Source organism: Pinus tabuliformis, chromosome J, assembly GCF_031772625.1.
Source record: "Pinus tabuliformis cultivar Carrire ecotype Pingquan chromosome J, CPIR1, whole genome shotgun sequence".
Classification (NCBI taxonomy): Eukaryota; Viridiplantae; Streptophyta; class Pinopsida; order Pinales; family Pinaceae; genus Pinus; species Pinus tabuliformis.
Window position 1 is genome coordinate 376,714,725 of NC_142295.1, and position 144,179 is coordinate 376,858,903.

A 144,179-nucleotide genomic window follows, 5' to 3' on the forward strand; every position below is an offset into this window, starting at 1 on the left:
ATACTGAGTGTAAGCATAAGTGAATGATCATGCATGCAAACAGTGAATGACAGATTCAGAAAATGGAACAACATGCATGTGGGTGAGGCGAGTCACCGAATCGGTGACCGTTCATGGAAAACAAATTCATCCATGTGATGTAGGTTTTAATCCTGTACAAAAATTACCTGCATATGAATTCTAAAACACAAAAAATAAACAATGTGAGAGCATAACACATAAAACACATATACACAGAGATTTTCCCCTGGATCCAAAAACCGGGACTATCAGCTTGATTTTTCATTATGTTCCTTTCAATGTTACAATACATATTTATACATGCCAAAGCATCCAATACCATGGACCGAAAACCATCACGTCCAAAACCATGGACCGAAAACTATTGCGTCCAAAACCATGTGCAAAAAATCATGCACAAAACCATATGTAGGTCCTCCCAACCTAATATAGGGTCCAAAAACAAAATTTTCCAGGGCGCTGCCCCAGACCCTATAGAGTGGGGTTACTTGCACCCCTCAAACCCCCTGTGACACCCCCCCCTCCCCCGCTATGCAATCGACGCAACGAAGGGGGGGTAACCCTCCGATTAACTACATGAGCTAGTCATGGAAAGAATATAACACAACCCAACATGTGACAGCAGTGAGATAGCAACGAAAACTGAAACATTGCTAGTACAAGACAGTATGTATCAAAATGACAGTATGCGCTCACTGAAATGAAGCAGACAATGCTCATATAAAGTGAAACACAAAAAGCAACAAAAATGCAACACAAGTCATGGAAATCGGGCTTACCCAAAAAGAGATGAGCTAAGTGTGCTGACAACTCCTAGATGTGATGTGGGATGCTAGAGATGCAAGGTTGATGTGAGGAATGAGATCTATAGTGTCCGGTTAATGAGTTTTGATAAAATCGAGGTTGTGATGTGCATGCCACAAATCTAGGGAAAGAGACACTTGTTGGGAGGTTTCTGAAGTGATCCTTGCATGTAACCTCCAACTGCCCAAAAATAGATCCCTGAAACAAGGGATGCCTTTGCATGCTGCCTTAGGAGAAGCAACCCATGCATGTAAGTCTGTTTTGCTTGGTCCCAGAGGGAACCAGTCAACTTAGTTGCACATGCAAGAGGTTGTTCGATTGCTGGGAGAAAATGCACATTTCTGGCTGGGAGATGGGCTGGCTGCCTAGGAGATTTGCGCAATTTCTAGGTAGAGTAGCTGATTGCTTCCCAAAATTGTTCAAATTCTGGGCATTGCACAATTTTCACTATGAGAGTTGATTGCCAGAATTATGCAATTGTGGAGCCCAGTAGGCTGCTAGTTAGGATTGTGCAATTTCTGGAAGGAAGGCTGGTTTCCCTCCAGAATTACACAATTTCTTGGGGGAGCTTCTCAGCCTATAGTTGGACCAATTCTAGGTGATCGGCTCGTGAGGGGAATGCATCGAGCTGTGATCGACATGTTGCCTTTGTGCAAGAGAAACACTGAAGCTTGTGAACTTAACGAAGCAAGACAAGCTACTGTGAAAATTTGGTAGGGAGGCTCCAAAACGAAGCTGAGGCAAAATTTTGGAGGGTGGTTGTAGCCGCTATATAGGTCCACAAACATCAGAGTGGACTCACTCAAAGATTGCATCTGCTTTGCTATCTTGGCCATGGAATGTGAATTTGACATATTTCCTTAATGTGCAATTCTTACAGACATCTTGTTCATTAAGGGAGCCTCGAGGAAGGTTGGTGGCGATTTTATGCATGATTTGTAAGGAACCATGGTGTAGATGACCCAATCTCATGTGCCAGAGTTTGCCAACATCTCGGATCTTCACTTTTTTAGCCTTATTGCTCAATGTAGTGCAATTTCCCACATCAAGTTTGTATAGGTTCTTCACTTGAACCTCGATCTGATTCACTTTCCCAGTGGCTATGTGTCTCAGAAAGGCTTTCTATCCTCCAATAATGCTATAAATATGAGGTTCTTCTTCAACCCAGGTACATACATAACATATTTGAGGCAAAGAGGAGAGGCCTTCTCCCTCTCAAAGATGGAAATACTAATTCTTGTAGCACTATACCTCCCATCATGCCCCATTCAGATATGCATATGGAGATCCTTCTCGTCCAGGCTACTAAAAAACTCCTTGCACCCTGTCATATGGAATGAGGCACTGGAATCAAGGTACCACACACTCCCCATAACAATGCTGGTTATGCATGCTATTAGTGTGAAGCCTAATTCGAATTTTGAATCTAGTGCTTCACCTCATGCTCCTGCTGAAGGCTTCTTGGTAGACAATTTGTGCAGACATTTAGTTTCATAGTGCCTGTATTTTTGGCAGTGGAAGCATTTTTTCTTGCTCAAATCTTTCTTCTTGCCATTATTTTGGTTGGAGTGAGGTTTTCTTTGGGTCTTCTTCCCTTCTTCCCCTTTTGAACCAAGGAAAAATTATCTTCATCTTCTGCTTTGGATGAAGTTCCATCCCGGTTATTTCTCCTGAACTCTTCTTGAACAAAATCAAACCACAACCTTTCCCAAATCGGTAGTTTTTCCTTTCCATTCACAGAGTCCTGGTAACTGTGCCATGATTTTGGAAGGCCTCAAAGAGCTAGGCTCACTAGGTCATCTTCTTCTACATTCATCCCAACCCCTCTAATCTCATCTCAAACTTGTGTAAACCTGGAGAGATATTGCGGAATGATGTCATTCTTCTGCATTCTAATGTTTCTAAGTTTGTCTTTCAAGGCCAATTTTCTATGGTCATTGCTATTTTGGAATAACTCAGTCAATGTCTTCCACATAGAAAGTGGTGTCTCTTTTCCATTGATATTTGAGACCACATGGTCTCTCACACCTTCTAGAATAATTCTTCTTGCCTTTGCAACATCCTTCTTCCGTTAGGCTAATTGTTGTGCATTAGACTGTCAGGGTTTTGCAATGTCAATTTTAATATATTCTAACACACCATTTTCATTGAGCACTACTTCCATTCAATCATTCCAGTCTATGAAATTCGAGCTACCCTCCATGGCATGCTCCAATCTCAGTCCGTTAAAATTCATTCTTACGATCCTAAAGAAAAAGTGTTGCACTGAAGTTACTACTTTGAAATTATTGAGAGATAATTTTGAAATATTGGTTCTAATGTGATTTCAAGTCTCTAATACCATGTATAAATTTGATAGAAATTGCAACCCCTCAAGATTTAAACATGTAAACATGAGACACAATTCTACTATATTGATTTGTGGAATGTAAACCACAAGTTAGAACAACATTCATAGAAATGCAATAAGAAAAACCATAAATACAAAGTGATTTCTAGGGGAACCCAACTGGGAAAAACCCCTCAAGCCTCTTTGCATTAATTAGATGAATAGAAAAACTATTGGAATTGCTAGCTCCAGATTTCAGCTCAACTTTCAATAGAGTAATTATTGTCTTCGCTCAATGACAAACTCTGGCCAACACTTAGCCAATTATTTTCTCACCAAGCCTACTGCCTTGTCATCTCCACTTCAGTTGAGGAACTTGAATTCCTTGCATGCATTAGATATTTTGGGCTGATGATTAATTAACTAACAAATCTGTGAGTTAGATTGTCTTCCCACTACTCAACTAACCTTCAACTGAATCCAACAATAGTTAGAGGTCATTTAACTGAATACAACTAAAAATAACTGAACTGGATTACTGAAATTTAGCAATCACACATGCATAACTGAACTCCAAGCCCTCTAAATCAAACTTACTTAGCTAACTGAGTGACAAGAGCCATGTCACACAAGTTAACTGGCTCCAAGTTGTCATGCTAATGTGGAAATTCAATTTTTTCAATTTGACTAAGGCTAAAGTCAAATTGAGCCTTTCTTGCTACATTTTTTTTCAAAAAATAGCTCTTTAAAAAATATGTCTTGTAATTCATCCAAAATTGACCCCTCATTATGAGAAAAAGGGCGATTTATAAAAGGTTAAAATAACTATTGGAAAAGTAACTCTCTTTTAAAATAAATAAACTTTTTAATTTAAATAACTAATTACAAGAAATCCTTTATGAACACTTTTTCATTTTGACAGATAACTTGGTCGCCTTGGGATTTTTTGATGTGGTAGCTGGCGATGCAATTTGAGCTCCTCACATTTTGGGTTTAGGAAATTGAGTAACATCAAAAACTGCTTCCTCCCATTCCTTGAGTTTGTTAGCCACTGACTACATTGGAGGAATTACTTGTGTAGTAGATTTGGCTTGGTCTAAGATGACGTCTCAATTTAAATGTTTCTTAACTTTAGAAATTTTGTCCCTATCTGCTAGCAAAAACCACGATATCTTCTTGTATTTGGTGATTGTCACCATTAACTAAGATTTAAGTTGATAATGGGTCATGGGAAGGTTCTATATCAATTTATCCAATAGAACGGATATATTAAAATCCCTATATAAAGAATTTATCACAAAGTATGGAGAAATGGACTCTTCATTGACAATGGAAAGGCGTATGAGATCCTGTTGGGTGGTCTTCAATTTTTCTAGAAACTCTTCTTCCGATATTAACCAGTTTTCATTCCCCTAAAAAGATGATACACCAAAACGTCCTAAGTAATTCCATTCAACTCTGAAATTATCAATAACCTCCTTGTCCTTTTGAAACTCATCCTTCATCTATAAGAGGCATTTTTGTTTCTCCTTTATCATAAAAGGATAATAGAATCAATCTTCTCTATTTGGTAAGTTCATATCTGCAAGTGTCTCATATTCGAGAGTGTTAATAAAGTCAATGAGCTAATTAACGTCTTTTAACCTTTCTTCGAGCAAAGGGGTGAGATTTTTAGCATTTAAGTTATCATTTTTCATCATTACTTTTTCACAGTCTAACAAAATCATGACATAAGAGCGGATTGTTGAAATATTTTGATTAATCTCCCTCCATATTTATTCTTTGGCTTGGATTAGGACTTGTCTACAAACTGATATTATCTTAATAATTTCTTGCAGAGACGTGATTTTGTTTTGTTTATCTTTTAATTTTTTTTGTATATGTTCAATTATTTCATTCTTTATTTGTACTTTTCAGTCCCATTTCCATTTGACTAGTTCCTTTTCCATTCCTAATTCACTCACCCATTGTTCTAATTGTGAATACTTGAGTTTAAAGAACTTCAGACCCTTTATATTTGAAGTCTCTGGTGCAATCAAAGATTTATCTATATCTTCTTTATATTCTTCAATCTTACTAAGATACCTCTTTTCGTAATCTTCAACCTCTTCTTTTAAACTTTTAATTTGATATTCCTGCCCCTTAAGCTCTCTATCCTTCAATTTAAGGGAATTTTGCATTGTTTGTAACTGGTTTTCGAGCTCTTCTTTTCTCTCGAATGCAGCTAACATGATGCTTGCATCATAGTAAGGAATATTTGATATCACCTTAAGGCTTTTTATTTCCTTGTCCTTTTCTTCTAACAATTTCTTAAAATAATTGTTGCCTTTAGGTTGTCCTGATTGTTTGATTATTATATCTTCAAGTTACTTAATCCTATTAGCATTAGTTTTTAAGGCGAAACATGCAATATACAACTATTCAAAAATATTTTTGAGCATAGCCTACAACTTTATGTTATTGGTAGTTTAATCCAACAACATTCTGGCTACAACCTCACCAATCTGCTTATGCTAGTTTAATATGTCTAAATTAGGCAACTTGCCCAGATTGATGACCAAAGAGGAAGCCTTGGAGCCTAACAATTTCTTATTTTCATCAATTTCTGGTTACACCATGGTGAGGTTGAAAGTATTGGTTTCAAAAATAGTAGAAGAAATAATCCAAGACCTACGGTAGGGGCCATATCATTCGAGAATAGTTGCTACAAAATCGCAAATCCACGAAATAATCTCCAAAACTTATGAATCATAAAAACTTCTAAATCAAATTTGTACCAAACAGTAATATTATGAACATATACTATCAAATTATAGAGATCTAGACAGTCAACAGCAAATATCACCTTTCTCACTTAATCAATCAATCAATCAGATTCAATCTCCTTATGCATTCAGTTCTACTTTTAGATCTAAGAAGACATCATTGACAAACAACAGTAAACCAACAACATTGATTAGATAGATCAATCATTTCTAAATAACATGATTTTCTTTTGTTTACGCTACTTGGAAGCTTCTAACCAACGTGTATACGCATCTTCCCCAAGGCGCACAAGCGTATATATATGCAAATATTGACTTACAACTTCACTGCTATTCCAGAATTGAGACATACCCAGATCATGAAATTTGAAGAATAAAACATATGTAAGCATTCAAATCTAGCCCAACCAATATCATATCATTCAATGATAAGTCATCTCAGGTCTCGTGATCCTGATCCAACATTGAATTCAAGGTGCACACAATATTTCAGATTATATCATAATCATAGCCCTTGCAACATGAAATGTACTTCAAATAGAAGTATTCCTAAGAAACCCTTTCACTTGCACACTTGACCCTTCGATCTTCTCCTCCTTATATAGTTTTTGGCCTTTCTTAATACCTCAGACCAAAAAACACTTATAACTTGTGGTATTCTTGGATGGGATCAAATAGTCGTTACTCCACTCAATATTGTGGGCTAATACCATGGTATTGACCCTTGGTATTCTTTAATATTGAATTTCCTTGATTTTCCAACCCATACACGCTTTTCCTCTTGTGAAAGTGCGTGTATACGCTTCTTTGACAAGGTGACTCTGCGTATACAGCTTAAACTACCTTACAACATCCTTTTCCTTCAACTTCTTGATTCTGATCAGTAGAACTTTGTTCCAACTTCCTGTTCTTTTGTACCATTTCCCTGTTACCTTTGAATTGACTTGTTACAATGTGAGTTTCCCTTTATCAAATCTGAACTGACTGGTGAGTGAGTTTTCATCAAGGACAACACCTGCATCATAATGCAAACAAATCGTATGTTTTACGCCCTTTTACAGAGGCAAATTAATATGATTGATCAACCTTTTTTTCCACATATTTCCAAAATATTTCTTCTAGTGTCAAGGTTTCAATGCCCAAAAACTCCGATATATATTTAATCAATATGCCACATTTTTTTAACAGTTTCAACTTAAAACCTCTACACACATCTTGGTCTTGGCAGGTACTCTATTCATTAATCTAATTAATGGACAGACCATGTGTGTTTATTTTCACTTTATTCTCGCTCACACGAAATTGATATGTTTACAACACCTGTATCATAATGCAAATAGATCGTATGTTTTACACCCTTTTACAGAGGAAAATTAATATGATTGATCAACATTTTTTGCCACATATTTCCAAAATATTTCTTCTGGTGTCAAGGTTTCAATGCTCGAAAACTCCGATATATATTTAATCAATATGCCACATTTTTTTAACGGTTGCAACTTAAAACCTCCACACACATCTTGGTCTCAACAAGTACTCTATTCATTAATCTAATTAATGGACCGACCATGTGCATTTATTTTCGCTTTATTCTCACTTGCATGAAATTGATATGTTTTATGCCTTGGACACTTTATTATATGTGTTTATTCAAACAAGCCACATTGATATGATGGATCAGAATTTTGACTTGTAATATTTCAAAAATGATTCTTCTCATGTCAAAGTTTCAAAATCCCAAAACTCCCATGTATATTTAATCAATATGTCACATTTTCCTTTGATTAAGGTTTGAAACTTATCCACACATCTTAATGTTGAGGACTCTTTTATTCAATAATCTAATTAATGGCCCGCCCATGTGCATTTATTCTCACTATACTCTCGCTCAGACGAGCATCTCTGTCATTGTCTCTGTCTTTTGTAACCCCACAACCTCTTCCATGTGTCCTAACTCTGATTTATTGCTCCCTCTGCTTAGCTGGTAAATGGACATGTGCTCTATTTAGCCTCTTCACGTCGCACTATTCTACTGATATTTCAAGTTGCATTTTATGTTTTTGTTGCAGTGCTATTGTTGGTCTCTTCTTGTTGCTCTTGTTGCTACATGTAATGCTGCTGCCTTCAACCGGATAAATACCCCGGAATTTTGATAAAAACAAGTGAGAATCAAGAACCTGCTAACCATATCGTCTTCTGCACTCAAATGACAAGTATTAATGTTTTCATATTGCATATATACCTTAGAATACTATGTGCATTGTCACGATGTACAACACACCCGCCTGTAGAGTTTTTGAAATTCCATATATAGACAACCAACTTTCAATTATTAAACATTTCAATTTTCCTTTCCCCTTACCTTTTACTATTGGAAACAATCTAAATTGTAAATCTTTCTTCTTTCATGTGGCACCAAGTATGCCAATCCTCTGAATGAATGCACTTGTTGCTTTATTTATGTTTCTCTTCCAATGTTGACAACATTTTTTTGGCTTTCACCTTTCGAGACACCTCCTTTCCTTGTCATCATGGAAGTTGCCTTGACAACGAATGCCATCACTTTCTTGCTCGTTGGTTCTACAACGATCCAACCATCGATCCAAATTGTTGAAATCGACCTTATTGCTTCCACAAAGAAATTTTACAAATGCTATCACATTTGCCTCTTTGATGATACCTCTCAACACAAAACTTTGCTTCTGTCTGCTTACAATGGCCATGTCGTCTTTGGTTCCCTCCAGTTGGGCTCAATTATCATTCTCAAAGAAGCCAGTTGCACTTTTTTGCAAAACTATGCATATGTTCACTCTTCACCATATTCTTGATGTTTTTCTGTTCCTTCCCTCTCTCCGCCACTCCCACTCCGACTAATGTCGCGTTGCTTTTCTCTTTCTTTCCTTCTTTTTAGGACTTTGCAAATTATTGAACTGGAAGTTCTCGAATGTCATGCAACTTTGATTTGGGACCCCGAACTTCTTCAAATTGTATAAATGTTGACATACCAACCAGTCTCTTCAACGTCACACACCCCCACCTCGTCTACTACTGCGTCGACACATGATTTTGCGTCATCATCAACTCAATTGTCCTTCACTATGCTTTCTGCCATTCCATTCATGGCTCTAATCCCTTATCATAAACAATGGTTGATCTAGGGTAGGGTGATTGGAAAAACATCCGTTCGTTCCTACAACAATGCTCGAGGCTCCAGAATGGTCTTGGGATTTGACCTCATTGATTCTTCCAATGATACAATCCATCTCTCTGCCTTCGATGATATGGTAGATTCCTTACATGACCTTATCCAAATTGGGAAGCTTTACATGGTTTCAAATGGCATTGTGAAACCAAAAAACACAAATTACAACCATCTGGATAGGAAATGGGGAGTATCCCTCTCTACAACTTCCACTATTGAACCTTCCTTAGATGATGTTCTGACAATTCCTTTCCACTGTTTCCGTTTTAAATATATAGATGAAATTAGATTTAAAAACCTCAACTCAATTGTCAACATCATTGGCATTGTCAGGTCCACTTCTCCAACTTCCACCATTCATCGAAGAGATGTCTCTGAAACACCTAGGAAAACTCTCAACTTGGAAGACATGTTTGGCTATAGTATCGACATCACCCTATGGGGGTAGCATTGCCACACCTTGGGCAAGCAACTTGTTGAACTTGCCTCTTCTGGTTCTTCGACCGTGCTTGCAATCAAAAGGGTCGCATAGCCGAATTTAATGGAAGCTATTGGGACTATCTCGACCACTAGCCTCGTGCTAGATCCCACCATTCTAGAGACTAAACAACTCCAATCATGGTTTCATCAAAGAGACTGCTTGGCCTCTTCACCATCGTTAAGTAGAAAATTCTCAGGGCCACCCACAACGTACAATTGTCGACCTCACAGACTCGCATCTCGCTAGAAAACCAACATGGTTCTCTGTTCGTGGAACCATCACCTCTATTGACATGCAATATTTCTACTTCCTTGCATGCCCTCTCTCATTTGATGGCATGCAGTGCATGAAAAAAGTTGTCAACCACTCAAATGGAATGTGGAACTGCACAAAATGTGGTGGGGCCTTCCTAGAATGTGACTATCGGTATGTGCTGAAATTTGAAATGTATGACCACACAAGCGTACTAGAAAATGTCATTGTATTTGATAATGCTGCAACTGAACTCATGGGTGTCCAAGCAAAAGACTTGTTCATACTCTCCAGTGATCTTGGTGCTATCCACGAGCTTCATGCAAGGGTTTCATGCCATCCTTTCCTCTTCACACTGTCTGTGAAAACATATATCTTCAATGGTGTGGACCGTTTGAAGTTTGTACTAATCAATTTAGAGGAAATCACCTATAGCTCTGCATGTTTCATTCTCCTCCAGGAAATTGAAAAAATGTCTACTGCTTCAATTGTTCAGTGTCTTTTAAAGTCGATTTATTTTCCCCATGCCACCTTGAAGTGTAAACAATAACTTCTATATGCTTTTCCATTCATTGTCGTTTCGTCCCTTGCCGCCCCCCTTCTTTTTGTTCACTTCATCATTGTACTTCTCTTCTTTATGTATATACACCTATGATACATGTTGCAGCTTCCACCTTTGCATAATTCTCCATATTTTACTTTTACATATAGTATATATGTTTTTTTCTTCTTCCTTCTAAACAAAATAGAATATTTACATCCTTTTATATTGTTCTTTGTGCATCTAAATACAAACATTGGCTTCTTACAAAGGGTTGCCATTTGGTTGCCTTAAATCTACTTGGTAAATGAATGATAGATTGTTATCGATCAACACAAAAATACTTCACTGAAATAATATTGATTCTAATCTCATTCTACACTCCAAAGATAGCTTTGAAAAAGTTCCAACAACAAAATTTGAATTGCACAACATTAGTACATAATATCAAAGAAACATAAACTCTATTATAAAAATATTTCTCCAACTACTAAGCTTTAGCTACTTTGTCAAAAGACACATCTACTTTATAAGTTAGAAGGCACTATTTCAAAAATATACCCACTAATGAAGTTCTTGCTTTTGGGGATTATGTACTCTACCTTTGCGCTTAAGAAAACTCTTTATCATCTCCTATATTCACTTGTACTTGTGTCCCCATGTTTGTATCAGGATGGACATGCCAACGTCTTCTGCAAACCCATCAATAAATTCTCAGAAGATATTCCTTTATTCATAAAATAAATACACCTCCAACAAAAAAACACGGCTCAAATATAAAGTTTATTTAAACACCCAAACCTTTCTAGCTATACCCTCATCTAATGTTTCTCTTCCCCAACATCCCGAAGCTTCACTTGCAAACCCATCTCCTTCAACATTCCCCGCTCCGACTGTACCTACCCTTCAACTTCCTCCATTCATTGCCACTTCTTTGCCATATACATCACACACCCCACCATCAACTCATCCTCCTTCACGCTCCCATCCCCATATTTTGGTCAACCCTTCCCTTAACCATGCACACCACTGATTTCGTGAAAGGATAAATGATCCGTCTCCCTTGCATATTTGCTCCATATGCAAAGAATCATACCCAAATATGAAAAAACAATTCTTACATGGTAACCTATGTTGCTCTTGGTGTGCAACTACAAAATCCACCCATCGCTTCTCCCTTGCGAACAACATGGACCCTAGCGACCAACTGTTTGTTCTTACTACTCTAACACAAATAGAAGAAATGCTCATATCACGTGTCAGCCCAATTTTGCAAGTCACCCATGCACGAGGTGGATAGTGTAAATACATTGGTCATACTATTTGTTTCCTACAAGAAATCACTGCCATCGCCAACATTTTACCACACTTGGTTTCTGAATTGGTCATCGTCGTTGTTACTAGGCATGGATTTGACAACAAATCATATTATTTCATTGTTTGCGGGACACATGTTCTTACATCTTTAGAGTATAAACTAGCCCATGATCCCTACTACAAGGATTTCCAATTGGGCCAAGCTGCAATACCTGCCTTGCCAACTCACCCTACTGATATGTCTTCTCTCATCCGTTGCATCTCCCCCTCCTCTCTTGAATCACAATTTGAATTCCCTACTTTCGATGATAACATTCCTGCACACCCCACTCCAAAAAACCTCCAACCATCCTCTTTTGTATCAACACTCCCCGATTCCCATACTAAGCTTGAAGAAATACACAACTACCTACTGTGTCCCCATCCTAATTCCACTACTTCACTTTCCTGGCCCTCTATTTCCCCCTTCGCTATCAATGAATATACCACATAAGGCCTCTTCTCTATGGCATTCCCCACACTCTTCCCCATAGGGACTGCCACAATTGCTCAACCACGTCTTATAAAATTTGAAATGCAAGAATATATTTTTCACCTCATACGCTACTATGATAACCGTTTTTCCCAACATCCAAGATTCCATTATTACCTGTACAATCTTATGTTGCAGCATCGTAGTCAAGAAGCTACTGCTATTTTCGTGAAGAGAAACCTTGAAGAGGCCTTTCCAATGACTGTTGCAGACCTTTGTGCACACCTCCATGACATGCCTAATTCCATGCTTCTTGAACATATTATGCGCTTCAGATCAGGCCTTAGAGGGACAAGCTTATTTTGGAACAAACGCAGAGGTTAACTCACTAATATGATCATACAAATGGGTAGCCCTACTTTCTTCTTCACCCTAAGTGCAGATGACACCAAATGGGATGACATGCACATGGTCATGCCTGGAAGCCCCCCTCAGATTCATTCGAGATGTCTCGATGGAAATTCAAGAATATAATTAACAATCCACATCTTGTAGTGCAATACATTCATTATCGATTCACAATCTTCCTAGAAGAGGTCTTGCAAAAAGGTTTACATGCAAAGGACTTATGGTGTAGGTTTTTCCTTGACCATCCTTCTCCTTTTTATTTCTTTTCCTGGATGTACAGTCGCCTCACATTTTTTTTTTCATCTTTGCATGTATGAGTGGAAACATAGGGGCTCCACACACATACATGGTTTCCTTTGACTCGAAATTCACCTGATATGGACAACCTCGATTGGGATGACCAAGTCGCGATGGATAAAGCCAGGTCCTTTTTCGATGAACAAATTTCTACTTGGAATCCTCGCCCTCCTGAACACCATGGACCTTATGTACACATCTCTAGAGAGGATGGCCCATGAATCCTCCCATCTCCATTGATATTTGCATCCTCTCACCTTCAGGACTACGTGATTCTTCTTAATTGCGTTCAATGATGTACAAAGTCCCACCTCTCTTCAGGTTTTCGCAAAAAAAGGTCCTACTCTTGTTTGCCGCTATGGAGTTCAATAGGGATTTGAATCCCACCTCCTCTTTGATCATTGATTACAATAGACGAAAGAAATATGTCCCCACTCGTAATGATGACAGGTTAAATGCACACAAATTTAACATGTTATACATATGGAGAGCAAACATCAATTGCCAACCAGTTTTGTCTCGACATGTTGTTCTCCGCTACATCACGAAATATGCATCGAAACCAGAAACAAAATCAAAAAGTTATCAGCAAATGTTGTCACGTGTCTCCTAGGTTGTCCACCTCGTAACACCTGTTGTTAATGTTGTTCAAATTTTTTTAACAGAAACAATTACCGATAGGGATATCGTCCCATAGGAAACATGTCACATTCTACAAAAACTGCCCCTTTCACTTTGTAGCTGGTCATTTGTTTCCCTCAATGTTACTTGAATTGTTTTTTGAGGTTTTTCTCATGGACTAGGTTCCCCCTTCCCAACACCACCCTTCATTGTAGCATACATGAATAGACCTGCTTCGCTTGAAACACTAACTCTTCTTGAAGCTACACGTTCCTGGTCCTTCTCTGCTCGCCAAAAACATAACCAATGGAAACAAATAAATCCTTGCAAGATTTTTCATGTCCTCCCTTTCTATTCCTTGATCCCTTCTCCTACTGATGCATCCTATGCTTCTTTCTCTTGGAGTGAACTACTTCTATACTTCCCTTTCCACACACTCCCATTAGACATAGGATCCACTGATGAAAAATTAATTTCGCATCGGGAACACAAAATATATGCGTAAGTTCCATGGCATGCTCATCAAGCCCCTGAAACCACCCTTTCTACTTGCTCTAATGACACCTCCACTAATAATATGCCGAACCCGCCTGAATCCATAGACATCGATGAATCTCAATTCCTTTCTCAGCTACACCCTGGAAACAACATGGAAATTGATGACATTGACATGCTTGGACATCATGACTTTGACTCTAACCACAATTGGGTCCATACTACCATCCCTCTCTCTTTGTAAGAGACAACCATACGTTTCATAGACTTTAGTCGCTCATCCACTCAAATCCATTCTAGCCCGTATTTAGTTCCCCACTTGCTCATCTCACTATCGCCCACCCAACAAGTTTATTTCACCATTGTCCTCACCCACTTTAGAACCACTTCCTCCATTCCTCCACTTAGAATGCTCATCCAAGGTACTATTGGCACAGGGAAGTCTCATTTAATTGATTTCCCAAAAGATACATTTCTTGCTGAATCTATTCCCAATTCAAGTGCATTTCTTCTACTCACTACAACAGGTGTTGCGGCGTTTAACATAAAGTCCATTATGCCCTTCGCATTCCTTTAGTGTCAATGCATCCTCTTGAGGGTCAACCACTTCTGCATCTCCAAGAAAAGATTTGTCACGTCAAATACATTTTAATCGATGAAATGAGCTTTATTGGCCCTAAACTTCTTTCACACATAGACAATCACTTAAGGGAGGTATTTCCTTCATATTAGAATGTGCCTTTCAGAAATCGGCCTATCATACTTGTTGGTGATCTTGGGAAACTATCTCCTATGAAGGACATCCCCATGTATGTCGGCACATCACGCGGCAATGCCCTTTGGTGCACCTTTGACACAGTCGTCACACTATGTACCATCTTTCATCAACAAGGGACGAGCCCTCTTCAAATTGTATTCTGACAATGGATCACGAATATTAGAAATGCAACACCAACAGTCGAAGAATGGAACCTTCTCATGTCAAGGACAAATTCCTTTTTGTCAAAGGATGAGTAGTAGGAATTTGACAATGCAATCCACCTATATCTAACCAACCTAGCTGTCGAATTGCATAACAAACAAATGTTCAAAAATTTGAATATTCCAATTGCACGATGCTACGTAGAGAAAAGGAACCACCATCCTACTCGTGCACATGAAGAAGATGAACAATTGGATGAAAAAGTTCTTATTTGCAATGAACAACAAGTTTTCCTCACATGTAACTTGTGGGTTGAAGTATGTCTTATAAACGTAGTACTTGGAAAATTAATTTCCATTTTCTATGTAGCTGGATCAAAACCCCATCAATTACCATCCTTTGTTGTTGTTGACTTCTTCCAATAAAAAGGGCTACCATGGGATCCCTTCAACCCATCTTATGTTCCAATTCCCCCAATAATGCGAGGGTCTCGTAGGTAAATTCCCCTTTGAATGGCATGGGGTTTGACAATACATAAATCACAAGGAATGACATTATCAAAGGAAACAATGGACATTGGCAACATAGATCGTCAAGGCTTAAAATTCACTGCTATCTCCAGAGTTTGAATGTTCATTGATCTTCACATCTCAACACATTTTCCTTCAACTGCTACTCCCTCATGCAAGGCAATGCTTACATCAAGCATAGGCAACAAGAGGAATCCATACTAGCATCAAATTCTTTACAACCACTTGCAGTCTGATTGATGCGTCTACCCCGTTTTGATTCCCTCTAAGTTAGCATACTTTGCATTCAATTTCACAATAGTTGCTATGAAATTCAGTTAAAATTCCATAAATTTTCCCCTTTCTACAAAAAAAAAATATTGTGTGCATTCGTCTTTAGAAAAAAAAAGAAGACAAACTTTACAAGTTCACATTTCGCTGATTGATATGAACATACTTTTGTAGCTCTGCTTCAAATAAAATACTTTCAAAAACGCTTGACAGGGAAATAGAAACTAAAATATCTGTTCTCACTTACCACCAAATCTCTTTTCAGCTCTCCAAGGAGTGACTTACCACAAAAGTTCGTAACGGTTTTTCCAAACAACAAAAGGACTGGAAACCTACTCTGAACAAACTTTCCAAACTGTTGTGGTAAAAAATACAACACCCCCAACTTGAATTTATTGTTATCAAAATGGTAATGTGGACCCCTATGTATTTGGAACGGCCTTTTGGATCATATGTTATTTCACTTTTTCTTATCCTGTCGTCCTTTTTTTTTTTTTTTGACTTAATATTATTTTTAAAGCTTCTTTTTTATTATTCATTAATTAGAATAAATGAAACAAATAGCCCCCGACTCCAACACTTGTATTACCGTGTGACTTTAACCCTTTTATGTTGAACTAGCCCCTTCCGATTTCATTTCAGTAACCATACTTTTGATTCAATTTTAAAATAGTTACTTTATTTTAAGAATAGTTGCTACAAAACTTAGTTAAAATTCCAAAAATTTCCCCCTTTTTGAAAAAAATATAATGTTCACTTGTGCTTAGAGAAAAAAAAATGGACACATTTTACAAGTTCGCATTTCAGTGATTTATGTGAGCATGGTTTTACAACTCTAATTCAAATCAAGTACTTTCAAAACGATTGACAAAAAAAAAATGCTCTCACTTACTCGCAAATATCTTTTCATCCTTAAAGGCATCTGTTCTGATATGCGATGACCTCTGCCCTCCGATATCGAAGAAACTGCGAGATTAGCATATCACAATATCACAGTACAACCATTTATCGCATATCGGAGAGTGGAGATTTTGAATCATGTCACATAACAAAAGCGTCGATAGGGAATCTATGATTTGCTAAAGCGGAGTATAATATACCATGTGGGATCCTCCGATAGTGCTTATTAGAATACACGTAAAACTTTTAAAAGGGATATCACCTATGTGTTTCAGAGTTTAGATATTTGCTTATTATTGTAAATAACCAATGTTATATGTATTAGAGTTTTAGTATCAAAGATTTCTAAAATAATTCCTCCAATTTCATAACTTTGATATAACTCTATTATCAAAAGGTTCCTCCCATGAATAGACTACAGGTGCTTTATGGCTTTTCTGCCACGTCATTCTGACCAATCACATGAGGGGAAATCTGGTTCCACCAATGAGAAGCTTCCCTTGACTAGGGTTTTGACCATCCAAAGGATAAGGTTATCCCAAAATTTCATTAAGTTCATAGCCTCACTCCTATGAACTACAACAAGGTCTTCTCTCTGATCCTTATCATGACTCGACCAAGGGACCTCGACTCTGTATCGCGTAGTGTCTTAGACAAAGAGCTCTAGAACCTCTCCGGTTATAAGCTCTGTTGTTACAGAGGCTTCTTCGACTGAGTCTTTCCAACCATGTCTCTATCTTAGGGGTCTCGTAGACTCCCATACATGCTTCATGGTTTGATGATTATACCTTTGGTTACTTAGGATGATCTACGACGTTATCCCTCCTAAGCTTGCGTGATACGTTCTCCAATGGATTCCTGGTTGGTGAGTCTTCCCTTGCCACTAGGAGGGAATCCTACCCAAGGTGGCATAGGCGCTCCTGCATCACTTACGTACCACGGGTTTGGTGTGGACTCCCAATAGGTTCCTACCTCGCCTGCTAGACCCTATGTCAAGCCTACAAGCAGCTCCATGGCGCTTGACGAAACATTTTGGTGCCTCGACAACCATCCTAAGACGCCAATAATAGGTATCCAACCTGCTGAGAAGGCTAGGTTGAAGGTCATTTAGGCAAAGTTGGAGGCTCGTCTGATCCTAAGGGAAAATTCCCCTTGACATTAATCCAATGTCTGCCATGCAACACAACAACTTGTAACTTGGAAAACAAAAGGAATGCAAGCAGATAAATACCCTACTATCTAGCGGGTCTTCCATGTAATCTTCATATCAATAAAAGGGTCTCAGAATCCACTATCTTTCAAGTTTGATCCAACCTCTCATGGCTCGACATGACATGTAATGAGTTCTCTCTCTTCCTTAATAAGTTATTAATCTTTGTTATCATGCGGTTTGCTATAGCGTGCGATTTGTTATGCCTCTTATGCATCAAACATTCTATGTTTACCTTTAGGAGTCATTACACACATCTTTGCCTTCAGATTTTACACACATGCATATATATATATAACTCATCCCCACAAGGATGTACCACATATGCAAACATAATCAACATAATGCAGTCCTTCAATCTAGAACTAGTAGTGGAATCGAAGGTTTACTCATCACAACATTCAAAATGAGACAACACAAAACATTTGCGATATGGGTACCTCTGATGTGGAACAAATGCAATAACATAATTAAATCATTTTAATAACTGTACCGGGTCCATAATATCGAAGGTTTTGATATCGGAGATAATCGCAACATGCCACAATTTGCAAACTTGTGCTATAATAAAGCTACGATATGGTGGGCACCAAATTAAAATTAAACTCATTTTAATATCAATATCGTATCCATATTATCGGCCATTTTAGATGATGGAACATAACGAAAGTTCCGATAAACGGATTCTATCTTAGATTAAATACAATCTTATAATTATACCGGGTTTGCAAGTGAATCATCGATCATCGATTTGATATAAGAGGTTTCATTCAAAAGTCCTAATATCAAGGCTGATATGAAATTCTTATTAATCAACATTAATACACCATATTAGGTTCGGATATCAGAGATTGGAACAAATATGAGGTTAGATATTATCACATATCGCAACGCACGGCTTCAAGAATATCAGCGGGATAAGGATATCGGAGGAAGTGCTCTATCACAAGTCAGAGATTGGGGGGTTTCAAGTGCTAACATATAACAAAAACATCGAATAATCAACTACACCTTTATGATATCATTGTTCTTCTGTATACTTAATAGATTTTGATTAAAACACATCAATGGTGATACTGATCTAATCACATGAAATAGCATATATGACAAACTTGAGTTAAAACAAACTTCAATCAAAACAATACATCAACTCAAAAACATAGCATCAACGTAAAGATAATAATACCTGATACACATTCACTCTGATCATAAGTAAAATCGGCATGGTTCTTCTTTCTATTAAGACTTGTTTACAACTACAATAGTAAAAGCCAAAATACTTCTCACAAAATTTCAAAACCCCCTTTCTTCATAACAATGAAGGGGATTTAAAGTTTAAAATCAAAACTCAAATATAGAAAAGTCCATAAAATGTTGTGTTGGTACAAACAAACCACACTTAAAATAAAAATACAAACTAATAGTACAATCCTGTTACAACAATTTGATCAAGACTTTGATGAAGACTTCTCTGCCAATCGCTTTTGAAGTTTGCATATATCTATCATCGGCTTCAATTCAGGTGGATGTTCAGGCCTAATGCACATCCATGCAGTGAATAACGCATTGCTGAGTGCTAGCAGCACCTAACTAGTTGTATTTAGAAGACACCTCAGAATCAACCATTGCTCATGTGGTTTGACTAGGAAATGCCAATGGCATTCCAAGTCAATCTTTGATAGATATTTTATCTGCTCAGCCTTCTTCTTTGATGATTCTTGCCAAGATTTTGTCAATATTTTAACATCGGGCAACGTATCTTCTGGGCACTCTGAGATTAAATTTTCCTGCAATAGCCTATCATTGATTGATTCAATCATAATTCTAGATATGTCTCTGGCAGTATAGATTGTCATCTCCACATTTTTAAGCCATATCTCCCATTCTTGGAAGACAATCTCTTTATGATATTCTTCTATTTTGGGCAAATTTTCTAATCGTCCCTCAAAGTTGTTCTACTAGTCAATGAAATTAGAGATTTTCTCTTTAACTTCCTTGATATATGTCCTCAGATCAGACAATTTATTCAGAAGTCCATTAGTTGATTAGAATATATCTTCAATAATGAGCAACTTTTGGCAAAATAGAACCTGCTGATGAGAAAATAGGTTATTCAACTCCCCTGCTTCTTTCATGAATTATTTCGTCTCAGGATTAGCCTTCAGTTGCTCAATCTTGCACTCTAGCTCCTGTATATTGGCATCCCATCTCTTCATGTAAGATTCATATTGAATCTTTAGCCCATCGAAATTGGTTTACAATTGTGAAAATTGAGCTTGCCATTGCTGGAAGATTCCTTGCTTTTCATTTTCTAAATTTTGTTCAAGGTCCCTTATTCTATCATCTTTCTCCCTTAGGAGTTGTTGCACTTCTGTGGATTTGTCAATTTTTGCACTAGCATAGGCTCCTACATATTGTGATAGTCTCCCAAGATCTTCAACATGGGTCACTTGGGCATCTTTCCACAGTACTTGAAAGGAGGTATTTGCAGGGACCAAAGCCTACCTTTCTTCAGTCCTTCTCCTCTTTCTCTGCCTTTTGACTACTGCTCTGTGTTTGGAACTGTAAAATATTTCTAGAGGAGGAATCTCCTCAACATTGAGAACCACCTTAGAGGTGGGAAAAACTGGGATGATTTCTAAACAAGGTCTTCTCAGTGATTACAGGACTCCGAGCAATCTATGTCTACGATGGAGTTTGTAGTTTCTTAGTGCTAGAATCTTTAAGAAACCGATCCCAAATCACATCCATACGTTCTTCTGTTGTTACCTTCTCTACCTTTGATTTGCTAGTTGTCGATGTTTCAGTTACATGAACTACATATTGACTCTAAGATGTGCTCGTTCTTGTGTCTTGTTCCGTGTTTTAGTGATTTAGATTCAGAATTTCACTGGGCAAATGGGAAATCCTTTTAACCTTGTATTGATGAAACTGCACTAATTCCTTGGGGATGAGCCATGCTATTGTTTTTTTTTCAACCTCTACATAATTTGAGGCCGATTGAAAGAAATCATCAAATTTATCAGGATCGTTTGTAAACTACCTAATATTTTCTTGTAATAGTTTTTGCAGTATCAATCAGATCATATTGCCAATTTGGAATTGTTAGAAAGTTCGTTAGTTGGATTTCTTCCATCTCCTTAGTAGCATGTTTGAAATTATCTAAAGAAATGAATTCACAATGAAACAGAAAAACAAGCCACATTGTCTTCTTGCTTTCTTTCATGACCTTAGACAGGTCATTTCCCACAATTTGGTAGGTTATTTCCCGGGCTAGGAGCTTATCGGGGACATACAGGGGCAACACATGAGGCTGTGCAAGGCTTCCAAAAACTCAAACATAGGTAAATGATTCCTCTCCAAACCATATTCCAACTGATAAGAGGTCAATGTTGCCTTCAACAGAGATTCTAGGGCACTTCTCATTGAAAACAAACTGGTAAATAGGAAGGACGACACCATGGCTAATCTTATAAAAATGGGGTCAGTATTTTGACTCCCATATAATATTATGGTAAATGTGAATATGCAAAGGGTCTTCAATAGTCCATTTCGATCCCATGGATGGAAAATCTGAAGTGAAACAAATACAATCCATAATGTAGGCACTCATGTAGAATGGGAGAACAACAATTTTAGAAAACTTACGCTTTTTCCTATATTCTAGGATTTCGTTGCTTAAGTTGTTGGACATAATAGTTCCCTAGTCCATTACATAACTATAATAAGTAGCTTCAATGAGGGGTACCCATTGGTTTGAAAATTTCTGGGTATTGGCATAACTAAACAATCTACACATCATTGCAACAACAAAACAATAGGGTGCATTAATAGAGGCTATAGCATACATACCCTTGTCCTCTTGCTTATGATTGCTTGGGTCTCTTCTCCATCCTCGAATAACCTTAGATTAGTGTTCATTTTCCTGCATGAACTTCTTAATGAAGTCTTTATCATATTTCTTCTAAGCTAATGGAAGATGGTACACCTTAGACAAATATTTTCCAGTGAAAGAGCTAATGACCGTCTGTCTCTTGGTCATGAAGTTCCTATTTGCGATGTTCATATGATTAATGACCCATCTGATCATCTCCATATAAGGCAAGATGCTTGGCTGAGTGCCAATTCTATGGAGAAACAAATTGGCTACATCACTGTATGTAATTTCTGAAACAGGAACCCCATCCTTTGCTATGACTATTCTTCGTGTGAATTTTGGCCCTTCATCTTCAAAAAGCTTATACATGGCCTCCCAGCTAGAGACCCCAACATCAGGGGTGCATGTCATGTTGGAAAATAGCCCAAGCATTTCTGTGACCTTAGGAGGAGGAGAAACTGGTTGTTGTTGAACGAGAATTTTCCTTCTGGGTTTAGCCGGTCAAGACATTTCTCGTGAATTCTATTTATTGGGACTAGCATGTGAGGAAAAAACATAAGAATGACCAACACCTACACTTAGAGAAAATGACCAATTATGCATGAATCCAATACTTTTATGAGCGAAATATTTGGGAATTGTTAGTATTAATGAAAGCATTTAGAATATCGAAAACCATAAATTCACTGCATTTCGCCATTAATTGACAGAATGTGCATTCACATGGCCTTTGCCACATGTCAACTGTACCAGATATTTTTATCTGAGAAATTAGATGATTTTCCTACCAAAACTTGTGATCTCATCTATCTCCGGACTCGATTAATTTTATCATAACATCTTTAATATAAAATCGTATCTGCCCTTCATCGCAACTTTTGGAATGAAACCTTCTCTTAGATCCACTGATCTCCAATTGCATATATTACGCCCCTGATTACCTTTATTATAACAGCTTCAATGTAATATTGTACACGTCAGATTTACCATATATTTTTATCGGAGAAATCATATGGTTTTCCTAGCAAAACTTGCGATCTCGTCTATCTCCGTACCCAATTAATTTTATCAGAACATCTTTAATATAAAATCACATCCGCCCTTCATCACGGCCTTTGGAAAGAAACCTTCGCTTACATCCACCAATATCCAATTGTGATATGCCAATAGCCCTTCATTCCTTTGAACTCTTTGTGACCATCATGCTAGCCCCCAAATCGGAGCCCTCTTTATCAGCCATTTCCAATCAAATTTGTAACCTTGGTGCACGACATGTCAATTCATTGATTTCCAATCACCAATCACCTTCTATGTTTGGCCCTTGGTCCTGTAGCTCTTCATGTGACCGCAATCTAGACCCAGTATTAGAGCCCTTCAATCAAAGGTTTTACTACGATGAATAATGCGCCTCAACCTCCGATTGTTGATCTCCCATACGTGACACCATCGCTGCCATGTATCTACCACCTGTCACCTTGTGAGTAATGCCACATGTTACCCTTTTTTGGCCTATTGTGAGCCTTGAAACTATAGAATCCACCTGCCACATATCAACCGTGATGACATCAGCCTCCACGTGTCACTTCTCACAACCAATTACTAGCTGCCACGTGTCCCTTAATGCATCCAGTCGATGTTTGCCACGTGTCTCTTATCGAATCCAGTGTTTTACTACCACGCACCCCTTTGGGAGGAGAGAGAAAAGGCTCTAACTTCTTTGGTTTTGTAGACAAATCCTTTGTTAATTTGTTATCATCCATCCTGACACATTAACACTAGCGGCCCATTCCCAGGGATTTCATCGCATATCGCAACTCACATATCGATGTTTCTGAAATGTAGTCACGCAGCCTCAATTCCAAAAATAAAGTACATAGCTTGGACCCCTGACTACCGATATCATAGGACCCCCTACTACCAATATCGAATTTGATATAGTGTCACCTCTAATAATTGTCGATATCATATGCGGATGCGATTCATTTTTTTATAGTGTTTTCATGTGATTTCGCCTCTGTTGTGTTGCAACTTTCCAATATCGCATATTTGTGATGCCTATCATGTTAAAACCTTCGATATCAAAACCTCTGATCCCGAATAAGCTCTCATTTTGGCTCAAACATGGGTGAACTCAGGATCTGCATGTCCTATCGGCGCTGCTTTGCGCGTCTTAGCGCAAATGCTAGTATATTTTTATTTAGATGGAAAGATTTTCATTTAAAAAGATTAATGTGAGAATTGTTACCATTTCTAAGAGTTGCGAATTCGATGAAAAATGGTACATATCCTATGTATATTTTTTCTTAGAAAAGTAATATTTTAAGGAAGATGTCATCTTTTATACTTTCATAGAAGTAGAATAATATTTGTATAAGTTATCAAAATAACTAAAACTTCTCACATCCATGACTAATAAGTTACTAAGGCATATTGATTTCAAAGTCTTGGGAAGGGGACACATCTATTAAATATAAAATATGTGAAAATAAAAAGATGTGGTAAATCATATATTTATTATATTTATATTAGTCAAATATTTTATTTTTCAATTTAGAGTAAATATGTCACATACAAAAATTGAACCCAAAAGGAAAGGATAATAATTCTAACTAGATGAACTTAACAACTATTTCATTATGTAAATTTCTAATTATTTCTAACTAGAGGTGATTATGTAAATTTGTATTTGAAAAAAATATTATTTCATTTAAAAATATAACATATTGATAATATATTGCGGAAGAGAATTGTGTAGAGGATTAAGTCCATCCAATGTTTTAGGTGGACACTTCACCCATTTTTAGGAATCAGAAGGATAAAAGATGTATGAACGAGTATTGAGGAGTCCTTTATAGATAATTTACTACTCCTATTAGTAACCTACTATTTAAAGGAATCCTAAGCACTCGCTTAAACATCTTTTAGCTTTGTGGTCCCTGATTATGTGTGGAGTGTCCAACCAGAATGTTGGACAAACTTACTCCTCTACACAGTTCTCTTCCAAAAAGTATTATCAATGCGAATAACTGTGGAAATCTCCAAGCACATATAATATAACATAATCTAAAATCAATATATGATATTCTTTTAAGAATGAGCATCTTGCCACAAAAGGTGAATGCAACTAGTGAACCAATAACCCTATAGAATGAATGAATATGCTTCGAAAAATATTATCAATGTGAATAACTATGGAAATTTCCAAGGACATATAATATAACATAATTTAAAATCATTATATAATATTCTTTTAAGAATGAGCAACTTGCCACAAAAGGCGAATGCAACTAGTGAACCAATAACCCTATACCATGAATGAATATGCTCCATTTGATGCATACTTTATTCCATACACCCATTTACATATGACAAGTTTTCATTCCAATCTAAATAGTTAGATTACTATTTCTATTAAATGAGCATGCATCCATGTCCCCACTTCTTAGGAAAAGCTACTTGTTGGGGAAAAATTTTGAGTCTCTTAGGTGCATGGGTTCATCAACAAATGGCTTAGGCATTAGTGATTTGGTCTTTAGAGATGGTTGGTATGGAGTTTAGAGACATACTCTCTTTTAATGCCACTGTAATGCTTCATCCAACAATGTTGTGTATTAAGTCTTCAAGGTTGATTCATCGTGAACTTCTCAAAGAAATGAAAATTTGGCTTAGGCATTGAGGAGAAGAAATGCAGGGAGGGATTTACTTACACCACCTTCTCTTCACCGTGGTTCACTATGCTCTTAGAGAGACTCAAGTCTTGATGACTCTTCCGTAGGTGTTTCATGTCATCTATTTCCTAAGTAGCATTTTTATTTTTTAGATTTGATTCCCTTGGTCCATACAAAGAAATGACAAACTTTTTTATCAATTAAAATTAAGTTGATTTATTTTATTATTAAATAAATTAAATTATAAAAAATAATTTATCAAAATTTTTATTAATTTATAAAGATATTTTATAACCTATATATTAAATTAGCATTAGAAGATACACATATCATATTACAGGGAAAATAACAAAGGTTATAAATAAATAGATTTTCACATATATTTTTTTGTATTTTTGGAAAAGAATTGTATTTACTAATTTATCTATAATGTTAGACAAATTAAATTTACAAACACGACTCTTTTTTATAAATACAAATTTAACCAATATATTAAAATATTATAAATATATATTAAATAAGTATTAAAAATTAAAATTAAAATACAAATTTAACTATGCATTATTATAAATTTAATTATTATATTAAAGTTTTATGATATTATAAATATATTAAATAAATATTATATATATTACTAAGAGACTAGATATTTTAAATTTGAAAAAAATATAAATGTTAGAACATCTTTCGGTATTAATCACATATATTAAGATATATTATTTATATTAAAATGGAATTATTTATATTAAATTATTATTATTAAAATAATTTCAATTTAATTGTGATTATATATTATTTTATTGTTTTAATTTTTTTATTTTCTAAAATTATATTTAATAAGGAAAATACATATTATATCATTTTTTTTTATTCATATTCATATATATAATTTATTATAATTTCGTTATCATATTAAGAGTGGAGATAATTATTATTGGTTGTTATCTGTGAATGCAAGCTGACTCATCACTATTATTCAAGGAAAACCACGCCACTTGGAATTACCTATTAATGGCCTGTAAAAAGGCATGCTTTCACTCCTCGTAGATGCCTATGGGTGTTGGGCCATTAACCTATTTACTTATGTTCCAAAAAAACAAAATCTTATCCAAACAAAATTAATTTTATAGCTTACTCTAAACTATATATATATATAAAATTAAAAAACTAAAAAATAATAATTATCATTACACATTAAAATAATAAAATATAATTACCCATAAATAATATAGTATGAGTGATTCAATATGCCATGTCACCTTAGCCAAAGTTGTGATAAAATATAACAAAATGTTTGCACCAACTTCATAAACTATGATTGAGTTATATATATATATATATATATATATATATATATATATATATATATATATATATATATATATATCTAATTGAAAATTAAAAACTAATATTTATGTTGTATATCACAATAATGAAATATAACTCATCATATTTAGTAAAATAAATAAAGTTTAGAGATAATAAAGAACTAGCTTAAATTTATTTTAACTCTGGATCTATCAAATGCTAAGGGGATCAAATCTTTTCCCATTCTAAAAGAGGTTTGCACATCAAGAGATTTGATCTCTCTCAATACTTGGTATATCCAAATCAAAAATGGATCTAAAATGGTTTAATATATATATATATATATAAATATAGATATAGATATAGATATTTAAATAAAATTATATTTAATTAAAAACTAAAAACTAATAATTATGTTGTATATCACAATAATGAAATATAATTCATCATATTTAGTAAAATAAGTAAAGTTTAGAGATAATAAAGAACCAACTTAAATCTATTTTAACTCTAGATCTATCAAATGCTAAGGGGATCAAATCTTTTCCCATTCTAAAAGAGGTTTGCACCTCAAGAGATTTGATCTCTCTCAACGCTTGGTACATCCAAATTAAAAATGGATCTAAACTGGTTATATATATATATATATATATATATATATATATATATATATATATATATATATATCTTAGCGAAATCATGGGTTCTCAAAACCTAGAGTTAGAAAACTTGATAAAATTTGATAATGCAAACTATATTATCTTTCATATCAAATGAGGTTAAATATAAATACATTTAGTGTTGTCTCAAGATAGGTAGACTATCTTGGACACACAATCACCTGGTTGAGAGAATATCTCAACCACACACCAATCTAGGAACATCTAGATATAACAACTCTAAAGAATAGGAACAAACTCCTTTACATAGAGAGTCACAACTGAGACAAGTAGGAATTATATATTCCAACACACCCTCTTAATGAGTACTTGTCTCGATATCAATATGCAAAGTCTAGTTGTGGTCAAACATAACAAAAGAATATGTTGATGTCCATATAAAGGAACAACCATCCATCGATGCAACTGCCAATCTTGTAGGATGTCCTTCGCATACATGGTTTTGTCAACCATTATAAATGCATACATGTACCTATACTTGCAAATCCCCCTCCAATATCATCAACATGGGTTTTATCGGATTACCCGTAACCATGCTCTGGGTTTTATCAGATCACCGTCAACCATGCCTTGTGCTCAACTAGAGATATGTTGAGACCTTTGAGAAAGTAAATTTCTCCTGTGAGTAAGGTATGTCACTCCTGACCACCTAGACTCCGAAACAATGAGCACTAAGGCTCCTATGTTTCCACTGGGGCACTGTAGCCATGAAGGCTTTTAGGTAAATCAGGCTTACATTTCACACTCCAACTCTAGGAGTTACCAGGTACATACTTTACAAAGACCACCATAAAACATTACATAGACTTGCTTCCTAATACATATGTGATTCACATTACAACATAATATTGAGTCTCCTTCATTATTCAACACACAATCATGTACCTTGTTTGTCCATCTATTGCTGCTTCAACCAACTAATATCCACTGCCACAATCAACTTCTTCTAAAATCATATTCAACCTTGGTGTCTTCATCTTGAATCTTTCCAACTTGAATTTTCCATTGTTAGAGTGATCAATTCTAACAAATAGCATTTACATGTTAAGTTGATCAGGGTCAACATGTTTCAGTTACAAAACCCAAAAATAATTCAAGAAGAAATTCATTTTACCAAGCATATACTAATTCGTGGCATAGTGGAAGTGGAAATGGTGAGGCAACACTCACATAGAGACACTGCCCACACTCACTCTTTAATGGATCAGTCTTTAGTGTATCAAAACAGAACATGTATCGTTCCTTGCGCCCAAGGATTCAAAAACGAGCTCGTCATGGGTACCCTAGAACATGTCCCATGACAACAGCACCTACTGCAAACACCACATCAGCTCCAAGAATCGCTGAATTCTCCAAATGAAAGGGAAGCGAAACGACTCACCCCACTGAGGCTTCGCAGATCCCCAAAGTGCTTGATCTTTCGTTGTTCGATACAAAACCAACAACACCCTCTCACTGCTGATATTTCGCTGCAAGCAACAAGGATCCAAGATCTGGGCGGATTGGCCAAACACAGCTTAAACAAACACTGGTCCGCGACTACATAATAGAGCAGTGGCTCTTTGATTTAGAATCCCTTCCAGCAGCATCCTTCAACTGCCAGACACTTTAACAACAAAAAAAAATTTCTTTGCAGAAATTGGCAATTGACCAACAACGTTGTGGAGTTCAATGCTTAGCTTGCAACGCCCACATACCGTAGGGATGGGCCAACAGGTTGATGACAACAAAGAAAAGCAGGTCTTCTACTCACAAATCCCCACTCGATCTTCATAAGAACAATTGAAAATCGAATGGAAGTGCAACTATTCCAAAGCCTCTCATGACATCAAATGCAATAGAAAATATGAAAGCGAGAATAAAAAAACTCCTTCATCGCGCATTCAGTGGAGGAAAGAATCACCATTGCAAACCTATATGGTCGCCACAAACCCACGATGGGCACAACCACACCAGATCCTTGACCTCGATCCACAGACTAGGTCGAATCCTCCATTTCCCGATCAATGCCATCATGACCGCCTCTTCAGATCGTGTGAAACCAGCAAACTGATCAGTTAACTATGAGGTCAACAGATCACTACTCCAACGACACGAGGGAAATTTACTGTGCACCACAATTTTGCAGCAATTCACGATCCACTGCTTGACTTCCGCTGTAGTTGACAAATCAGACCCCTACCTTAGATTAGATCAATCCACCTACGTCAACTGGGCCCTCCTTAGGATGCTTTTTCAACTGAGGATCTACTGGATCTCAGTCATAGATCCAAAACACTGCAGCTCCACCTCAAATCACTCGTTACGAACGCTCAGTGAAAATCTGCGAAAAGCCTTGAGACTATTGTGAAAATCCTTCCTTCCTTCTACAAACAACTGAATACATGAGCTGCGAAAATCCTTCCTTCATGGCCTGAGGGTCGTGATTCTTTTCCCGTACCTCATGCACAGTGGCGGATCTCCTCAGTTAACAAACATGTCCATACACCACAAACATACTCACACAGCACGCACTGTCTGTAGCCCCACAACAACTACAAAGGATGGGCAAACAAACAAAAGACAAAGAAACAAATACTCATCAAACTCTTCATTTCCATTAGCCCAGGACGGGCCAAGCCCAAGAGGGGCCAGGCCCTCAGGGCTATGATACCATGATAAAATTTGATAGTGCAAACTATATTATCTTTCCTATCAAATGAGGTTAAATATAAATACATTTAGTGTTGTCTCAAGAAAGGTAGACTATCTTGGACACACAATCACCTAGTTGAGATATTCTCTCAACCACACACCAATCTAGGAACATCTAGATATAACAACCCTAAAGAATAGGAACAAACTCCTTTACATATATTCCAACAAAACTACCAATACTAATTGATTATTTTATCTCAATTTTATTTTTATCATTATTTATATAATTTGACATAATCAAAATGTTTACATAATAGGACATTACACCATCTCTTCAATATTAAATTGAAAAACACTTATCTATATAATAAGTGATTCAATATACCGTGTCACGCCAATATTCCAATAAAACATAACAAAATTTTGACAACGACTTTTAAAAATAGACCTAAACTATGGTTACGTTTGGTATATTTATCCCAATGTCTTGTGACATTTAAAATAATGAATATTATCACTTTGCAAAAGAAAATTATGAATTGCATTAATTTTACTCAACATATTTAAAGTGGGAAAAAGGGGAACATTCAAGTATTATATTTGTTTTCTAAAGTTTATGGATAATCAAAATTAATAAATAATTACTCAAAATAAATTTTTGGTGAGTTAAGTTTAAAACGATGTATAATAAAATAATGGGATGAATTTATATATAATTTAAAATATTTTCATATTTAAAATAGTTTATTAAATAAATGTATTATTATGTTGAGATGTGTTTTAGAGTTTAGTATGGGGAGGTGTTTTTTTTTTTTTAACTAGAGGAATCTATAATTAGGCAGTGATTTTGGATCAATTTCGATGACTACCACTATAAACCTTAGGTGTAATATCCTTGCCTCAACGATGGCACAAAGGTTTATGCACAAGATATTTGAATAAATGACATCTTTATTCACATAACTTTATATAACATTGACTTTCCAAGTAAGCTACTAGAAGGATAAATGAGAAAATTTTTAGTTCAATTTAAAAAATTAATGTTGAATTAATTTATAGTGAAATGTTAAATAGAATAACAATATTTTTTTTTCAAAGGAATGGTTATTGATTTTTCTTAAAAAGATAGTCTAGTTTCTAGGTCAGAACCCTTACATTCATCATCACAATTCATTATAGTTCTACTTTCAGAAGTCGAAAACAGATGTAGCTTATTCTTATGACAATTTTTACCTATTATAGTAAAAAAATCCCTACTATAATCTCTATAAAAAACTCATTGGCATGGCTAATGAGTGCTTGCATGCCAATTTAAAGCCCGAGGGAAGCTTGAATTTGGGCTTGACACTCCCTCCTTGGCCAGTGAATATTCTCCCTGAGACAGTTAAATGAAGATTTATATCACCATAACCCAACATGTGTTGATTCCTTGCTGAATGTGCAGACTGATACAAAATAAGGGATGGATTAATGATCGCCTGTGCAAATTGAATGGGAACTGGACGCAAATAAGGGAATTCAACAAGCGATCCAGACTTTTGATTATTTAACTCTAATGTCTTCTGATCCAGATTTATACTTTTGTTGGCTAATGAGTGCGGAAGAGTTCAAATGTCAAAGAAGGTGAAAGAGTTCTATCTTGTCAAATTTCTGAACTTGGATGATGATCTTTTGCAATAGAGGAGAAACACTGTTGTTTTGAGATCTTTGACTTCGAAACTTGCCCAATTACAATTTGAAGATCCCCAAAGACCATCAGATTTGAAATTTTCTTTTCTATCGCAAGATCCAATCCTTCCCATAAAGCCAAAATCTCAACTTGATTGTTGGTAGCAGAGCCCAACCCCAATCATATTGAATCTCATTCTTTTCATCCGGGCTAAAGATCACCTCTCACGCTCTTGCCATCCCTAGATGATGATGATGATGATGATGATGATGATGATAATAATAATAATAATAATAATAATAACAACAACAACAACAACAACAATAATAATAACAATAATAATAATAATAATAATAATAACTTAATTCATATATACAAAATATATGTATATATATCTATATAATAAACATCAAATCATTCAAATTAATTGAAGAAATTATAAAGGATAATATGGAATTAAGTAAATTATGAAGAGGAATATTGAATTGGATAAATAAATTATGAAAAGAAAAACCAAATTAACTAAGAAAATTATGAAAAAAAACATGAAAAAGAATTTTAAGATATAACAGATAATATACTATCCAAAAATGTGAAATATATAAAATATAATTAGTAAGTATAAATTATAAATTCATTTTACCATATAAATTAAAATTATGATTATTCATATTTATAATCATAATTTTTCAAAACTTTATTTTTAAATTTAATTAATTAATATATAAAAACAATATCTATAATAATTTTTTTTTAAGCAAAATGATTTACGATAGAATCACAACCATTTGCTGCACATACTAACATATATTTTTGGAAAATAAAACAGGAATAAAAAATAAAATTAAACACATTAATTATCACTCAAACCATTGTCCTTTAAATATATAATATTTTAATAATTAATTATGACTCTTTTCTTTTTCACTCATACATATGCTCCTCATAACACTTTATATTTTTATCCATTATTCGCAATGTTTTTATGTAATAATTCAAGACGAGGTTATGACGGCCCTCACAAATAAATATCAAAATAGAATGAAGGATTGAAACACGAATATTTTGATTCAATGTCGCATGATGCCTATTCTTTGCTTCACTATGGTTCAAAGTATATTCGACGTGGTTTAATTTATATGATTAACTGATAATGCTTAAAAATTTAAAATAATATAACTATTTACAAAAATATAAATAACTTTTTAATATATTATATTATTTTGTAAAATTAAAATATTTTCTAAAATATATATATTTATATTTAAAGTTAAATTATTTTATTATTTTTATTTTATTTTGTTTATGAAGATGGATAGAGTGTCTATCCAAAATGTTGAACATTATCCTCATTCCATATACACAATAAAGATATCTAGAATTATCAAAGATTAACACAAGTAGTTATCACTTGTTATTAGTTTACCACTTGATAAATCAAACCAATAGTATAACTTTAGAGTTTTAAGATTACTAATATTTATAACAACATCTTTCGGTAAAAATCACATAAGAGATATTCTCGTCGACGCATTTCGAACCTAAACCACATTGGCTGGTTCGAAACACGTCGACGAGAATATCTCTTATGTGATTTTTATCGAAAGATGTTGTTATAATTATTATGGATCATAGAAGTCTAAGTTCAAAAATTACTAATACTGTTTACTATTTGATATTCTGTCAAAATAAAACTATATCTAGTAAAAAATTAAACTCTAAACTAATAGACATGTTGATAACATTAACGTTAAAGAAATTTTTATCCTGGACTTCATTGTGCAGGAATATTCACCTAAATTGGTGGTTTTGGCTCACTATCATAGTTAGAGGAAGAAAAGTCCAGGTTTGTCAAGTTCTTGACAAGGATTGTAACTTTTCAATTGAGTTTATCAACTTTGTCCATCAATTTTTCCATACAAATGATCGATTCTTGTTGATCAGAATTGGATCATTATATTGTTTGTCATCCATCTCGATGCATTTGGAGTGGAAAAAGTGGAGGAATCAGGTCACGGGACCGTTTTTTCCGACGGGACCCAGTTAAGTGAAACGGGGTGCGAAACCTTCCGGGAGCATTTTGAGGCATCAAACACCATTTTTTTGGGGTTAAATTTTTCCACACCTTTCATGCTATTCTACACATAGAGACCTTTCCAATGATGCAAGAAGTGCATCAATCATAGTTCGTATGCAAAAGTTATGCCACTCAGAAGTTGACATTCCTGTTTTTAGACCTATAGTTCGGGAGGATGCCATGTCAGCCCCCATTATTCATGGAAAATGGGCTATGCACGTGTTTGTGATGTAAAATACTCTAGAAGAGTCCATTTTGTAACTCTAGTTAAGAGTTGATGTAGTCAAACTTAACCACTAGAGGCTATCAGACCGTGTTATAACCAGTCCACTAGGAGGAAGAGGCATTCCATTCTTTCGAGAGCATTTTGTTCCATAGCTGAGCAAAGATAGCCATGAGAGATAGGAGGTAGAGTACACACAGAGGATCTGTGCACTATAGAAGACCACGAGCCATAGGCATTACTTCTTTGTACTTGGAGAAATATTTCCAGAGAGAGAAAGAGAGCAAAACAACCTCACCTTCTAGCTGGGTTTTCTCCCGAAAGGGTTTCCCAAAGAGTATATCTTGTGTCTTATCTGTGTATGTGCTTATTTTTTTATTCTCCACTTTTTTGCATAATTTCCATTCGCATGCATGCACTAATGACGAACTGTCAAGTGGAATATCCATGGAAGTTTATAGATCACTTGTTTTGCATCAACTCTTTATATTAGGACTCTGACCATAGGGTCTTTATATGTCAATAGAGATAAATATTCTACACTTGAGAGGTTGTCCCAACTCTAGTGGAGTTTCCCACATTGGGAATCCAATCCCTAGCATCTCCATCAAATTGTATATCAAGAATGTAGTGCCTTGATTTCCTAACCTACTCTTCAACATTTGAGTTGGTTCTTTGAACCACTATTGGGATTATGTCACTATAGCACTCCATTGTTACTTGTACAACTACCAGGGCCTTGGTTATATGGGTCAAAGAAGGAATGTGCTATGAAGACGGGGAGAATCCAGGTCGCCCTCTTCTACCACTTCGTCGAATAGTATAGAGTCGATGTCTTGTCATTGTGATAGGCTTATGACAGGGAGAGGGAGCAACGTAAAACACAAGTGCAAGGGTAGGGAGTGGTAATCCACAAGAGTTGTGAGCTCAAAAAGATGAAACTGGGCAGGCATGGGAAAAGATAGAGAAGGGAGGTTTAAAAGACAATGAAGGGGAGAACTGGGGGAAGGTTGAGAGTTCACCAAACAATAAAAGATAAGCCCCTCATAATTAACATTCCCAAGGAAGGGATATAAAATAAAAAAACCCACAAATCTGAAATCTATGTTCAATGCTACAAGGATGAGATCTAAAATCGAAGCATAATCCCAAATCAAGCGATGATTAGACCAAACCTGAAGAGGTGGTTACTCCTACAAACTGTGCTAGTGAGGGAATTTTTCCTTATGAAGAGTTTCCAACTGAGAAGGATCATATCTCCTAAATGCCTCAAAGCCTCCATGAATTAATCATCCAAGACCAAATACACTGTAAAAGCTTCCTGCTACCCATGGATAATGAATTAAATTCATGTAGTGAATGTCAAGTAGGATGAATTTATCCTCATCTCACTATCCCATATCATCATATTGTCGTCATCCTTTAAATATTTCCATAATAACCTCTAAAATTCCCCATGTCGAGTTCCAGACTGATTGTCCCAGTCTCAATTTCCACATGATTGTTTGTAGATTCTTTGCAAGCTCCCACAGACTTGTCCTCATAGTTTCTTGTGTGCTATATATGGGAGCCCATGCAACTTTTGGAAGGAAACATGCCTTTGTCATTTAAATTTGCAGTACTTATCCCACATTGAGGAGGGCTTCTCTTCATGTGTGCACCCTCCATCAGGAAAATATATTTTATTATATTATTTTAAATAAATTAAAATAAAATAATAAATTTTCAAAACTATTTTTTGTAAATTCTACAACTTCCATTATATGTCAAAGAGATTTACATAGATCTCTCTCTTACCGTTGTGTTCTACCATTTGGGAAACCAAACTAGTGGAGGAAGAGTAAAGGTTTGGACTAAAATTTGACAAAAAAACAACATTGGGTGTACCAACTATGTCTAAGTATGCTAGCATATTTAAAATTAATGACATAAACACACACTCAATGTATATAAACATTAAATTGAATATAAAAAAACTAAACATAGAAAGCATATTATGCCGAGAATGGGAGATCAGACTAGTGAGGCTGCAGGCCATGAAAGTAGCTTAGGACGAGAAAGACACTTCAATGGGCTTTACAGGGGTGCCTGGCAAGGAAGGACCCTTGCCACAATTCAGAATAACCTCTATCCAAGCAAGCCCTAGGGCCATGTCTTGATGCTCGAGGACCAGGTGCCATTATGCTCTAGCTGTAGCTCATCCAACTTCTTTAAAATCTCTCTTTTGGCTTCATTGTTCTTAGTTTGTTGAGTAGGGACTTGATGTTCTAGAATAGTTTAATAGTGTAAAGGTGCTAGTTTTTTCATCCCTGGTTATGCCCCATATCGAGGACTCATTCTTCCACTTAAGATAGTAACTATGCATCCAACAATTCATCTATGTCTGCATGGATTTCCGCAACTGCATTCTCAATTGCATTTTTAATTTCAATACAAGTTTGTGTGTGATAGTGGCTAGTTGCACTGTGGGTGAAAAGGAGAGATTGAGCACTCCTTTCTGCCCTGTTGGAGGAGCCTTAGAGGTAGGAGGAGCCCTGGGGGCTATTGAGTGCACTGGGAAAAGCTTCATGGGGGTGGTAAAGAGCAAGTCACACTAAGTAGCAATAAAGATGGGGCTAGTTAATAGCTCAAGTGAAGGGGAAGCGAAAAACAACAGGGATGCATAAAGGTGGGTCATGGCACAAAGAAGAATGTGAGTCGAAGGGGGTGGTAAGAGAAACATACTCACTTTAGTGGAAATAGGGAACCAACATCCAGAATGTAAGCTACATAGGTAAGACCACAAAGGGTAGACTATACATGCAAGATCAGATTGTGGCCACCAAACCTTAACAACAAACCAACTTTCGAAATGATTGAATAAAGCAGTGAAATTGAGGAGGAGTAGCCAGAATACCTGCTTAAAAATTCTTTGGAGGGATAGACCTCTATTTGAACGTGGACTCCACTTGTCTCCCCTAGTCTAGTCAATGCAAGTGTATCTCCCTTTAGGTGCAGAGCACTACTCAACTTGAAAACTACATGATAACATCTATGTCACCTTGTGCATGCAAGGCAAGTATTCATCTAGGATAATGGCAGAGAATCAAGGATGAGCTTGTAGAAATTCTACAAATTCTCTACAAATCTCGCTCTGATACTTATGTAGAAAATCTAATTGTAGATTAACCCGATAATGCAATATAACCAAAGCAAAATACTATAATCTACTTCTACTATCAATTTGCTTTATGGAAGCTTAAATATTGAGCAAGATTGAGCTGAACACATATCACTAGAAGAAGAAGAATCAATGCACAATACACATGAAAATACTTTGGGGAAAGCCTCATCTAAAAACCCCACTATCTTTATTATCATACAAGGTGGAAATACATAGGAATTATACAAAACCTTAGCTCTCACAACTAGCCAGCTCTCAGTACAATCCTCACAGATGCTCACAGGCAATCTTGGCTTCTCACAAGACTTTCTCTCTACCCTCCAAGCTCCTATTTCCTTGTGCAGTTCCTTTGTGATGATTCTCCTTCACCCAGTGGAACACTGCTCTCACACACTACTCTAACACATTGCTAGAACTGCGCAATTCTCAATGAACCTTGCCTTGATTGCATGCATGAGTTTCCTTTATAGGAAACACATGCAACTGATAGTACATTGTCCTTGACATTTAGCTCAATTGGATCTTTCTCATAATAGACATGCATGAGTTTCTGATGAAGCAATCTTTAGTTATCTGGAGTACACTAGTTGAGTGCATGCATGCATCATCTGACTGATAACTCACAACTAGTTCCTCAAATAGTTTGAACTAATTTAACTAGACTTAACTCAGTAAACTGAGCTAACTAATTACAACTCAAATATAACTCAATCTTATCTCCTTAATTAAGGGATAATCTCCTTTATTTAAGGGATAAATCTTGCATGACTTCAGAAAGACTTCTAACTTGAATTTATCCAACTAATTAATCCATAATGAATTAATTAATTAATTCCAAGGAGCTAGTGAGACTAAATTCGATTTTAATTCACAATTTTAATTCAAGGACAAATTAAAATTGGAATATTCTGGATTCTAATTTTATCATTTCTTGTTGTTATTTTCAACACTCCCTCTCAACAAGAAAGGAATTCAACTTGATCCCGATCGTGAGCCTTTGGAATGTTATGCATGAAACACTTCTCTCTAGTGTTGTTGCTCCAACAACTCTAGAAACAAAAAAAAAACATCCAACCTGAATCAGTATGATGCATCTGTCATCAAAGTCTTTGACAGCTATTGCCTCTGTTCATTGAAAACTTTTCACTTCTGTTGACTCTGCCTTTTTGCACTGTTGTCAGTCCTTCTCTGCGCTCTTCAGTATCTAACCGCTATAACCTTTGTCACTTTGATCTCTGATTGCATAAATCCCACTAATTCCTCCCACTACTATGTACTTTGGGCTCCTGTAGCAAGGTACGATCCATGAGATAAAACCTCTCAATGGGCCCTGCCCAATTTCAGCCTTCTTGGGACTATCACTTCACATCGCCCCATCTCACACCTAGAGGTATGGCTGCAAGTGATCCCTCTGCCCACTTCTCCAATTGTGGCTCCTCCACAATTGTTTGAGACTTCTTCTAGTACTGCATGTTGAGAGGTAATTCAATCTCCCTCTCAACCACCAAGTCTCTAACATTCGCCTTACTCCTTAAGGCTTTTCATGCATCTTGAACGTCAAGAGCATACAGGTTCTTAACTCGTGAGCTGATCTGTTTCACCTGTCTAGTGGTGATGTGTCTAAGGAACTCCTTTCCTTTACTAAAGACAACATTGTAGCCTTTGTACTCCAACATCGCGACTGATAGCAAATTCTTCTTTAGTCCAGGCACATACTTTACATCTGTCAAGGTGATAGGAGCTCCATGCTCCCTCTAAAAAGAAACTATGCCCACTCCTGAAACACTATATCTTTCGTTGTCACCCATCTCTATGCACATCTTGAGGTCTTTCTCCTCCAAGGCACTGAACAAACTTTTATCGCCAGTCATGTGGAATGAGGCTCCACTATCAAGATACCAGACACAAACCATCATCGATGACACCATGCATGCAATGAGGGTAAAGTCCATTTCGAATTGAGAGGCTAATGCCTTACCTTCCAATCCTTCCGAGGATCCCTTCTTGGACTTCTTCAATGGGAAATTAGTTGCATAATGTCCCATCTCAATTGAAGTATGAATTTTATTTTCACCTGCAACCCCAAACTTCAAACTTTGAATTCTCTTCTCAGTATACTGTTCGCAACTTCGATAAACTTAGGTCCGATACCATGTAGAAATTTATGCAAATTCTCTACAAATCTCGCTCTGATATTTATGTGGAAAATGTCACTATAGATTAACCCGATAACGCAATATAACCAAAGCAAAATACTATAATCTACTTCTACTATCAATTTTCTTTGTGGAAGCTTAAAGATTGAGCAAGATCGAGCTGAACACATATAACTAGAAGAAGAATCAATGCACAATACACATGAAAATACTTTGGGGAAAGCCTCAGCTAAAAACCCCACTATCTGTATTATCACACAAGGTGGAAATACAAAGGAATTATACAAAGCCTTAGCTCTCATAGCTAGCCAACTCTTAGTATAACCCTCACAGATGCTCACAGGAAATCCTGGCTTCTCACAAGCCTTTCTCTCTACCCTCCAAGCTCCTATTTCCTTGCGCATTTCCTCTGGGATGATTCTCCTTCATGCAGTGGAACACAACTCTCACACACTGCTCTAACACACTGTCAGAACTGCGCAATCCTCAAGGAACTTTGCCTTGATTACATGAATGAGTTTCCTTTATAGGAAAACACATGCAATTGATAGTACATTGTCCTTGACATTTAGCTCAACTGGGTCTTTCTCAGAATAGACATGCATGATTTTCTGATGAGGGAATCTGCAGTTATCTGGAGTACACTGGTTGAGTGCATGCATGCATCAACTGATTGATAACTCAAAATTAGTTCCTCAAATAGTTTGGAGCTAATTTAACTGGACTTAACTCAGTAAACTGAGCTAACTAATTAAAACCCAAATATAACTCAATCTTATCTCCTTAATTTAAGGGATAACCCTTGCATGACTTCAGAAAGACTTCTAACTTGAATTTCTCTAACTAATTAATCCATAATGAATTAATTAATTAATTCCAAGCAACTGGTGAGACTAAATTCGATTTTAATTCACAATTTTAATTCAAGGATAAATTAAAATTGGAATATTCTGGATTCTATTTTTATCATTTCTTGTTTCTATTTTCAACAGAGCTTGTCGGGGGAGGCCAGGTCAGGAGGACTTAGCACTGCTCCCCTGCGGATTACAAAAATAGTATTTTGACAATAAAAATTAGATATAAGGCCAAAGCGAGCACAAAGCAAGAGGATGAAAGTAATCACAATTGAAATGGCCTTGTTCATGCTTGCCTTAGACATATCCCTGTTTCCTTTGGGAAACTTCTCCCTCTTGTCAACTCGTGACAATAAATGTAATGTGATGTACATCATGGTGTGGTGGATCATGAGATTAAAGGGATAATCAAGTAGAGGGTTATACAACCACGTCTCTCCCCTCAACTGGGTGGGGTGATGACAATAGATCCACCTCACACATTTCTTTCTCAATTTTTTTTCAAAAGAACAAATCATTATATTATTTATAAATAAATTAAAATTAAAATTATATATTGATTAGATAATCAAATTTCTATTATATAATTATAACACTTAATATATATAGTAAACATGTAGCCAAATAAATTCCCTTATAATAATAAATTTGATAAAATTAATTTGAAATCTAATCTTAAAGATTAATATTATTGAATTGGATGTACTACTTTTATTTAAATCCACTTCCACATGCTTCATATAACAGACATGTTATCTTTTCCATCAACAAAAGTTAATATTTTTAGTCCAATGAGAGGTGAAAATTTTAAATAAACAAAATAATTTGAAATATTTGAATATAGATTATGATTACTTTTCACATATACATAAATAGTTTTTCTATCTTATTTTCTCATTTTTATTTTTATTTATTATTTATTAAAAAGTAAAAAATACGAATACAAAAAAATTAGATGCATGTATTATATTAAAAAAATATTTCTAAATTATAACTCGACAGACACTTTAATTAGCAATCAATGTGTTATGAAATATTATATCAACCATAAAATTCAAGATTCAAAATCTCCATAAATCAAACTAAAAAAACATTTATAAATTATAATCTGAATAACATATAACATACACAAGAATACCCTCGGATGCAGGTGATATATGAGATGGGACAGGCGTTGGGAGATGGCCACATGCCAGCCCGTGGCCATCACATGGCAGCAGTACAGAACATAGCCATCGACTGCAGCTTGTATAAGGTGGGATGGCAGAAGAGAGTTAATGATCCGCGAGGTAATTTGGCTCAGGCGACGGTAGCAGTTATGGCGGGGGAGCTCCAAAGCAGAGCCGGTGAAGTTATAAGGGAAATCGCTGCTTGGGATCAGAGAATGTTTGGGGTTTTGCAGTTGCCTGGCCTCTCCGTCTCTGTCGGGATTTCTTATCCGTCTGTCTGGTTCATCCCTCATTCGGAGTTGGGTGCAGGGGGTCTGGTTGCAGGGGATTTGAACTACCCTGTGGTCGTTTGGAATTTCGCTCCTCCGCATCCCACGAGAATGGTGAGACCTCGACAGCGCATGCTTAGCCGCCGAGGTACCTCCAGGGGGGGAACCACGCGCAGTCATGAAGCGGACAATGTTGTCCATTGTTGCCACTGTAACCTCGCTCGCTCTACTGACGCCAACCCCCTCCACTCCAGCCAATTCATGGATGCAGGGGCTTCGAGCTCGAATGCCCTGCCTGCCTTTGGTTTGGCTATATTCAATTTCAGCAGTGCCGTGAACAATCTGCAGATTAGCGCGCATGTCTCAGTCTTGTTCATAGAAAATGCCAGGGAAGATGAGGATGCCCTGGATGAACAGGGGCAGAGGACAAATGACAATCAGAAGCATGAAGCAGCGGCCTCTGAAGCAGACAAGGAGCAGAAGGTTAAGGATGCAGCCTCAACCCCGGAAGACGTAATGCAATGCAAGCAAGATAAGAAGCCAGGAACTTGCGAGGAGGAAGACACCTTTCCCACTGCGGCTGAAAGAGAAGCCTATGGCTAGTGCCGGGTCGAGGAGGTGCAAATGGACGACTGAGGACGCCCGCACATAAGGTTTCTATGGCCTTCTGTATGGTCTTTTGTTGTTTGTTTTTTGACTTTGTTAAAGTAACAATGCGTCTGGTCTCTTTCGTGTCTGGGTCTATGTCCATGTTCCTGAATTTTGTGTCAATGATCTGGCTAAGGTCGGTGTCCCCTGCGTGGGATGAAATGGTTGGTGCCCCTGCATGGACGAGCTCCTATGGAAGTCTGGTTTCTGTGTCTGGAGCCCTTGTGTGGGCTAGTTTTGGGATGACTCAATCGCTCTCGGGTGACATGCCCAGAGCCTGACTCTCTCTTGTTTCACCATGATGTATTTTTGAATCCTGTATATGATAGAATAGTTTAGTCTTTTACCGAGAAAAAAAAAAACATACACAAGAATACATACAAATCTTACATACACAAGAATACATACAAATCTTTCTTCAATATACTAAAAGTTCACTTAACCTACATGTATGCACAAGAATGCATGCAAAACTTTCAACAATATACAAAATGTCACAACTTATATGCATGGTAACCACAATACTTTACTTGTGTTTCATTTATGTTTTAAACTAAAATCATTATCAAGTAATCAATTTTAAAGAATAAAACTTCGAAAAATATTTATAAACTTTGTTGATCTCTTTTCTGGTTAAGGATAAGAGTCAACCTACAAGAGAATTATTAAAATTCATTTTACGTTCTTAGAGAGGTGGTACTCATCTTTCATATTCAGAGTTTCAATGTACTTGCTAAATTATATATCAAATGCTCAACACTTTTACACTTATGAGTGGCCTAGCTGGTGAACCAAAATAAATAATAAATTATAATTAAAAAGTAATAGTAATCTCATAAATAACTAAATTCATTTCATCACATCCATCCATTCACAAAATGAGGAAAACAAATTTGAAACAGTTTCTTAGAAAAATAAAACTAATGACCCAAAATTTTTAGAGAGCTTTAAATAATTTATTTCATTCAAAATCACAAAATGCATAGGAGAACATTCACAAGATCCCATGTTTTATAGAAAGCCTTTGAAATCACAAATGTCACAAACTCCTAGAATAACTCTCTATGAGAGTAAAAATATTCCAAATTGAAGTTTAAGTTTGAATAAAGTGTGTGCATAGTGCATTACATGATGCTCTTGATACTTAAATGATAAAATGAATGTGATGGGGCTCTAGTGGACCAAATAAAATAGTATAATAACTCGGAGAAAAAGAGAAATGCATTTAGGGATCAACTCTACAAATGAACAATACTCTTAATAAAATTGGATGATCAAAGATTATGACGAAAGAAGGGAAATTGTGTTAGATAAGAAAATAAAACTCTCACAAAAATGCAGAAGAAGGGCTGCTATAATCCCCCACTCCTCTCTCTCCAACAACCAAGTGTTGGAATATATATTTCGAGCTTCAAATCTTCTTAATGTAACTTCATTATGTAGTTATAGTAGGATTAACAATTTTTGTAAAGATCTTTGCGCTGAGAGGCATTTTACAACCTAGTATGGGGGAGATGTCGTACTAGTTGTAAATGCGTGTAAACATTTAAATATCAACAAACATTGTAGTGTTTGTAAAATGAAACACTAGATCAAAAATCAATAATAATAAAACATAATGTTAGCTCAATTATAAACAAATAAAAAGTAAAAAGTAATAAAAATAATAAATCGATTCAATTCAATTTGTTATATTATAATTTTATTTTTATTAGTAAAATTACAAACATTTTTTTGAGAGAAAAAAATATTATGCCTATCAATTAAAATAAATTAAAATAATAATAATTCATATTTGTCGCCAATTATGTAAGAACATATAAGCAATAAACGTATAAAAACTATATATATATATATATATATATAATTTCATATTTAAATTTAATTAATAAGCATATAAAAAATCAATATTTATAATAAACTTTTTTCCTCTAAGTTATATATATAATCAATGTTATGCATATCATATTAAAAATTTAAATTATAAAACTCAAAAAAAATGTCATGTGTATTGTGTGTGTATTTTTAGGTTTTTTTGTTTTTTGTTTTAAGATGCACGTGAAGCTTATATAATTATAAATAATATAATTAGGAATAAACATAGATCCATCTTAACTTCAGATTTACCAAGTCTCGAGAAGGATCAAATCTCTAGGGGTACAAACATTTCTTCAAGTTTTGCATTCAAAAATATGTTTGCATCTTGAGAGATTTGATCCAACGAGTGCTCCTACTTGAAATTTAGTAAAACCGTAGGGAGATAAATATAAAAAGTAGTGTTTTTTTCCCTCTAATATGTGATTATGTAATGTAATCTTATTTTATTATATCTACTATTATTTATAATATTCCTTAAGAGGCCCATTTTAGTCTTTTAGATATCAAAATTTCTCTAATACCACTATATTTTACCTTGAATATTTAGGATTTCTTTGAGATGTCTTGAATTTCCCTTAAGAGTTGTGCAAGGCATGTTTCCACATATCATTCTAAGTGTAAATTACAGAGTGATCACTTTATGAGGGTAGATATTATTCAAGTGTGGGGTTTCTTTATGTGTGGAGGTATGGAGCGTGTAGAGGTTTGGTTTTGTGGATAATATAGTGTGGGAGATATTCCAAATTAACAATGATAATCGACGAACAAAAAGAAGTAGTGCAAATGGGTATGGCTTGTCGAGTGCAAAAGGTTATTCAGAAAAAGGGATTTTTCACACATGTTGATAATTTGGCTAAGCATGAGATGGTTATAAATTCATCTTGAAGATAATGAAATATGAGCTTTTCAATGCATTAATAGGATATGTAATAAAGAGAAGACGACTCTTTGCAAAAAAGAAATTAGGAATTATGGGTAAGACATGAAAATGGAGCAACACTTTCATATATAATTGATTATGATATATAAAAATAGAGAATTTATATAAGCTTAGATGCTATACTATACAAAGAGAAAATCATATATATATATATATATATATATATATATATATATATATATATATATATATATTCGCTAATAGGAGGTCACATGGTCAATTCTCCTCGATGCTCTCGAGGTTAGGATCTGCTAATAAGCCAACATAGAGTGATCCTTCGGGTGGATCTGCCTGGATATTTCCTCAATATGTTTGTGTGTGTGTGTGTGAAGGTATCTTATTAAGATAACATATTGACTTATTTCACATGTGTTAAGTCTCTTTAATAACAGAAGAAAACCAAATTCGATAAGTCAAATACCTTCCTTCAAGCATGTTACCCTGAAGGGGTAATGGCTTGAAAGGTCACCCCCATGTGTTCACTACTATATTTACATCAAAGCACTTTTTGACTTTAATTATCACAAAATAAGATGTGCACATAATGAAAAATTAAGGGAACGAACAGTGGATACAAGCAATGGCTTGTCTCTATGTTATACATGGCGAGTGTCACCTATCTTGAATTGCATCACCCTAACTCTAATCACGTGACTATTAGTACTATCAACCATGTAAACTATCTTAGTGCATAAACTAAATGCAACTAGGAATCATAAACATAGCTCACATGGTATTAATTTTCCTTTGTGCTAATATCTCATTTGGTCAACATATCCTTTCTTGCAATCATACCTTGATTGCTCACTCATGTCTAGTGTTCGGTCAACCCTTGCTAATCATATCTAATCACATCCCGCCGACCCATGTAATTGTGGTGAAATCCTAGACAAGCATGCAACAAGGGTTGTTTGTTTTCATGTGCACACAATTTTTTTATCTTTGCGATATCATTTGGATATGGAGGTATCTAGCTCACATTGATTGCTTGTTTTGTTGGTTGTCTTTCATTCCATGTAATAGAAGGCCATAAGACAACCATTTTTTATTTTCCATACCGGATTGGTCTCCATATTCACATGTATATCATGTGGGTGAGATCTCTGTGGACAAAATCATCCCCAAATCATGAATATTTCCATTACTTTTTCATAGATTAACAATGTCTCTAGTGATTTGTTTGTTTTATGATCTATACTAGTGTTGATGGATCTTTTGTCTCGCGTAAAATAAAATATTTTATCACGTCAACCATCACACTATTTGAATGCTTTTTCCATTCATTAAGATAATTGTCCTTTTGACTTGACTATGCAATCCAATTGATGGTTCATTGTTACTTAAACAAGTTGTACTTGAATTCATATGAGACAATGAATCAATTGTATAGTAAAGAAAATTTGATAGTAGTAATCATGCATGTGGCCAGGGAAAATTTCAGGGGCTAATATTCGTAGGTGGGCTAATTTTTCATGTTTTTCCAAAAAAAAAAAAATCGCCAATTTCCATTTTTTTTCTAAAAATGATTTGCCCAAATTTTATATTATAAAATTGTTTCACCTTAAAAATTGCCAAAATTTTACAAACAATATATAAAATCATTATAAATTTGAATATTTTTACAAAATTATCTTCAAACATTTTATAATTTTCATGTTAACAACTAGTAAGATTTGCCAACGTTTCTAAACTTTAAAATAAATTTGTATCCTTAAAATTTTCCCTGCATGTGGCTTTCTCTTTCTTGCATTGAAATTAATTAACGATACTTAAATGTGCTCACTATGATGATGTGATTTTGATTATATTATCATCTATATATATTACTTATTGTCGTGGCATCCCCTGAGTTGATATTGTGGTGTAGATTAAACTAGTTAAGATCTTATAGCGTTATGTTCCCTAACGATCCATCTTCTCTCTTGTCATTAACTTGGAGTGGATGCATTGATTTTATCAATCACTTTGAAACAAGTCTTGGTCCACTTTGATTCTCTTCAAACTTGACCTAATTTTATTGTTTATGGATCCCCTTAGTAGGTCAAGGACTCAATATTATCAATCTATAAGTGAAGGGGCAAGGCCATCAAGGTGATAGTGGCTGATTTTACCAGTAGTTTCCATTACCTCTTTCCTTTTAGGATCGACTTTTCCTTAACAAGAGTTTGAGCAACAATATTTTGGTGCCATTACTAGGGAGAAAACTTTCTTCTCAAATTTATATTTCTTTGATGAGCTTGACACACTCATCTGGTGACTCTACCACTTGAACCATGCTTGAGAGGAATTCCACTAGAAGGTCCTCAAAGGGAATTCTTCCTTTGATACATGATCTAGAGATATGTATTCATCAATGCATGATTTGGAAGTTGAAGGAAACATATTTGGGTGCTATATTGATCCCTCTATACTTGAATATGTCAAATATATCTTTGAACCACAATTTAAAAAAGTCATTATGGAAGATTGGGGTGTTGAGCTGGAAAGACCATTCGATTTGACTAATGTCTAAGGATATCCTCATGACATTCTAGAGAAGAATATTGAAAAATTGCCCACATTTCAAGGGAAAAATGTTTAGTTTGTAATGGATGTTAAAAAGTTCAAGTTTATGTGTAACAAGTTTTATAGACTCACTTTAATGTATGGATGAGGCTTTTTTCTTTATATTTGGAGGATGATGCCTATGATCAGTATAATTATTTGTTTTCCAACAATATTAACACCTAGGATGATATATAGAAGGAATTCTATAAGAATTTGGGAGATAAAAGAGATGGAAAGTATATGGTAACTTCTTTAACAACCATCAAGAGGAGAAAAAAGGAAACTATTGAAGAATTCAACAAACGAGTTGATTAGATTGTGTAAATACTAGATTAGGACCTAAGCCATCTCATCAAGCCTTGTTGTTATATTATCTAGGTGCATATAAAGGCGATCTGGGTTTTCACTTCAGGAATTAGGATCCTAGGAAATTAGCTAGTATAAAGGAAGTTACCATCAAGGTGGAAGAGAATACATTTGCAGTTAGTAAGGCTAGCCAAACCCCATCATCTAGAAGTAGAGATGAATTAAAGAAAAGTGTGGTTAATAAAATAAATTCTAAAACTGAGATGTTGACTTTATTTTATGGAGCTATGAAGATGATAGAAGATAATTTTTCCAAGAAGATAAAAAACAAATCCTCTAGTCAAGAAGAGACATTTCAGGATTATGTGAAAAAGGTTTAATATATAATTATCCTTTTAGAACACTAATGAGATGAGGAGGAAGGTACATGCCATTTGAGATCTAACTCTTTCATGATTACCTAGGTGACACTTTTCACAACGAGGATACACAAGGGAAAGGAGGAAGTATCAATTCTACAATTATTTCCAAAGATTTAGCAACAAAGCACTGCTTGAGAGAAATTGAAGAAAAGTTCCATACTTGGGCTTGCTAACACTTAACAAGTACTCATGCATCTTTGGATCCAATTGTGATATACATCAAGTAGACACAACAAACCAAGGTTAAGGTTGACATGGATTTGAAATTTTATCTTTATTATCTTCATGTAAGTGTGCATTTCATAGAAATTTTGAAGATTCCATCAATAATGAGGAAATTTGAGGAGGTGTGTGGCATCTTCAAAGACAATCATTCCAAAGGTTTTCCTATCATTTTTACACTATAAACCAAGGTGGGAAATTGGCAGGTATGACCCTTTTTATATTTTATCGAAAATCAATGGCATGCATTTGAATAATTACATGCTCAATTTTGGAGAATCTTCCAATTCCATTCATTTAAATATCATAGAATTCTTGGAACTGAGGATTAATTTTTGCATATAAATTGCTTTATGGACTATAGGGGAGTGCAAGTCATAGGTATAAAAAAGAACTTGGTGATCAACATGGTAGCTTAAACAAATATTGCATTGTTGATGGATGTTGTAGCTTGTGACATTACAAACTCATGGGGGATGCTCTTATCAAGGAATTTCACCCATGAATTGGGAAACACTCTCTAGATGGACCTCACCTATGCCATTATACTGACTACTGAGGCTACTGACACGAATTTATGCAAGGAACCTTTCAAAAGATACCTTGATGAGGATTTGGAAGTATCAATGGATGAATTTGTATACATGATGGTTTACAACATAGAAAATTATATTGGTTTTTCTCACTCCCTTGCCTTTAAGGTGGTTAATGCAGGAAATTGTGAGGATGAAATTTGGACTTTGTATTTTGATGGAGCACAATTTGAGATTGGAAATGGAGCAAGTATTACATTTGTCTCCCACCATGGAAAAGTAGTCATTTTTTCTTACAAATTGGAGTTAGGGATAGCAACAAAATTTCACAATATGAGGCCTTACTTCTTGGCCTTCAAGTAGTGAAAGCCATGGGAGTAGGAATATTGGAGTATTTTAGGGATTCTAAATTAATATTTTTCAATATAAAGGGTATTTACTCTACAAGGGATGAAAGGTTAAGGATAAATAAAGAAACAATTGTTAATATGATAAATTAGTGCAACACTTTCTTAATAAATTATGTTCCTTGAAATCAAAATGACCTAGATGATGCCCTAGACATCATGGCATCCACAAGCTAAGTGCTTGAAGCAGATCCAACAAGTGAAATTAATGGTGATATTTTATACATAACCTCTCTCCATGACAAATAACACTATTGGAAAGTCTACAATAATGATCATCAGGTGGAAATATTCTTGAGAAGTGAAGGCAAGTTCAAAATTAACAAGGTTGACCGAGATAACATGGATGAAGTCTTTGAGGTTGTGCAATTTTTTTAGTGCAATAAGATTCTAAAAGGGCTAATTTATTTAGAGAACTGTTTTCACTGGAATAATATGAGCAAATGATAGGTGAGTCAAACTAAACCCAAGGATTATGATGATGTCAACATAGGCACCACATAAAATCAAATAATTGTAAATAATGGAAAAGGAGTTTCAGAGAATGAGAAGATATATATAGAAGATTTGTGTTGAGAATTGTAGCAAGAAAGGCTCAATTTGGCTTAGCCTTGGTAAAATTGAGAAAATTTGAAATTTCCACATCAGCAAACAACTTGGAGGCAGTTAATTGAGGTGACATTGCTCTTGTCACTCGGTTAACTCAATAAATTCGAGTTAGAGGGCTTGGAGTTCAGTTATGCATGTGTTATTCCTAATTTATAGCAATATAATTAAGTTATTTCTAGTTGTGCTAAGTTAAACTAGTTCTAACAATTAATAGAACTAGTTGGAGGTCAATTATGCAGTGGGACAATGGTCTAACTCATAGATCATCCAGTTAACTGATCAATCAACCAAAAATAGCTCATGCATGCAAGGAATTCAAGTTTCTTAGTCATGGTGGAGATTCCAAGGTAGTGTAACATCAATTGTAAACTAGTGTTGAGTGTACAAGTGTTGGATGCATTTAGTGATCAATCCTTGGGAATTGCGCAAGCATTTTGGAGGAAATTCCTAAAGAATAGGGGGCAATTTCCTTAGGATTTGTGCAAGGAAATAAGGGCATTGGTGAGAAAATATTTGGAAAAGTGTTGGAAAGAGATCGTTCATTGAGTAGCAGAATAATTATTATTTTTCAAGTTGAGCTCAGAGTTAGAGCTAGAAATTGTAATAGTTTCTCAATTCATTGATTAATGAAAACATGTTTGAGGGGTTTTTCCCAATTGATTTCCCCTAGAAATCACTGTGTATTTGTGGTTTTTCTTATTGCATGTCTATGCATGTTGTTCTAAATTGTGAATTTCATTCTGCATATCAGTAGAGTAGAATTGTGTCTTGATTTTAGATTAACTTTCTTGAGCAGTTGCAACTCTATCAAATTTCTACATAGTATCATAGTAGGATTCACATTAGAACGAGAATATCGAAGTTGTTCTTCAAAGGGTTTGAATTTACAGCTTCAATGTAGCAGTATTTCCTCAGAGTTGGGAGAATGACCTTCAATGAACTGAGATTAGAGTATGCCTTGGAAGGAAACTCACATTTCATTGCCTGGAAGGATATCATGGAGGCAGTGCATGATGACAATGGATTGTTTGATTATGTCAAGATAGGCATTCAAAAACCAAGATCAACTGATGCCCAAAACCTAGCCCAATGGAAGAAAGATGTAGCCAAGGTGAGGAGAATAATCCTGGAGTTTAAAGTGACAGACCACATTGTCTCAAATCTCCATGGAAAAGAGACACCATTTTCCATGTGGAAGGCACTGAGTGAGCTATTCGAAAATAACAGTGACCATATAAAATTGGCCTTGAAAGGCAAGATTTGAAACACTAAGATGCAAAAAAATGATATTATTTCACACTATCTCACCAGATTTACACAAGTTCAGGATGAGCTTGGAAGGGTTGGTGTGAATGTTGTAGAAGATAACCTAGTGAGCCTAGCTCTTCTAGGCCTTCCAAAATCCTAGCATAACTACCAGGACTCTGTGAATGGAAGGGAAAAATTAACGAATTGGGAACACTTATGGTCCAATTTGGTACAAGAAGAAATCAAGAAAAATACCAGAGATGGAGGCTCATCCAAGGAAGAGGATGAAGATAATTTTTCATTGGTTAGGAAGTGAAAGAAGGGGAAAGGGAAGAAATATAAAACCAAACTATATTCCAACCAAGGGGGCAAGAAGAAAGACTTGTCCAAAATAAAATGCATCAATTGTCATGAATTCAGGCACTATGCTACAAAGTGTCCACACAAAAAGTATAACAAGAAGAAATGGAGAGGAGCAGCAAGTGAAGCATTGGATTCATAGTTCAAGTTAGACTTCACCCTGATAGCATCCATGGCCAACACTGTGATGGGGAGTGTGTGGTACTTTGACTCAGGTGTCTCGTTCCATATGACAGGGTGCAAATATTTTTTCAGTGACCTAGAGGTGAAAGATTTCCAAATGCATATTGAGCTTGGGGATGACGAAAGGTACAATGCTACCAAGATTGGTGTAGTAACCTTTAAGAGGGAGTCATGGTCCCCTGTTTTCTTCAAATATGTCATGTTTGTACTAAGCCTAAAGAAGAACCTCATCTCTATAGCAGTTCTGGAAGATCGTGGCAATGATGCTATTTTTAGTAAAGGGAAAGCATTTTTGAGACACATAGCTATCGTGAAAGTGAAGCATATCGGGGTTCGAGTAAAGAACCTATACAAAATTGAGGTGGGATATTGCACTGCATTGAGTAGTAAGGCTAAAAAAGTGCAAAGTTGTGATGTTAGAGAACTCTCGCACAAGAGATTGGGGCATCTACACTATGGTTCCTTAAAGATCATGCAACAAAATACCACTGGTATCCATAAATACTCTCTTGGCTAACATGATGTCTACAAGGGTTGCAATTTGGGGGAATATGTCAAATCCACTTTCCATGACCAAGAAAGCAACGCAGATGCAATCTTGGAGCAAGTCCACTCTAATGTTTGTGGACCCTTCTCGATAGCCTCCACCGCTAGACATAAATACTATGTTATTTTTATTGATGATTTCTCAAGAAAGTGTTGGATCTTCTTCATGCAGAAGAAGGATGATACATTCTTAAAATTTGTAGAATTCAAGGCACAAGTTGCGGCAAGAAGGTGAAGGCTCTTAGGAGTGACAATGGAGGTGAGTATGTTTCAAATGAATTCAAGGAATTTTGTGCCAAAGAAGGAATTCGTAGAGAACTAAAAGCTCCCCACAACCCACATCAAAATGGGGTAGCTGAAAGAAAGAACTAGAGCATTGTGGGAGATGCGAGAGCTATGCTACATGACCAAGGTCTGCAACTGCATTTGTGGTCAGAGGCATGTAACACAACAACCTACTTACAAAATTAGATTCCTCATCGGATTCATGGTATGATTACACTATAGGAGGCCTTCTTGGGGAGAAAGTTGTATGTGTCTCATTTCATAATTTTTGGAGCCTCTGTTTACTTCCATGTCTCCAAATATTCGAGGAAGAAACTTGAGCCGACAAAAGAGTTGGGAGTTTTTGTGGGTTACACCGAAACTCCACACAATTATTGGGTGTACTTACCTTCCCTGAGAGTTGTGCAAAGGGATGTAAAGTTGATGAGAAAGAAATGAGATTCTCTCTTGAGAGGGAGCTTCAAATCCCACTAGAAGAGGAGAATTTAGCTCCAAAGGAGGAGCATCAGGAAGTTATGGAGCAACCAAAAATAGAGGAGTAAAGAGGAGGTAGAGTGGAGAAATCCACTTAAGCATTATCATACAAATAAGGTAGAAAAAGAACCATGGAAGTTGAAACAATGGTGCAGGATGCGAAGGAGAATGTGGGAGTTCCTTCAAATTTGTGTAGGTGAACGAGTTCACTTGAGAGGTACATTGGCTACATGGCTCTAATGACTGATCTTGTAGAGACTAAGACATCCTCTTTTGAGGAAGAAGTTGAGCAACCAATTTGGGTTGATGCAATGGTGGAAGAATACGACTCCATCATAAAGAAAATTGTTTGGGAAGTGGTCCCAAGATTGGTAGAAAAATCAGTTTTGGCTTTGAAATGGACCTGCCAAGTTAAGCATGCATCAGACAAAAGCATAGGGAATTATAAGGCCAAATTTGTGGCCAAAGGATTCTCTCAAGTTGAGGGAATTTACTATGAGGAAACCTTTTCCCCCGTAGCAAGGTATTCATCCATTAAATCAATTCTTGCACTGGCTTCATAGATGGGGTGGAAGATCCACCAGATGGATGTAAAAACAACATTTCTCAATGGTGTTAATGAGGAGGAAGTGTACATAGAGAAACCAGAAGGTTTTGAGACATTTGATCAGGAGTCTCATGTGTGCATACTTAGGTGAGAATTTTACGGTCTCAAACAAGACACCCGAGCTAGGTACACTCAAATTGATAGTTATCTCACTAGATTAGGCTTCACCAAAAGTGAAGCAGATGTGAACCTCTATCACATTTTGGTAGACAGTAAATTGCTTATTGTTGTTTTATATGTTGATGATTTAATATTGACAGGTGATGAACAGTTGATCAACTCTTGCAAGGGGGACCTTGCAAGGGAATTTGAGATGAAAGACATGTGTCTCACACACTACTTCCTCAGGCTGGAAGTATGGTAAGGTGATGGGGAATTTTTTGTGTCATAATGTAAGCATGCCACAAAGATACTATAGATGTTTCACATGGAGAGTTGTAAGCCCATGGAGACATCTCTAGCGACCAACTGGAGGAAGGAGAATTCCACTTCAGATGAAGAGGTTCATGCTACCATTTACGAGTAGTTAGTGGGTTAATTGATGTATGTTGTGAACATACGACCATATATGTGCTATGCAATCAACAAAATGAGCCAATATATGGCTAGGTTGACTAAGTTGTATTGCAAGGTAGCAAAGCATGTTTTACTGTACCTCATAGGCACTACCCAATATGGATTATGGTATAGAAAAACAGAGGGAGTGAAGTTGCATGGCTTCATAGATGTATATTGGGTAGAGATTCCATCAGACAGAAAGAGTACATCATGCACAATTTTCAGCATTAGGTCCGCAACAATTTCCAGGTACAACAGGAAGCAGAGGTGTGCGAAGCTTAGTTTAGCAAAATATGAATACATGGATGCAATTCAAGCACATGTGAGGCGATATAGATGAGAAAGATACTTGTGGGACTATTTGGTCAGGAGATGGATCCAAATGTGATCTATTATGATAATCAAAGTTGCATTAATCTCTCCGAGAATCCAATATTTTACGATCGATCCAAGCCTATAGATATCTGGTATCATCATTTACAAGACTGTGTGCAGAGGAGGATAATGTTAGCTACAATAAATTATGACTGAGGAACAAGATGTTGAAATCTTGAAAAAGGATTTATCAAGAGGGAAGTTTGAATTCCACAGGTGCAAGATAGGGGTGGTTGATAATCCATTTCTTGCTAAGAGGGAGTGTTGAGAATTGTAGCAAGAAAGGCTCAATTTGGCTTAGCCTTGGTCAAATTGAGAAAATTCGAAATTTCCACATCAACAGACAACTTGGAGGCATTTAACTAAGGTGACATGGCTCTTATCACTCAGTTAGCTCAGTAAATTCAAGTTATAGGGCTTGGATTTTAGTTATGCATGTGTGATTGCTAAATTATAACAATCCATTTCAGTTATTTCATTTGTACTCAATTAAACTAGTTCTAACAGTTAATAGAACTAGTTGGAGGTCATTTGTGTAGTGGGACATCATTCTAACTTAGAGATCATCCAGTTAATTGACCAATCAACCAAAAATAGCTCATGAATGCAAGGAATTGGAATTTCTCAGCTTTGGTGGAGATTCCAAGGTAGTGTAACATCAGTTGTAAACTAGTGTTGAGTGTACAAGTGTTGCATGCAATCAATGATCAATACTTGGGAATTGTGAAATCATTTTGGAGGAAATTCCTAAAGAATAGGGGACAATTTCCTTAGGATTTGCATAAGGAAATAGGGGCCTTAGTGAGAAAATATTTGGCTAAGTGTTGGTGAGAGCTTGTTCATTAAGCAAGAGAACAATTATTCTTTTGTAGGTTGAGCTTAGAGCTTTAGCTAGGAATTGTAATAGCTTCTGAATTCATTGATTAATGAAAATAGGCTTGAGGGGGTTTTCCCATTTGGGGTCCCCTAGAAATAACTGTGTATTTGTGGTTTTTCTTATTGCATGTCTATGCATGTTGTTATAAATTATGAATTTCATTCCACAGATCAATAGAGTAGAATTGTGTCTCTTGATTTAGATTAAATTTCTTGAGCAATTGCAAATTGTATCAAATTTATACATTTGAATAGAGAATAACATGATGTACGTGCTTAGTCATATAATGACCTCAAGGCTTACAAATATTAAATCATATAACACACCGTTCTTCTTAAGGAAGATGCCAAAAATTTCATAAAAATGTTGAGGAGAATCAACCCAAAATCCTCCCATTGATAAAAAAGGAATTAGAAAATATTTTAGGGGATGGGATCGTTACTCTTACTCAACATTATTCATAGTTAAAATTTTTTGTCATTATGAGGAAAACAAATGGGTGACATATGGCTTTGAGTTGATTAGTTGGAACATTAATCAGTTATCTCTAAAGGATAATTACTCTTTTACAAACATGGAATATCTACGACAAAGGGTAACTAGTCCATGTATGTTGTCCATGATTGATGCTTTTTCTGGGTACAACTAGACACTAGTGAGGATAGAAGATAGGAGAAATATTGCATTCACTACCCCACAAGGCTTAGTGAATTTTTATTCAACTTTTCACATGGAATTATACTATGCATTCAAGGACTTGATTGGAAATATTATTGAAATATACCAAGATGATCTTACCTTGTTATCTAAGAATATTAAGGATCACATCCGACTCTTACATTTGAAATTTGATATATGGAGAAAGTTCAATATTTCCCTAAATCCTAGTGACTCTATATTCGATGTTGATGAAGGAAAAATCCCATGGAAAGTTGTATCAAGTTTAGGTGTTAAGATTGACATTTATGGAGTTGAATCCATCTACAAAATCCCTCTTCCAGAAAGTAATAAGGTTGTCCAATCATTCTTTGGTAAGATCAATGTCAAGGAGGTTTCTCCCAAATTTTACTAAGATAACCAAGCTCTTTGCATATACGTTGAAAAAGTATAGGGAATTTAGGTAGGATGATCAAAGTAGAGCCACCTTTAGAATCATAAAGAATGTTATTAGGATGGCACCAGTCCTGGCTAGTATTGATTACTCACAAGGTTTTTGGATTTTTTTATTTCACATTAGAAGAGACCATTGTTGGTGTTTTGTTTCAAAATAATGACTAGAACTAGGGGTGATCAATAGCAATCATAATCCGTTCTCTCAGGTATTTTGAATTAAACTACAAAACTATGGGTAAGCAAGCATATCCCTTGGTCCAGTCTTTAAATATCTTTCCATCATTCTATGGGTTATTCCAAGATTATTTCCTATGTTCCTCATGATGTTATGAAAGATACTCCCTCTCAACAATATTTCTTAGAAGTTCAATGAGCCAATATAGATCATCGAGGAAAATGGATTTAAAAATTCAAGGATATGATATGGATAACAAACCTACTAAAATATTAAGATTCCAAGAACCTAACAAACTACTTGCGAAAGGTAATGAGAAAGCACTAGGGATAAACTTGTTCTCTAAAAAGATAAAAAGTTTGGAGGAAAACAAGTGGTATTTAGACATCATCTACTACCTAAATAATTTGGCATTCTTCGACCATCTTGTTTCTCATAAAAGGAGGGATCTTTGACCAAATACCACAAATTATTGGATAATCCATGAAGGTTTGGGTTAGACAAACCCTAATTTTTTAGTGCTCTGATGTGTCACTAAAGATATTCTCAAAGACTAATGGAAGACCTCCATAAAGGATTTTGTGGTGGTAATCATGGAACTTAACCTACTGCTCATAACATATTAAGGGATGGGTACTATTGACACACTATGTTTCATGATGTTCACATGTTTTTTCAAGCATGCTAGCAATGCTAACTCTTCATAGGGAACCAACACTTGGTAGTGTTGACCCTACAACCTAGTTTAGTTTAGGCTCAGTATCTAGCAATGGGGTTTGCATTTCATTGGGGAGTTCAAGGATGTTTGTAGTAATAGTTTCAAATGTACCTTAACTATAATTGGCTAATTCACAAGATGGGTTCAAATGATTCCTACAAAGAGGGTGATTGATAGCATTTTCAGGGATTTCATTGAAGAAAAGTTCATCACTAGATTTGGGATCTCTTCTAAGATCACTACAGATATTGCTAAGAATTCAACTTAGACGAGTAATCATCCTTTTGTTTGGAATATGGTATTGCCCTATCGCACTCTTGTAATGATTTTCCACAGAGAAACAAATTAGTTGAGTTAGGTAATAAGAATCTTATGAACTTTTTCCAAAACACTGTTGATGAAAATAAGAGGAGTTGGGACATCAAGATCAAGTATGTCCTCTAGGAAGATAAAATCACCAAGAAGAAAACTACAGAAATAATCCCATTCAAGTTTGAACATGGAATGAACATGGCCTTGCTAATTCACTCACAATTTTGCATTTATAATATAGAAGAGCATGCTATAGATAAAAAATAGGCTATTCAATCAAGAATTAATTAGATTATTAAATTGCATGAGAATAAGCACCAAGATTTTGACATACTTTCCACCAACTAGGATAGTGTTGAAAGACTATTTGATAAGTAGGTAAAACATATAGAATTCAATCCTAGAGATTTAGTGTTGATTTGGGATAAGCAACGAGAGAAACCTATTAAGCATGGAAAATTTGACTCCCTATGAAGAGAGCCCTTTCATATCAAAGGCAAGGTAATCACTAATTCTTTACATCTTAGTCATGTTGATGGAGAAAGACACCCAATATTACTTGTGAATGGACAAGATTTGAAGCTCTATTATTTTGGCTAAATCCTTTCTTGTCTCACTGTACATAAATAAGCTCCATGAGCATTAAATTTAGTTCTAATGTTTTTCATTGATTTCATGCATTTGCTTGTTAGCAATATGTTTTATTTCTAACATACGATTGAGTGATTCACGATACATTTTTTTGGATGCGTATTTCATAATATTTTTTCCTAGGGCCCTTCTAATAGCCTTGGTTTCTTATGTTATCAATCATTTTTCAAGATGGTGTGTGTAGGTAACTAGTCAATGACAAGTGAGATTATAGAGTTCTAATATACTCTTGAATAAAGCATATGTCCCAAAGTGGGATCCACAATCTTACCCTCTAAGGGGTAAGTAATTAAAGGGTCACCCATATGGGTGTATGCTATTGATTCATTTGAAATTCCTCTGGCTCAAAAATGACTAAACTCTTATAAAAATTCCCTCCATGCCTTCTTTTCACCTATGCTTGTTTAACCATGGTGCATCAAATTACTTCCCCAACTCAAAGAAGGGACTAATAACTACAAAATTCATATCAATTATTGGATGGTTTATGGTTCTAAGTGTGATTATGGTTATTCTTTCCTAAATAGGACTTGTTAACATTTCATGACTCTCAATTTGTTATTTTTTCCTTCTCATACCATGATTGTACATAATTTACTTTGTAAAGTGAATCACTTCCCATGGTTAGGGTGTATTATTGGTGACTAGCCAAGTTATTGTCCCATAACCCCCCATAGTAACATTGTCTATTATTTTCCCTTCACCTCCATTCAACTCAAGAATAAGGACCATCCCCCTTTCATGTTTTGTTCCTCAATGTCATCCATAAAGGGTTTATGTATGAAATAAGGGCATGAATTGATAAAGGCTAATTGAATTTGAAAATAAATGGATTATCTAAGAAAATCTAAAAGGGAAAAGGGGGTGGAGAGTTGTAAAAAACAAAGAAATATTGAGAAAGGTGCCACCTCTTTATGTGGCTCTCCTCTAGTCCTTGGATTTTCTATAGAACATCAAAATAAAATGAACATGTTCAATTAATCAAATGCCTAAATTAGTTAGAGGGTATATTAAATGATGCCAAAAATTGGCCGCTCAATACTTTAATGCTCCCTTTTGAAAGTTTATTGTTAAATCTCTATCTATATCTAGATGTAATAAAATACTACTCTTTAAATGGCTTGAGGCCCCTGTCATGAAGGGGTTTTCCTTTCTTTCCTAACCATACAAATACCTAACATACCCTAGTTCAACCTCCCAGAAACCACACTTTGTCCTAGGTTGTGATTTAATGTGTAGAAGTCTATGATTGTGAAACACGGTAAGGCCTAAGAAAGTCAAAAAAATTAGTTTGTTTATGCTATACTAAGAATATTTGTTGGGGATTGCATCACCTAATAATCGTAAGGGGCTACCAATGACCATTTCAAGTAAAAACATCAATAAACAATTGCAAAAAGATAGCCACATCGACAAATTCTCTTATACACTTTAACTCCAGCCAACAACAATCATTGAGGAAGATCATGAAGTATTGATATTCTCCCAGCTTCTAATTGTAGATGAAATAATTTAATCCATAATTGTAGGAAAAGGGGTCTCATTTGACCCAAAATTTGTAATGTATCTCTTCTTCAAATGGAATTTATCATTGTTTATTTGTAAAACCTTTTCATGATTATTTTGGGGGTGGTATTTGTTAGTTGTATTAAAATTTTAGCCTTTGATCCCAAGGTTTGGGCACTCACTATTTGAGCTACTCATTGTAATCAATTTTATTTCCAATAATACCTCCTCTTTATGTAAGGAAGGGGTCTTCTCATTTTCAAGGAGGGGAGAAATAAAGAAGATATTTTTTTATGCCTATTGTGTTCTTAACAAACATTAGCAAATGGTTATCTTTATTTATATTTGGGAAATGGTTTGAATGAATGTGTCTTTAGTGTATCATTGATAGTTATAGCCTAAGAAGGACATCTTTTTCCATAAGAGGAATAGACTAGATTTTGATCTTCACTTAGCTCTCCCTTCTTCATCATAGGTTTATATGGTTTTACATTCATGTTTAACATCTTTAGTTTGGCCCTATTGTATTTCCCCTCCTCTAAGTACACCCCCCTTCACTTGGGTGTGTTCCTAAATAATCCCACCCCTTGGCTTGATCTTATGACTTTATCCTTTCTCCCTAAGTGGTTCTTAATGGGTAATTTGCATGGTACCTGCAACACCGGTAGGATTCAATGAATCATTTCCACATTTAACCTTGACACCATAGCATGATCAATCAGTTTTGATATTTCCCATCAAACGTAATTCACGAAACACTAAAAAAATCATCATCGTCGTCGTCTTCATCATCATCATCATCATCATCATCATCATCATCAACATCACTTTCTCTAGTTAATATTTTAAGTATGTTTTTTTGTTCTAATTTTATGAAGTGTTATATTCATTGGAATTTAGGTTGAGTAAAAAAAAATGTCTTTAAAATATTTGGAGGTCAATCTATTTCACAAGATACCAAATATTTTGCCACCACCACCACCACCACCATCATGTAGTTAATATTTTAAGTATGTTTTTTTGTTCTAATTTTATGAAGTGTTATATTCATTGGAATTTAAATTGCCTCAAAAAAATGTCTTTAAAATATTTGGAGGTCAATCTATTCCACAAGATACCAAATATTTTTCCATATGACACATTTTTTTTATTTTACATATATGATTGGTCTCCATATTCACATGCATTTCATGTATCAAGACACATGATAAGTATCTTCTTTCTAATTGGGATTCACATCTCTGGGGATTCTCTTTTTTTTATGTGTCTATACTATCACTTATCACTGGTTCCCATGATGATGTGACTTTTGTTATATTATGATCTAACTATGTTAACTATTATCATGGTGTCTCTTGAGTTAGTTTTATGGTGTAGATTAAACTAATCACGATCTTATTGTTTTATCTTTTTTTACAATCCATTTAGTCTCTTAGCATCACCTTGGATTGGTTGCATTGTTTTTGTCTACCAATTTAAACCACTTCTTGATCCCCCTTCTTTGTCTTTAACATTGACATTGTTCAGTTGGTTAGGGATCCCCTAGGTCTAGGACTCCCATCAACTTAAACGTGAAGGGGTAACATCACTGAGGTGACAATGATGGTTTGCTAAGGAGTTTCCCTTAGCTCTCTCCCTTTAGGATCGACTCTCCCTTAACAAAAGTTCAACAACACTGATACACAAAGGGATCTACATTGTAATGGATTTTCATTTGGGTTATTTGCTTGGATAGCTTAGATATATATATATATATATATATATATATATATATATATATATATATATATATATATATAGATATATATAGATATATATATATATATATATATAGATATTATGGATAATGAAACATTTGAAGTTTTCAAAAAAATCAATCACCACATTATTTATAAATAAATCAAAATAAAATTTATATGTTGGTTAGGTGTCAGTTGTAAAATTTCGAGTGAGTTATTATGTTGCCAAACTCTACCTTTCCAATAAGGCTAAGTACTAGTTTGATTTAGTCATTTTTTCAAATTCTAACAATTTGGATTGTCATGAAATCGAGAGAAATCTATAGTTGCAAATTTCCATTGCCAAAGTCTCCATTTATCAAAACTATAACTTCTAGCAAAATTCCTACTAGATTTGAGGAAGAATTTTAATAAAAAATAAATTGAGTTTATCCACTTCTTATCTCGCTCCAAATTTTACCTTTAATTAATATTGTATCGCACTTATAAAACTTTCTAATGTAATTCATTAAGTGTACTGAGCTCAATGGTGCTGGTGGGAGTTCAAGCTACAAATGGAGGGAGATGGACAAATGTTGCTTATCACTAGCATCAATTAATAGCTTCTAGGTATAAAAGAATGAAAAAAGTCAAGTAGGTGGCAGTTTAAATTTAGCATATATACCACCAACGTTGTTTTGCAAGGGTGAAGAAGGAAATAGAGGAGGTTAAGGCGATAATAATGAAGAAGCGATAGGGATTTCCTATTACCAAAGTGTTAGAAGAGGTGGAAAATTAGGGGATTTATTCCACTCTTACACATGTGACATCAAATATTGTTGAATAGTGGAGACTTATTGAACTACCAAGATCTTATTTACCCAAATGTTCAAACTGACCAGGCTGGAGCTACAAAACCTAAAGCACATTATTTGCATCTTTGAGGGGAAGTTACTAGTAGTCTCCAAAGGTGTATTTGAGGTTGGAATTTTGGTGTCTCAATTGAAAGAGAGGACAATAAGAGTGAGGATAGAGAAGATTTCCATGGTTCGAGGGAGGCCTTTGAAGACCCCATTGTGATTCTCAAGGACACTCCAACAAACAACCAACAAAAGTAAACTATAGCAACTATAATGCAATCTTAGAAATAACAATGGAGGAATGTCCTACTTCTGATCCAGGTGAATATTGGTGGCCACCCACCTATTCCACTTGGACCCCCACCATTGCTTCTTTTATTTTTTCAGTTTCCTTAATTGTAGCACAGGTTACTATTTTTGGCAGTTTTTCGGGTCCTGAACTTCCGGAGCCGTTTTGAGGCCCTAAACGACGTTTTTTGGGAAAAAAAAAAGGTAGAAAATATGAATTTTTAACTCGATATTTGTTGTCAGCAGTTGTAATCCTCAGATATATCTTTCTAATGAGGTATCGTGTGCATCAAACAAAGATCATATCCCAAAGTTATGACTGTGGGAAGTTGATGCACCAAATTACCCCAACGAGGCCCATATTTTGGCATTTCATCTCCTAGGGTTAAGTTTTTGGATGTTTACGGTTTTCCATTGTTTCTCAATAATAAATAGGCCATCACGCCTCATTGTAACACATTTACGAGGCATGTAGTTGCCACATCTCTTCTCAAAGATAAGTTACCATCGCTCGAGCTAGTTTATTTGCATTTTGTATGTAAGCATATTTCAGTTCTTTGATATTAATGAAATGAATTTTTATTTCCATTGCATCTTTGTGTGTATAGTTATATTTGTAATGTTTTGTGTTCTTGTTTAAATTCAGATCAGTGGTATCAGAGCAGTCTTCTCTTTCTCGATCCTTCTTTGCATGTCCCCAATGAGGTCAGGGTATAAGGAGTTAGGGCTCGATCTAGTTGAACCTTTGCAAGATCAACCTCACAAATCCTGATGGTCACCCAGGGGGGAAGAAAATAAAGACGAGGGAGGAAGAGATCCTATCAAGATATTGCTTGAGGATGTCCTCGAGAAACAAAGGAACATGATTATGGATAACTTTGCCCAGATCCTTCAACAATTGCCCATCGACAGCACATCCACATCTAACATCCACTCTAGAGGTGCCACTACTTTTAAGGTACAAGTAAAATTTGACATTCCCATATTTGAGGGCCAAATAGATGCAGACGCCGTATATAAATGGTTAAATCTATTGGAAGGATATTTTTCTGTTTATGATTTTTCCAGCTGGGAAAAGATTAATTTTTCTCTTCTTAAAGCCACCCCCCATGTCAAGGACTGGTGGGAAACTTACTGTGAGCAGAAGGATGAAAGTATGCCCTCACTGTTTTCAGCCGCACCCACTTGGAATTCGTTCTGGGATGCCATCAAGGAGCAGTACTACCCTGTCGAGAGCTATGAGGATAAATACATAAAGTGGACCACATTGTGGCAGGGAAGGGACCAAGACATGCCAAAGTTTACAAATTTTTTTCATACCCTTTGCACGAAGTTAGTTATCAAGGATTCTAAGAAACATTTGGTACTCAAGTACCGTGGTTTCCTACACAGGTACATCTAGGATGATATGGATTTCTTTGACATCTGCTCGCTCGAATATGTGAATCCGAATGAAGGGAAAGGTGACCCCAAACCACAGAACAAAGGACGCAACCAAGGCGGGGTGACTCAGGACAACCTGCCAAATCCGCAAGCAAAGAAAAACACCGTGAAGCTGAAGAAGGACACAGGAAAGTGGTGTGAGTTCCATAAGAGATCCATCACAACACAAGTGAGTGTCGAGGGCCAAGAAGTCACTAGTGGTCGAGCTGAAGGCTTCTGAATCAGATGCATGTTTTGACTCTGAGTCAAAACCTGACAAGGGGACTGACAAAGGGAAGAAAATTATCGATGCGGATCCCAACGCCACTGTTTCCACCATAAAGATCTAGAAGGAGGAACCCGAAGATCCAGAGGAGGAGGAGCACCTCTTCCACTCCCAGATGTGGGTAAAGGGTTCCCCGCTACAATTCATTGTCGACAGCAGGAGCCAAAATAACCTCATTTTAGTAGAGGTCTTGAAGCGACTGGGTTTACTGACCACAACACACCCACAACCGTACACCATCAGGTGGCTTCACCAAGGACGACATCTCTGCATTAGCCAACAATGTCGCCTTCCATACAACATCAAGCCCTTCATGGATGAGGTTTTATGTGATGTTGCTCCTCTTGATGTTTATGATGCATTATTAGGCCAAACATACTTGTGGAAGTGAAATACTTTGTATGAGTCAAGGCCTCGTGCTATTATTATTACCTTGGGAAATAAGTTGTACAGGATACAGAGGTAGCACCGCCTACCACCATTTATTTGGTCACTACAAAACAATGCAGTAAGCTCATTTCCAAAACCGAGAAATTTGTTTTCCTGATGATATGCCCTCAGGGAAAGAATAAGACAGGTCCCCTCCACATGACAACAATAGATGGACAAGGTCATGGAGGAGTAGGAAGACATCTTCACCTCCCCCGCAAGGGTGCCTTTGCACTGTCAGGTCAAGCACTCCATCGATCTAACCCCAAGTGCAATGTTTCCCAATGTGTTAGTATATTCCGACACATAGGAAATAGTTAAGTACAACTTGGTCTAGTGTAGAGTTAGGTAAAGTGTGTTTCTTTACCATTGTACATTTTGTAACTTACAATCCGACGGTCACGATATGTAGTGATTCGACGGTTCATTCTCTCCTCGGTATTACCGACACTTGATCCGTGGCTTGACACTCGATTGGTCCATGAATTCTATTTAAATCGTATGGAGGGTCATTTGTAGGGTAATCCGTGCATGAGAGAAACATATGTAAATTTTCATTCTTTTATTAATAAATTGCCTGAAGTGGCCGCGTTGGCTCAGGTCGTGGACTATTTCCCTCTTTGAGGGTTTTAACCACGTCAAAAATACTGGTGTATTGATCTGCGATCTGGTTGTGAGCAGTTTCCTTTGGTGTTCTGTCTGAGGAACTTACCCTGTAAATTCCTACATGGTATCAGAGCAAGGTTCAGGACCTATTACATGGGCTTGCAAGAAACAAGGTGCCATTTCTCTTTCATCAGCAGAAGCAGAGTATCGTGGTGCTGTAGAAGCTAGTAAGGAAGCCTTGTGGCTTCGTCAGATCCTGTCAGAGTTTTTCTTTGAGCAACAGCATCCGACTACACTTTGGTGTGATAATCAAAGTGCCATTCAGCTATGCAAAGATCCAGTCCAACATCAGCGCAACAAACACATTGAACTGCACATGCACTTCATCAGAAAGCTCATTCACGACCATGTTCTTGAAGTGCAATATTGTTCAACAGATGATCAAGTTGCAGACATCTTCACAAAGGCTCTCACAGAGGTGAAGTTCACTAAACTTCGATTTATGGTTGGAGTTCAGGAAGTTGTCACTAAGGGGGGATAGGCTCTAGTGCCTCCTTCCTTCTCCTATTGTGTCATATTTGTAAATCCTTCAATCCTATCCTAAGTTGTTCTTAAGGGGGGATGTTAGGATATTCCGACACATAGGAAATAGTTAAGTACAACTTGGTCTAGTGTAGAGTTAGGTATAGAGTTAGGTAAAGTGTGTTTCTTTACCGTTGTACATTTTGTAACTTACAATCCGACGGTCAAGATATGTAGTGATCCGACGGTTCATTCTCTCCTCGCTATTACCGACACTTGATCCGTGGCTTGACACCCGATTGGTCCATGAATTCTATTTAAAGCGCATGGAGGGTCATTTGTAGGGTAATCCGTGCATGAGAGAAACATATGTAAATTTTCATTCTTTTATTAATAAATTGCCTGAAGTGGCCGCGTTGGCTCAGGTCGTGGACTGTTTCCCTCTTTGAGGGTTTTAACCACGTCAAAAATACTGGTGTATTGATCTACGATCTGGTTGTGAGCGGTGTCCTTTGGTGTTCCCTGTAAATTCCTACACAATGGACCAATCTATCGGCGCTCTATTCTGGAAAATGACAAAATCAAGAGGTAGATTCAGGAGCTGCTGAAGAAAGGTCACATCCGGCTGAGTTCATCACCCTGTGGGAGCCTGATCATGTTGGTACAGAAGAAAAATGGGACTTGGAGACTCTGTATTGACTATCGGGGACTGAACAAGACCACTGTCCGAAATAGGTACCCGATCCCACAGATTGATGACCTTCTAGACCAACTTAAGGGGGAGAAATATTTCAGAAAGAGCGACTTGAAGTATGGATATCACCAGGTACCAATCGAACCCTCCTATGTGTGGAAGGCTTCCTTCAAATTCAAGGAGGTCCTTTTCAAATGGCTGCTTATACCTTTCGGGTTGACGAATGCTCCTACAACCTTCATGAGGTTAATGGATGACATATTTCAGCCATTCACCAACTCATGTGTAGTGGTATACTTGGATGACATCCTGATCTTCAACGAGAGTTGTGAAGAGCACCTCCACCACATCCGACAGGTTCTCCAAACACTACGGCGACACAAGCTGTGCGCTAATTTGGCGAAATGCACTTTTGGCATGACCCAGGTTCAGTATCTAGGAGACATTATTGATGAACGAGGGGTGCATGTGGATCTAGCCAAGGTTTGAGTCATTAAGGATTGGCCAGCCCAAACCACTCTGACAGAGCTCAACAGCTTTCTGGGTCTTGCCAATTTCTATTGTAGGTTCATGTTGGGGTTCTCTCATATCACTTGGCCCTTGAGTCAAGTCATAAAGGGAGGAGAGAAAGAAAAATTATTTTGGTCTGAATCTCAACAGAAGGTGTTCATAGAGTTGAAAACCCTCCTATGTGTGGAAGACTTCCTTCAAAGCCAAGGAGGGCCTTTTCAAATGGCTGCTTATACCTTTCAAGTTGACGAATGCTCCTGCAACCTTCATGAGGTTGATGGATGACATATTGCAGCCATTCACTAACTCATTTGTAGTGGTATACTTGGATGACATCCTGATCTTCAACGAGAGTTGGGAAGAGCACCTCCACCACATCCGACAAGTTCTCCAAACACTACGGCAACACAAGCTATGTGCTAATTTGACGACATGCACTTTTGGCATGACCCAGGTTCAGTATCTAGGAGACATTATTGATGAACGAGGGGTGCATGTGGATATAACCAAGGTCCGAGTCATTCAGGATTGGCCAGCCCCAACCACTCTGACAGAGCTTAGCAGCTTTCTGGGTCTTGCTAATTTCTACTGTAGGTTCGTGTTGGGGTTCTCTCATATCACTTGGCCCTTGAGTCAAGTCACAAAAGGAGGAGAGAAAGAAAATTTATTTTGGTCTGAATCTCAACAGAAGGTGTTCATAGAGTTGAAACATCGCCTCTTCTCTACACCAATAATCACATTACCAAAGTTGCAACAACCATTTGAGATTGAGACAGATGCCTCTGACTATACTATTGGGGCAGTTCTTACTCAACAAGGGCATCCAATGGTAAATCATAGTGAGACACTTTCAGACACAGTCTGAAAGTATCCTACTTGTGAAAAAGATATGTATTCCATTGTGTAGGCCTATCGACAATGGAAGAATTACATTTTGGGGAAGGAAATAGTCATCCACACGGACTACCGACCCCTACAGTTCATACAAACACAAGGGAAGTTGCAGAATGATAGCCATCAGAAGTGGTCCACATACCTGCAACAGTTCCATTTGAATATCAAATACAAGAAGGGAAACACCAATAATATTGCAGACTACCTTAGCTGACCCACGATCATGGCATTAACCACCATGCTCAACTCTTGTGGGCACGAGACTTCTGATTGGCCACTTCTCTACAAAAGCGACCTAGAATTCGGCTACACATACTAGACACTCTTGAAGGGTCAGCAACTGCCAGATTTTCACTTCTAGGATGCACTGTTATGCCACATGGGACACCTTTGTGTTCCTTCAAGCGAGCGTGCCAAGATGGTTTAGGAAGCACACTATAGTCAGGTCACTGGGCATTTCAGGGTTGAGAAAATAATGGCAGTATTACAGAGGTATTTTTACTGGTTGAATCTTCGACAAGATGTGAAGAAGTACATCAGATCCTGTGTTGTTTGTGCCATTTCCGAACCAATCATCAAGAAGTAAGGCCTCTATACTCCGCTCCCTAACCCTAGTTGACCTTGGGAATCCATCTCCATGGATTACATGTCGGGCCTTCCTCCTACTAAGCATGGTAATGACTGTGTTTTTGTGGTCATCGATAGATTCTCAAAGATGGCCATTATGGCGGCCTATAAGAAGAGTATCACAATAGAAGCCACTACTAAACTCTTCTTTAAATGAGTGTGGTTACAATTTGGGATCCCACAGTCTATCATCTCAAATCGGGACAACAGGTTCCTCAGCACATTTTGGTCCATTCTCTGGTCAATGCTAGACACCAAGCTCATTAAGTCCACAACTTTTCATCCCCAAATTGATGGCCAGACAAAGGTCGTCAACAAGATGATTGTACACATTCTACGCATGTACAACTTAAAGCATCCATGCACATGGGATAAGAGCCTCCCCTATGCCCAGCACAACTATAACCGAGCTCTCCACAACTCAACTTGCCACAACCTTTTTCAGGTGGGCTTGGGATTCCAACCACTATGTCCCATTGATGTGGCCATACCATTTGCAGCTACTCAGGTAGATTCGACTCATGTCTAGTCTAACACCGACAAGGCAAACAACTTCATTGAGCACATTCAACACATCCACCAACAGGTCCATGACATATTAGATAGAGCCAATGCTGAGTACAAGCAATGACATGATCAACATCGGGTGCCACACAAGTTCCAGGTGGGCGAAAAAGTTTGGCTACATTTGCAGAAGGAGCACCTCGCTGGGTCCCACTACAAGCTTCACCCGTTCCAAAATGGGCCAACCATCGCCAAAGAAGTAGGGAACAATGCCTTTGAGCTAAATATTCCACCATTCCTTGTTCTGCACCTAGTGTTTAATGTGGGCCGCCTTTGACTCTACTTTCCACCATTGTTGGACACATCCGACATTGCAAAACAACTCACACCAACCAAGTTAAACCCAGACTACATGGAACAAGCCACAACAGATCGGATCATGGACACACATATCAAGAACACCCGACAACAAAGGATCCAACTATAGCGAGTTGTCAAAGCAGGCCAACTCCTTCACCAGAGAAAGTGGCTCACCAGGGACCAAGTTCAGCAGAAGTTTCCTAATCTCATGGAGGAACTCAATGCAATGGGGACCATTGCTTCCTAAGGGGGGAGGAATGATCCAGGTGGATATTGGTGGCCACCCACCTATTCCACTTGGACCCCCACCATTGTTTCTTTCAATTTTTCGGTTTCCTTAATTGTAGCACAATTTACTATTTTTGGCAGTTTTTCGGGTCCTGAACTTCCAGAGCCATTTTGAAGCCCTAAATGATGTTTTTTGGGAAAACCACTCACAAAAAATATGAGTTTTTCAACTTGGTATTTTCTGTCAGTAGTTGTATTCCTCAAATGGATCTTTCTAACTAGGTATCATGTGCATCAAACAAAGATCGTATGCCAAAGTTACGATCCCGGGAAGTTGATGTACCAACTTACCCCAACGGGGCCCATAGTTTGGTGTTTCATCTCCTAGGGTTAGGTTTTTGGATGTTTAGGGTTTTCCATTGTTTCTCAATAATAAATAGGCCTTCAAGCCTCATTGTAACACAGTTCAGAGGCATGTAACTGTCATATCTCTTCTCAGAGATAAGATACCATCGCCTAAGCTAGTTTATTTTCTATTTTGTATGTAAGAATATTTCAGTTCTTTGATATTAATGAAATGAAGTTGTATTTCCGCTACATCCCTATGCGTATAGTTATATCTATAACTTGTTGTGTTCCTGTTTAAATTCAGACCACCTTCTCTTATTATTTAGTCACATCTATTTCTGTTTTATTTTCCTTTATAACTGATTATAAAAATATAATACCATACAATTATAATTAATTAGTTACTATTAATTATAAACATTAACTATTAACTTAACTTTTTAGATTAGTTAACTATTAACTTTTAACTTAACTTTTTAGATTAGTTAAGAATCTTGTTTCTTCCGTAATAATTCTCCACTAAAATTATTCTATTATTTTAGTACCGATATTATAATTATATATATATATATATATATATATATATATATATATATATATATTAATTTTATTCAAAAAATTAAAAACTGATGGTAAACGTGGGAAAGGCTTGCTTGATAAAAGAAAGATGCAAAGGCTTATGAATTAGTATTTTTAATTTAATAAATATTTTTTAAAATTATTTTATATTAGTTGAAATTTTAAATATTTTAAATAAAAAAATAAAGGAAAAAAATTAATATGTGAAATGACAAAATATTGAATTAAATTTAATAATGTAGTGTACTTATAATTAATTAATAGACAAAAATAAGATAACATAGAAAAAAATATAACTTTTATTTAATATATATATATATATATATATATATATATATATATATATTTAATGATGATGATGGTGGTTAACGTTCGGTGAGACCAAATAATGGTCTATCGGATCTAAAGAAACAAATTATCTATTTTGATTTAAGATTTTATTCCTATGCTCAAAAAGCTTGGAGAGAAGCCTCTCGAGCTCATTATAATTTTGACATTGTAAAAGGCTAGGAAGGTCAGTATTGTAACAAAGATTGTGAAACTGAGATCTAATGTGGTTATACGCGGGGCACTCTAAGAGGAAGTGGTTTTCATCCTCAATGTTCCTATTCTCACATATATGGCAGATCCTTTCCGTCCATGGCGTTTTAGGAACTACCCAACGACCTATTTCACTATGGAGCTCATGAGAATTCGTTCTCATATTAAATATATAATATATAATTGCATTTTATAAATTTAATTAAAAATAAAAGAAAATACAAAATATTAATATTTTTTTCAAATTAAATATTAATTTTTTTCATATTTTTAATAAATACTTTATTCTAATGAAAAAATAATAAATTTATCAAAATTATTATTATTTAATATTTTTTTTATATGATGGTTTTTGGATATGGGGTATCTACTGTGTTTATAAGGAATTTGGGTAGATTAATTTTGAAGGGAATCACTCTTTACTGATCAAACTGGTAAGGCCTAACCCTAAAAGCATCAAAGAAAATTGATTGTATGACCTCTTCATAGATGAAATATTTAACAACAAAAAATCTTCCAATCCAACTAACCCTTAATACTTTTATTTAATAAATTATTTATTCGACAAATTTATCAAAATCATTATTCAATAATAAATAAATATTTACTCAATAAATTAAAAACATTTACCTGCTCTAATTGAGAAAATTACAAAACCTTTAAAATATTAAATATCGCATCAAAATATAGTAAATTAGGTTTTATAATTTTTAAAAATACACATAAATATGCTTCATATCCATTATGCATTCATATCATAAACAGTATTTCTATTATCCTATGATTTGACTCAATGCCAATTTGAAAGGTATATCATGATAAACTATTGGGTAAGATAAATAATTAGACATTAACATGGGTGTTTGAGATCCTTGCATGAGAGTTTGGGCCTTTCCACTTTGGCTATCCATGATTGTCTTTCATCATTATTGTGATTATGGGAAAAATGTAGAAAACGTTTAAATATGGCAAAACATTAACATAATGGTGTGTGAGATATTTGCATTGGAGTTTGGGCTACTCACCCCACCTATCCATGATTGTATTATATCATTATTGTGATTATGACACAAAGTACGAAAAGTTTAAATACTCAAAGTACATTAATGTCATACCTGAACATGAGTATGTTACCCATGTGTGATTCTAATTTTGTCATCCATTTCACCCTTTTAAGGGTAGCGAGATGTAGATTCTTGTGAGATACTAGTAGGTTTGTTTTTGTTTTTCCTTTTTTTTTTTTAAGGTTGGTTTTGTTTGTGTTTAAATAGAATTTTTAATATATTTTTAGTTTTTATTAAGATGGTAACAATTTTTTATTTTATATATATATATATATAGATATTAAAACAGAAGGAATGTTTAACATGATATATTCTTTCATAATATTATTAAAGGAAGTTTTACCCATATTATTATGAGAAGGAAGAGGCTTGATTTTATATCCATTATCCACACCAGCTCATATAAATTACTCTAGACTTGCTTCTATAATTATTGAGTGCATTAGAGGAAAAATGTATTGGTGAATTAGAATGAACCACCACCATGTAAGAAACAAAATCAATAGGGAGAAAATGGAGGTTCATAATAGTTGTCACTATGAAGGAAAACATGGAATCATTTCCTGAAGATATAAGCTCAATGATGCAGTTGAATCAAGGTTAAGGGATGACTTGCACATGGCTAGGGATCCATTAATGTAGTGGTTAACTTCCATAATCATTGCATATGAGAATTGCATTGATGTTCATTTTCCTTGACCTTGGTTGTTACCAAGAATATGGACATCATGATGTCATTGATGAAGTCTTCATGCTTGTGCAATACTCTATGTATTTATTATCTCTCCATGTGACAAGTCCCATTGTTCTTTGGGCAATGCATAGCCCAAAGTGTCTATGATTTCCCAACTAAAATATACATAGTTGAATTCAATAGGAAGAAGGTACATTAACTCAAATGGAAACCCCTAATCCTATAAAACACAAAGTCCTTCCTAGGCTTGAAAAGAAACCAAACCTATATTGTAAAACCCCTGGCACACACACCTAACTTTTGTAATGTGTTTTTTAAAATATAGATAATGATTCATTTGAATGGAACTTATGGAAAAGGGACATAGATCCATGATCTAAGGAGAGGGTCGAGTGGTGTTGGGTTGGCATAACCACCCACACACCTCACTCAATAGTTGAAAATAAGAACTCTAAGGGAAGCCCCCACATCTCCCATGCTGAGGGAACGATATTGATAGGGGGAATACAAACATCCCTATGAAGGAAAGGGGGTGCAAGAAAAACAATAGGGGAATGGAATAGGAAAAGGGATTCGACTATCAAAGGAAAGTAGGCCAAAGAGCATAGAATATGACAAGAACACACCAGAGGAATGAAATTTTGAAGTGCGCATTGAGCACTGGAAAGTCTTATTGAGGCTTAGGGAATGGAATTCCCTGTGTTGAAGTTATGAAGCCACGAACTATGAGTATCCTGACTTGGATAATTCATTGGAATGCTTAGAGGAGATTCATGGGTGAAGTTGCTTGCTCTGTGACTGATAAACCATAAAGGGATTGTTGAGGAAGTTGATAAATCCCTTAGTGTTATAGACATATTTGGGCACTGCAAACCCAAACTCATATGTCCATAAACCAAGGGCTCTTTAGTCCCTAAAAGTGTTGTTTCATACCCTAAAGGATCATGGTCAACTGATTACATCATTTCTCATAAGTTCCACTTGAAAAACCACTCAGAACTGGCCAAAACTGGACCATACTGATTGCTCCATGGTCAAGGTGCGATGCATACTAGCTGCTACACTAGCCAGGTCCGATGCATACTGAAAGAGCCTTCTGTGGGGTGCGATGAGTGAGAATAGACAAATGGCAGAGACAGTTTGCTAAGTGGATGATCATGGAATCTTCCAGAAACTTCTCCTGTGACACTTGCCTCTCTGAATTCGCCTAGGGATGAGTAAGAGATTAATGAAATCTCCAAGTGGAACCAAGAACTATCAGTGGAATGACACTAATCAAAAACCCAAAGCTGACTCACACCCTTGCAATACATCTATAAATGGATCCCTCATCTGAGAGATCTAGAGGTTGGAATTTTGTAATTTGTAAGGAAGTATTGTTGGTTTATCTGTGAGAAGAGACATTGTATTGTTGGGTGATCTTGCTTTTCATGAGGTGAAGAGGGCTTCTATGTTGGGAAGATGATGCTGGATCAGACAGCTCGGTTGTAATCCTCTCTTCTACTATTAATAAAGTTCTTTGAGTTTTCCTCCATATAATTGTGTATTTGTGAATCTTATTGTTTATGAATGCAATTGTATGGTCAATGTGTTTCTGATTCTGCATTGTTTATGATGTTTTAGATAGAGATGATTTGATGGTTTTCTGTTACTTTGACTCTACGGGTACTCTTTAAAGCGGGACAAGTAGGAGAGGAGTGGCAAATTCTATCAAGGGAAAGAGAAATCAAGCAAGGATCCAAGCGGAAGATCCAGGTTGGTCCTCTTTTGTCCCCTCTTATCTATTACACTTAAAGGAAATCTCGAATTGCTTTGATTGTTTGTTTCTAAGATAACTACCCGTCTTAGTGGGACTAGCAGTTCGAATCGACACTAGTTTTCCCGGAAACAAAATGCCTCATCCACTGCAATACTTTCACCCATCATTTTTCACGATCGCCATTCCTGAACCTTATATCATCAAATTGTTTTTCACCTCCAGAAAAATCATTTGCTTCGTTTCGCGTCGTAGATTTTGGATACATCAAGGCCCTCCTACGACAAGTCACTTCTTGTTCACATCAACTCATTATCCAAGAAGTTGACTTAGAAACAACCCTTTCAGTACTTTGAAGCTTGCATGCCTCAATGGTAAGTTTCTCACTTCCAGCGACAAGTTTACATCAATGGCCTTCGACCGAAAGATTTTGCGTGGTGTTCGACATCAACTCATATATTCACACCACGTGAATTGTACTATAGTACCTTGAGGGTCATTATCATTAACAGCGATTCCTCTTGCGCCTGTTAACAACTTACATTATTGGCTGGTAATCAGGCGATGTCTTTCCATGTTCGACTTCAGAACATCTTTTCACATGGATCGACTTGTACATCAGGCGAAGATTGAACGAGTTTGAAGACCCCGGATCTAGTTTCATCCATCTGGGCTGTGATATATTCAGGAACATAAAGACATCAAATGTGCACAGAATTTACACAGATAGTCATCTAAGCAAGGGAAGATGACTCTTCATGCAAAGAATCACCAGTCTGCAATAGCAAACGATTGTCTGTCCTATGTACATGAAAATGAATTTATGAAGCTGAGCATGGGAATGCCTACCTCAGCTAGATCATGAAAATAATATGATGATGATGTATTGTATTGTATCTTATACAGGTCACATTCCAGTTCGAATACCTCGGATCCTCATGATAAAGCATTTCACCCGACATCAAAAGATTTACGACCTCATGCTTTAGGGGGCAACTGTTATAGACATATTTGGGCACTGCAACCCCAAACTCATATGTCCATAAACCAAGGGCTCTTTAGTCCCTAAAAGTGTTGTTTCATACCCTAAAGGATCATGGTCAACTAATTACATCATTTCCCAGAACCACTCAGAACTAGCCAAAACTGGACCATACTGACTGCTCCATGGTCAAGGTGCGATGCATACTGGCTACTACACTAGCCAGGTGTGATGCATATTGAAAGAGCCTTCTGTGGGGTGTGATGAGCGAGAATAGACAAATGGCAGAGACAGTTTGCTAAGTGGATGATCATGGAATCTTCCAAAAACTTCTCCTATGACACTTGCCTCTCTGAATTCGCCTAGGGATGAGTAAGAGATCAATGAAATCTCCAAGTGGAACCAAGAACTATCAGTGGAATGGCACTAATCAAAAACCCAATGCTGACTCACACCCTTGCAAGACATCTATAAATGGATCCCTCATTTGAGATATCTAGAGGCTGGAATTTTGTAATTTGTAAGGAAGTGTTGTTGGTTTATCTGTGAGAAGAGACATTGTATTGTTGGGTGATCGTGCTTTTCATGAGGTGAAGAGGGCTTCTATGCTAGGAGGATGATGCTGGATCAGACAACTGGATTGTAATCCTCTATTCTACTATTAATAAATTTCTATGAGTTTTCCTCCATATAATCGTGTATTTGTGAATCTTATTTTTTATGAATGCAATTGTATGGTCAATGTGTTTCTGACTCTACATTGTTTATGATGTTTTAGATAGAGATACTTTGATGGTTTTCTGTTACTTTGACTCTACAGGTACTCTTTAAAGTGGGACAAGTAGGAGAGGAGTGGAAAATTCTATCAAGGGAAAGAGAAATCAAGCAAGGATCCAAGCGAAAGATCCAGGTTGGTCCTATTTTCTCCCCTCTTATCTATTACACTTAAAGGAAATCTTGAATTGCTTTGATTGTTTGTTTCTAAGATAGCTACCCATCTTAGTGGGACTAGCAGTTCAAATCGACACTAGTTTTCCCAGAAACACTTAGTGATTGCCAACAAGGGTGATAAACAACCAGGCATGGTAGCATTCACGAGGTATTTGTTGACAGGATTGATAAACCTATAACTGCTAGCAAAGAATGGTTGATAAACGACTTAGAGCTTGTCAAGTAAGCTAATAAACCACCCATAAATTGTGAGCTACTAAAGACCTGCAGTGCTTGCCTTGAAGTGTGACAACTGATAAACCACCTGGTAAATGACCCCATTCTCCTAGAATATGAGTATGAATTCTAAGGTTGGTTGGATAGTTAGAGTCCTAATTTCAATTTCTAGACTCATATATAACATAAGATAAGTGGTTTACTTATGCTATTGTGAATGGCATTTTCACTATGATGTTATATTGTTGTCTTATGTCATGTGTTGTTAATAGGAATGTTCTTATTCATTAGATGAATGCTTGAATGATAAATGTGCATGTGTGGGAGGCTTGATGCTCCTTGTAACTCTATCATGCTTATGATAATCAACTATGACTTCCTAAGTGGTTTTATGCTCATTTATGATGAATGAGGACATCCGTGTGTAAATAATTATATATGTATATATGTGTTAAATCTTAGGAGAGATAGCCAAAATTCTCTAAGTGTCGAGAAAGGGTGTTGACAAGTGTTAAAAATATGAAACATTGATCAAATTCCACTTTGGATGAATCACTTGATGGAGATAATGATTTCGTTGAATTCCTATTTTCGATAGGACCAAAACCGACCTAAAGATCACTCAAATTGGATAAGGAAAAGCGTAATTATGAAGAAAAACCCACATGTGCATATTTGATAAGGTCGGTCCTAAAGAAAAGTGGACCACCCTGGAAGGCTATAAATACAAGTGACCTCTACCTCATTTGGAAGCCATCATGAGACACTCTTCTATCTCGGTTTTTTGGCTCACATAGGTCTAAGGCTTTTCCTTGAAGGATTAGGTTCGCTCTAAGTGAATATTGTAAGGTATGAAGCTCACATTTTAGATCTAGGGTTTTGGGCCACAGTTGCAGGCACAACATAGAAGGATCCTTACCATAGTCACTCCCACATAGGATCATGCATGCGAATGGATCCCTCTAGTCACATGGACAACTCACTATGCATGCGACTTAGAGTTAGGGTTTTCGCAGTCCAAATCTGACCCCAACCGCTCGCTTGCTAGGCTTAAGGGAGCGGTTGAGAAACTATAATTTCTCGCATAACTCCTCCTTCGATGACAGGGACCTCAAAGATGAAATCTCATTCTTTTAAAGATTTTTCCCAGTGACTGCGGGGTTCGACAGTTGAATGCAAACAGTTACAGTTCATTACAAACTTCAGAATTACATTTTTGAGTATAAGCTTTGTTGGGTTCATTTATGGATGTTGTGGTTGTTTTGTTGAATAGTTACATAGATGAAGATATGGATCATTGTACTTTCTTTTGTTGAATCATTTGATGATTATCTCATAAGAAGAAAAATTTGAAAGGGTTTCCCCCATATTGGGTTTTTCCCTAGTCTTCGACCGATCTTGGTGTCTATATGTGTGAATGATTTTCTTCTATTGTTCCTTTATGTTCCACTGCATTGATGATGATGATGATATTGCTATTTCTACAAAGTTTCATATGTTGTTGAATAATGATCTAAATCTGAATAATGTTATTATTTTATGGGGTGAACATAATGTGTTAATGAAGAAATGCAATTATCAAAGCAAAGAACAATATAGACCTATGAAAAATTAACATGGTATTAGAGATGAGCTAAAGAAAAGTCATGGAGATCACCCCCATGGAAGCATCTTTAATGGAAGCAAGAGAATATGGAGGAGACCTAAAATAATTCTAGGGTTTGAAGATAACCTTAGGAAATTTGTGTATTCGAGTTTGATGGATATCATGAGGTGAGGGTTTGAGAGAAACCCTAGTTTATGGAAAATATTTGAGATATGAAATCTAGAAACCCTATATGGACAAAGTAAAGATGTTCAAACACTTGTGACATATTTGATGAAGCCCTAGATGGGATAGTCTCTAGTAGGCCTGGTTGTTGATAAAGTTGATTGAAATATTGAAGGCAACATTGTTATCTAGACAATGGATAGTGATGGCTCGAGAGGATCACCTCTCATTGAAGATAAGAATTTCTTGACTTATGATGATCCTTTATATGTGTTGGAGAGGTAAATCCCCTCTACGGATAGAGGCGATCCCTACTAGCCCAGAATGGGTCTAGCAACAATCAATCAATGCTACTATGCAAGCTCCTAATTGCAATTAAAAGGTAGGCAATGAACACCTACTTGGATTCCAGCGCTATTGTTTGATGAAGAGATGCCGCTCTCGCTCCTTTGCTCCGGCCGGTCACGATCCTCCACTATCCTCGTGGATGGACACCTGCACACACAAAGAGAAACACAAACACAAGCGTGAAATCTAATAAAAGCAATTATACATCAGTCAGAAAGGATGTAATTCACATTAACCATTACAAAGACAAATGAGAATGGAACCATAACAGTAGTCATCTATTATTAATCAATAACAGAGAAAGGTACAACCAATGTTCTGACGTTGAGTCCTTCTCAAGAGGGTTCAGCCAGCAAGTCTCATAAACATTCACCCTTGGAGGTAGATCTCCAAAGACAAACAACTCTCTCACACAAGACAACAAGACTTCACAACCTTCCTTAAGCTCTCTAGCAATCCACACTTATCACACCAACTACCTACTAGCAGCAGCACTAAAAACACTATGAATTCCACTCTGTCAAAAACTAGCTGCTCATGGCAATGGTAGAGGTTTATATAGGAGAAGGAGTCTCCATGAATGGTGGAAGGATGAGCTTATCCCCAAGGAAGGTGGCTCAAATGACGAACAGACATGCCATAGAAGGGAGGGCGACATTCACAAGGCCAACAACAAGGTCTGGAGTCATCTGGAAGGCCGGCTGTTAGAACAAACTCGCCCAAACTGGATCAGCGCGGGTCTATAACTGCAATGGAGCACTGACATCGCTGCTGAATAACAAAGAAGGTCATGTCAGCGCGATCAGATACGAATAACAGAAGCGTTGTCTCATGAAATCCGATCAGCGCGGGAATCACGTGTACTTCCGCGCTGGCAACGCATTTGGTCTGTTATGGAGCGCCCATCAGCACGGTTATTTTGACAAAAGTCACGCTGATAGCAAAAACTTTGGCAAAGTGGGTCATTTTGCAATATTAGAGAGCATGAGCATGATTAACTTGGACTCATGACACAGCAGGGAGACTGACAGGGAGACAGTGACAAATTACTATGTAACAGATGCCCCCTAAAGCATGAAGCCCGAGAGAGTGGGAGGGGTGAAATGCTTTACAAAACTGCTGAATTGGAACACCACCAGGAAGAACCTGCACGTATGTACAACTGATATCTCTATCACATGTAGTCCAGGCATGGGCGCATCCATCCAAAAGACATACGAAGGAGTTCTGTGGTATGGATGCAGCCACCCAGTTGAAGAGACCATGATGATAATAAGGTATGGTCGCAGCCATCCCAAAAGACTCAGGTATGGGCGCAGCCATCCATCAACGAGTCATGTAATAACAATCCACAAAATCGCAGCCTGGTTCGCAACAGACAAAAACCAGGGTCTTGCGCTCCATCCCAACCCGAACAAAGTACAAGTCCAAGCATGTGAATACATGAGCTGAAGTCGAACATGCATGAACATCGTTTGATTACCAGCCAATAATGAAAGCTGTTAACAGACACGAGAGGTACCACCAATAATGACAATGGCCCTCAAGGTACTTATAGGTACAATCCGCGGCATGTGAATCAATGAGCTGGTGTCGAACACCCGCAGAATCATTCGATCGGAGGCCAATGATGAAAACCTCGCGTCGAACACGAAGAACCTGCCATTGAGGCATGCGGGCTCTAAGGCACCTGAAAAGAGTCTCTAAGTCACCTTCCTGGATAATGAGCTGAAGTCGACAGGAGGTAACCTTGATCGAAGGTGGGCCATAATGTTTCCCACATCATCGACACGAGACAGAGGAAGTGAATCAGAAGTAGGTAAGGCGTCAGAGGTTGTAACTTTGTAGAGGTCAACTTCTCTTGAACATATCGGCAGCACGATAGCGGATTTGGCAGTATCTGACGTCAAATGAGCAGAGGTCATGGTGACAAGGCAATGAGCAGATGAGAGGTCAAATAGGACAACCCAAACCCACGGAGGCCAGTGAAAAACAAGATGAGATGGTCCCACCCAGACACGAAAGCAGAGGAGTGCCATGTTCAAGAGCGACATACTACCGACACGACCATTATTACAGTTCCATTTTCCCCACCACTTCTGGCAGGTACCCCGATTATTTTTGGATGACAAGCTTGACGGGGATAGCATATGCTTGGGAGGCGTCATTTCGACAGTGTCCGATGTCATTAAGTTTTAACGAGTCTGACAAAGGAAGAACTCGGCGTCTTTTCCTGTTTAGAGAGTCTGAAAAGATAGCGGAAAAGAAAACTCCAGGGGGGTCCTTTTTAGTAAAGTTGTGTCTCTCGAGCCCGAAAAAGTATAAAATAATGCTCGAAAGAACCGCCCGACCAGTATGATCGAGGAGTACTTTTCGTGAATAGTGACTTCGACCCGAAAAAGTAAAAAAGCAGTCAGAAGTACGTCGTTTTGGAGCCAATAACGAGTGCGAAATGACAAATACTCGACAGTCTTTTTAATTTAAATGGTCGAAAAAAGAGCTTTAAAGGCGACCGACTCTCATTTCTTTAACGAGTCGAGAGGGGGACTCGGCAATCTTTTCGTCTTTAAACGGTCGGAAAAGAGCTGAAAGCAGACCTCCGTTTTTATTCTCTTTAACGAGTCAAAAAGGGGAAAATACTCGGCAATCTTTTCATATTTTATGAGTCAGAAAAGAGCTTAAAGGAGACTCGTCCTAGAGGAACGAGTGGTGTAAAGAGTAGCAACTGGTTCCGGTAATGGTGGAACTGCTCAAAACATGTAATGGTCAAGAGGCTGGCTAATAAAACCACTCATCGCTGCGGTTCCTAGGAAAGGAAAAACAACCAAGTGAAAGCATATGATAAAGATATGGTGGCGATGGAATGAAAACAACCAAGGCTCATTTAGCAGATAAAAATGGCAATCACAAGATGTAAATCGGGTATGGGTTCGTTTTTACACAAGCTTGAACCATGGAGAACTTTGCTTGGATTCGGTTTCATGTTTACACAAGCTTGAAATGAAAAACTATGCTTGTTATAAGTTCGCATGCCCCCAGCATAATGACGCAAAACGAGGTACATGCCCCCCAAGCTTCATTGCATTCAACAAAGTGGATGGAATGAAGGTTCACTTTCGAGATCTTGGAAAGACTCGACTTGGATTTTACGAGATCTTAATCAAAGACTCGATCTGAAAAGGGAGTTGTTTCATTTTTTAATGAGGTTGACACAGTAAAAGAACTATCCTCATAACCCTTGTTTCATTTTTTAACGAGCTTGACACAAGATCAAGAACTATGCTCGACCAAACCAAGTTTCATTTTTTAAGGAGCTTGACACCGGAAAGGAACTATGCTCCAACCTAATTGCATTTTTTAGGGAGCTTGACATAGGAAAGTGAACTATGCTCCGACTAGACCTAATTTCAGTTTTTAGGGAGCTTGACATAGGAAAATGAACCATGCTCCGCCCGAACTTCATCATAATGAACAGGAAGTCGGGGCTTCCAAGAGTGGCGCTCCCGGTGGGAGGTCAATGTCTCGGAGGTCAGGACCCAATTCCCCTAGGACACTATGCATGACGGCGGCATTGCTGGATATAGGCATGGGAGAGGTGGCCATGTAGTTGATCTGGGGTGAGACAGATGCAACTGGTGGATGAGAACCAAGAGGGAAGGACAATTGTGCCGGAGGGGCTTGTGGACGAACGAACGATAATTGACCCATTGTCACTATTCTTCCATCGTGTGGAAAGCAAACCACACGGAAAAGTGAAGAAACAAGGGCTCCCATGGCATACACATAGTCACGACCAAGGAGAAGACTGAAGTCTAAAGAACCTTGGGTAAACGAGACGTCCATATAGACAGTCTTGCCTCCCAAAGTGATAGGGAACTTTGGAAGGATCCCTAATGGTTGACACATTCCTTCGTCAAAAGCGGTGAGATTCGGTGTGACAGGTACAAGCGATGGGGAACCCAAAGCCTGCCAAGTAGTAACGGGCATAAGACTAACCGATGCTCCTTCATCCAACATAGTGCCGGGCAGCGCCATATGGGAGGCATAGGCGGTGACCCAGAAAGGCACATGGGATGGAAGGGGAGGGGAAGTCAAACGACTCCAATCGAAGGAAACGACTGAACTACTTGGTGGGGGAACCATATGGTTGCCCCCCTGCTCGGAAGGAACCGAATCGGAATTCTCCGGAGAGGTTGGGATGGGAAAACCATTATCAAGCTCAGGAGAATTTGATGAGACGAGAAGAACATGGGAATTTTTCTCTTCCGAAACAGAGTGGTCGACAGGAGGTGAACTCCAGTCGACACTCTTTCCGACCAATGGTTGGTCTGGAACAGGCTGGACACAGCCAGGTTCGGGAAGAGGGGCCTGGACAAGAGAAGAATGTGAACCAATCTCATTGTCGGGAGGCGAATGATCTGCAGCTGCAGAAAGACGTTGATATCCAACGGGGAGTTGGGGTGAGGGAGCTGGGAGACTTTCCAAAACAGTGGAGGCTTTATCCATGAGTGGACAAAGGTGAAGGGGATGATTTCCTTCACAAAGTCTGCAGGGGATTCGAATCTTCCCTTTTCCCTTGCCATTCCCAACTGATGAGGTAGCATCGCCGTGAGCCTCAGTGGACGATGAGGGGCGGGGCGGATCACGAGACCATACTTCTAAGACCCTGGGAATGCCAGGACAATCACGAAGAAGATGGTCCTCCTTGCATAATCGACAAGGAAACTTAACCTTCCGCGGAGGAGCGGAAGGGGGCCCGACTTCAGGTGTACTCGAGGAAGTAACAGTTGTATTTGTAGCCTCTCCCTTAGGGGAATTCTTCTTCTTGGTCTTCTTCTTCTTCTTCTTAGCCACCTGGTTACTCGAAACGAGGCCTTCACCAGGCGAAGTAGAAGATGAGGACGTGGAAGTAGGCGTCGAAGGGGAGAGGTCCACCTTAGGATCAACATGATGTTGTTCAGGTGGAGGGACTGATGGACTAACAGCCAACACGGCATGGACCAAAGAGGTTGAAAACAACCAAACAGGCAACCCGACAGTTAACCCTGGAAGGGATAACGTTGCCATATAAGGAGCACCAACATTCCCGAGAGGAGGGAAATGACCAGGATTCCCGTCAGGAGGGGAACTTGGGTTGGTGAACCCTGGAAAAGTTGCCATGGCGAACAAAAAGAAGCCTACTCAAGATAACGCACACAAGATCTAACCAGGTAATGTTATCGTGGCCGAATAAATTTTTAAGACACAGGAACTAAACTTGACCTTTTCATGTTTCAAGAGTCGAGAAAAGGACGAAAAGATGACTCTAGTCTCCTTCGAATGTTTAATGAGCACGAAGCGACAAGACGCTCACTGGCACCTTTTCTTTTAAGGAGTCCGAAAAGGATCAAAAGTGACTGCTCTGGAGATTTTAGGCAAAGGGTTTACCAAGCAATCCGTAAAACTGCTTATACACCTTGGCAATCGTATGGGAACCAAGGACTTTCCGTACTGCAGTCAATCTTCCCGAATGCTGCGTTCGGTGCGTTACGGCTCACAAGGCGGCAGACTCGGCTTCCTATGGATCAAGGATAAAAGCCTAGTGGGGTCTCCCTATATACGCGACGGTACGTGGGAGCTCAAATCCGTGCTAGACCACTATCGAGTCACAAAAGGAGGAATCACCCAACCGTAGTGTGAAACAACAGTGACTAGGTTTAACGACGTCGGAGCACGTCTCTAGCCTAGACCTCTAGATATTTGCGTTAAGTTCCAATGCGTTTTTAGGTTTATTCAGTTTATTTTATGGTTGATCTTGAATTAAGTTTCGATTTCAGGTCCTACCGTTTGATCTATCACAATTGCTTAGATGCAAACTACATGCCAAAGAATGCCATTTTGTTCGATGAATTCTAACTATGAGAGGGTTAGGAGTTTTCAATCCAACAAAAGGAACACAAGCAATCAAACAATATAATGCAGCTAATGGCAAGGAAATGAAACTTTTCTTTTGAGAATACAAATCAATGAAATGTTCTTTTTCCCCTTTTAACTATTGAATGCAAAAGATATTAGTTTGATTTTTTTTCAATGGCACAAAGCACTTAAAATGAATTTTGAGAGACAGCAACACCGAGCAAAAGGAATAAAATCACTCAATGAAAACACAACAAAGTTCCCAAGACACCAAAACAGTTTTCCAAATCAAAGGAAAACAAAGGCTTGTACGAGCTATGTGATCTAAGCCCAACAAGGCAAAAATGAATTCAAGCAAGAAGGAAGCAAGTGTGAACTGATCGATCCAAACAATTGTGATCTATGCTTGGTAGTGAAGAAATCGAATCAACATAAAAAAGTGGTTCAATAATCGACACTAAAAATCAACCAGCAACAAGCAGTGAAAAAGCCTCAAGCAAATCAATAAGAGGGTTGTGGATGAACCTTGAATAGACAAGTAACCCAAGCAAATGGTTTCTCGATGAAACTTCTAAAGGGCTAGGTCACATGGTATAAAAACACAAGACTCACTCGAATGAAATCAAAGAGAGAGTGCCCCTAACCAAAAGCAATCAAAACAAGCTAATGAGAGACAAGAAACAACAGGGGATAAGAGAGATTGATGAATTCAGGAGATAAAGTTATAAAAACAACTTTTCAGGAATCAGTGCAAGTTACACACTGAGAACCCGCGATGATCACTATGTCAGCGCAATTTTTACACAGACAACCCGAGATGTCAGCGCAATTTTTACACAGACAACCCGCGCTGATCGCAGAAAAACACAGTCGTCGCGGGAATTAAGCTAGCAACCCAAGGTCAGCGCGGGTAAAAAGCTAGCAAGTGGCGCTGACATCGCGACTATACACGTCTTTTCCGCGATGATCCGATTTCCAGGATCGTCGCGACTGTTAGGCGTAATTACGCGATGAACAGGATGTTGCAAAAGGGTGAGCGCGATGACAGCGCGACTGTTAAAATTAAATCCGCGATGGAGCTCATGAATAGTGATAGGCAAATCAAAACTCCCAAATCAAAACATCCAATCTTTCAAACAAACATGGGCATTTCCCAGATCAACCCAGGAAATGCAAGAGACTGATAATTAATCCCCAAAACTTCAAAAAATACCAAAACAAACCTCAAAGCAAGAATGAATAAAAAGGGACAGAGGCCAGCTCCCCAGCGGAGTCGCCAAATTGTTGGAGAGGTAAATCCCCTCTACGGATAGAGGTGATCCCTACTAGCCCAGAATGGGTCTAGCAACAATCAATCAATGCTACTATGCAAGCTCCTAATTGCAATTAAAAGGTAGGCAATGAACACCTACTTAGATTCTAGCGCTATTGCTTGATGAAGAGATACCGCTCTCGCTCCTTTGCTCCGGCCGGTCACGATCCTCCACTATCCTCGTGGATGGACACCTGCACACACAAAGAGAAACACAAACACAAGCGTGAAATCTAATAAAAGAAATTATACATCAGTCAGAAAGGATGTAATTCACATTAACCATTACAAAGACAAATGAGAATGGAACCATAACAGTAGTCATCTATTATTAATCAATAATAGAGAAAGGTACAACCAATGTTCTGACGTTGAGTCCTTCTCAAGAGGGTCCAGCCAGCAAGTCTCATAAGCATTCACCCTTGGAGGTAGATCTCCCAAGACAAACAACTCTCTCTCACACAAGACAACAAGACTTCACAACCTTCCTTAAGCTCTCTAGCAATCCACACTTATCACACCAACTACCTACTAGCAGCAGCACTAAAAACACTATGAATTCCACACTGTCCAAAAACTATTCCCAAAAACTAGCTGCTCATGGCAATGGTAGAGGTTTATATAGGAGAAGGAGTCTCCATGAATGGTGGAAGGATGAGCTTATCCCCAAAGAAGGTGGCTCAAATGACGAACAAACATGCCATAGAAGGGAGGGCGACATTCACAAGGCCAACAACCAGGTCTGGAGTCATCTGGAAGGTCGGCTGTTAGAACAAACTCGCCCAAACTGGATCAGCGCGGGTCTATAACTGACTGGAGCGCTGACATCGCTGCTGAATAACAAAGAAGGTCATGTCAGCGCGATCAGATACGAATAACAGAAGTGATGTCTCATGAAATCCAATCACCGCGGGAATCACGTGTACTTCCGCACTGGCAGCGCATTTGGTCTGTTATGGAGCGCCCATCAGCGCGGTTATTTTGACAAAATTCGCGCTGATAGCAAAAACTTTGGCAAAGTGGGTCATTTTGCAATATTAGAGAGCATGAGCATGATTAACTTGGACTCATGACACAGCAGGGAGACTGACAGGGAGACAGTGACAAATTACTGTGTAACAATATGTCTTTAATTTTGTTTAGACCTACTGATATGATAATTGTTTTGATCATTACTTATATTTCCTGCATGAATATTTGATTATGTGGATGTTTCTAACCTCCTTAACTATATGTGATAAGTGGATCCTTCTTGAGGATCATTTGAGATGTAGGAAATATGGCTAGAGTTAGAAAAGGTAAAGAGGCACCTTATGAAAAGGTGACAAAGTACTACAGGCTCCGTATGTCAAATGAAAATATGCACAACTATTTAAAAACTATAATTTATTCATGGTATATTGTTTCAATTTTATGTTTTAGTTGTAATGGCTAGGTAAACCGTAAGGTATGATGGGAATGTCTCCTTCTCAAATGGTTCATGCATGCATATGAAAGTAATTTAGATTCATGTTTCTTATCATGAAATGGTGCACTTGGTATTGAACAAGTATCTTACTTCTTGAACATGATGAACTTATTGATTCTATTAGGCTACTTAATGTTGATCTTTGATATAGTGATATACTTGATGTTTGGCTAACATCTATCATTTTTCATATCTTGAAAATGCTAGCTCCTTGATTCTAATATATGGTAACTTGATGCTACTGATATTGTTTATGAAAAGCATGATAGCCATGATGATAGGAATGCAATAATGAGACTAATATTCTTTATATTTTGTATACCATGGCTATGCTTTGATGTGCTTAGTAATTATGGCATATAGTAAATTGAATGCCTTGACTTAATGGATTGAGTTACGTTGTGAACATGATTCTTGAAGTATGATCCTATTATCTCTTTCACATTAACCCTTGATGACAAGAATGATGGCATCATGAAGTAGATGATGATAAAAGCATATAACCATGATAAATATGTGATATAGTCTGACTTTATGGTCTAACATATCTATTGATGCATGATATAATTATAGATATGTTGATTCCATGAATGAAGTGGCTTTCCATTTAGATGGATAACCTCTTCATAAGATCCCTTCTCCTATTGTCATTTGCATTATATATTATTTATTGTTGAAGCATGATTTATGGGCATGAATAGACAAATATCTGACATTGATTATTTGCATCAAAGTTCTGATATGAGGAGAGATAGTTTTCCCTTACTCTAAACCTCAGGTACATGGAAGCAAGACCACAGGTGCATTTGTAGCCTCCCAGCTACAGAGAAGTAAGGTCAAGGATGCAACTATAGTCTCCCAACCGCTTGCAGAGAAGGCCTATGGGTGCGACTATGCCTATTGGACACAAAAATGAAGTTTTGTACATGAAATCAGATGTTCACCTGAAGGATGTCAGTCCTACATATGTGGAGCAGACAATAGAAAGATCTGAGAGCATGAAAGTTTGAATGTTTTCTATAATATGAATATATAAACTGAAATTGTGTTTGTAGGTGACCGAGACATGCATATAGATATTTCATTATGATTGAAGTTAGTGCTACAAGAGTTTGACATGACTTGAATGATTGATATAGATGAATAGTGTTTGAAGTTTTGACATGATGTGTGATAATGACTTAGAACTTTGACTTGATGTTGAGATATGTTCTGGACTATAGATCTCACTATGATAGTAAATTTGGGATATTGACTTGATGACTAATGATTTGATTAGATGACTTATGATTTGCCTTGATGATAATGTTATGTGGAAATAGTGACCTTCAGTGACTAATATTGGTATTCAATAATGGTTTTGTATTGGCCTCCTTGTTCCTAGCACAATGGTTGAATTATTGACAATTGCGGTTTGTGAAGTAATCTAACAATGAATTGATGGACCCTGCATGACTTATCCTTGGTATATTAATTTGAATCTAGTGACATAATGACTTATATTATGATCATGAGAAAGCCTTGATGAAATTTGGATTGATATTTCTTATGACAACTTGTTGGCATGATAATAGATGGATTCATGACTTGATGAAGCATATAAACTTTGATAAGTTGACTTAGTTGATTTGATTGCACAAAATTGATTTATGTAAGGCTAAGAATATTGCTTTGGTAAAGTGTTATGTTTGTAGAAATCTTTGTGTAAAGCAAGCTCCCTGATTCAGATATGTTTGCATTGACATTTATAAGGTGAAGCCAAGATGATGTGTTGATCTAAACCTCTACTTCAGAAGTGTTCCAAGGTACGACTTTGATTTTGAATTTGGTTTTATATGCTGATGGACTACTCTTGACAAGAAATGAGCCTCTGATGATCTAAGTAAGAGGGATATGGGTTCTCAAGCTCAAAATAATGAATCATGGCATGATGAATTGATTTCTAAAGTCGGGAAAAGAAAATCTATATTGCAAATCTATTAAATAATTATTGGAAAGAGGAAATGAAAATCGTTGGGTACTCCGATTGAATTTCAAGAAGTTGTGAAGAGATATTGTTGAACTTGACTTGGAAACCGACAGTTGATTGAAGCATTAATGTTCCATTTTGATCTTCTATCTGTATATATACATGAGGTGCATAAAACCTGAGTCAATTCATGATTGAGTCGCTTCATTCACATTGATTTGTTGCCTAACATCCTTAAAAATACTTGCATCAGACGATCTTCCTGTGATATGTGACTACTTGGATGTATTGATGATGATTAAGATCATTATTGATGAGATGAGCACATTTGGAGGATGCCTTAGTATGATATCTTCCATGATATATTGGATGAGAGGTTCACAGCATGACCAAGGTTGAGTACGATGTTGCTAGCATGAATAGCTATGTGGCAGGATGAAGAGTCTCCTTAGAGAGTCGTCTGAGAAGGATATGGATATGACATGGATACATATGATGACAAAGAGTGGGAACCGATTGATAGAGAATCCCTCATATAGCTGGGACTGAGTTACCTTCATATATTGAGACAATGTTGTTGTTCAAAACAAGATCAAGCTTTTGTTTGGCACTTCCTTAAGAGGGAGGATAACTATGGTATCATTTTTGTGACATATATGATTATTTATGTCCTAATATGATATTTGATCTGATGACATGCATGAACATGAGACAGCTTCTATTGAGACATGATGATTACCATATATGAGAATGGTGATATGTTTCTGATCTACATAGAGCATGATTGACCGAGGACACTGAATCAACTATTCCCCCCTTTCGACTAAGCTCCCAAGGTGAGGAATTGAGATAGAGGGATCCTGGAGTTGAGGGAACTCTGGACAATATGGTATCTCCCCTATATGTTACCCATAGGGTTGGAGTAGTAGCTCACCCTATATTGGTATTTGCAGAGTATACCCCAGTTGGCATCATACCCATATGCAGGGCTTATTGGGATTGGCCCTCACCGTCCGGCCGACGGGTTGAGGAGGTTTGGAGGCATGTGATCCTTACCTACTGGTAAGTCAGGTATCTCGTCCAAGCTCATATTATGATGCAAGTGTTCTACCACATGACTCTTGAGGGTCAATGCTAGGAAGATCAATAGGAAATATGATGGGTTGAGTAGTAGCTCCCCTATATCACCTATTGCTCAATATGGGGTCATAGTAGTAGCTCCCCCATGAGATTCTGGGTTGAGGTATGCTCCCTAATGTGGTTCCAGGTTGAGATGTGCTCCATGATGATATGCTCTCTGATGATGATGAAGGTCATAGATCTGGTTCCCTGTCGATATTTCCGGCTAGTAGCCCATTGACAGAGATTCCAGGTACCAGCCCGTTGATAGAGATTCTGAGCAGTAGCCCACTAACAGATATTTTGGGTAGCATCTCGATGAATAGAGGCTGGTAGCTTAGGCTCCCCTCTGATGACATATATTTCTTCTTTTAGCTTTGAGAATATTCAACATATGATCAAGGACAATAAAGAGATCAGCAATAATCAGAAAGAGATGAATTGATATTATCAGTGATGATACGAGATGATGTGATACATGAGATTGGATATGATTTGATACTCACGACATGATGCAGGTGGAATTCTCCCTAGTTGAGAGGGAGTGTAGAAAATATGCAACTACGGTCTAATTCAACTTTGGATAGCTCACTTGATGGAGATAGTGATTTCATTGAATGCATATTTTTGAGAGGACCAAAATCGACCTAAAGATCACTCAAATTAGATAAGGGAAAGTGTAATTATGAAGAAAAACCCATATGTGCGTATTTAATAAGGTCGGTCCTAAAGAAAAGTGGACCACCTTGGAAGGCTATAAATACAAGTGACCTCTACCTCATTTGTACACCATCATGAGACACTTTTCTATCTTGTTTTTTTGGCTCGGAGAGGTTTGAGGCTTGTCCATGGAGGATCAAGTTCGCTCTAAGGTGAAATTGCAGGGTCTAAAGCTCACATTTCAGATCTAGGTTTTTGGGCCATAGTTGCAGGAACAAAACAGAAGGATCCCAACCATAGTCACTCCCACAAAGGCTCATGTGTGTGACTAGAGCCCTCCAGTCGCACAAAAAACTCACTATTTATGCAACTAGGATTTAGGGTTTCCTCAATCCATATCTGACCCCAGTCACTCACTTACTAGAATTAAGGGAGCGATTGGGAAACTATAGTCGCTCGCATAACTCCTCCTCCATGCGACCAAGACCTTAAAGATGAAATCTTAGCCTTCTGAATATTTCACTTAGTGCCCGTAGGGTTCGGCACTTGACTGCAGAGATTTACAGTTCATTACAAACTTCATAATCATATTTTTGAGTATAAGTTTTGTTGGGTTCATTTATGGATGTTGTAGTTGTTTTGTTGAATAGTTGCATAGATGAAGATATGGATCATGTTATCCTCTTTTGCTAAATCATTTGATGACTATCTAATAAGAATAAGAATTTGAAATGGTTTTCCCCATGGTGTGTTTTTCCATGGTCTCTGACCAATCCTGGTGTCTCTATGTGTGAATGTTTTTCTTCTATTGTTCCTTTATGTTCTGCTGCATTGATGAAGATGATGATATTTTTCTTTCTACATAGTTGCATATGTTGTTGAATAATGATGTAAATTTGAATAATGTTATGATGTTATGGGGTGAACTTAATGTGTTAATGAAGAAATGCAATTATCAATGAAAAGAACAATATAGCCCTATGAAAAATTAACAACAAGCTTAGGAGGTATAGGCCAATAAGGATGAACATGGAGTTGTCCTTGTATATACATATATATAATGCAGAGAGAGAGAGAGTTTTCTCCATAAATAAGGGATTCCTTGTTAACTATGATGTATGCATTATATACACACACACACACATACAAAAGAGAAACTGACGAGTCTGTGATTGACATAAATTTCCTTGGCAATCGACGAAGATATTCATATCTTGGAACCCAAGGAGGAAAGGAGGTGTGCCATAGGAAAAAGGGCCAATAATGATGGGGTTGAGATTAAAAGAAAGTTCCGTGGAAATCGATAGGGATATTCCTGTCTTGGGACTGAGGGGAGGAAAGGAGGTGTGCCATAGGAAAAAGGGTCGAGATTGACGAGGTTGATATTGATAGAAAATTCCTTGGAAATTGACGGAGATATTCATGTCTCAAGACCTCAGGGTCTTCAGATCTTGGGAGGAACTCTGATGTGCATAGTAAGGAGTAGGTCAAGGAAAATGGTCGATATTTACAGGGGCCAAGATGGGAATTCCTCGCATCAATTAACATGGAAGGAGTTTGTCTTGCCTCAAACCCATTTGTAATATGTAATCACGTCATGGACTAGGGTACTAACATTGATACCAAGATTGTAAATGATTTTGGGCCTTAAGTATGCCAATATTTTCATCACACAATACCACCATTCATAACCTATATTCATGCACTTTTAATCCATTTTTACCCTAATTCCATAACCTCTTTCTTCAACTCTATGGTTGGTTATTATTAGTTTTCTTGACTCTTCTATGATTAAAGTGAATTTTATATGATTCACTAATGACAGTTTTTCTAAGTCCATTTGTTGCAAGGTTCCATTTCTAAAATTCTCCACAAGTCAATTAAACTAGTTGCTGCAAGTAGAGTACGAGAATATCCAATTTGGGGCTTTCAAATATCGGCACATTTTCGGGAAAATTTGAGAAAGGTTTTTGTTGAAAATACACATCCACATTACTTGGAATGAACCCAGGTTGCATATGTGGGTTTCTAGAAGCAAATCAAGAACTCTACCCAAACTTGCAACAAATTTCAAACTGCCAACTTCCTCCTCGATTTTCGTGCAGGTGAAGGCGAATAGAGAAATTATGGAACATGGGTTTTGGTCCTAGTATAGAAAATTGACTAAGCCTCAAATAAATTTCTAAAATTCATCACGGTTTGGGAGATACGAAGAGGTATTTGAGGAAGATTTGTATAAAAATCAGGTAAAACTCAGATTTGTAAAATATCCAAACAACCAACTTTGGGCACGCTTTCTGAGGAGATGGAGTTGAATCAGAAAATTGAAAGACATGAGATTTGTCAAAAATATGGCCAATTAGGTTCCATATGAACAATTTACCAAAATACATTATGGTTGAGGAGATCAAGCCAACTCTTCATCACCAATTTGTGTAAAATCACAGCAAACCTAGATTTTTGTGATCTCTTCCAAAATTGCAAATTTGTTTGGGAATTCAGTTTAAATGGATTTTGTATATATATCAGATCTCAGGAAGGAAGCAAGGAGAGGTTAGGTTGGCAGGATACATAGATTATATTCCTTTTCAAATCACAAACTCCATGCCAATATGATGTAATTCAAGTTTTGATTAATATGAAAGTTGGATGTTGATTTATCATTTGTGGTGATCTTCAATCTCTGAAACTGTAACCTGACATCTGATCGCACTATGGGAGGGATCCTCATGGTAGCGATCTCACTGTAAAGTATCTTTGTTTTTGTCTATTTAACTGTGTGGTTTCAAATCTTAATTGATGTGATTGCTAGAGCATTAGTTCTCTTATATTTTCATGCATGGTTCATGTTGTCTACCACGTACTTTCTGCAAGGATATTACTATCATCCTTATACATCATTTTCCTTTCCATTATATTGCTTATGGTCTAACAGATCTTGATACAAGCATTGCATTTCAATCTTATTATGCACAAAGGTTTAATGAATGTTTGATCTTAGAGATTTCATTTGTGACTTCACGATGGATCTTAGAGATTTACTCTTTGATCTCATATCTGATTTGATATAACCTTTCCGCAATCATAAATCATTGGTAGCAATCTTTGAGTGTAGATTTCTACAATCTTGATAGATAATTCCACTTGGAGTCGAGTGTAAAGAAACTGAGTACTCTGCCTTTCCCTTTGTGCCATAACTCTGCATGTTGGATTTGATACTTCTCTTAAAATAATTTATGTAAAGACTGTATCAAGACTTTAAAGATAGACATAAGTGAACCCTCTAAACTAGATCAGTCCTTTGAATGCTATTACACATGTAAGTGATATATGAGTAAGAGTTATGGATGAACAATGATCTTTTGAAGCATTTAGTTAAATTAGGTTTATGATCATTTAAGTTTGATGAGTGTTAAGTTTGGTTGTTCTTTGTAAGAATTAGCCTGGTTAATGTAGATTTAATTCTGTCAATTTCGGTTTTTGCATTTAGACGGGTGTTTCTGCACTGTGTTTTTGGTACCGAATAGATTTCCATTTTATACTCAGTCTTGTAGATCAGATTTGTTATATTCATCTTTATGTTTCTTGATAAACTTAGGTCTTGTGTTGAATTATGGTAGATCGGAATCAAATCAATAGAATAGATCTTGTCATTTCAATTCAATACTTTCCAATTATGTTGCTACATTAGATTTACATTCTATACTAGATTAGAATTCCTTTATTGCATTGTGATTACTTTCGCGCATTAGATTAAGTGTGAGCCCCTTTATTGCAAGTTTGATTACTTTCTCGCATTAGATTAAGCGTGGTTATTTTCTGGCATTAGATTAAGGTTATTTCATTGCATGTGTGGTTACTTTTATGTACTAGATTAAAGGTTTGATTCCATTGCAAGAGTGAATGCTTTTAGTGTGACAATTTAGCAAGCATAGTTAGATTCGATTCAAGATTAATCCAACGCTTTGAATGTTCTTTCAAATTATTGCTTAAATAGTCAGATTTTCATTCAGTACCCCATTATGTTATGATAGTTTAGGCTAGATGCTCCAATCCTACGTTGCCTGTGCTTGTGCCTCGAAGTTTACGAGCCCCGGATTGATATTAAAGGTTGGTGAATTTGTAGCAATATAATTTCCCCAACAATGATATAAGGGGGAAATGATGTGGCAAGGCTTGGGAGGACATGGGTTGCTACATAGAAATTCTATGGCCACATTGTGAGTGCCACATGGTAGCCATGATGACATGTCAAGTTTTAAAAAGGTTCAAGTTCAAATGTCCATAACTTTTGGTTCGTAGCTAAAATCATGATAAAAATTATATTTAAGAAAATGTCTCAACAAGCCAAATGCAATGGTGATGCTAGTTTTTAATTTTATGGAAGTTGAAATTTGAGGAATTTTGTGACTCCATTTCCATGACAAGACTATGGAGGTCAGGTTAGCTTGATGTGACACCTACTACTTCCTGAGAATGACCCAAGGGGGTGGAAGGGGGTGCTACAAAGTGGTATTAGAGTGCAAGGTTCAACATTAGACCTAAAGAGGCTCACATGTGCACACTAAAATAAATGTTTGATCTACAAAGTTTTCTTTATGTTAAAATATGTATATTGATATTAAATTTACAAGTTGATGTAATATTTAGCGTGATATAATTCTCAGTTGAGTATTTATCATTGTTGGTTGAGTATTTATTTATGTGCTGACTAAAAATACATGTTTCAGATGATTTCAACTCAACATTAGCCAAGGTGATGATCAATTTTTTTTTTTCTTATATTTGGTTAGCTAAAAGTTGTGTGTGTCACAAAACATAGGGAGACATCAAAGTACAACAAGAAAGAAAAAGGATGAGCAGTAGGATGGGGAAATATGGTACAAATAGTTCTCAACAAGGTCTCGAGGAAGAATCGGTTGGGAAGATAATAAAAAAAGAGAACACTCCTAAACTAATGGACACTCTTAGAAGCCTAAGAGTTGAATTAAGGAGTCACAAGGAAGATAATGAAAAGTATTTCAGAGAATAAGATAAAAAAGTAAAGGTGAATGGTGTACTACTATAGGGTTTATTAGATCTGCAAAGACAAAGACAACAGGAACTTGGTACTAGCCATCATTACAGATACAAACCTAAGCATAGTATATTAGAAATTAAAAAGCACAAGCTCGATGAATCAGAAGATAGAAAGACAAGGAAAAGACATAGACATGCAGAAGGAGGTAGAATCCTACTCAACACTCCAGAGAGAGAAACAAGAAATCCTGATAGATCATCATACAATGTAGTTAAGAGACATCATCATCAAAGGAGGAGTAAGAAGAGTTTTATTCTCAAAGAATTCAAGAAATCAAAGCCTCCTACCTTTGATGGGGACATAAAGAAATAAAAAGGTGTAGAGGCTTGGCTCTTGGGGATGAAGATGTACATTAAGGTGCGTGATTATTTGAAGAACATGAAGGTCAGGGTGGTTATTTTCAGCCTAAAAGTAAAGGTTGATATATGGTGTGAGGTCTTAAAGAATGTCAAAGACATCAAAGAGAAGTAGTTTTCATGGAGGAAGTTTTAAAAGTACTTCTAAGAGAAGTAACTATCTTAAAAATATTATGATAGCAAGGCCAAAGAATTATATGAACACAAGATGGGATAGCTGACACCCAAGGAGTATACAAGTAGATTCTTGAAATTGTTGAGGTATGTACCTTATATCAAGGATGAAAAGAATAAGATAAAAATATTTATCAGTGGGTTACACCTATATACCTAGACATAATATAATTTAATGATCCAAGGACACTAGAGGATCTTATCCAGAAGAACAAGCACTGTTATGAATAGTCTAAGCATAAGACTGAGGTCCATTCTGATTGGAAGAAGAAAAATAGGGGAAATTTCAAAGGAAAAGGGAAAAAGACTTTAAGATATAAATAAGCGGGAAAGAATGAAAAGTTTAATGCTTCTACTAAGAAGGCATATTAGCAACAACCTGCAACCATCAGTACCAATGAACCAGCTGAAGGGTTCAACAAAGAACCTATGCAATGTTGGAATTGTGGAGAAAATCACTTGCAGAGGAATTACCCTAAAAGACAACATACCTGTATGAACCTATACAATGTTCAAGAGACAACAACTTTGAATTATGTAGCATAGAGCATCCCTGGGATTTATGCAACACTTGAAAATAGACAAGAAGACGAACAAGTGGCGATTGTACAAATGGAAGGTATGGTAAAAAATTCACTGGTATCAATTTTAATTGATCCAGGTTCTGACTATAGTTATATCAGCCCTAATATTGTGGGAAAAATGAATTTCCAAGGAAAATCCATGAAAAATCGTGGCTTGTTCAACTGGACATTGGGACAAAGAGAAGGGTGATAGATTTGATTGAGTCATGCACGATGGGGTTGGGTGGCATGAATACCACAACTAAATTGAATTTGTTTCCATTAGGGTCATATGATGTTTTGATTGGTATGGGCTAGTTGGAAGCCCACATGACCAAGGTTGAATGTTATAATAAGGTGTTGGAATGTCTCAACAATGATGGTGAAGAGATAACACTACAAGGAATCAAGACGTCAATAACACTCAAGCAATTAACTATGCATTACGTGAAGTTTTGTAGTATAAAAGGTTGTGTGATCTATGTTATCCATGTGTCTGAGGAAAAAAGAGACAACACGAATTCAGTCATAATTCACCCCATGCTAAAAAAATATGAATATGTATTCCCATACGATTTTACAGGCCTATCGCCCAAAAGAGAAATCAATTGCACTATCAAATTGATCCCGGGAACAATGCCAATAGTGAAAAGTCCTTATTACTTGAGCACAAATGATTTTATTGAGTTGAAATTACAGTTGAAGGAAATGTTGGAGAAGTGATATATTTGACCCAATGTTTCACCTTGGGGAGCCTCTACCTTGTTTGTTAAAAAGAAGGACCACACACTAAGATTGTGCATATATAATCGACAACTGAATGAGGTGATAGTGAAGAACATATATATGTTTCCCATGATTTATGGCCTATTTGACCAGCTAAGAGGAGTAGTTATATTTTCCAAAATTGATTTATGGTCTGGGTACCATCAAGTCAAAATTAAGGATGATGAAATTCACAAAACTGTATTTTGGATGAGGTAAGTCCATTATGATTTTGTAGTGGTGTCCTTCAGGCTTCCAAACAGTCAAAAAACCTTCATGTGCCTGATGAATAATGTTCTTAGGCCTTACCTAGATAATTTTGTACTAGTTTTTGTGGATGACATTCTTGTGTATTCAAAGAATAAAGAAGAGCATGAAGACCATTTGAAAGAATTTTTTCAATTTCTAAGAGAGAACAAGTTGCATACAAAAGTGTGAGTTTTTCCAAACCAAAGTTCACTATGTGGGACATGTTATTTCAAAACAAGGTGAGGTTGTAGACCTAGAGAAGATCAAGGCAATAATGGAATGACTAACTCCCTGGAATGCGATGGAGGTCAAATCCTTTATGGGATTAGCTAGTCATTATCAAAGGTTCATTCATAACTTCTCAAAAATTGGTAATCCCATCACTACCTTACAAAGGAAATGAGCGAAATTTCAATGGACTCTCGAATGTGCTGCTAGATTTGAATAATTGAAGCAGTTACTCACTTATGCAACTATATTGAGAATTATGAACCCAAAAGAAGATTTTGTAGTTTGCACTGATACTTGTTAGGAGGGATTTGGTAGAGTCCTGATGCAAGAAGGACATGTAGTCTATTATTACTCTAGGAAATTGAAGGATCATGAAAGGAATTATGTCACTCATGACTTGGAGTTGGTAGCCATTGTGAATGCATTAAAAATGTGGAGACATTACTTATTAGGAAGAATATTTGTGTTGATGACAGACCACAATGGATTGATATATTTGTTTGAATAGCCCAAGCTAAATTCCAGATAAGCTAGGTGGTTGATTTTGATCAATGAGTTTGGCTTTGAGATTAAGCACATCAAAGGAAAACAAAATAATGTGGTAGATGCACTCAGTAGGAGTTTGAGAGAGGTTCACCTAGCATCCTTGATCACATACTCATTTGACATCAGGAAAGAATTAATGAAGGGGCAATTAATGATGAACATTAGAAATAAATAAATAAGTGTTAGAAAAAGAAACCGAATGGATTTGTGAGTAGAAGTTTTTAGCTAAATGATGATGGCATACTATTTATTGTTCAAAAACATAAAATATGTACCTAATACAGTTGATTTGAGGAAGTTGGTCATGGATGAGTTCCATAGGAGACCTTACTCAGGTCATCCTAGTAACCAAAAGATGATGACAACCATGAAGAAAACATATTATTAGATAGGAATGAAGGAGATTGCATAATACATTACTAAGTGTTTGAAATTCCAACAAGTGAATGTAGAGTGGAGGCATCCAATGGGCATGTGGCAACCAATTCCAATTTTGGAGTGGAAATGGGAAGTCATATATATGGAATTCATCATCATATTTCCCAAGACATTTAGGAAACATGATGCTATCATGGTGGTGGTGGATAAGTTGAGTGAAGAAAATCATTTTATAGTTGTTAAATCTACTCATAAGGAAATTGACATAGCTCAAATATTCATGAGAGAAATATTTAGGTTCCATGGATTACTTAAAAATATAATATGAGATAGAGATGTTAAGTTCACTTCAAACTTTTGGAAGTCATCTTTTTCTGGATTTGGAACCCAACTAGATTTTATCATTGCTTACCATCCTTATACAAATGGTCAAACAAAAAGAGTGAACAAAATATTGGAATGCATGCTAAGGATGTATATCATTCATCAATCAAGTGGGAATACTACCTTCCATTGGCGGATTTTTCATATAATAATAGTTATGTTGACGGTTTTGGACCCGCCAAGATGTCAGGGGATCTCCCTGATAAGAAGTCCCAAATAGACCTCAAATCGTTTGAAGTAGGAGTCCCAACAGTGGGTAGTGCGGTATCGCCTTGATTGCGGTTGTGCGCAGAGGTAAGTAAGATGTTCTTGTTGGAAGCAAGGGTGTGACCTTGCAGCAAGTCGAGGTAGATTCATGAAAGGATCTAACACATGGAATGGGAGAGGAGTGCGCCCCTTAGAAGCCTGTGATAGCATGCAGCTTGAAAGGGAACACACGAGCTAAAAGACATCATGAGATGGAAAGAAGAATAGTCAAAAATCTAAAGTGATGGGTTATACCAACAACGTGCTTCGATAATATTCATACAAACACATATAGAATAGTCCATACATACATGCATAAATTACAACTACATACATTTTTAGAGTAACCAAAATAGTCGAACTACAATAAAAATATATGCATGAAACATGTTGGCTCTGTTATATTAAAAGAGTGAAAGATCCAATCATACATACAACCATGATAGCCACTAGCCCCAATAGTGGAAAATTACAGTCACTACCACCTACTCCTCCAAAGAGATGTACTCGCTCTGCACTGTGGAGAAGCCAAGGCTCGTTACAATACACTCCAAGCTTTCTCTAAGTTATACCTATCAGAATCCTCGCTCCCAAAATTCTGGACAATGAGTTATGAGGTTATATATATAGCAAAGGGTGGGATGACCCTTGACATTCCCCTTTGTGACTCTTCAACTACCCTCATCACAATTCAACTTTCACATGATTTATTACATTCTACTTTTGACACTTAGTCTTTCACTTTACAACATGTTTACAATACAATCTACACATGTACCCATGTGAGACCAAATGGGCTTGAGTAAGCCATGCAAGACATCACTGAGACTCAGACAGTTGTGGGAAGACTAAATTGTCGACATCCTCTTAGTGATCAATGTTGGTGAACTGATGCCAAGATCGGTAGTCTGTTATGGTGTCCGTGTGCTCTGTGGTGACATCCTTCTAAGAGAAAACTCTTGCCTCTATTGCATCTAGGTACACTGATTCGGAACCTCTGTCCAACTCGTCATATAGTATGTGCATCATGGTCTTGAGTGTAGCCAGACCAATGACATACTAGTGCATAGTGTTTGTGCTCATCTGAAAATTTGCGCTGGTGGCTATGCACATCAACTACTCGAAGTACATGTCCAGCTCCAGTCAGACTTGGTTCTTTTCTTTTGCCTCAGTGAGTGTGCCAATGGATGGGATCGCATGCATGTGCACAATAACATCCATGCTCTTGAACACTCATGCATGTGAATCCTGTAAGCTGGTGATGAGTTGTAGGAGTTCCTCATAGTTCCAGATCTGACTCCAAATGCATGCTTTCAATTCCACTGCCTTTGGCTTCATCATCTTTGGCAAGTAAAACGGGGCTCCCTTATACCTCATTGTCCATATCTGCATGTGATCGACAACAGTGTGTATGTTTGCCAAGATGCGTGCTCTCCTAGCACAACACTACTATCAACCATTAAGATGGAGAACTGAATTATGCATGGTGACAAACCCAAAGTACAGCTTCTGCATGACTGTCTCGAGAGACGACTTCATCAAGTATCGCTTTCTTCAACTCTACTCTGGAGGATGATGTAGCTTTCTCTTCTCTCTGCTTGTCCATTTGCAATTCCTTAGCCATGCGCTCATTCTCAACTATCAAGAATCTCACACTTGAGCTGGTGGCTTCGACATATGCCTTTGTATCATTGGCCAATGAATATGGATGTATGTGCACATCAGACACAATCAATCGTTCTTAAAAATGCGCAGGATATTCATCGACATCCAGAGTGGACACTTTGTGCGACTGCACAACTCTGTGTTGTGACTCATCAAACGAAATGTTGTGTATATCTTCCTCCGGATTGTCCTCAAGGATTTTAGTGTCTCCTTGTTCACTTGGGACTTGCTCTGCTTCTGGATCTGGTGAAGATGGTGGAGTGACTTCTTGGACTTTGGGCATGAGATTTGTATCCTAATCCTGCTCTGTTTGAACCACATCCATATCCATTTGCTCCAACATCTATTCAATCTCTTAAGAAAAGTCTTGTTCCTGCAACTGCTCATCCTGCTTGCTATCTTCTAGTTCTGATGAGTCAATAACTTGTATTTGCATCATTTCATCAATGTGCACACACTGTGCTTCCTGTTGTTCTTGTTCTTGTTGCGCCTCCTTATCCTTTCTGCACAGTTCTTGTTCTTCCCTTAGTTATTGCTTCACCTCCTACAACTTCCTCTCTGCCTCCTCCAGTTTCAGGTTCTCCCTCTGTCTTTGTGCAATCTTTCTGTTGCGTTGTCGCTTCTTTGCTTCAATCTCCAAAGATGCTCTTAATACAAGTGGATCTAGCTTGAACTTGTAGCTTTGCTCTGCCTCTACGATGTCGTTAACCTTCCTCTTGCCTTTGTCATGCGCAAGTCTACTGCCCTCTGTTGTTGCTAATTTTTATGCTCTTTGAGATATTGTTGCCTTGTGCACTGCTAACCATTCTACAACCAATCTAACTGGTTCATTGAGCCTTGAGGAGTTGTTGCAATATCTCCATCGGTCTTCCTCAGGCCAATAATATGCCTCGTGGATCCAAGGATGATACACTCTCGCACAGTGGTCCTCCACTAAGCGATGCGGGTCATATGGATTGAAACTTCTAGTGCCAAAGGTGAATCTCTTGAATTCCTCTGTCTCAGCCTCAACATGTTTAAGATTCTGGATCTCATACAACCCGATCCAAAAAGGAAGAGCGGGCCAAGGTGCCTTCTTCTTCCTGTGCAGTCTCTCTAACAACCCTGTTGAGATGTGGTATGCAACCTGTTGCATGAACAACTTGTCCATGGAAAAATTTGGTAACACATGTGGAGCCTTCTGTGCGTTATACACTCGGATGAAGGTGCCAGGGGGTAAGGAATACCAATCTTCTATGTTAGCCAATGCCTCCATCGCTGCCTGTGACATGAAAGATGGATCTTGCTCAAAGATCATCTTGTACACTGGGGTAACAAAGTGGTCTGGTATTTGTAGTATAACTCCATGGAAGTTGCACTTGAAGAACAACCTACAACAGATATGTATATAGGTTTCTGAAGGTGTTCATTCCCAAACCAAGCCAGGGTACTACTAACGGGCATAGATTGCATCAAGCATGTAGGTGGACATGAATAGATTTTCTTTCTGACCCTTGGGTGGATGTCAGGCATTTGTTACTTGCCCCTTCAGCTAGAGAGCCAACATGTTGAACCAATTGAAAGGTTTTCCTTCATTCGCTAGCTGATCCAACACAATCACCCAACTTTGCGGGAAGGTCTCTATACTCTCCTAGCCATACAAGTGGCATGCGAAGATGAGCAAGAACTGATCATACTTCCGCAGTGTCTTTGTCTTGTATACCTAGTTGGGTGTTGTCCTGAACTTAGACGACTCTCTTACCCATCTCTTCAAGATTTCTCTTAAGTTTGCACTACAGCTGGGATTGGTGAAGGGTGCATCCATTGTGTTCACTGGTTGCGGTAAGTGATACATCTCCTGAAAGTTATTAGCCCTGAATTTAGCAAGTTCTATTCCACTGACACTGCTCAACACCATTGTCTCTGGATCAGTATGCGAGACAATCCAGTGGATCATGTCCGTGCACGGAAATGCGGGATACCTGCATGCAACCAGGTACAAGCAAGAAATGTGTATGTTGACATAGATTCTGCGGTCCTCCAGGTTCTACTCAAAGGTGCCTCAAAAGATATCATTGATGTCCTGCCACTTGATCTTGATATCCTTGTCTATGAACAACTTAGTATCTTCATATATGGGCAAGCTCATATACACTTTCTCGACCATGTCTCCAGTTATGCTCTCAATGGTTTCCTTTGACCCTTCTCTCTTCAAAGCCATTGAACCTGTACTGCTGAGAGACTGATTAAAACCTGTGATACCCGGAGACAAAGCAAAACTCATGGCAATCAAACTATCAGTTGAAAACCAAAATCAACTTGAGGACTGATATGCAACACACTGAGGTGACTAACTAGAAAATTTGCACAATTTTCTCTGGGAGAGGCTGGGATACTAACTGTCAAAATTACGCAGAGCAAAGTCCAGACTACCAGTGAGCTGAATGATTGTTGAAACTATGCATAGCACAGTCAAACTTGGCCTGTTGTGGACTGGGACTGCGCAATGTGCAGTTTCAGTCAGCATGACTACAACCCAGGAATATTTCACTGCACAATCTCGGGGGCCAACTAAGGCACTGCCTCTCAGAATTGCGCAGAGCACACCCTAGGAAGCCAATGTGAGGCAAGTTCTACGCAATTTCTAGGAGCAAGGCAAGGCCTTCCATCCTAGAAATGCGCAGCGCAAGCTGAGCAAGGCAAGGTCTGGGCCAAGGCAACTCAAACCCACCGACAAGCGACTGAAAACAATAAGGATTGAATGCATGTGCAAAGTTGGGTGAAAACATGAGTGAATGAACATGCATGCAATAAGTAAGTGTAGGATTTAGTAAGATGGAAAAACAACTAAGTGTGTGAAGCGAGTCACCACAACAGTGACCGTTAGTGAAAAAAAAGTGTCATGCATGTGACAACAAGGAAATGAAATGAAAAACTCGAAACTATGCTTCTACAAGCTAACATGCATTAAAATGACAAAAAGAATTCAATAAACCAAGTAAACAACACACACAAACTAAAATACAAAAAGCGACAGAAAAGCAGTAAAAGACATGAAACGCGGACTTACCTGGAAAAAGCTGCAATAAGTGTGTAGAAGGTTCCTAGATGCGTTGGGGATGCTAGAGCTCCAAGATCAAAGTGAAGAATGAGCTCTGAAGCATCAAATAAATAGTTTTGACAAGATCGAGGCTTATGACACACATGCCACAATTCTAGGAAAAAGTGACACTTGGTGGGAGGTTTCTAAAATGACTTTTGCATGTAACCCCCAGCTGCTAAAAATAGATCCCTAAAATCTAGGGATGCTTTTTGTTTTTTTGTTTTTTTTTTTTGTTTTTTAGGAAAAAGTTGCCATGCATGCAATGCAAGATTGCACAGTCCTGGAGGGAACTAATCAACCTGTGAGCACATGAAACAAACAACAAGCCTTGGGATGACTTCTGCTCAATTTCTGGGTTGAGTGGCTCTGACTGCCCCTTAAGCTCTGCGCAATTTCTGGACTGAAGCCAAGGCTGCTAGCCATAACTACGCAAATTCTAAGAGTAAGCCTGGTGATGGGATGGTCTGCGCAATTTTCTTTGGGAAGGAAGCCTGCATGCTCAACGCAATTTTGAAGAGCAGTTGGCTGCCATGATGCATTGTGCAATTCCAGAGAGAAAGAGTGGTTTCCCTCCAGTTCTACGCAATTCTCCAAGTCAGCACAAGAACCGGTTGAATACCAAGTCATGGGAGGTCAGCGTGCAGGTGAAAGATAAACAAGTTAGCGAACACAAGCTGATAAGCCAAATAAAATCAACTGAAAGCATAAATACTTGGGTAGTGCAAGACATGTTGTTAAGGTTGGTTGGTAGGGAGGCTCCAAAACGAAGCTAAGGAAAAAATTTTGAGGATGGTTGTAGCCGCTACAATGTTGGCGACACACTGGTAGAACTCCAGCTCTCTGAATGGATCTTGTTTTGTGAAAATAAAGTCTAACTACTCTGGAAGTATTGTCTGATTCTTTGATCATTGTGGTTTCCACACTAACTTGAGTGAAAGATGTAGAACTTTCCATGCTCTTGATTGGTCAGCGCACATTCCAAGCCAAGTCAAATAATTAGTTGTTTTGATTGGGGATGAGGGGTGTATTGGTGCACAAGTAATATGACTGTCAGAGTTTAAGTTTCATCTCTGGTGTTGCTTCACTGCCAGCAGGCCTGGACAGTACCCCAGCGGAGTCACGTTGGAACACAAGCATCGCTCTGCTGCCAGCGAGCCTGGTCAGTACCTCAACGAAGTTACTTTCATCACCTATTTGCGTAGGAAACCTTTCTCTTCTTTCACGTTATTCATTTTTTTCTTTTTTTCAAAGAACTATGCATAGGCACTTATTTATTTCAGAGGCAGAAGAGGGATCCCAACTTATTGAGAGAAGAAGAGGTTGTTCCTTCAAAGAAGTATGTTATATATACCTATGACATACTTTTTAAGGTTTTCCCCCTCATCTTACTCTACTTGACTGAGCTGACAAGGGTTAACCCAAAAACAATCGACGAGAGTAGGTGGTACTAGTTAGAGTGTAAGTGTTGTGTTTTCACCAAGATTTACTCCAAACAGAATGTGTTTTCCATTGGTGTATCATTGACTAAAGACAACAAGTTCTACATAAAGAGAGAGGAAAACAGATAAACAAGTGTTTATAGTTGTACAAGTCCTCTTGTACTTTACCCTACTTGTCTTCAGAGTCGCACACAGTTTCATGCGAAACTATCCTACGGACGTAAACAAGAAAACAAAACAATAAAGAAAAGAGAAGAATCAAATGTGAAAGTAAAGCAATTACGCGAAGTAGGAAAGCAAGTAAACAAACAAACAAAGAAAGAAAGCAAACATGCATGCAAGCAAACAAGACATAAACAAACACTACTCCTACTCCTAAGCTAATGGTGCATGGGCATGATCATGTGAAGTGATATTTCCAATGCATCCACCAGCGCATTCGTGGAGCCATGTTGGCAAAGGCATGATTCATGGAAAGGATAGTCATGCGAGCCAAAAAACATGAAATATATAACAATAAGGACCAACACACTCTGAGTTTAAACGTGTCCACATAAAAGAAAAGAGTGAAAGCACAAGAAAAGCATTCTATGGACTTAACATGGTGTTGTGACACACTGTGTGGAGATGATAAGCATGAACACTCTCTTGAATGTGACAGACAAGCAAACATGAGAAAGAGAGACAACTTACGCTTCACAAGTGTGCTTCCTGTGTATGATTCCTCCAATGCATGAGTAATGGGATCATGTGATTCGGGTGGAGGAAGATAAATGTGTGTATTGGATTGATCTTCAATGCATACAGATGAGTGATGAGGAGCCTTGGGTGTTTCAACAATTTCCTGATCAGAAGTGAAACTAACCTCAGGATAGCAAGGGCCTGACACAACCATCAGCTTGGGCTAAAGTGCCTCGACAACCCATGGGGTTTCAACTTCATTGAAAGATATATCATCATAAACGGGTGCCTTTGAAATATCAACAACAATTGATTCAACATCGTGATCGAATATAGGAGTAAAGAGATCATGACAACTACAATCAGAAAAATCAATGAGTTCATCGGCATCCTCATGATCTAATAAATCATACAGAGGGGTAGATGAGAAGCAATAATGTTCACCCTCCACGTTTCCAAAAAAGGTAGATGAAAATTCAAGTGAATCCTTAGTGAAATATTTGTCCTCTCTGCTATCAAATGATGGACTAACATCGGGTGTGTTCTGTGAATGATCGGAAGTAGATGCATCTGTGGATGGATTTACACAAGGAAAATCAGAGATAACAGAATCACCAAAGATGTCAAGAAAAAGTGGAGGCGCCGACAAAAAGAGGTCATCCTTGAACGTGGGCTCATGCTCAGATTCCCAGTCATACTCATCGTAAATGACAGTGCAGGTTGGTTGTGCAACATCAACTCCGTCGATAGCTTGATACTTGTTCACAATAACTATGGAGTCCAGAATGGAAGAACAAAAGACAATGAAATCTGGAGGATCAACAGAATGCGAAGACGGAGGTTGAGGTAAAAAGTGCATATGACAACCCATGGGATTCCCAACCAAATCTACACAAAAATTGAGAGTAGTGAGGGTGGGAGGATGTGACAGATGAACAAACTTGTGTGCACACTCTCCAAGATCACTCTACGGGGGTGGAGTTGTTTGATGTGGGGAGGCAGACAGTCACTTGTGACCGTGACTATGTCCACTCGTGATTGCGTAGCTCCATCATCGAAGTATGCTAAGCGAGGTTTGAGATTTTTCTTCACTTTGGGATAAAGTGATTTGATATAGACATACTCATAGCTTTCAATTAGATATTGGAACTTCATCTGACTTTTCGAAGCTTCAAAAGAGAGTAGACGGAAGCGCTCCCAAAATTCCTCTAGAGATTCATGTGGGGCCTTCCATTGTTGTAACATTTTCTTATCAAGTTCTTCAGGATCAAAATGATGAAAAAAAGATTCTATTATATCATTGAACTGTTTGAATGAGTGCACGCAATTAGGAGGTAGTGTGCGACACCATAACAATGGGTATTCGTGAAGTGTGTGTGTGAGCAGCGTACATACCTCTATTTCATTAAAACCTTCAACATTCTCCATGAATGCATGGAAGTCATCTAAGTGCTCAGGCCAGGCAACTTCGCCTTCACCATCATACGTGATTTCTGACAAATCATCAAAGAACTCCGTCTCGACTTCAAAGATATGTCCGTTGGAAAAACATTACAGAGGGTGAAATGCAACATACTCCATGATAGATGTACGAAGATTCAAAACAGATTGAGAGGACTCAACTTGTCATCTCGCCCTCCTTTTAGCGCTAGAAATGTTGATGGTGCTAGACCCGCCAACATGTCAGGGGATCTCCTTGGTAAGAAGTCTCAACTAGACATCAGACCGTTTGGAGTAGGCGTCCCAGCAATGGGTATTACAGTATCGCCTTGAATGTAGTTGCGTGCAGAGGTAAGTAAGATGTCCTTGTTGGAAGAAAGGGTGTGATGTTGCAGCAAGTTGAGGGAGATACATGAAACACTCTAACACACGGAAGGGGAGAGGAGTGCACCCCTTAGAAGCTTATGATAGCACGTAGCTTGAAAGGGAAGACACGAGCTGAAAGACATTATGAGATGGAAAGCAGAATAGTCTAAAATCCAAAGTGATGGGTTATGCCAACAACATACTTTGATAAGATTCATATAAACACATACGGAATAGTCCATACATACATGCGTAAATTGCAACTACATACATCGTTAGAGTAACCAGAATAGTCGAACTATAATAACAAAATATGCATGAAACATGCTGGCTTTTTTATATTAAAAGAGTGGAAGATCCAATCATACATACAACCATGATAGCCACTAGCCCGAATAGTGGAACACTATAGTCACTGTTGCTTGCTCCTCCAAAGAGATGTACTTGCTCTGCACTATGGAGAATCCAAGGCTCGTTACAATACACTTCAAGCTTTCTCTAAGTTATACCTATCAGAAGCTTGGCTCTCAAAATCCTGGACAATGAGTTATGAGGTTCTATATATAGAAAACGTTGGGGTGACCCTTAACATTCCCCTTTGTGACTGTTCAACTACCCTCATGACTCTTCAACTTACACATGATTGTTTACATTCTACTATTGACACTTGGTCTTTCACTTTACAACATGTTTACAATACAATATGCACATGTACCCATGTGAGACAAAAATGGGCTTGAGTAAGCCATGCAAGGCATCACTGAGACTTGGAAAGTTGTGGTAAGACTAACTCGTCGACATCCTCTTGGTGATTGATGGTGGCGAAATGATGCCAAGATTGGTAGTCTGTTATGGTGTCTGCATACTCCGTGGTGACATACTTCTGAAAGCAAACTCTTTCCTTCGTTGCATCCGCGTACACTGATTTGGCACCTCTATCCAACTCGTCATATATCATGTGCATCATGGTCTTGAGTGCAGCCGTACCAGTGACATACGGTACATAGTGTCTGCGCTCATCTGCAAATATACGTTGGTGGCTATGCGCATCAACTGATCAAAGTACATGTCCAGCTCCAGTCAGACTTGGTTCTTTGCTTTCACTTCAGTGAGTGTGCCAATGGATGGGATTACATGCATGTGCACAATGACATCCATGATTTTGAACACTCATGCATGTGAAGCCTCTAAGCTGGTGATGAGTTGTGGGAGTTCCTCATAGTTCTGGATCTAACTCTGGATGCGTGCCTTCAACTCCACTACCTTTAGCTTCATCATCTTTGGCAAGTACAATGGGGCTCCCTTGTACCTCATTTTCCATATCTGCATGTGGTTGAAAATAGTGTGTATGTCAGTAAAGATGTGTGCTCTCCTAGCACAATGCTTCTTCCAACCATTAATATGGAGAAGTGACTTATGCACGGTGACGACCCTAAAGTATCTCTTCCACATGACTGTCTCGAGAGACAATACTTCATCAAGTATTGCTTTCTTCAACTCTAATTTCGCAGATGTTGTAGTTTTCTCTTCTCTTTTCTTGGTCGTTTGCAATTCCTTAGCCATGTGCTCATTCTCAACTATCAAGAATATCACACTTGAGCTGGTGGCTTTGACATATGCCTTTGTAGCATTGGCCAATGAAGTTGGATGTCTATGCACATCGGACATGATCACTCGTTCATGAAAATGCGCAGGAGATACATGGACATCTGGAGTGAGCACTCTGCATGACTGCACAAATATGTGTTGTGACTCGTCAAAGGATATGTTGTGCATATATGCTTCCAGATTTTCCTCAATGATTTCATTGTCTCCTTTATCACTTAGGACTTGCTCTGCTCCCGGATCTGGTGAAGTCAGTGGAGTGACCTCTGGGCCTTTGGGCATGGGATTTGTATCTTGATCTTGCTCTGGCTAAACCACATCTATATCCATATGCTCCAACATTTGTTCAATCTCTTGAGCAAAGTCCTTCTCCTGCGATTGCTCATCCTAGTTTCTATATGCCAGCTATGATGAGTCAATAAGCCGTATTTGAGTAGTTTCATCAATGTGAACACACTGTGCTTCCCGTTGCTCATGTTCCTGCTGCGCCTCCTTCTCCTTTCTTCACAAGTCTTATTCTTCCCCTAGTTGTTGCTTCACCTACTACAAATTCTTTTCTTCCTTCTCCAGTTTCTGCTTCTCCCTCTGTCTTTGCGCAATCCTTCTATTGTGTTGTCGCTTCTTTGCTTCAATCTCCAAAGCTACTCTTAATACAAGTGGATCTACCTTGAACTTGCAGCTTTGCTCTGCCTTTGCGCTGTCGACAACCTTCCTCTTTCCTATGTCATGCGCAAGTCTGATGCCCTCTGTTGTTGTTGATGTTGTTGCTCTCTAAGATGTTGTTACCTTGTGCACTGCTAACCATTCTACAGCCACTCTGATTGGTTCATTGAGCCTTGAGGAGTTGTAGCAATATCTCCATGGGTCTTCCTTAGGCCAATGACATGCCCCATGGATCCAAGGATGATACACTCTCGCACAGTGGTCCTCCACTAAGTGATGTGGGTCATATGGATTGAAACTTTTGGTGCCGAAGGTGAATCTCTTGAATTCCTCCATCTCGACCTTAGCATGCTTGAGATTTTGGATCTCATACAACCCAATCCATAAAGGAAGAGTAGACCAAGGTGTTTTCTTCTTCCTGTGAATTATCACTGAAAACCCTATCGAAATGTGGTATACAACCGCTTGCATGACTAGCTTGTCGATGGTAAACTTCGGTAACACATGCAGAGACTTCTCCGCACTGTACACTTGGATCAAGGTGCCAAGGGGTGAGGCATACCGATCTGCTATGTTAACCAATGCCTCCATCACTTCCTGTGACATGCAAGGTGGATCCTTCTCAAAGATCATCCTGTACACCGGGGTAACAAAGTGGTCTGATAGTTGTAGTATAACTCCATAAAAGATGCACTTGGAGAACAACCTGCAATAGATATGTACAGAGGTTTTTGAAGGTGTCCATGCCCAACCCAAGCCAGGGAGCTACTGACGAGCACAGATTGCATCAAGCATGTAGGTAGACATGAATATATTTTCTTTCTGACCCTTGGGTGGATGCCGAGAATTTGTTACTTTCCCCTTCAGCTAGAGACAAAACATGTCGAACAAATTGAAAGTTTTTCCTTCATTCTCTAGCTGATCCAACATAATCACCAAACTTTGCAGGAAGGTCTTTGTGCTCTCCTAGCCATACAAGCTGTATGCGAAGATGACCAAGAACTGATAAGCCTTCTGCAGTGTCTTTGTCTTGTATACCTGGTTGGGTGTTGTCTTGAACTTAAACAACTCTTTCACCCAACTCTTCAAGATGTCTCTTGAGTTCGCACTACTGCTGGGATTAGTGAAGGGTGCATCCATTATGTTCACCAGCTACGGTAAGTGATAAATCTCCTGAAAGTTATAAGCCCTGAAGGTAGAAAGGTTTTTTCCACTGGAATTTCTCAACACCATTGTCTCTCGATCAGTGTGCGAGACAATCCAGTGGATCAAGTCCGCTCATGGAAATGCAAGATACCTTCATGCCAACCATACAAGCTAGACTTGTGTATGTTGACATAGACTCTACATCCTCTAGATTCTCCTCAAAGGTGCTTAAAGGATATCATTGATGTCCTACCACTTGATCTTGATCTCCTTGTCTATGAATGACTTAGTATCTTCATAGATGGGCAAGCTCATAGACACTTGCTCGACCATGTCTCCAGTTATGCTCTCAATGGTTTCCTTTGACCCTAGTCTCTTGGAAGCCATTGTACCTATACTTTTGAGAGACTAATGAATGCATGTGATACCTGTAGATAGAGAAAAACTCATGGCAAGAAAAATATCATTTGAAAACCAAAAGTAACTTGAGGACTGACATGCAACACACCGGGGTGACTGACTGGAAAATTTGCGCAATTTTCTTTGGGAGAGGCTTGGACACTGACTGCCAGAACTATGCAGAGCACAGTCCAGTTGGCCTGATGAGGACTGGAACTGCGCAATGCATAGTTTCAGTCAGCATGACAACAACCTGGGAAAATTGCACTGCACAATCTCGGGGGCCAACTGAGGCACTGCCTCTCAGAATTACACAGAGAACACCCTGGAGGCCAGTGTGAGGAAATCTATGCTCAATTTCTGGGAGAAATGAAAGGCTTTCCATCAGAGAAATGCACAGTGTAAGCCAGGAAAGGCAAGGACTAACCAAGGTAGCCCAAACTTCCCGACGGGCAACTGAAAATAGTAAGAACTGAATGCATGTGCGAAGATGGGTGCAAACATGAGTGAATGAAGATGCATGCAATCAATAAGTGTAGGATTCAGTAAGATGGGAAAACAACTAAGCGTGTGAAGTGAGTTGCCACAACGACGACCGTTAGTGCATAAACAATGTCATGCATGCGACAACAAGGAAATGCAATACAAAACTAGAAACGATTCTTCTAGAGGCTAACCCACATTAAAATGAAAACAAGCGTTCAATAAAATCAAGCAAACAACACTCACACAAACCAAAAAAAAAAAGCGACAGAAAAGCAGCAAAAGACATGAAAAGCAGTCTTACATGGAAAAAGTTGCAATACGTGTAACAAAGGTTCCTAGATGCATTGGGGATGTCAGAGCTCCAAGATCAAAGTGAAGAATGAGATCTGAAGCATTGAATAAATATTTTTTACAAGATCGAGGCTTATGATGTGCATGCCACAATTCTAGGAAAAGGCGACACTTGGTGAGAGGTTTCTAAAACGGATTTTGCATGTAACCCCCAGTTGCTAAAAATAAATCCCTAAAATCTAGGGAATTTTTTTTTTTTTTTTTTTTTTTTTTTTTTTTTTTTTTTTTTTTTGGAAAAAGCTGCCATGCATGCAAGGCAATATTTCACAGTCCTGGAGGGAACCAGTCAACCTATGAGCACATGCAACAGACATCAAGCCTTGGGATGACTTTTGCGCAGTTTCTGGGCTGAGTGGCTATGGCTTCCCCTCAAGATCTGCACAATTTCTAGACTGAAGCCAAGGCTACCAACCAAAATTGCACAAATTCTAAGAGAAAGATCAGTGATGGGCTACTCTATGCAATTTTCTTGGGGAATGAAGCCTGCATTCTCTACGAAATTTTGGAGAGCGTCTAGCTGCCATGATGCATTGCGCAATTCTAGAGAGAAAGGGTGGTTTCCCTCTAGTTCTATGCAATTCTCCAAGTCAGCACAAGAAACGATTGAAGACCAAGTCATGGGAGGTCAGCTTGCAGGTGAAAGACAAACAAGTTAGTGAACACAAGCTGTTAAGCCAAAAAACTCCACTGAAAGCATAAGTACATGGGCAGTGCAATACATGCTACTAAGGCTAGTTGGTAGGGAGGCTCCAAAATGAAGCTAAGGAAAAATTTTGGAGGATGGTTGTAGCCGCTACAATAGGTTATCGAGAGTCACTAGGAATGAATCCATTCTAGGAGCTATATGGTGGAAAATACAATACTTCTATCAGTTGGGATGATCCAGTGAATAGAGTACTCCTAGGATCACATATGTTAAAAGAAATGGAGTAAGAGATGGTCAAGACATATAAAAAAAAATTAAAGGAAGCCCAGGATAGACAGAAGAGTTATGTAGACCAACAGAGAATTCATAAAGAGTTTAAAGTGGGAGAGCATGTCTACCTCTGCATCAAGCCAAATAAAATTTCATTGAAAGTGGGTTCATGTGCCAAGCTAGCAACCAAATATTACAGACCCTTTCAGATTTTGGAAAGAGTGGGGCCAATGGCTTACAAATTGGCCCTACTACCCATAGTGAAAGCACATGATGTTTTTCATGTTTCATTACTTAAGAAGTATGTTCATGATGCTAATCATGTTGTTTATTGGTCTATGATACAAGTGGAACCTGAGGGAGAGTTCCAACCATAACTAATGTGCATCCTAGATCAGAGGAAAATCATGCTCCAAAATCAAGTAATAGAGTAGGTCAAGGTGAAATGGAAGAACCTTGGACGTGATGAAGCCACCTGGGAGATGGATGAGAAATGAGGTGTGTTGTTTGTTGAATAAGTGCATGCAAAAGCGATATGTATATATGTGTGTGTGTGTGTGTGTGTGTGTGTGTGCGTGTGTGTATGTATGTATAACTTAGTTTTTGTGTTTTGTTTTCTATTACAAATAACACCAAGGACAATGTTCCCTTTAACTGGGTGGGTTTTGTAACACCCCTGGCATACACCCCCAATTTTTGTAACATGTTATTAAAAATATAAATAAAGTTTTGTTTCACTAGAACTAATGGAAAAGGGACACAAATCCATGATCTTAGGGTAGGTTCAAGTGGCGTTGGGATGTCATAACCACCTACACACCTCACTCAATATCTTGCAAGAAGATCTCTAAGGGAAGCCCCCGCATCTCCCATGTTGAGCAAATGAGAGTGACATGGGGAATACGAACAACCCTATGAAGGAAAGGGGACATAACAAAAATAACAGGGACATGGAATAGGAAAAGGGATCAACTATCGAAGAAGAGCAACCAGAGAGCATAGCATACGAAAATAACATGTTAGGGGAATGAAATTTCGAAGCACATGTTGAGCGCTAGAAAATCCTGTTGAGGCTGAGGGAATGGAATTCCCTATGTGAAAGTTATGAATTCATGGAATCTGACTGTACCAACTTGGAGAATTCATTGGAATGCTCAGAGGAGAGTCATGGGTGATGGTGCTTACTATGTGGCTGATAAACCATTAAGGGATTTTTGAGGAAGTTGATAAACCACTTAGTTCTTGCCAACAAGGCTGAGAAACCACCAGGAAGGGTAGCATTCTTGGGGTGTTTGCTGAAAGGGATGACAAACTAAGTGATATCTAAGAAGGGTTGATAAACAACTTAGAGCTTGTCAAGTAAGTTGATAAACCACACATAAATCGTGAGATGCAAGAGACTTGTAAGCCTAGTAACATGAAACATGGTCTGTATCATCCCTTACATGTACCTACTCATCCTTGGGAAAGAATTTCCATGGACTTTGTGGGAGGTTTACCAACAACTAGGAAGGCACATGACTACCTGTTCATGGTAGTTGATAGGTTTAGCCAAGATGTGTGTTCTGATGCCCTGTGAAAACACCATCTGCAGATAAGAAGAAGCAAACTTGTTCTTTGGACAGGTTTGGGTGCATTTTGGGATACCAAGGAGCATCATTTTAGATAGGGACACAAGATTTCTCAGTGCATTCTGGACTACATTGTGGGAGAATATAGACACTTAGTTGAAGAGATCTACAACATTCCATCCACACACAGATGGGCAGACAGAAGTAGTCAATAGGACTTTGCTGCAACTTCTAAGGGGATACAACCAGAAGCATCCAAAGACCTGAGATGAAAATATGGTATATATACGACATTCTTATAATAGAAAAGTCCACACTTCTACCGGAAAGTCCCCATTTGAGAATTGTTTTGGATATTTTCCACCTTCACCTTTTAATATTGCATATGGATAGCAATGAGGAGTGAGGGAATATCTTATGGGAGATGTGTTTAGGGCTGAAAAATTTATATATAAGATTAGGCAGATCCATCTACAGGTACAGGAAACACTTCATAAATCACAGGAGAAGTATAAGGCCAGGCATGATCAGCATAGAACAGAGAAATCATTCAAGGTGGGAGACAGAGTATGGCTACAGTTGAACAAGAAGAGGCTACAAGGACCTGGTAAGAAAATCAAGGCTCTAAGGTATGGTCCCTTTGAGATACTGGAAGAGGTTGGTGATAATTCCTATCGACTCAGTTTACCACCACATATGTGCATTTACTCAGTTGTGAATGTAGAGAATTTGAATCACTATGAGCCTTTTATGCTAGGTCAGGAAGATGAATAGGTCCTACCTTCTGTGGGGAAGTTGGCACTAGACACTCAGGCATAGTTGATAGAAGATATAATTTTGCAGAAGAGGTCTAGAACTACAAGACATGGGCAACATGACCTTTAGCATATTGGGTTAAAGGGACAACTTCCAGGAAAAGCTAAATTGTACACCAGAGAGAAGGTGGAGGAAACATTTCCTCACCTCATTCAGTAAAATATTTTGGGGACCAAAATCCTCCTAAAATAGGGAGGTGTGATCCAAATTGGATCATTATATTGTTTTTCATCCATCTCAATGCATTTGGAGTGGAAAAAGTGGAGGAATCGACTCATGGGGTTGTTTTTACTATCGGGAACCAGTTTGTAAAAACGAGGCCTGAAACCTTCCGGGAGCAATTTGAGGCATCAAACGACATTTTTTGGGGGTAAAAATTTGTTTATTTAATGTCAGACCTTTTCATACTATTCTACACCCATAGACCTTTGCAACGGCGCAAGAAGCACGCCGATCAAAATCTGTATGCAAAAGTTATGCCAATCAGAAATTGACCTTCCTATTTTCACACCTATAGTTTGGGAGGATGTCGCATCAACCCCCATTATTCATGGAAAAAGTTCTAACCACATATTTTTGATGTAAGATACTCTAGAAGAATCTATATTGTAACTCTAGTTAAGATTTTATGTAGTCAAACTTAACCACTAGTAGGCTATTAGGTTGTGTTATAACCAGACCACTAAGAGGAAGAGGCATTCCATTCTTTTGAGAGAATTTTGTTCCATAGATGAGCAAAGATAGCCTAGAGAGATAAGAGGTAGAGCACACACAGAGGATCTGTGCACTATAGCAGCCCACAGGCCATAGGCATTACTTCTTTGTACCTGCAGCCATATTTCTAGACAAATAAAGAGAGTGAAGCAACCTCACCTTCCAGTTGGGTTTTCTCACGAAAAGGTTTCCCAGAGAGAATATCTTGTGTCTTGTGTGTGTGTGTGTGCTTATTTTATCGTTCTCTGATTTTCTACATAATTTCCATTTGCATGCATGCACTAAATACATTTAAATCCATAAATATTAAAGTCTAATAAACTGCAATAGTGTATAATTTTTAGAGTTTTAATATAATATAATTAGATCTGTTGTGACGAACTGTCCAGTGGAATATCCACGACAATTTACGGATCAACATTGGTCATGATTGCAGTGGTGTCGACATATGAAAGTTATTGGTGTTGTGGTTGTATGTGGTCGTCGTGAGTTTATGTGGGTTATGCATGTCAATGCTTATATATCGTTATGCATACATTGATGTGGTTGTAGTTGTCATGCATGAGGTCATAACATGTGGTTGGTATAGTCATGCATTGATGACTGGATAATGGTTGAAACGATGAATAAATGATGATATGATTATGTTTATATGTATATATTGCGCTAATCTGATTGGTCTAGCAAACAAGATATCCTCCTCGAACTATGCTAAGGTATGTTGGTTTGTTTATGATTTGGTTTAGCTAACATAATATACCTTGCAGGAAGAAGAGATCAAAGATGACTAGAAAGATGGTAGACTACAGAGATTCTCCCTACGAATCAGATGAGCAACATGGTGTTGGGAACTCTTCTAGCTTAGCAGACAGATTGAGTTTGAAGGAAGAAATAAGGATTTGTAAAGCAGTTAATGATAGAATCATGCAGGGACAGGAGAAACAAGAAGAAGTCAATGTAGTAATTCTTCAGAGTCTGTCAGAATTATAGAGGCAGGGACAACTTCAGACCAACTATGGATATGAGGATAAGACTAATGGGGCATATGGTAGGAGATCTCACAGTGGGCATGGGTTAGATAGAGATGAAATGATCAAGGATGGCAAGTTCTTGGATACACTGAACATGAGAGGTGATGGACACAGGTACTATTCTAGTTCTGTTTTTGATAGGTATCATGGTCATCATCGTTATCATCCTTACAAGACGAGTGATAGGGTATATTTTATAGATGAGTTCAAGAAAGAAAATCCACCTACATTTGATGGGGAAATGAAGAAATCATAGGATGCACAAGCATGGTTAATTGGAATGAATAAGTTCTTCAAGATACATGATTACTTAGAGAACATGAAGGCCAAAATAGCTACATTTAGTGTTAAAAGTAAAGCATATATCTGGTGGGAAGATGTAAAGAATGTCATAGATATTTATGAGGAGGAGTTGACCTGAAGTGAATTCAAGAGACTATTAAGGGAGAATTACTTATCAGAGAGGTACTATGACGATAGGGAAAAAGAGTTTTATGAGCTAAATATGGGATCTATGACTGATGAGGAGTACACTAGAAGATTTCTAGAGTTGTTGAGGTATGTGCCTTACCTTAAGGAGGAGAATGCCAAGATTCAGATATTCTTCAGTGGGTTGTCAATAACATTTAAGGATTGAGTTTGATGACCCTAAATCATTGGAGGAGGCCATTTGGAAGCTAAATAATTGTTATGAGCAATCAAAGCGCAGATCTAAGACTAAACTAGACTAGAAGGGTAATAATAAGAATAAAGGGAAATTGGACAAGAAACGGGAAAGGCCTCAGGACACAAGTAACAAAGAGAATGAAGTGTCGCATAATAAGTTCAATGCATCTGACAGAGGACGGGAACTTTAGTCTGAGCAGAAAAATAGTGATGATAGGAAGCATGTACGGTGTTGGACTTGTGTCAAAGATCGTTGTTAACGAGATTTTCCAAAGCATCAGGGTGGTAGACAACAGATTTATAATGCCTAGGCAGCGCAGACAGTTGGGGATGTTGGACAGAGTGTTCCTAGGAACTATGCAGTGTTGAATAATAGGCAGGAAGATCACCAGGCATCTATTATCGAGATGGATGGTAAGATTTTTGATTAAGTTGTTTCTATTTTGATTTACCCTGTGTTATCACTCAGGTTTTCACAAAAGTTGCAAGAAAGGGAAAGGAGGCCGAGGTAACCACAGACCAATCTTTTAGATACAGAATCTAGCAAATATGTATCTAGAAAGGGCTCTCTCTTTATGATTTAGCTTTGTTTTTAAAGGTATTAGGCTAGTTATGAAGTTTAGGAGTTTTGTTTGAGTTTGGGTGGTGAGATTCAATAGAGCAGAGAGGTAAGACAGAGTATTTCAGTCCATTGGGCTAATGGAGTCAAAGAAGATGGCTTTCTGGATTGGGTTTCTTAACATAGGATGGTTTCACAGAGCAAGGTAGTCAAACAGGGAACAAATAAAGACTTGAAACAGATGGAATGGGCTCAAATTGGGTGAAGGGAAGTTAAGGATCCTTCAACCTATTTAAAGAGGGAAATTGGATGATTACTGATAAGGAGCAGTTAAGTATTCTTTAACTAATAATCAACATGAAAGAATTAGGAAACAGGAGCAATTAAGATTTCACTGCTTATCCTAATTCTGAAGAAAACACAGAGAACAATAATGACTTGAAAACATCGTGCAATCAAGCATATTCTGAAATTAAATCTTTTCTTTATCATTTAGATTGTGAAACACAAACGATGTAATAAACTAAGAAAACTTTAAAACACAAGATATAGAGGACTTATTGATCCAGTGGTTGATTCAAGAAGTCTGTGACAAGTCCTCTGCTTCAATTCTTCATCCAGCAGGCCATGCAACAGTTGATTCCAACAGCGCTTTATTCCAAAAAATCAATATTATAGCAAAGTCTAGGAATCCGTCTTCAATACTCCATTTGAGGGGGTATTTATGCAGAAAATTATACAACAAATATCTTAGTGAGATAATATCTAGGATGACTAATAATAGCTTACAAGAAAATAGAAACAGCTAGTCTCTATAATAGAAAAAAGGTAAACTGATGTTGTGCTGGTCCTGTTTTTGTTGAATGTGCTAGAGGCAGGCCCTAGGATTTGGCTTGCAGCTGTCTTTCTTCGGTCACTCCGTGCTGGCTGCCCTGTTCTTACTGATACTCTTTAACCTTGTCTGATACACTTTGACTGTTTACCCTGTTCATCTCTGTCTGGTAGATAACTCTGTCTGATAAATAGCTCAACATTTAACTTTTACCCAGGGGTGAAATTTTAACAATATTTCCAACATATTTTCTGTGAGGAACGTTGAGGGGTGCAACCTTTCAGGGTTACAAGGGGTTTTCTTTAGTTTCTTTGTATTTTCAAACCGGAATTCGGGCCTTCTGCGTTGAAGAAGGAAACAATACACTGACAGGTTGAAATGGCAACTCGGAGCTCGTGGTGTAGCTCTTCTAGTCGGGCGCCGGTTTGAAACTGGACTGCTGGCCTCGGTCGTTGTTTCTGCCTGGAAATACTGGACACAGCGAACAACAACAAAAATGGTGTTTTATTCATTTTATTTAGCAAAACAACGGTTGGTGGGAGTTTTTGGAATTTATCAGGCGAATAATGTCAGCAGAAGGCGGATGATGTCAGCGAAGGCAGATGACGTCAGCAGGGGACAAACAGTTTGTCGTGACGCGGAGAGCAGTAAGTGGTTTTGCTCGCACAACATTTGGAGTCGAGCGGTATTGAGTGGAGGGCGAGCGAGCATATCGGATGGGCGACGCGTGGCAGAGGTACGAGCGGAAAACCGCCGACGATCGCGAGTTAACATGCGGTCAAAAGGGGGTCATGATATCGTCGTTGACCGTCGGATGTGAAGCCGGAGATCAGACGGCAGACGGGCAGGGAACATGGAAAAGAGTTAAGCAGCGGGGCCGACACAATAAAATAATGTTTAATCATATTGTGCGCTATTTTGATTGGTCAGGATTGGTTTTTAATTAACCCATTATCGCACGGCGGGGAAATTACAGTTCTTAACAAGTTTCAAATAAACTTATTAATCCATATTTAAACAACGACTATGGTCGTATTTCGACCAGGGTGGGATATGTAAAATAACGGGGTTTTTTTTTAATATACTAATACGAGAAGGGTATATTGTAAGGGATTTATATATAATATATGTTAAATTTAATATGACTTATGATATGAAATGAAAAGCGCCTAGTTAAATGTTAAAAATTAATATGAATTTATGAAACGAAAGCGCCAAGTTTAAAGATAGTCGACTTTTGTAGTCAAACTTAGGCTTTTGAAGGGGAAAAAGGGGGTTTTTCATATGATGTTGTGCATGTTTCCTAAGTAGGAATTTACTTAGGCATGTTACACTAAAAAATGTCACCATGGCTATTTACAGTTAGTATGGCTCTATCAACAGTCATGCTATCCTCCTGGGCAAGTCTTATGCCTCTGCTCTCTATGTCAAACTCCAAAAAGAGAGAAATTCTTTATAAATGTAGTTATCTCTAGGTACGCAGATTCTCTCAGCCTTACCTGCGTGTACGCACCTAATGTTCACAATAACTGCGTACTTGTACGCTCTGTATGTAAAGGGGCAGGTGCGTACCCCTGTAAAGGTCAAAAGGCGCGAGTTTCATCTTTAAAAAGTTACTTGTGGTCATTTCTAGAGCATTCTAGAAGGTTGTTCGACGTGTATTGAGCGCCTCTAGATGGTTCATGTACCCCTATGAAAGAGGAACTTATCCCATCAAGAGGGGAGCTATCCCTTCCAAAGAGGGGGCTTATCCCATTGATGGTGGACCTGATTAAATTCCTCTTGAGCACTCTAAATACAGGCATTGGGCCAGAAGGAGGGGAGGTTAAAAGCTAAAACATTTCTAAGGGTAGATGCTGCTGGAATTAGGACTCCCATTTAGAATCTTGTGAGGAGAGATTCCCATCCTTTCTTGTTTCATTTGGAAGTGGGTGAGCTTTTTCAAAGTAAAGGAGAACTCTTGATGGACCCTAGGAGGGACTTGCACAACACCAAGGCTCAGGTTGTAATGGTTCCTTTTGTTTCCTATTAATGCAAATGAGTCCATTCTTCTCAATAACTTGTTATTTATGAGTTATTTCATGTACTCCTTGGTCTATATGTTAAATATGTTTTATTTTATGAGATTATCAAGTGCTATTTAATCGTTTGATTGTTGGTGAATGCAGGTTTCGAAGTGAAGGAGGAGCTCATCCGGATCGGCGAAGCTATACTATTACAACAGCGTTGGACTACAGGTAGGATCTAAACACTTGATTTCTTGTATGGTAAATGCATGTTTAGAGAAGGATTGCTCTTGTTTGTCTTGTTTGTCACTAGAGAGTCTTAGGCTCCTAGGGAGGTTGGTTGTGTCCGCACTATCGACTCTTTCCGCCTGAAAAAATGGCGACTCCACTGGGGACTCCATTGATGTGAATGATTTTTCCTTTGTGTGAAACTTTGCTCTGAGAAAAGTTGTTTATTTTCTGGTTTTTGGCTGTCTGACTGTGTATTTGGGTGGGCTAGCTTAGGGTTAAATTAGATTTTAGTTTTTCTTGGTTTTTCCAGTAGTACGCACCCTTTGAGTAGAGCACAGTGCGTACCTGTACGCACTGTTGCCTTGTGCACAGAGCGGGCCCGCACATGTCTTAACAGGTTGCCTGCGTACCCTGCTAAAAATTAAGAAAATTCCATTTTTTCCATTTTTTCTCTTAGATTTTGCTTTTAATTACTTTTTACTGCCCAGATCCACTGGTTACCTGTCAGAGATCTTCACCTGAACTTGTTTCGTTAGCGTCAAGTGTTTTAGTGGATTTCATAGAAGTTTAAGCCCTAGGGTTTGATTTTTACATAGGTCCTGTAGTGACTTTGGCGTTAGAAGTCGTGAAACCTTAGATCTCTCTGGTTTTATCAGTCTTCTTAGGAGTCGGACCTGTCATAAAGTCTACCTGTGTGAGCAACCTACCTTTTGAGTTGTCTCTTTGGTAAATTTCGAAATGCTTGTTGATTGAGTAGTGAATTCCATTTTACAAAAAGAACAAAAGAATTTGATTTTGTTTTTGACTGGTTTTTTGATTCTGCATTAGCTGGTCCTTGGTTTGATTGTTGCCAAGTAAAACAACCTGGAATCATTCTTGTAGGCTTTTGCCTCGTTAGGTTTGCTTTAGAGTAAATTTCCTTTTGATTTGCTTGTGAGTGAATTTTTCATAGATTTTATAGATTTTGAGATTGATTTTCGTTAAAATAGATTTATATGCTTTGTTAAATAGAAAAAATACAAAAACATCTCCTTTGAATAGTTTGTTTTAAGTAGCTTTTGAAGTATTTTGAAAGAGAAAGGAATTTTCGTGCACGTAATGAGTGGTCATGTTTCGTATGCTTGAAAAGATAAAGAGTTTATTTCTTTGATTTTCGTTGCCAAGAAAGTTGTTTTTATATAAATTTGCATTTTCTAACTTTCTTAGCTAAGAATTTCATTGAAAAAGCAAAAGTAGTGTAAATCATCCTAAGTGCATCTTTGTAGTGGTTTGAGTCGAGTCTACACACCATTAGTTTCATCTCCGCCACCTTTTGTGTTAAAGAAAAACCATAAAAAATTAACGCTTAAAGTAAAATCAACGTAGTAACTTTTTCTTTTACTAGGGCTCTGAAGCACCAATATAGCTTAGGCTAGTGTCTTGGAGTAGGAGAGTAATTAACTCTCCAAGACAGTAAAACCAAACAAGTAGCTCATCTTGTGGTAGGATAAATCCAACTGTTGCATTTATACTCTCGGAAAGCTCCTCTTAAAGGAGAAGCACGAGCTCGTGTCTGAACCAGTGAGGGGATCAATCCTCCCTCGTTGGGAACGACGCCAGACACACACGTATTACAAACGGTAAACCTCGGATTAACCATTCTCGAGGAGCCAGGGGTCACTTATCGGTAAACCTTGGATTATTGTCAAGGAGCCGGTAAGGGGATTGAGCTTGATACTCTGCCCTTGCGTGCTGTCGGAGTGTAGATTGTTCCCCCAGGTGTACTTGTTACTGTTGGTAACCTTAGTGACCATTATCTTTAGGATTCTACCCAAGGTGACGGTGGAGGGAAGATCCCACTGTACCTGGAGCAGACGTCGGCTAGACTCACTTGGATTTTCTGGGGGGTTCACTTCACTCGAGACGGTTAAATTGGAGGAACTTGGTCCAGTCTATTCATTAAGCAGGTTGCCGGGGTAACTGTTCCACCCACTATTTCTGTACTGGATTCTGCGAGGTTGGGCTTAATCACCAACTAGTGTTTTCGGTCCGGAGAGCTTACTGTTTGTGTGTGGTTTGATGCCCTAGATTCTTTAGGCGTCTGATTCAAAATTTGTTTGGTTCTTTAGCGACTTTAGGTGGTTTGATTTGAGATTTTACTTTGTTTTCGTGTGTAGTAGTTAAAATTTTTTAGCTGTGGCTGAATTACCGAGACAGTCCCGTAGACTTCGGGGCAAGTCACCTGAGATTGTTACCGGAACTGATTTGTTGAGGAAACTCCGTAGATCGCAGGGTGGACCTCCTGAAGACGTCCCAGGTCATTACGAAGGTTTGAAAGTCCTTGTAACTCCTCCTAGCGGCAGTAGAGTAGGTTCACCTGAAGAAGGAGAATCTTCCTTGGTGGTCCATCCAGATTACCAAAGTCTAGAAACAGGTTATAATCCTGAAGCTGTTACAGTTTCCGAGATTGCTGGTAGTTTTTCATCTACTAGTGATTTAGGTGAGGAACCTGAAATATCTGAACCTGTTACTCCAACTTCTAGTGTTCTAGATTCACCAAGAGTAGAACGAGTTATCACTGAAAATCTTCCTACTGGTTTGATTTCTATTGAAGAACTTGCTCCAGAGGAAGAAATAGTCGTCTCTTACCTTGAAGATCAACCTACTATTGATCTAAGGGAGCGTGAATCCATATTTTACAGTCCTCCTAGAAGTACTACTTGGTACCTTTCGTTAACTAATTATTTAGACAACTCAGGGTCAAGTTTTTCTCCACCTCATACTCCCTTTCCACCCTGAGGTTTTACTACTCTTGTAAATATGTCTGGTCAGTCGTCAATGTTTACTCAATCACCTGAATCATTCTTGCACTGTGATCCTTCTGTTCCTTCTGGGTATCGTCTTTGTCTGGTACTTTTGCGGGAGCATCTCCTCAACCCATTGAACATGGGTTATTAGCTGGAAACAATGGTAATAAACCATTGGGTGTAGGAGACATTTATATGATGTCAGGTTCAAATCCCGGTTCTCAACCTCAAGGTGGTCAGTTACCGCCTGGGGGGCAGCCTCAAGTAATGCCTGGGGGGCAACCTCAAGGTACACAAGTTGTGGCTGGGGGGCAGCCTCAAGGACAGTATGTACCTATGGTGCAATATATTCCTCAAGGTCAACCCCAACCTCAATATGTACCTCAGGGTCAACCTCAGTATCAATTTATGCCTCAAGGCCAACCCCAGTATCAGTATTTACCTCAAGGCTATCTCCCTCAAGGTCAATACTCGAGTCAAGGTTATCAACCACCTCAAGGTCAATCTTACGTTCAAGGTACGGGAAATGTGCCTTTCAATTATCAATCCTATCCTCAATCCGGTTATGGATCTCAATATCCTCAACCTGTTATGGGTCAAATGGGTCAATACCCCGGAATGACTGTAGTGTGGGATCCTTCGCAAGGTCAACAAGTGTTGCAACCAAGCGTACAGTTGTCATCTCAAGCTGGACAACCTTTAGTTTCTGGTTCACCCCAGCAACCAGTCCAGTCAAATGTTCAAACTTCTGTACCTTCAGTAGTTTCTCAGTCTGGGCCCATTGCGCCTAGTACTCCATCTCAAACGACTGTTGCAACTACTGCAACATCTGTTTCGTCTACCGCACTCACTTCTGGAGTATCGACAACTCATGTTTCTACTATCTCTGCAACTACTTCTTAGACATCTTTACCTTTGTCTGGATCTACGATTCAAACTACGGTTCAGATGCCTGTAGGCCAGCCTGGTATAAGTACGGTTGTCACTACTCAACCACAATTTTTTTATCAACCGTACCAGGGACAGTACCAATATGGGCAAGCTGTCCAGCAGCCGGTTTAACAGTATCAACCGTATCCTGGGTACACTTATCAACAACCCCAGTACGGTCCGGTTAATCCTGGTTTTCCGGGAGGATACAATATCCCGAACGCGATTCCTATTCCAAGTTATCCTGGATATCCTCCTCCCGGGGCTGGTATAATGACTCAGATTTTTAGGGATCCGAACCGGCAATTGTTGTTTATCACAACTTTGGATTTACCAGACTTGTCGCGCCTAATGAACGATCCAATCAATTATCTTCTGTTTTGGTCGGCAATGCCGAATAAGTTGCCCAGCGACATACCCAAGTTCGAAGGTAAGTCTGGAGAGGACCCGTCGAATCATGTGATGACTTACCACCTCTGGTGTGCTTCAAATTCTATTTCGGATGATTCGATCCGCTTGTGTCTTTTCCAGCGTACACTCATTGGTCTCGCAGCCAAGTGGTACATTGAGTTACCACGGGCCTCTTTTTACAATTTTAGCCAGTTAGCTACCTCGTTCTTAACTCACTTTCAGTTGCCGGTCAGATACGATAACAACACGGAGTTATTAACTTCACTAAAACAATCAACGTCCACGTATATTTCCGATCATATCCATGAGTGGAGACGTCGAAGAAGGTTAGTGAAAGTTTTTATCCCGGACCAAATCTTAGCTGAATGGTTTGTTAAATCATTATTACCGAAGATTACTAATGATGTAGCTAAGGCCGGAGTAGTTACTGAGGAGCAAGTCATTGCTCAAGCGCAGTACCTTGACTTAGTTTACACTCAGTCAGGTACGTTACACGAGAAGATCCCAGATCTTCCAAAATCGAATCAAATCGCTGCTGCTTCTTCGGGATCTCATGCTGCTGATGGTATGATCGGTACGGTGAACATAAAGAGCAAGAAGAAATCTTCTAAGAATTCTACTACTCCTATAATCACCCTGCCTGATTCCCCGATAGGAGAGTCTTCTCCTGAAATTTCCGCCGATATTCACGTTGTATAATCATCTACGGCCAAATCAAAAAACGGTGGAAAGAAGAAGGGTAAGAAGAAGACTAAAGCAGACAAGGCTCCGAAGGAGAAAACAGAAAATTCGGAAACCAATGATGAAAAGCGCAAACCTCGATATCCTTGTCTTATTTGTGAAGAGGATCATTTTACAAGAGATTGCCCTCATCGAGCCGAGGTTGTGAAAATAGTCAAAGGTTCTCCAACTCCTGCAGTATTGAAAGATCCATTTCCAAAGCAGGAGAGTAAGACGATAGGTTCTTCCTCAAATGCCAGTGAAGAACCCATTTTGATGATGTCTCATGTGAGGATTGCGACTCGATCGCAAGATTATGGTAGTAAGAATCCTATTGATGGTAAGGAAGCAGAATCTTCTCATTCTAATCCATCAACCTCAGCTCCCGGTTCCAATCCACTACAGATCGAGAAACCTAACCCAAACTTAGTAATCAAATTGCCTGCCAAGGGTGTACTTCGAAGGTCTGCTTTCAACCCACATGCGAGAGCGGCCCAGAATTACAACATTCTTGAGGATTTAGCTGTTTCACCCTCAGCAATGTCGGCTTTAGAAGTGCTGCAATCATGTCCAGCACAACGAAAATTACTTTTGTCGGCTATCGGAGTTGTTGATGTTCAGGACCCGAACCTGATAATCTTCGATCTAGAAAATAGTACACCGCGCTTACCCCATCAAATGGCTTTCCAGATCCCAGTGATAGTAAAAAACAGACCTATTCATCGGACTGTAATTGATGAGGGAGCTTCCACGTGTATTTTGTCAATTCAATGTTGGAGATCCCTTGGTTCTCCTTCACTGAACCAATCCCCGACCATCCTTAAGGCCTTTTATGGCCGTGGGTTCCATCCGTTTGGCATTCTACAGGATTTTCCTATAGGGGTTGAAGGGAAAACCGTTAGTCTGGACGTGGAAGTGGTTGATGCCCCTCTAGACTACAACCTTCTCTTAGGTCGAAGTTGGTCATATGCTATGACAGCGGTCGTGTCATCGGTCTTCAGAGTAATAAAGTTTCCATATAATGGAAAGATCGTGACAATAGACCAACTGACGTACTTTTCATCCGACCCAGCCTCTTCAGAGAGTATCCAGCACGTCGGTAAAACGACCATCCCTTACAGGGACGTTGGCGTAGGTTTAGTTAAATATTCCAGTTTACTGGGAACTTTTCCTTTTCCTCCAATCAACGCAGACCCTTCATTTGCATCTATTCATATGATTACATCAGAAACCACTATTTACGACGATCCTTGGATTGTCCCATCTGAATCTGAGATAGACTCATTTGGTGATGCTATGCCTTTGAGTCCATATGAAATTGCTTATGAAGCTGTAGTGTCTTTTACCGACCCGCGTTCAACCCAAATCGACCAAATGAATGTGGTCAGTGAGGAATCACTTTTCACATCAACCTCAGAACGGATAGCGTTTCCCGAAGTCGTGTCATCTGACGAGCAACTTCGTGAAATCCTAAGTGTAGATGATCTACCATGGGAAGATCTTCATCATAGATCTTCGTTTTTACCTGAGGGCGATGCCTTTGAAAATGATTTTTCATCTATCTTTACTGCTGAATATGTCAAAGAAGCTCAGAGTCCAATGAAACATCCTGATTCAGAGCTGAATTTAGGGAATATTTCTCGAACTGTTCCCATTGACATTTCAGTGAAGCCTGGAATTGTTGAGAACATTCATATAGGTGCCTCGCGTACAGATGATGAAATTCAAACTTACAAGGCCCTATTCCAAGAATTCCGCGACGTGTTTGCCTGGTCCTACGAGGAAATGCCAGGAATCGATCCCGCTATTGTTCTCCATGAAATCAAGACCTACCCGGACGCTAAACCCGTCCAGCAACGGTTGCGTCAGATTCACCCTCGAAAAGCGGCTACGATTAAAGCAGAAGTCGAAAAGTTGTTGAAAGCAGGTTTCATTTATCCGATCCCATTAATGGATTGGGTATCGAATATTGTTCCGGTTAACAAGAAACAAGGAACAATAAGAATCTGTATCGACTATAGGGATATAAATCGAGCTTGTCCAAAAGACAACTATCCCACGCCCTATATCGATCAAATAATTGATGATTGTACCGGAAGTGAAATGTTTTCCTTTATGGATGGTTTTTCGGGCTATAATCAAATCAATATTCTACCTGCCGATCAACCAAAAACGACATTCATTTGTCCATGGGGGACATTTGCTTATTGAAAATTACCTTTTGGGCTTAAGAATGCCGGAGCCACTTTTCAACGGGCAATGTCTTACGCATTTCATGACATCAAGCACATTGTGCAACCGTATCTCGATGATTTGCCTGCTCATTCTTTACATCGAGCTGATCACCTTGTCCACTTACGAGCAATCTTTATGAGGTGTAGGCATTATCGTATTCGGTTGAATCCGCACAAGTGTGTATTCTGTATAGAGGCAAATTGATTGCTGGGATTTGTTGTTTCAAAATCCGGCATTCGCGTCGATCCCTCGAAGGTCGAAGCTATCATCAAATTGCCTCCTCCTTCGAGTTTGCGCCAACTCCAAAGTTTGCAGGGGAAAGCAAACTTTTTACGTCGATTCATTCCAAACTACGCCGAGGTCACTAAGGGTTTTACCCGGTTGTTGAAACAGAACGCTCAATTCTCTTGGGATGAGATTGCTCAGCAATATTTTGATGCACTTAAGCACGCGTTGACCCATGCACCATTGCTGCATCCTCCCAACTACAACCAGGTCTACTTCTTATACCTCGCAGCTTCGCATTCCACTATTTGAATGGTGTTAGTCCAGGAAGACGAATTCGGAACGGAACATGTGATATATTATCTTAGTAGGACATTAAATCCCACTAAGCTCAAATATTCGCATGTGGAGAAATTGGCCCTAGCAGCCGTTCAAGCTGTCCAGCGTTTTCGTCACTACATTCTTCTCCGCAGAACTACAGTTATTTCGAATTTCAACCCCATGATTTATATTTTGACTAAACAACTGCTAGGGGGCAAGTACTCTAAATGGATTGTTATCCTGCAAGAGTTCGATTTGGAGTTCGAAAAGTCCAAGTCTAAGAAATCCTTAGTTTTCGCGGAATTAATGTGTGATTTCCCGCGTGCTGACACAGAGACTGTGGCAGAAGAGTCCATTGCGGACGAATCTTTGTTTCTCATCAGTACTTTAGATCCGTGGTATGGGGATATAATCATCTATCCCCAAACCCAAACCTTTCGGCCTGAAGCTTCAAAGTCAGAACGTCGGAAAATTCGATTCCAGTCCCAGCAATACAAAATTATTGGAGATACTCTTTATCGTCGGGGGGCAGACTTGGTTTTTCGACGTTGTTTAACTCACGAAGAGGCTGAGAGGGTTTTGAATGACTGTCACTCTGGGGCATGTGGCGGTCATATGTCTAGGTATGCCACAGCTCAGAAGGTGTTCCGTGCTGGCTATTTCTGGCCGTCCATGTTTAAAGATTGTATCATTGCGGTCCGAAAATGCCACAACTGTCAAGTGTTTGATCACAAGATGCGCGCACCACCTGCTCCTCTCCACCCTATAATTGTCGTTGGTCCTTTTGCCAAATGGGGTATCGATTTTATTACTTGTAACCCTCACTCGGCCGGGGGGCATGCGTATATCATCCTCGTGGTTGATTATTTTACTAAATGGGCCGAGGCGATGCCTACATTCGAGGCAAGCGGCAAAACAGCTGCAGTTTTCGTATTCAATCACATTATAGCTAGGTTTGGTGTCCCGCAAGCGATCATCACTGACCATGGGAGCCATTTTCGAAACATCATGATGACTGAACTTACAGACCAGCTTGGTTTGCGCCACGATAGCTCTACTCCTTATTACCCGCAAGCTAACGGTTTGGTTGAGTCTATCAACAAAGTTCTCGTTATCATGATTCGACGAATCATTGGTATTCATCGGTCGAATTGGCACAACATGTTATTTTCAGCACTATGGGCATACCGAACCTCAGTGAAAACATCAACAGGGTTCACTCCTTTCCAGCTAGTTTATGGCTTGGAAGCGGTGTTGCCCATTGAATGCGAAATCCCATCACTTCAAATGGCTGTCGAATTACTTCCAGCTACTTCCGAAGAGGAGAAGCGTTTATTATACTTAGCTCAATTAGATGAGACTCGACGTGACGTTGCATTAGCAATCGAGACTCACGAAAAACGAATGAAAGCTCAGTATGATAGAAATGTGACCTCTCGAAATTTTTTCGGAGGGAGACCTAGTGCTATTATATGATCAAGCTAACGATAAGCTAGGTGATGGAAAATTCGTTCCTATGTGGCATGGGCCCTACATTTTCAAGCGAAAGCTAGCAAAAGGGGCCTATGAGCTGGTTGATTTTGACGGGGACTCTTTGGGTAAACCCAGAAATGGACTTTACCTAAAGAGGTATTATGCTTAAATGATGGGTATGGAGAATTTTTAGTTAGGTTAGGTTTTTCTTCCTAGCTAGTGTGTTTGTTAGTTTAGACAGTGTGCTTAGCTTAGAAAGTGTGTTTTTCATCGTTATTCTGGCTTAGCTTGGTTTTACTCTTGATATTGCAGATGTCGACGCCTCTCCAAACGTACATTGGATTCGCTGATGGTGCTTGTCGTAGTACACGGAATATTTCTTCCGCAGCTTGGGTAATCTATTCGCCCTCTGACGAGTTAGTTTCTATGCATGGGGTAAGCCTCGGTCAAACAACGAACAACATTGCAGAATACAGTGCAGTGGTTGAATTATTGTCTGAATCTATTTCATTTGGGATTCGGCGTTTAATAGTGAGGTTAGATTCTGAACTCATTGTATTACAGCTTAATAGAGTATATGCCATTAGAAATCCTGTGTTATTAAGGTTATTTTTTAGAGTGCGTCTCTTGGAACGTGGATTTGATTACATTGAATATCAGCATATTCCAAGGTCTCTAAATACATTAGCAGATGCAATTGCTTCTCGAATGTTGGACAGACATTTGCGATAATCATACAAGTAAATTTAAAAACATTTCATCACACATGTTTAACAAAATAAGCCGGTAATAATGATATATATATATAGATAGGAGTGTGTCAAAAATATACATCGTCTTCGATCATAGGTTGAAAAACACCTTATGATCGGAAAAAATGATAAGTACAAAAAACCAAAATGTCACATGTGTCTACAAAAGTGACCATCCAATCACTGGTGGTGCTCCCTATACGACACCACTGCACGGGCTACCCTACACAAGAACCTCCTAAAAGGTCCAGGGACTACGACTACATAGCGTTGAAGTCTGATAGGAATATCATCTATAGTAGTCTCAGGTATATCCGCCGTCAGACGCTCTAGATCCTGCTCCAACTCGGTTAGTGTCTCTGCAGCCGCATCCTGTGGGACCGGTACCGGTGCAATTGGCTGTCTCCTCTCAAAAGGCCAGAGGTTGGCTGGGCGCTGTGGACCAACATATGCATTTTGAAAATTTTTACTGTCAGTTTTGAGACGATATATAAAAACAAAAAAAAATTAGATAATTTAAAAACTTGTGAAAAATAAAGTACCTCTGTCATCCCATTGTTCTCCCTGTGGAAGAACCATGTCCAGATCACCGCGAAAATCTACTCCAGCGTACGGAAAGTCTTGGATTGCAAAGACCTAGTCCTCTGACCAGTGAAAGTAACCAGAAGGAAATTGAACAACTGCCGCTCCCTCGTCAGGATGTCGGGCCATCACCGCAACCCATCGTATCAACTTTGGCTCCCGAGGAGGCAAAACCTCAACAGTGAGATGCTGAGGGATCAGCATCAGAACTCTCTCTAGGGCAAAGCTCACAACTAAAGGCCCATACCCAAAGTTCTTTAATTGCCCGTTCTTTGCCCTAGTCAATTGGCCCTTCATATTGGCCGACACAGCATCGCACCAGTTGAAAATGGTGCCTCGGAAGCAATCAACCGCCATCCGCATTTGGGACCCGGTGGCGATATGTAAAGCGGCTGCGCCGCAGAGTCTGGTAACCGTGAAAGCTATTACCATAAGTTCAGGTCGGGATATGTATTTGATTTCTATCCCTTTATCCTGGTTTTGATTGTTGCACCACTCTAGCCGGAGACTAGCAAGGGATTGGCCACCCGGCCTAGTCCCGAACAGAGAAAGTTGCTCGCCCCTGTTAGGCAAACCAGTGAGAAAATATATGTCTGAGGGCTCTATCTCGAGCTGGTGCCCTCCGATGTAAAAGCATTGATCCTGAATGTTCCACCTCTCAACCATCCACTCCAAGAATCTCACTTGAGCCCTCATGCCAGGTATGGCTAAGTATTTGTATAGTCCGCATGCTTTTAGGGCATCAATGGAAGGTTGATGATTTATTGCGGCCAAATCGACATCTTCGTGTTCTCTTTCTCGCCAATCTAGCATGGTGGGTATCCTACACACCAGTAAACATGCATTAGAATTTACCAAATCAAAAATTAATGGTTCAATTTTGAGTTTTGGGGGTTTTAAAAACCTTTGCGCGGAGTACGCACCCCGCGTTCAGAAAACAGAGCGTGGGTACGCAGCTGCTCTGAAGGTGGCCTGCGTACTCCGGCCATTTTCCCATACACGAAAATGTCGGGGTACGCAGGTCACCTACTTCAAGTCCTCTGCTTCAATTCTTCATCCAACAGGCCATGCAATAGTTGATTCCAACAGCTCTTTATTCCAAAAAATCAATATTATAGCAAAGTCTAGGAATCCATCTTCAATACTCCATTTGAGGGGGTATTTATGCGGAAAATTATACAACAAATATCTTAATGAGATAATATCTAGGATGACTAATAATAGCTTACAAGAAAATAGAAACAGCTAGTCTCTATAATAGAAAAAAGGTAAACTGATGTTGTGTTGGTCCTGTTTTTGTTGAATGTGATAGAGGCAGGCCCTAGGATTTGGCTTGCAGCTGTCTTTCTTCGGTCACTCCGTGCTAGCTGCCTTGTTCTTACTGATACTCTTTAACCTTGTTTGATACGCTTTGACTGTTTACCCTGTTCATCTTTGTCTGGTCGATAACTCTGTCGGATAAATAGCTCAACATTTAAATTTTACCCAGGGGTGAAATTTTAACAATATTTCCAACATATTTTCTGTGAGGAACGTTGAGGGGTGCAACCTTTCAGGGTTACAAGGGGTTTTCTTTAGTTTCTTTGTATTTTCAAATCGGAATTCGGGCCTTCTGCGTTGAAGAAGGAAACAATACACTGACAGGTTGAAATGGAAACTCGGAGCTCGTGGTGTAGCTCTTCTAGTCGAGCGCCAGTTTGAAATTGGACTGCTGGCCTCGGTCGTTGTTTCTGCCTGGAAATACTGGACACAGTGAACAACAACAAAAATGGTGTTTTATTCATTTTATTCAGCAAAACAACGGTTGGCGGGAGTTTTTGGCATTTATCAGGCGGATGATGTCAGCAGAAGGCGGATGATGTCAGCGGAGGCGGATGACGTCAGCGGGGGACAGACAGTTTGTCGTGACGCGGAGAGCGGTAAGCGGTTTTGCTCGCACAACATTTGGAGTCGAGCGGTATTGAGTGGAGGGCGAGCGAGCATATCAGATGGGCGACACGTGGCAGAGGTACGAGCGGAAAACCGCCGACGATCGCGAGTTAACACGCGGTCAAAAGGGGGTCGTGATATCGCCGTCGACCGTCGGATGTGAAGGCGGAGATCAGACGACGAACGGGCAGGGAACATGGAAAAGAGTTAAGCAGCGGGGCCGACACAATAAAATAATGTTTAATCATATTGTGCGCTATTTTGATTGGTCAGGATTGGTTTTTAATTAACCCATTATCGTACGGCGAGGAAATTACAGTTATTAACAAGTTTCAAATAAACTTATTAATCCATATTTAAACAGCGACTATGGTCGTATTTCGACCAGGGTGGGATATGTAAAATAACGGGGTTTTTTTTTAATATACTAATACGAGAAGGGTATATTGTAAGGGATTTATATATAATATATGTTAAATTTAATATGACTTATGATATGAAATTAAAAGCGCCCAGTTAAATGTTAAAAATTAATATGAATTTATGAAACGAAAGCGCCAAGTTTAAAGATAGTTGACTTTTGTAGTCAAACTTAGGCTTTTGAAGGGGAAAAAGGGGGTTTTTCATATGATGTTGTGCATGTTTCCTAAGTAGGAATTTACTTAGGCATGTTACACTAAAAAATGTCACCATGGCTATTTACAGCTAGTATGGCTCTATCAACAGTCATGCTATCCTCCTGGGCAAGTCTTATGCCTCTGCTCTCTATGTCAAACTCCAAAAAGAGAGAAAGTCTTTATAAATGTAGTTATCTCTGGGTACGCAGATTCTCTCAGCCTTACCTACGTGTACGCACCTAATGTTCACAATAACTGCGTACTTGTACGCTCTGTATGTAAAGGGGCAGGTGCGTACCCCTGTAAAGGTCAAAAGGCGCGAGTTTCATCTTTAAAAAGTTACTTGTGGTCATTTCTAGAGCATTCTAGAAGGTTGTTCGACGTGTATTGAGCGCCTCCAGATGGTTCATGTACCCCTATGAAAGAGGAACTTATCCCATCAAGAGGGGAGCTATCCCTTCCAAAGAGGGGGCTTATCCCATTGATGGTGGACCTGATTAACTTCCTCTTGAGCACTATAAATACAGGCATTGGGCCAGAAGGAGGGGAGGTTAAAAGCTAAAACATTTCTAAGGGTAGATGCTGCTGGAATTAGGACTCCCATTTAGAAGCTTGTGAGGAGAGATTCCCATCCTTTCTTGTTTCATTTGGAAGTGGGTGAGCTTTGTCAAAGTAAAGGAGAACTCTTGATGGACCCTGGGAGGGACTTGCACAACACCAAGGCTCAGGTTGTAATGGTTCCTTTTGTTTCCTATTAATGCAAATGAGTCCATTCTTCTCAATAACTTGTTATTTATGAGTTATTTCATGTACTCCTTGGTCTATATGTTAAATATGTTTTATTTTATGAGATTATCAAGTGCTATTTAATCGTTTGATTGTTGGTGAATGCAGGTTTCGAAGTGAAGGAGGAGCTCATCCGGATCGACGAAGCTAGACTACTACAACAGCGTTGGACTACAGGTAGGATCTAAACACTTGATTTCTTGTATGGTAAATGCATGTTTAGAGAAGGATTGCTCTTGTTTGTCTTGTTTGTCACTAGAGAGTCTTAGGCTCCTAGGGAGGTTGGTTGTGTCCGCACTATCGACTCTTTCCGCCTGACAAGGCGACTTTATGAAATGGAAGGAGTGGTTTTTGAGTGATATTAAAAACAGATCTTAATATTTTTTGGGGGAGTTAGTGAATGAATAGGGAAAAGTATGAAGGGGAGTTAGTTATGTAACCTTGCCTCGCTTGAGCTGCATCAAGTATAGTGTCCGCCATTGCACTAGTGATAGAGATAAATATTAACACTTTTAGAGACATAATCTATCACAAGTATCATTCTGCAACACCATCTACCTACCCTGCCTACTTTGGCCTAGCATTTTTTCTTCTTTATTTGGGTGCACTTAGACTAGAAAACCCTTATCAACTTTCCTTTTCTTTTCATAGTGAGCCTACCTAAGTCTGCACTTATTACATCTAAGGGCTTAGATTTAACTGTTGAGCTCTTTTTTATTTACTCTACCTATCTACTTATCTGCCAAGATTGAACAGTTTGGTCAGATTTTATTCTCTATCTCTAAAACAGGAAATTCAAATATGAACTAGCCAAGATTAAGCTGTTTGGCCATTCATCAATTATGGCATAAATTAACAAGCTGCACACAATTCTTTATTACATAAAATGAAAAAAGGTAGTGGCATTTTGGACTTGCACACTTTCTTGGTCTATTTTTGTTTGGGGTTCATTTCTACTCATTTTTTCGACCATTTTTATTCTTTCTTTCTTTTTCTTTCTTTTTTTCTTTTAGGGTATACCCTCTTAACATTTTTTTAATTTTTTTATTTTTGGAAAATATGGAAAACATTTGCAACAAGGAAATGAATGAACATATTACAGAGCTCATTAATTCAATCATGAAATATGACACCTATTGGTATAGGAGTATAACAGTGGCTCCACTTGGGGATGGCTTTCCCTAGTGGAAAGTCAAGAACAGCAGGTCAGATGGCCTTCTGAATAACTTAGACTATGCTCTGAAATCTCCTTTTGCTGGTTACTTTATTGTATCTATGACAACACACTTGTGAAACTTAGGGCCTTCTCTTCGGGCTTCAACTGCAGCAAGTTACTATCCAATCCAAACTGTGACATTATCAAGGATATAGTATGTACATGTTAGAGTCAGAATACATTAAAAAAACTGGATCAAAGTAATGTTTCAACATTCAACCATTTTCTGGTCCTTCTTCTGTTTCTGTACCATCCAGGCTCTTCAGAAAGTAAGTATTGTTCCCTTGCAATGCTTGGATGATAAATGGCCCTTTCTACAGGAAGTCAAACTTCCCATGTTTTCCTTTGTCTTCTCTCCTGGAATCCCATCTTAGAACTTTGTCTCCAAGGTAGAAATCTTCTGCTTTGGTCCTTTTATCAAATATTTTCTTGAGTTTTTCTTGTAACACTTGGGATCTTTGGTGCACTTCCTCTCTGGTGTACTGCAAATGGATGGTCTGATTTATTCTCCTTTGAATTTCATTGGGTTCCACCTGAGCTTCTTGCAATAATTTCATTACAGGAACTCCTAAAGATGAAAGAAATATAACCTCCAGCAAATAAACTAACTCATAAGGGCTAGTTCTAATAGATCTCTTTGTAGTAAGTCTATCTGCCCATAGTGCATTTATAAGTTTCTTGTGCCAGTTTTTCTGGTTCTCTTCCAACAATTTCTTAATAATATTTATCAAGCTTTTATTGGAAGACTCAGCTAGACCATTACCTTGAGCGTAATAATCCGTGGAATGGCCTAAAGTGATATGGTATTTGTTACATAAATTTATCATTTTCTTGGACTTGAAGGCAGCAACATTATCAGTTATGATCTTTTCAGGACAGCCAAACCTAGACAATATGTTGGTTTCTAAGAATCCTATAATCACTGTATCATTGGCTTGTCTAGAAGGAATGGCTTCTATCCATTTGGTGAAATAGTCTGTGGCAATGAGGATCCATTTATGTTGGCCAGAAGAGGGAGGGTGTATTTCTCCAATGAAGTCCAAACCCCATTGTTGAAAGGGCTTTTCAGTGGAAATTTGTCTCAAGGGTAAGGGTAACAGTGTCCTTTTTCCTTCAAAAATTTGGCATTTGTGGCAAGCAATGACAAATTTCTTTACATCAGCGAACAAGGTTGGCCAATAAAACCAAGCCCTTAAGATTTTGTCTGTAGTTGATTTCCAATAAAGGTGTCCACCACAGTCCCCTGCGTGAAATTCTTTGAGAACCTTGTCATCTTCATTTTTTATTAAACATTTCAATAGAATACCTTCATGATTTTTCCAAAAGAGAGCATTATCTAAAATACAAAATTTTGAAGCTTTCATCTTTAAAAACCTTTTCTTTGTTCTGGATAACCCTGGAGGAGCCTGCAGGTTTAATAATACATGAGTTAAGAAGGCCTGGCTAATTTTTGAAGTCGCCATCTCCTGTTCATTATCCAGTTCATTAATATCCAAGGCTTGAAAATTTGTTTCAGTCATGAGTTTAGCCAATCCCTATCCTTTCATAAGCTTTGTAGGTTTTATTTCAATATCATACTTCAATATATTAGCTATCCATTTACCTCATTTGCCTTCAATTCCATCCTGAGTCAGGGTGTCTTAGACAACAACATTTGGTACATAAGCTATTACATGGGAGTACAATATATAGACTCTGAAGTCTTTAATAGATTTCACAAGTGAAAAAGCCTATTTTTCCATGATTTTATAATTTAGAGGTGCATCACTAAGTGCTTTACTGGAAAAGGCTATGGGTTTTTCATATCTTTGACCATCTTTTTGCAGTAAAGCAGCTTTTATAATGTGTTCTGATGCAAATGAAAAAAATTATGAAGTCTTTATCGAACTTTGGACTTGTAAGGGTTGGTGTTCTGGTCAAAGCCATTTTAATTTCTTCAAATTCTTGTTTGGCTTCTACTGTCCATTTAACCTTTGAATCTTTTTTTAACATATTGTTCAGCGATCTACTTAATTCAGCCAAATTAGATATGAATCTTCTTAAAAAGTTAATCTTTCCTAGGAAAGCTTGAAGTTCTTTGACATTTCTGGGGTGGGGTATTTGCATAATAGCTTCTATTCTAGCAGGATCGATTCTGATGCCATCTTTGGAGATAATATGGCCTAACAGTTTGCCTTCTTCTAGACCAAACAAAGACTTTTTAGGATTTAATGAAATACCATACTTTTTGCATTTTAAAAACACTTGTTTGAGATGATCTAAATGTTGCTGATTTGATTTGGAAAATACAGTCAGGTCATCTAGATATATAACCAGAAAATCATGAATTTCTTTTGCAAAAGCTATGTCCATTGCTCGTTGAAAGGTTTCCCCTACATTCTTAAGTCCGAATGGCATTTTAACATATTTGAAATTACCCCGTGGTGTTGTAAATGCAGTGTTTTCCTGGTTATCAGGATGAACCAGAATCTGATTATAACCTGAAAACCCATCCAAAAGTGAAATCCTAGAAGCAGCAACTACCCTTTGTAAAATATGATCCATCTTAGGTAAAGGGTAATTGTCTTTCAAAGAAACCTTGTTTACATTTCTTAAGTCAACACATAATCTGATTTCTCCTGTTTTCTTCCTTGTAGGAACTAAATTATACACCCACTCTGAAAATATGATTGGGGCAATTATCCCTGCATCATGCATTCGTTTGATTTCTTTTTCAATTAAAGGAAGCAATACAGGGTTAATTATTCTGAGATTTTGTTTGAATGGTTTTTTTATTTTCCTTGAGGGGTATTGTATGTTGAATTACAGAGGTGTCATAAGACTTCAGGTCTTCATAGCTCCAGGCAAAAGAATCCTGGAATTCTTTGATTAGTTCAACATACTTAAGTATTTTATCAGGGGGTAAAGATTTGGACAATTTTACCATTTTTTTCTTTTCTTCAGTTCCTATGTTATAGTCTTCAATGTCTGCTTTTAGAGGTTCCATCTTGGGTTTCTTTGGAATATCATTGAAATTAAAGAGATCTTCCAAAGGAGTTAATCCTTTGGGCAAATGATTGCCTTTCAAATTGATAACTTCATATTCTCCTTCAATAATCTCATCAATGTCTATTTCTTTAAGATCCTGTATTTCCTTTTTGGTAAATTTCGTTGGATGAAGCATTTGAGTTGCATTTTCTGCTGAAATGTATGTTTCTGTTTGATTTGTTGGATCAGACTCACTAACTGTATCTATATCTATGTTAGTGCTAGAAAAAATTTCTTCTAGGGTTAAAAAATTGTTGATCTGATTATCATTGTCAAACACTTGCCAGTTCTTTACATTATCATGTATGGTTGGCATGTGTCTAATTTCAGCTGTGAATTGATGATTTGGTTCAAACGGTAATTTACAGGTGTTGGCAAATATTGCCAGGCTATGAGCTTGCAAGTTGTGTTCTCTCGGGATTTTGGCAAGCTGAGTTTCTAGAAATGTATTAAGGATCTCTTTAGTTGTTCCTCTGTACTCTCTTAATCTAGGATCATTTGTTACGAACTTCCCCTTTTATCTTTTGAATGATTAAATCAGAATCTCCTAGGACTGAAACTCTAGTTGCTCCCAATTTCTTGACCAGTTTAAGACCTAGCAATAGAGCTTCATATTCAGCCATATTATTAGTGCATCTAAAGTTTAATCTATAGGCATGGCCTTCAGCATGATTGTTTTCAAGATTGTGCACCCAGACTCCTGCTCCTGCTCCTAATTTGTTCACAGAACCATCAAATTCTAAGTACCAAAGGATTTCATGTTCATAATTAGTATCTGGAGTTTCAGGGATCTGTTTAATAGGGAGATCTGGTTTTTTGGTTTCTTCTAGTTTATCTGATGTTTCATGATTTTCAAAAATTTCTTGGATTCGGACACTAGACTTTTCATTTGCAATTTTTTCTATTTCATCTGCTAAAACTTTTATTTCATGTGGGGGATCAATTTCAGCATTGTAAAGGATAAAAGAATCCATATCTGAATGTACTGAGTAGATAGGGAAATTTTGAGGTTTCTCTTGACTACTTACTACATACTTCATTAAGGTTTCTCTGTATAGTTTCTTGGGTTGACCAAACACTGAAATAGTAGCATAAGACATGTCTAACTGTAGAGATCCTTGAAGCTTTGCACCCCAAGATCTAGACAATAACATGCTATACTTTGGTGGAATATCAGCTACTACTATGTCCATTAAGATGGTTTTGGCAAGATATTGGACTAGTGACACACATAAGTCTTTGATTAGACCCAAACATTTGACCTGACTTGAATCAAAGGAGAAATGGTCTTTATATGGCATGGTGATGTCAAGGTCTAGTCTCTCCATTACAGATTTAGGCATTAAGTTATGGGAAGCACCAGAATCAAACATGGAATTATGAAGTATTTTATCATGTATGTTTAAACTTACATAGAAAGGAGGAACTTCTCCATCTATTGTTTTTCCATTTACTCCAGGGCCACATATCAATTCAGGATGGTCATCAAAAACATTTACTGAATCTTCGTTCACAGAAATTTTGAGTGATCTGTTGATTTGACTTCTGTAGACATCATGTATAGCTATTTCTGATAATGGAACAACTATCTTTAGTTTGCCTACTTTTGTCTCAAGATTAAAAGGTTTTTCAGTTTGAGTTCTTGTATTTCGGACAACTGGATTTTCTTCGTTTCTCTCCTCTTCAGGAGTGGGATTATGGGCTGAAGTTGTTTCCAAATCAAGTTCTATAGGTTCTCCTACTTTTCCTTTAGAAGGAATAGAAGTGGAAGGTTTTCTGTTCTTTGGTTGATTATCTGATACATCTTCAACAATTGGGTTATTATGGTTAGGACCTGTTCTAGAAATAATATGTACAAGGGGGTACTAATCTTACCTTTGTTAGGCTACTTGGTACCTTTCTGTTTATTGGTTTCAGGGACATCTATTCTTCTGCTCCTCAGATTGTATTATTCGTGGACTTCATAAATGGCTGTATCATACCCCTCCCTAAAGGGGAGTTAGTTATGTAACCTTGCCTCGCTTGAGCTGCATCAAGTATAGTGTCTGCCATTGCACTAGTGATAGAGATAAAGATTAACACTTTTAGAGACATGATCTATCACAATTATCATTCCACAACACCATCTACCTACCCCGCCTACTTTGGCCTAGCATTTTTTCTTCTTTATTTCGGTGCACTTAGACTGGCAAACCCTTATCAACTTTCCTTTTCTTTTCATAGTGAGCCTACCTAAGTCTGCACTTATTACATCCAAGGGCTCAGATTTAACTCTTGAGCTCCTTTTTATTTACTCTACCTATCTACTTATCTGCCAAGATTGAACAGTTTGGTCAGATTTTATTCTCTATCTCTAAAACAGGAAATTCAAAGATGAAGTAGCCAAGATTAAGCTGTTTGGCCATTCATCAATTATGGCATAAATTAACAAGCTGCACACAATGCTTCATTACAGAAAATAAAAAAGTAGTGGCATTTTGGACTTGCACACTTTCCTGGTCTATTTTTGTTTGGGGTTCATTTCTACTCATTTTTTCGACCATTTTTATTCTTTTTTCTTTTTCTTTTAGGGTATACCCTCTTTACATTTTTTAAACTTTTTGATTTTTGGAAAATATGGAAAACCTTTGCAACAAGGAAAGGAATGAACATATTACAGAGCTCATCAAGTCAATCATGAAATATGACACCTATTGGTATAGGAGTATAACACCCTGGATCTAATTATAGTTATGTTAATCTTGACCTAGTGGATAAGTGTGGTTTGAATAAATAAGTACATGCAGATTGTTGGTTAGTGTAGTTGGTTACAGGTACAAAGAAGC